Here is a 144,179-nt window from a genome sequence, read left to right as displayed (position 1 = left end):
GAGAAGAATGAATTTAAGCTGAGCCCTGACTGATAGTGTTTCAGGGTGGTAAGGGATGGAGGGTACTCTCCAATGGGGAACAAATGAGGGGCCAACTAATGGACCCATGCAGCCGAAGCATGAGATTTAGGGACAAGAGGAAGGGAAGAGAAATTTGGGAGGTAAAACTAGAAAAATGATCAGGCTTTTAAATCCCAAGCTAGGTAGGTGGGACTTCATCAAAGGCTTCTGAACTGGGGAATGTATCCTCAGTTTTAGGAAATTTAGTAAAATAATTCTTTATTATTTTTCATTGATTCTTAATAATTGCACATATTTATGGGGTACAGTATGAAAATTCAATCATGTATACAATGTGCAATGACTAAAGAAGGGTGATTAGCATTTCCATCTCCTTAGACATTGATCATTTCTTTGTGTTCAGAGACTTCAGACTCTTTTAGTTCTTTATACAATATATAACAAATTGTTGTATGCTATTGTCACCCTGTGAGGTAGAGCCCTATAACTCATTCCTCTTAACTGTAGCTTGGTACACCTTATCCAAATAATTCTTTGTGTGTGTGTGTGTGTGTGTGTATTTGTAGATGGACACAATACCTTTATTTTATTTAGTTTTTTTATGTGATGCTGGGGATCAAACCCAGTGCCTCACACATGCTAGGCAGATGCTCTACCACTAAGCCACAACCCCTTCCCCCCAAATTCTTTACATAATATTTAGAATGAATTATAATGGCACAAATGCCACATGATATATAGAAACTGAAGAGTTTACTGTTGACAAAATGTCCATATAAGTCCAATACTGATTGAGTATCCCTAATCCAAAATGCTTGAGATCAGAAGTGTTTCAGGTTTGGGATTTTTTCAGAATTTGGATATTTGCATATACATTATGAGATGGTAAGACCTAAGTGAAAACACCAAATTCATATATGTTTATGTGCAGTTATAAACATAGCTTGAAAGTAATTTTATACAGTATTTTGAGAGCTTCTGTGTCCTAAGACCTGACTGTCATGAGATCAGGTGTGTAATATTCCACTTATGGTGTCATGATGCCGACATTCCAAAAGTTTCAAATTTTAGAATATTTTGGATTTGGGGTTTTCGGATCAGTCTTGTTCAATTTATACTTAATTGTCCAACTTACTGGGTGGTATTTTGCAGTGGTTAAGAGTATGGACTCTGGAATTAGACTGTGTAGGCTCAAATCCTGGCTTTATCACAATACTAGCTGTGCAATCCTAGGAAATTACTGAACCTCCCTATACTCCAGTTTCCTCTTCTATAATATAAAGATGATTATGGTGACTATTTTGTAAGGGTTTTGTGATAATCAAAGAAAGTAACTCTTGACACTCAGAATAGTGCCCAAGATAGGAACTCATGTGAGCTACCAGGTTAGTTCAAGAACAGGAAAAACTGAACTGGGACTGTAGCTCAGCGGCAGAACACTTGCTTTGCACGTGTAAGGCACTGGGTTCAATTCTCAGCACCACATAAAAATAAACAAAATAAAGGTATTCTGTCCATATACAACTACAATTTTTTTTAAAAAAACCCAAAAGGTAAAATTGTTACTATACTGTATATGATAGATGTACACATCACCATGTAATAATTCATGTTAATGGGAAGGAGTCTGGTGAAGTAACAGGAAACTGTGAATCTATTTGGTTTTGATATTGGAATGCATTACATGCAGTAGATAAGGTAATAGGGGCAGATGCGCCTCAGCATGCCTTGAATTAAAGTGAAATTTCCAAATATTTACCACAAATAGCAATAAGAAGGGAAATCAGCCTAGAGCATGATGAGGGGAAAAAATGGTTCTTTTTCCTTTTTATTATTTTTGCTACATTTTAACTATGAAACATTTTATATTGCAAAATAAATTGAAATATTTATGCCAGATGTCTGTGTCTGTACATAGATATGACATGAAATATACATATTTATACACATATATGGCATAAGTAATGATTAAATGAACTACCCAGTTTGAAAACTGTGGTTGAGATAGCTTGATGGCTTGCTAATATCCATTCTAGCACTTTTCAATAGTAGTGGAAATTTTAGCAGGTGACCCTTCTGGCTTGTGGGATGGGAGCAAAAGTGAGGTATACAAACTTAGGTCATGGCTTTCGAAGGAAAAGGAGTGCAGCCCCCTTCTCTTTGCTCTCTCCCAGTTGGTCGGGAGTTGGGACCACCCATTTGGATCACAAGTTCAAGATTAACATCCTAAACATGGTACACTAATAGAATAAAAGAAACCCACTTCTCTGACATCATGGAGCTGCTGTACCAAGCCCTGGATTAACTACCCAGACATTATATTTGAGGGAAATAAACTTCTATCTCATTCAGGCTACTATTGTTTCCTAGCTGTATCCTAAAACAACTCCCAGTGAATTACCTGTCAGGACTGCTTGGTGCCTCTCTACATCCCATTTCACCTCTCTACCAGGAGCAACTACTATCCAGCATTATATTTATAATTTTTTTCCTTTTCTTCATAACTTTGCTATATGTGTTCATATCCCTAAATGCTAAATTTTGCATCTTTTCAAACTATGTATAAGTAAGGTCATACTATGTGCATTTTTCCAGTGACTTGCTGCTATGGTGTGTATAGTATCCACGCCCCCCACCCTGAATTCATATGTTGAGACCCCAACACCCCACCCCACCCCTGTGATGGTATTTGGAGATGAAACCTTTAGGAAATAATTAGGTTTAGATGGGGACAGGGTACTTCTGGTGGGACTAGTGTCCTATAAACAGAACCATTAGAGAACTTCCTCTCTCTCCTCTCTCCTTTTCTCTGCCCCTCTCCTTCCTACCACTTTTCCCATACCCATGTGAGGACATAGATGGGAGGGGCTATAGGCAAGTAAGAAAGACAGCTTTCACTGGGAACCAAACCAGGTGGCATCTTGCTTGACTTTGGACTCTCTAGCCTCCAGAACTGTGAGAAATAATCTTTATTTTGTTTAAGCTACCCAGTTTATGGTACTTTGTTTTGACAGCCCAAACTAATACACCTGCCCCACCCCATTCAACAGTAAACTTGTGCAATTCGTATGAATAAGTGAACATAACAGGTTCCAGATCAGACTCAGCAACTTAGCAAGACCCTAACCAACTTAGTGAGAACTTATATCTCAAAATACAAAATACAAAGGGGCTGGGGATGTGGCTTAGTGGTAAAGCATTCCTGAGTTCAATCCCCAGTATCAAAAAACAAACAAATCAACCAAACAACAACAACAAAGCACACACACAAAAATGAAGATAAAGTTCCTTAATTTTCACTGCTATATTAAACTTACATAAATTATATGAAAATTCCAAGTTGATTAACCCACTTAGCATTGGTGGACACTAAGGTTATTTTCTAGCTTTAGGTTGATGTACAAATGTACTGGCAATATTATTACACCTATCTCCTAGGATACTTGTGCAAAAATTTCTCTAGGATAGACTTTTAGATCAGAATTGTGCTGTCATGTTGCAGAGTATGTGAATATTCAACTTTACCAGATAATGCCAGATTATTGTGCAAATGGTTGTACTCATCTACTCATCTTTATTAACACTTGCATTTAGGTAGGTGTATGTTCTGGCCAACAAATTGTATGTAGAAGTATTGAGACTTTTGGAAAGGTACTCTAGTTTGCTGGCTCAGCTGAGTGGTAGCACTCTCCTCCTCCCCTTCACCCTCCTCTCTTACTCCAGCTCCTCTATTTCCTTTTCATCCTCTTCCTCTTTCTTACTGCTTGAAATCTAGATATGATGGCTGAAACTCCAGCAGCCACTTTGAACCATTAGATGATAACCTTGTAGATGCATAAAAGGATGTTAGAGCAGGAAAAAAAAAAAAAAAGAAGAGTCTGGAGTTCCTGATGAACACAGAACCACCATGCCAACCCCAGAATGCCAATTCTAGACTTCTTTTACGTAAGAGAAAAATAAGCTTATATTTTGTATATGTCAACATGTTTGGAGCTTTTGCTATAGATATATGAACATAAGCCCATTTGATTGTTTTTATTTATTGCTTATTTTAGAAGTTCTTTATGTAATCTGAATACTATTTATTGTGGATGTTACTTGAAGGAAATGTATTCAGTTTATGGCTTGTCTTTTCATTTTCTTTAGTATGTCTTTTGATGTACAATAGAAACTACCTTTAACATATTTAGATTTTTTAATTTGGAAAGGGATCTTTTTCCTTGTCACAGTCACGGCACTGGTAAATTAAAAAGTAATTATCTCTTGGGGCTGAGGATGTGGCTCAAGTGGTAGCATGTTTGCCTGGCATGCGCGTGGCGCTGGGTTCAATCCTCAGCACCACATACAAATAAAGATGTTGTGTCTGCTGAAAACTAAAAATAAATATTAAAAAATTCTCTCTATCTCTTTAAAAAAAGTTATTGTCTCCAAGTCCACTGCACATAGAATCAGCATAGTTAAAAGTGAATCTCTTCTGCATTTGTCAGCACCATTTTTCACATTAAAAATCACCAGAAATATATTTAATGAGAGGTTTGCTCTGATATTGCTCTGAGGCAGGAGATGTCAAACTTTGTTTTGGTAAAGGGTCAGGCAGTAAATATTCTAGACATTGTGGTCTCTGTCACAACCCCTGAACTCTACTAGAATAAACATGGCCTTATTCATGGCACTGAGTTTGAATTTCATAAACTGCACATCATGAAATATTGTTCTTTTGAGTATTCCCCAATCATTTAAAAATGCAAAAACCATACTTAGCTCTTAAACTTCAGGAAAGCTGGTGGTGGGCTAGGTTTGGCCCGCAAAGAGCAGCTTGCTGACTCTCTGCTCCAAAACGTAGTCATGAGTCCTGTGGGGCAAAATCCACCTGCTCAAAAGATGTTACCCAATATAAGTATCTGGAAGTAGTTTCTAGCCTATCTTATGCCTTAGAAAAGTGCATATAGATCAGAATCACCAAGTGAAGAGTTAGGCAAGTGACAGACCTATCTGTGCAATAAATTATGTTTATGACAGGATGTCCCCTGCCCAAGTGGGTGCATTGTGAGGTAAAAGACTGGTGAACTCCCACTGTGTGGCAAGCTTATTTGCTCCACGGTGCAATGAGAGGACACACTTGGATTTCTGCCTTCTATTCCAAGGAAAAGCGTGTCTAAAAATATCCATTGTTGTTGGTGTCAAATGACCTGAAAAATTGGCATTTGAGTTTCAAACATCCAGTCCCCTCGTTAGTATTTTCCAAGCCCTGACTTTTCCCCCCGTTTTTTCTTTTCTCTTTTTAAATTTTATTTATTTATTTATTTTTAATTTTCAAAACCTCGTCCTCTGACCCGGCAACTAAAGATCGCAGGCTTGTGTTTCCAAGCTGCCCAGATGGGGCATCATGGTGGTGGACCCAAAATCTGCAAATTCATGTTCTCACTTGAAAATTCCTGGGCTCTAGGCAGCATTGTGCTGCAGTGATCAGCCCGAAGCCACAGCGTAGGCCCTCTAGAACCCAGCTGTGCCCACCACCGCCAGGAGGAGGAAGCGGCTCAGTAACCGTCCAGCCGACGAGACTTCACTCACGTAGCGGTAGAAATCAGATCTCAGACTCAGGTGCAGGAGGCCCTAGGGCAAGGCAGGAGCCTCCTAGCGCGCCCTTCGGGAAGTGTCCGCGGCCAGCCACGCCTCGCGCCCCCGCCCCTCCCAAGGCCCCGCCCCCAGCCACTGCTCCGGCCGCCCCGCCGCTTTGGGGGCGGAGGCGGCGGCCGGGACCTGGGGCGGACCGGGCTGACCTCCACCGCGGCCGATCGGCCCCACCGGTGAGTCCCACCGGCCGGCGCAGGCCCCGGCCGCGAGTCCCTCCCTCCACCTCTCCCCGCCCGGCCCGGCTCGGCAGGCGCTTGGTGGCGGCTGCGAGTCCGCAGGCGGCCATGGCGGCTGGGGCCGGGGCCAGGCCGGCGCCGCGCTGGCTGAAGGCGCTGGGCGAGCCGCTGAGCGCTGCGCAGCTGCGGCGGCTGGAGGAGCACCGCTACAACGCGGCCGGCGTCTCGCTGCTCGAGCCGCCGCTGCAGCTCTACTGGACCTGGCTGCTCCAGTGGATCCCGCTCTGGATAGCACCCAACACCATCACCCTCATCGGCCTCGTCATCAACATGGTCACCACGCTCGTGCTCATCTCCTACTGCCCCACGGTCACCGAGGAGGTAGGGCTCGCCGCCCGCCCGCCCGCCCGCGCCTCGTCACCCAACTGCTGTCCCCGAGCCCAGCCCTGGGTAGCCAGAGGCGCGGGGAGCGAGAGGGGAGACCGGTGTGCCACTGAGCATCCCCGTGGCCGCGAAGGGGTGGGCACGGCCTTTGCTTCTGAGTGCACCGCGGACGGTTTCACTGTCCCCGCGTGTTGTCCACCCGGAGCCTCTCCCGGGTCGCCTAAAGGCTGTCACGCCACCACCCTAGTCCTGTGACCGCCCTGAGCCTCCCCCTAGCAGCAAGCAGCGGAGGGGCTGTCAAGGTTAGGGTCTGGTCCCATGACCTCCCACATAGATGCCAACTTGTGGTTTGGACCAGCAGTCCGGGTGCTTTGCACACTAAGGACTGGGCACCCTCATCACCGTTCTTCCTGGAGCAAGGATCTGAGGTGGGGTCAGCCAAGCCCAAATTGCCCTTTGGACACTTTTATAATAGTTTGTTTCTCAAAGGTGGTGGTAGTAATGATCAAAGATAAGTAACCTTTAAGAGACAACTTCCTCTTTGCCTCATTGACTTTTTCAAGAAAAACAAGCTACGGTAGTATGAAAGTGATAATCCTTATCACAACTGAGAGATTATAAAAGCCAACAGATCTTATTAGCAATAATTATATTGGACCTATGTCTAAAGTAAGAAGAGTAAATAACCCGGGCTTTGGACAACTGTTAACCAGGAGCACACCATAAGCTGAGTGTAGAGGAGATCTAGGGTGGCAGAGTAAAGGGTCACTTTTAGCTAAAGTGCTGGGATAATATTGCATGGCACATTCTTTGACATTGCTTTCCTTTCTCTGTCTTACAAATAGTGAAGTCCCTCCATCACCACTATAGATTTGACTATAGATCTGTGAAAGATTAGTGAGAATTGAGGTTGGATAAGAGAAATACTATGGAAATACCTGCAAGTGTTTTTAAATTTTGTTTGATGGAGCCCATTGGTGTGGTGTATGCCTGTAATGCCAGCTACTGAGGAAGCTGAGCCAGAGGATCTCAAATTCAAAGCCAGCCTGGGCAACTAAGTTGAGACCCTGTCTCAAAATAAAACAAATTTAAAAGGCTGGCACTAAAGTTCAGTGGTAGAGCACTGGGGAGAAAAGTCTGATGGAGCCTTCATTTTAACATGTCTTGCCAGTTGATGGATATGTTTATTATGTGTTTCTTAGTCATTCGCATTATTGTGCATTTCCGAATTGTTAGGGAAAAAGTAAGCTGCTTTAGTATTTGTTCTTTGCTGTTCAATTCTAGAATTTCCCAGAAGCAGGGTATTAGAATGAAAAGATTGCTGGGTTGGAAGTGAAAGACTTGAATTTTCATCTCGCCATGGCACAACAAACCTACAGAATCTGCTTTCCCATGTTGAAAATAAAAAATAATGCCATCAAACCAATTTTACAAGGAAGCAGTGAGAGACAAATGATGTATTATATGCAGATAAAGACAAGACCTCATAATTTGCTCAACAAATTAAAAATATTATTCAACACATTAAAAATATACTGTTTTTAAACAATGTCCTGAAAATGCACATGAAAAATTAGTTTTGATTGGGCGTAGATTTGGCAAAAAAAGAATCTGGACATTAGCCAATATAAAAAACATCTGATATTGGCCAATTAAATTGTGAACTTTTAGATGTTATTATTAATTAAAGAATACTTTGCTAAGCACTTTAAAAACAATACACATACAAACAAGTCCAAGAGCTTCTGTTTAGAGGTGGGGGGGATTCCCGCCTGATGGGAGAGGTAAATTTATGATATTAATTTTAGGCTCAGAGTAGTTTTTAAAAAGGGCATGAGGTGAAGATCTGAAGCACTTGAAGTGAAAAATCAGAGTGACCCCACAAGGGGGCATAAGGATTAACATAATAAGATGAAACTGGAGGACTTTCTGAAATGGGTGTCATTAGATCCTTAACTGGCTTCTAAGTGGCTGAAGCAGGGAGAGGAAACACCCTTTCAGGATCAACATTGCTTGTTTGATAAAAATCCCAGCAGTAGTGTGAAAGAGCATACCAGTTTCTGGCTATTTTGCCTTAAGGTCACAGAACGGGTAAATGAGACAGGACCAGGTAAGATTCTGGTCTAAGTTGGTCTGACTGCAAAGTTCATATTGTTTTTGCTACACCATTATCTCATTTGGAGTTGCTCCTTTTCTCTGTGCATGTGGGAAAACTCCTTATGCCTTATATAATTCAGGTATGTAAAGGGCATTCACATCATTTGTGTCCTATGTCAACCCAAAGAAGTTGGTAAGCTTTCCCTTCCTAGCATAGCCTTTCTGCCCTCTCAGTATTTCTTCTCCATTCATGCTGAAGTAACAGTAGTACATCATTTTGTAAGAGAAAATTGAAGCCCAGAGAGGTTAAGTGATTTTAACCTGTCTTGGGACTTGTTTATGGATTCTCAGACTGAAGAATTTTTTTTTTTAAAGAGACAGAGAGAGAGAGAGAGAGAATTTTTTTAATATTTATTTTTTAGTTTTCGGCGGACACAACATCTTTGTTTGTATGTGGTGCTGAGGATCAAACCTGGGCCGCACGCATCCCAGGCGAGCACGCTACCGCTTGAGCCACATCCCCAGCCCCCAGACTTAAGAATTTCACAGTACCTGACAGATTGTTTCCAGAAAGGGACACAGCAATCACATAAGCGTTTTTAATATGGTTTTAATATGGCTTATCTACTCAAAAAGCCTGCAATACTGTCTACAATAATATGATTTTATATATTTTGTAACTACTGTGTTAATTTCTAGGACATGACTGGGGATGAAGGGAAACTGATAGAAAAAAACCTTGTGATTTATATTAAGCATCTACAGTGGTGCTCTGAATTGCTTTTCAAGCTGTCTTTTCTGATAATGGTACTAGGGATTGAACCCATGGGTGCTCTACCGCTAAGCTACATCCCAGGCCTTTATTATTTTGAGACAAGGTTGCTCAGGCTGGCCTCCAAACTTGCTCTCCTCCTGCCTCAGCCTCCTGAGTAGCTGGGATTACAGATGTGCACTACTGCACTGGTACCCAGTTGCTACCTATCTTTCAGTGCCCAATTCTAACATTGCCTTCTTATGAAGTTTTTCTTCCTCTCCCAAGTCAAATCAACCACTTATTCCTCTGAACTTCTGCAATAATAACAACAATAATAACTAACATTTACTGGATATTTAATACATGCCAGGCATTATTTTAAACTGCTTTTGTTCTATTATCTCATTGAATCCTCCCAACAACCTTATGAATAAGGTACTATTAATACTTCTAGTTTATAGGTGAAGAAACTGAAGGGAAATTTACCTCTTCTAGGTGACTTAGCTTTAAGTGAGGACAGAATTCCAATCCAGAAAGCTGTTCTCCTACCTCACAGGCTTTTGTGGATTTTGTGGAAGTTAAAAAACAGAACAGATGTTACGTTAGGGTACCGGATACAATTGATGCTGATGATAGACCTGGCCCAAGAGTACTCTTCTGTGGAACTTCTGCATTTTATTTTGATGCTGTGTGTCCTTACTGAGCAGGAAAACCTATCAGCTTTCAAGTTTAGACAGAAATTGCTCATTTGTATGATCTCCATAGCACAGTGCCTTGCATAAAGCAAATTCTTATTGGGTATTTATTAAATTATTGGCTGCATGAATGAAATAACAATGTAATCTTGAGAGATGATGTCTTTCAACTTTTGTTTAGTTTTAGCTGATCTTGGATTAAAAATGCTTATCAATTGTTTGGCCTGAGTAATTTTAAGAAGTAAGCAAGTATTAGGATGAATGGAGAAAACAAGAACTGCATCATCTCCTCCCCTCATGAGGCAGATCTGTCTGAACTCCACTCTAAGTATGTAGCCCCTGACCCCATTCCTTGGCTTTCTTATCCAAAAGTAGAATTACAGGTTCTTAGATTTTGAAAGAACCTGAGAGTTTATTTGATGCAATTTCTACATTTATACATGTGATAACTCAGTGATTCAAATCTAGTTTTTCTAGCTGTAATGTAGTAGCATTCTCTACTACAAAACCCACCATACATTCATTTTTGACTAGTTTAAACCTTTGATTTCATTATCTTTTACTTATTGGATTAAATTTTTTGCCCTGCCTTGTTCATCTGTCACATAAATCCATGCCAGTATCTCTTTTAAGAGTATGTTGGGGCTGATCTTGAATTAAAAATGCTTATCAATATATGATGCTTGATAAATGAAAGTGCCTAGCTTGGGCCAGGTCAGAGGGCATTGACCAGTTCTTATGTTTGTGATGACAGAGTTGAACCAAAAGATGAAAATACCTGGGGAAGTAGCAGGATGTTAAGAAATAGTTCACACCTGTTTTAAATAACTGAGATTATAGCTGCCTTCGTACTGTATAGTAAAGAGTTATTTGTTGGGGTCGGGGGAATGATAGAAAAAAAAGGCAATAACCTGCATATTCTTACTCAGATGTTTTACTAACAGGTTTGGTTTCTTTGAATTCTAGCACATTTCCTTTTTAATCACCTTCTTCTCCACCTCCCCCCACTTTATAACAACAGTTCATTAATTTACCAAGCATCATTTATTAAGGCAGAAGACTTGTGAGGGAGTAACCTCTTTTATTAAAACAAAATATAAACTCCTGACTTTCAGAAGATGAAAGTTCTAGAAACAGGACAGAGTCTAGGATGAGGTAAGTCCAGACCTCTCTATATAAGGAAGCACTTGAGGACCTGGGAACAGATGCCCCTTGGATTCTACAGCTGAGGTGCCTCCTCACCTTTCCCCAGTCCAGCCCTGTCTAGAAGGAACCCCTTAGTTTTCCTTTGTGGTTTGTTCTTTTAACTCCTATGGCTTCACTGTACTTAATTCCCAAAGCATAAACTGTTTCTCCTTTAAAATTCTGGGTCAAGTGTTGAAAAAACATGGCATTGTGGTATAGAGAAAGAACATTAAAACCCTACTTACTCCTGGGGCATTTGACTAGGACCACAAGGATTGGACCACCTGGATTTTGTGACTTAGGGCACCTGATACAATTGATGTTGATATAGGTGAGGCCCAAGAGTTCTTTTTATCCCTTGCCCTTCCTATTACCCTTAACATAGTGAGAGGCAGGCATTTTCAAGGAGGGCTCTAGCAAGTACTAAAGGAAGAGGAAAATTTGGAACTAGTCACAGAAATGATAAAAAGAAAGAAGACCACCTTGCAAAGTTGGATTTCTCCAGTCATGAGAAAACTGTCCTCAAAGTGCTGGTTTAATTGTATTCATGAGTGATGCTTGATTTCCCTGGCCCTAACCTATAACCTGCCTTATTTCCTAAAAATGAGTGTGTTCTCAAATGTTGGCACTTAAATTGAACTGAATTGAGGCCAGAAGGCCAGGATGAAACCAGTAAGCCCCTGGAGCCATCCTGTTTGGCTTGACAGAGAATGGTTTTCCCTTTCCTGACCACTAACCTGCTCTGGAGCTCTGCCAAGCCAGTGATGAGAACCCTCTGTAAACAGGGAAGCACCTCACCCGTATCACAGGCTCCTAATATGAATGTTACACAAATAGAAGCAATCAGTCGGGACTGGGGATATAGCTCAGTTGGTAGATTGCTTACCTTGCATGTCAGCACCACACACACACACACACACACAAAATAATGGGGAGGCACTAAGCAACTCAGTGAGACCCTGTCTCTAAATAAAATACAAAATAAGGCTGGGGATGTGGCTTAGTGGTCAGGTGCCCCTGAGCCCAATCCCCAGTACCTCCCCCCACCTCAAAAGAAAAGTTAGAAGCAATCAGTCATTTCTAATTGTGTTTTTCCAGAGTGAAGGTAGTAGTTCCTTAGAAGCACCATGAGTTCTCCTAAAAATCATAGAATCACCTAATTGGGGACAAAGTCCACCTTTAACAGCATTACCTTTTCTCACATATGCACAGCCTGTCTCCTAACCTTCTTTCCTCTTCACCTCTTAGAAATTTAGTTTCTCTTTTCATGGAAAAGGGAAGTCAATCGATGCTTGGATAACTTTGAAATTTTACCAGTTGGCCTAATAATGGATTTTGTTATTCCCTTTTGCATATGTGTCCACTCACCCAAGGAGTTTAAATCAAAAGAGGTGTTTTTTTTTTTTTAGTATAAAAATTCAGATCATAGACAATGTATAGATGTAGTGTTTTCTAAATTTTGGGTGGGGAAGATTTTTGCTTTTATATATTACCCATACTAGATTTTATTTACTAATTTTCCCCACGTCAACTTTAAACCAACCGATTTTAAAAACTCACACTCTAATCATAAAATCACAGATACAATATGCTAGCTATTTTCAAAATACTTTAAAATTCTCCAGAATATGTAAATTAAACATATAAATACATTAAATATATAAATATATATATTAAGAAAAATAGTTGACCCTCAAATCACCTAAAATTATCTGATAGAGTATCAGTAATATCAATAACAATGATTAACATTAACCGAGCTCTTATGAGCACTTTACATTTTAATTTAATTTTCACAATGAGACAGGAATAGTGCCTATTCCTACTTTTCACATGGGGAGACTTGGAAAAATAACTCATTCAATTCAGCCATAAGGATCTGGATACAAATAGAATCCAGAATCCACACTCCTAACCACTCTGTAAGAAAACCCTGGGCCTATATTTTTCTCTTGAAAACTATTGCTGTGTTACCTGATGGAGAAAAGTTGGATGAAAGATTGATTTTCAGCATCTAGGTACTGAGCTCTTGAAGTATGTATATCAGATTTTAAAAACAGAATATCTGCTCAGCCCAGTGAAAGGATTCTATTCTAATATGAAATGAGCCAAACACAAATGAGATTGCATAAATCTAAAGTGGAAATGCATATGATTGGTGCCATATGCAATCTGTAAGGCTTCGTGGCCCTCATTCTTAGGAACTCATTTTCTTCTGTAATTCCTCTTCTTTGGCTTCTAAATTTTCTCTAGCAGCTACTCTGATGCAGCGGGGTGCCCCTTTTTGCCAGTCTCACTGCCCAGTGACTCTCACTTACCTGGACATCTGGATATGTGTACTTACCACTCACTGTGGCCATCTTCTCAATGTTTGCCTTGTGCCTTCTGCTGTAGAAGGCCGTGTGATTCACTGTCATCCTCCCACCTGTCTGACTGACCACTTGAGAGACTACGTTCATGGGTTACACTTCTCTCTCTTTAAAATAATCCTTACTGTGTATTGACTAAAAGACCATGTGCCATTATGAAGCCTAATCATTTGAGCATTTAGGGATTCATTTCTTTCTCAACTGAAGTTCCACTGAGAGGTCCATTCTCCCAGGAAGTCCTGTCTATTTAATATATCCCTGTTTTTCTCACTTTAATGGGTTTCTGCTTTCCTACTCTCTGGAACAGGACGAAAAGTGCCCCAGGAAGAGGCCAGAGTGCTTGTAACCCAGAGAATGGGTCTTCTATTTAATGCTCTTTCAGAACCTATCAGGTAATGCACCAGTCAGGTAACTTTAAATATTGAGACCAGCTTAGGACTTTTCTTGGATCCTAGAGGTACCTTTCTAAGTCTCATATTTCTGATCAAGGAACTTGAGTCCAGTTTTCTCCTGGACTCTGACAGACTAGCACCTGAATATTTGTGAGGTTTCTTTCTTAATGGGACTCTGGTAATACTTAAATTACTAATCTACCTTTGCTGGCTTTCTCTGTAACTAGAATTAGTTTTCACCTAGATATATTTGAATGTTGAAGTATCTTTTAGTTTATACTGATCACATAGAAATGTTTCCATTATTTCACTTCTATAGGAGTCCCTCCTACAAACAGAATAAAAAGAGGAAAATATGAAATAAAACCTATTTTCTTAGAGAAATTTTTGAATTTACAGTTGAGGAGTGGTAGAATACATTTCATATGCTCATATGTTAAAAACACCACGTCTTTCCTGTATTATTTATTATAATGAATTAAAGTAATTATTATCAAATCATCATTTACAGTCAAAAGAAGAAAAGGAATTATTGTTTTAAGAAGAACGAAATAGGGCTGGGGATGTGGCTCAAGCGGTAGCGCGCTGGCTCGGCATGCGTGCAGCCCGGGTTCGATCCTCAGCACCACATACAAAGATGTTGTGTCCACCAAAAACTAAAAAAAATAAATAAATAAATATTAAAAAAAAAAGAAGAAGAAGAACGAAATAGAATATTGTTATGATTTAATTTCCAGTTATTAGTAGCTAAGTTGATATCATAAGGTAGTTGTCTTTGATCATAAGATGGAGAGTATCTTATATTTTTAAAAATATTTATTTAGTTGTAGATGAACACACAGTATCTTTGTTTATTTTTATGTGATGCTGAGGATCAAACCCAGTGCCTCACACATGCAAGGCAAGTGCTTTACTACTGAGCTACAACCCCAGCCCCTTATATTTTATTACCACAGTTCAAGGCCAAAGATCTGACCCTGGGGCTGCCAACATATCAGTTATAGGCATGAGTCCCCCAAACCAAACCAAAAAGTTATGGTAGAAAGCAGGAAAGAAACTTTAATCAGTATGGCCATAACGGGAAGACAAGGGGACAGGTATTACCCGCTATGTCTTCAGGATACTGTCATGAACTCCCAGATATATAGGCAAGAGGGACCAGAAATATACATAGTCAAGCAGCCTTGGTCAAACTGTGGTCTGTAGATTATCTCAGGATTGGTTGGGCAGGGATTTATCCAGGAGATAAGAAAGTTGCTATTCCCGATGGGAATAATTTCAACTCATCACAAAATGTTTATCAATTACATTAGTTGTTTCTAGAATCTGGGATCACTTAGCAAAAGAGACAGATGGAAAATGGAGGCAGAAATGCCAAGTTTTTTTTTTTTTTTACATTTGCAGGCCCAAGTGAAATCAGTGCTTTTAGCAAAAGCAGCCTCTAAGTCTTTTAATACTTTTAAATGATTATGAAAATAGAAATTAAGAGTTTGAGATGGGAAGGCTTGATTCTGTAGGAGTTTTCATTTGTTTCCACTCATTTTAATTATAGATTCAAAGATCGTAATCAACTATTATAACTATTATTTAAGAAGTTATTATCAGAATCAAATATCCAGACTGCCCAATTCTCTAAGTGACCAACATTTGGGAGATAGGATTTGAAAAGGAATCAGGCTTATTCAAAGCAGGCCTGAAGAGGATGGAGGGTTATCTCCTCAAAGCTCTATCTTGTACCTGCATACCCATGTTTACAGTGGCACTATTCACAACAGCCAAGTTATGAAATCAGCCTAGATGTTCATCAGCAGATGAATGGATAAAGCAAAAGTGGTGTATACACACAGTAGAGTAGTATTCAGTCATAAAGAAGAATAAAATCATGTCATCTGCAGGCAAATGGATGGGACTGAAGATCATCTTGTTAAGTGAAATAGCCAGACTCAGAAAAACAAGAAATACGGGCTGGGGTTGTGGCTCAGTGGTACAGCACTTGCCTCACATGTGTGAGGCACCGGGTTCTATTATCAGCACCATTTATAAATAAATAAAACAAAGGTCCATTGACAACTAAAAAAAAAAAAAATTTAAAAGGGAATAATATCACTAAAGGAGAAAGATAAGTAATACATGTTTTCTCTCATGTGAACTCTAGGGGGGAAAAATGACATGAAAATAGAAGGACAACAATTTAGGGAAGGGGACCAGGGAAAAGGGAATAAGAGAGGGGAATAAAGAAGATGGATACAATCAAGGCATGTTATATGCATGTATGGAAGTGTCACAAGGAAATCCATTAGTATGTGCTAATAGGTATTTTTTTTAAGCTCTCTCTTTTTTTTTTTTGGTGGGGGTTGGAGTTTTTGTTGCTATTATTGTTTTGTTTTTGTGGTACTGGGGATTGAACCCAGTGAGTCTACCACTGAGTTATATACCTACCACTTTGTGTGTGTGTGTGTGTGTGTGTGTGTGTGGTGCTGGGGATTGAACCTTGTGCATACAAGGCAAGTACTCTACAAACTGAGCTAAATCCCCAGCCCCTACCACTTTTGTATTTTATTCTGAGACAAGGTCTTACTAAATTGCCCAGTCCTCCCACCTCAGCATCTCCAGTACTGGGATTACAGGTGTGTGCCACCATGCCAGGCACAAAGGGCTTTCTTGGGAGGGGAGAAGGTGATATAGTGAGCAGAAGGCTCTACCCTGGTCAGGGCCCTCATCAATCATGGATGTGTTTCCCTTTTTCTTCTCTAGGTGAACATTGCAATGGACTTTACCCTCCTGTCACGAGTTACTAAGACCTAGGAATGACTGCTCTTCTGCAAAAGGGCCAAAGGGAGGGGGGCCAAAGGGAGACAGAGCAAAGGACAGTTTCAAAGAAGCCCCTGTAACAGAGATGGCGGGCTACAGTTGTGAAACAATGTAATGACTTCCTTGGTCTTTGCTTCTTAACCAAAGAAGATAATTTCAAAGCTTTGTATTTGTATCTTATGCTGCCACCTGTGAAAACATTTACATCTACAGAAACAGCCAGGCATGCCCCCAGAGCTCCAGAGGCTGGGGCAAGAAGATCACAAGTTCAAAGCCAGCCTCAGCAACCTAATGAGACTCTGTCTCTAAGTAAAAATTAAAGAGGGCTGTGGATGTGGCTCAGTGGTTAAGCACCCCTGGTTTCAATCCCTGATACAAATAAATACATAAATAAATAATAAATTAATAAATAAATCTAAGGAAACTACACCATAGAAACAGTGGATTGCTATAAGTCACGAACACCATTGTTTTGTAGTTTTTTACGCTTGTATGCTTGAGATGCCAATGGTGTCATAAGCAAGCTTGGTGCAATAGAAAGACTGGTTTAATTGAAAAATTAAAGTGGGGCTGGGGTTGTGGCTCAGCGATAGAGCACTTGCCTATCATGTGTGAGGCCCTGGGTTCAATTCTCAGCACCACATATAAATAAATAAATAAAATAAAGGTATTGTGTCAACGACAACTAAGAAATATTAAAAAAAAAAAGAAAGGAAAAATTAAAGTGGCAGAGATAATAGGTGGGACAGGATTATAATTCCAGAGACTGGGAGAGGCTGAGGCAAGAGGATCATGAGTTCAAGGCCATCCTGGTGGGCAGCTTAGCAAAACCCTGTCCCAAAATCAAAAATAAAAGGGATATAGCTCAATGGTAGAGCACTCTCGGGTTCAATCCCCAGTACAAAAATAAATAAGTATCAATCCCCAGTACAAAAATAAATAAGTAAATAAAGTAGCATAGATAGGAATAGAGTGACTAGAAATGGGTATGTTGGTGGTTTTTGTTTCTTCCTAGGACAAGTGTAGATGGAGGCAGTCCTTGAAGGAGGACATACGTGAGGACTTTGCCAAATTGGGTGAGGAGAATGTTTAGGAAGGGAAGAGCCATGAGACAAAATCAAGTCCCAAATAATCTGGACACGAGGACTTTGTGGCTGGAAAGGAGCTGGTGTATGCAGTTGGGTAACTTGTCAGGCTGTGCCCAAGCTCCTGACACTGGGTCAAGAACTGTGGTCATCCCTTATGTTTTACTTCTTCATTTGGGAAGCCCTGACCTGCGTGCTCCAACTACACATGAAGACTTTCACTGCCATTTCAGTCTGTTAACTTGGGGGGATTTGTTGAAGGTTTATTCTATGCCAGTCACTGTGGTAGGGAGCTGGGGAGGTAGCAGTCGGGGAGAAAGATAGTCCCTGCCCTCACGGCTTCCTTCAGTTTAGACCTAGCAAATTTCATTTGAAATGAAGAGAAAGAAGAGGAAAGAGAGAAGGAGTTTTGTAGTTTTAGCTGGAGGGAGTTTTGTTTGTAGAGGGCAAGCTGAAGTTCTAGTGCAGTTTCTGTTTGTGGAGGTTCCACTTGAGTCTTTTCTTGTTATAATTTTCATGTTTTTTCTCTATCTTCTTGAATATATGGAATATATCAAAACTCTTTTGATGTCCTTATCTGATATTTCTATTATTTCTGACATTCCTGGATCTGATACTATTGATTTTACTTCTAGTTGTAAATTGTGTTCTCCTGCTTCTTTGAATGACTGGTAATTTTTGATTGGATGCCAAACCTTGAACATTTTACAATTTGAGATGCTAAATTTTTTTCCCCTAATATTTACTTAGTGCTGGCTGTAAGTAAGTTACTGGGAATTATTTGGATCCTTCTAGGGCTGTCTTTTAAGTTTTATTATGACTGTCTAAGAAAGCCTTTAGTCTAAGGCTAGTTCATGATCATGGCTAAGGCCCTACATTTCTGAAACTCTACTCAATTCCCCAAGTCTTATGAGGTCTTTCTGCACTGCCTGGTGGGCATATGAACTATTTGTAGCTTGCATGAGCTTCAAGAATTTTTGACTTTCCACTTCGTAGTACATGTGGCCTTGGTTATTGGTTTTGTCTCATTCAGGCACAGTTCTCAGCCAAAGACTCAGAGGTACCCTTCTGTAGCCCCCCTGAACTTTTGTCTTTCTCTTTGTGTAGCTTCCCCCTCTGTTACTGTGCTTCACAAATCCTAGCTGCCTTGACCTCATGAACTCTGATATGCTTTTCCTCCACAGCCAGCTTATGGGACTCTGTTTAGGTCCCCATTCCTGAGCTGGGACCTGGAAACTGCCTCTGGGCAGTAAACTGGAGCAATCATAGGGACGCATCTCATTGTTTCTCTTTTCTCAGGGATCTCGATTTCCTGCAATGGTCTGAGAATTGTTGTTTCATGTATTTTATTACCTTTCTAGTTATATAAAGTGAGAGGGTAAATTCAGTCCCAGATGCTCCATCACAAATGGATGCCAATGTCTACAGTTTACCTTTGAGGTCTTATTTCACAGCAAATGCTTCCTGAGTAAGTTAATATCTGTGCCATATATGAATAGTATTATATTAAAAGAGCCATGGACTAGGAATCAAGATCCAGTTTCTTTCACTTGCTTGCTATTTAAATTTGTGTTTCTTACAAACAATATGGTGCTTCCGTGGTTCTCAACTCAGATGACATAATTAATTTGATTTCTCAATTTATTTTCATCTATAGAGGGAGAGTTTGAACTGTCTTTATAGCATATGGACATGATATAAAATGTGCACACAACAAAGTATGTCATTTGGCTTAGTTTGAGCTATTTTCAAACAAAAGCTAGTATGTTATCTCTGAATAGTCTTTATTATTTGTCTTTATTACTTCCATGTATTTTTAGGCACCATACTGGACATACCTTTCATGTGCCCTGGGACTCTTTATCTACCAGTCACTGGATGCTATTGATGGGAAACAAGCCAGAAGAACAAATTCTTGTTCTCCTTTAGGAGAACTTTTTGACCATGGGTGTGACTCTCTTTCCACAGGTAAATTAGCATTTTCTTCCTCACCCTCTCTCTGTAGTTTTAACACTGATAGCTTAAAAACCAAAATGAACCAAGTTGTTGTTTGCTCATTTTTTTTTTTTTTTTTTTGCAGAGGTGTACATTTGGGAGCAATTTGCATAATTTGTTTAAAAAGGATGTTCAAAAATTCATTTTGTTAAATAGACCTTATTTTAATGCCAGAATTATGTCCTCTGAAACTCTGCATTTCAAAATAGCACAGGGCAATTATTTCATTGATGATTTTTAAATTCGTAATGGTCTTTAAACTTTGTTCTTTCAGTATTTATGGCAATTGGAGCTTCGATTGCTGCTCGCTTAGGAACTCATCCTGACTGGTTGTTTTTCTGCTCTTTTATTGGGATGTTCATGTTTTATTGTGCTCATTGGCAGACCTACGTTTCAGGCATGTTGAGATTTGGAAAGTAAGTATGTGTTTTCAAGTTGTATATTTAAAAATGTAAACAAATTAATTTTCACAATCTGATATGGCATTTGTTCATGATAAAGGGGATGAAGCTTCATTCAGTAGTTTAAATTCTTTTAAATTTATTAGAGTGTTCCATGCATGCTACATCTTCTAAGTCCTGTAGGTGTTCTGCATGTTACGGATATGTTATTTGACAATAGTTTTATTTTCTTCCCCCATTCTCCAGCTTCCTCACTAGCCCAACTTTACTATAGACAGGGCAAAAAGAAAAATAAGTGGTCCAAATAACATAGAAAAAGAATTTGTAGTATTTAAATAAACAGCATTTGACCCTTATAATAAGTGACAAGTGATGTGGAGCCTAAGGTACTCATTGGTCAAATCATCATGTGCCCCAAAACAGAATCCCTTTGACAACCATCAACAATAACAGGTAATTGTGAGACTCTCAGCTGTGGACACAGTTGGTGAAATGATTTACAAGTGCCCTGTAAATGCTGGAGCCTTGCACCAGATGCTATCTATGCCTCTGGTGCCTCTTTCTCAGACTCCAGGAAATAGTGCACAAAGCAGAAATGCTGTTCTGTATTCTTGCTTCCCCATGTAGCTCTCCCTCCACTTGGTCCTTGAAGACCTTCCTGCTGTTTGCTCACTCTCAGTTTACCTTCCTATGTCTACTGATTCTTTTTAGCCCCATTTTCTTGCTGCATAGGAAAATCAGTAGCTCTAAGAAAAAAGAAAAAAAAAAACTAAACTCTTGGTATAATGAGAGGAAAAACTCAAAAGTATAGACCATTTTGGAGCAGGAAGGCTTCAGGCAACTTTTCATATTAATCCCAAATTTTGGAATAATTGCAACTACCACCTACTAAGCACTTGCATGCTTTAGGCACTGTACTAAGTGTTTTCCATACATTGTGTCTTTTATTCCTCACATTAATACTGGAAAATGGATGTTACCTCCACTGCACAAATATACTACCAATAAATGATAGAACCAAGACTACAACTCAAGTCTTTGACTTCATGCTCTTAATAACTGCTGTCCAGAACTATGAGTCTAGCAATGTATTACATGTCATGGAAAGATAGAAAATACATGACAGATAGAGAGCCCTCTTTTAGGAACTATGTGGGACATTTCGTTAGAGATAATACTTCTGTGACAATGATAACAGTCCAGATCAAATGTGAAAAGACTTACTTTAGGTTTCCAGAATCACTGAAGAAATCCTAAATAAGAAGAAGGTAACTATAGGCTGAACTAGTTTAAGAGAGTTTTAATAGAAAATGTGAAAATTAGTTCTTTACATACCAGTCAAGACCCATGGATCAGAAAGTACCAGTAAACATTCAAGGTAACTGTGCAAAATTAAGAATCTGTACCTATTTATAGATTAAGATATGGTAAAATAGAAAAGCACCTTTTCAAAATCAAATGCATTTTAGTTAATTTGCTATGGTAAACTGGAGTAATATAATGCAATGTTCTGGATAATTATTATTATTATTAATGACTAAAAGTAAAACATTTATTTTTTTATTATTTCCTTCATTAAAATTATTTCTGGGATGAATTAGTTCACATTTCTGGCCTCACTGTAAATTTTACTCCCAATTATTATTGAATCTTGAACTGGAAATACAAAGATGAGTCACCTAAGAATATGCCAGACACACTGAGGAAGAGCATTCTACTCAGAAGCATCAGGAAAGTACTTAGAATATTAGAGAAATAGCTAGTGAATGATTACCAATCCTGGAGGAAGTAAAGGAGATCCTTCAGGGTCTCAGGGTCAGCCATTTAAATATTAACTATTTTCAGCTATGTACTTTTTTTGCCTTACCAAAGTGAAAATACTATGGAGAACTGAACTGGATAGGTTGAGGGGTCCTGCTTAATACTATAAGAAGGACTATAAACATACCTTATGGAAGTGTGTAGACTAACCCCATGTCAGTTGTCCATTGGCTAGGATGGATTTCCTGAATATCTGTCATTTTAAACATAATTTTTATAGTATATATGGTATTTGAAAATAGATACATAAAACCAAGATGAACACTATCAGAATATACTTCAGAAATTTATTTCATGAATACATTCTTGGTTTAAGCCTGTTTTCTGTGATTTTCTGTTTCTTAAAAGACCTAAGAAAAAACATACCAAATCAGCTTGTTTTGTTGGGCTGAAAAATGTAAGGTTTTACTAACATTGCTATATTTCTTGCTATATCATTTTTTCCAATTTTCATACCCCTTTATGTACTTTATTCGTAGTCTACTTTAGTATAATAGTTGAAAATAGAGGCTCTTGAGTCAGATTGAGTAGAATCAAATTCTGGCCCCTACCTACTGGTTAATTGATCAGAAATATATTAATTTCATTTTTTCCATTTCTTTACCTATCAAATTAGAACTATTGTCATAAAAAGTTATTGTGAATATTGAACAACAATGGATGTAAAGTACTTAGCACAGAATCTGGAACATAGAAATATTCCATAATAAAGTTAGCGTTATGATGCCTTGCTATTTATATTTTAATTCAATTTCTTTGGTATGTTTATTTCCTCAGGAGTGACATTAAAAACTAACCTTTCCTAAAAGAAAAACATATGTATTAATCAGTGAGATAGTAACTGATGTCATAAGAAAAGAAGCATAGGGAAGTTGAATCAAAACAGATTTGAGGATGGAAGGTTAATATAATTTATTGAGTGGTTTTATTGAATACTGGAGCAATGAATTTGAATAAATATTTTATCAAATCTTGATTGAGCATCCATTCTAGGCCCTTTCCTAGGTGTCATAATAAGAAGAACAAACAAAACAGACAAAATCACTGATCCCATGCAGCTTACTTTCTAATCTTTGAGACATAACAGTAAAATATGCTAAACAAATAAGTACTGCAAATAGTAAATTGGGTGGTGATAGTGGTATGTGTCAAGAACTATAAGGGGTCTGATATTTTACCGACTTATAAGCTCCAAGAAAGCCTGTTAATGTTTTATGAATGCCTGCAGAAGATACAAAGTCCTGGGTCAGAGGCAGAGGACAACAACTGGGTTATTGAGGATTCAGCTATTCCATATTAGAATTCACCAACTGGGCAAAAACAACAGACAGAGGTTCCTGTTGTGCCACATTTCCATGCCTTACCCTCTCCCACAGTCTTGTAGGGACCTAGATGAATGCCTGCACCTGTAGTGGGTTCCATAAAGAGAGAACTTTGAGGAATCTGTTTAGTTTTATAGAAAGCAAAAGCAAACCTGTTTAGGGAAGGTGTAACCTCATCTTTCAGGGTTGCTCACAACATTCACAACCCTGGAAAATGACCCCAGTTGAGTGTTGTCATAAAAAATTATTGTGCAGACATAAGCTTGCATTCTTGGCACATATGCAGGGCTACGCAAGGGTATTCTGGGTCCATGGCAGAAAGCCTCTCATAATTGTGGGAAGAAAAAAAAATAAGGAAGGAAGAGCAACTATTTAAACACTTCTTTTTTCCTTATGAATATAAAACACTGTCCTGTATTGTTCCACAGAATAGAAGTACTACCTATTTTACTTTGATGCTAATTGTTATGTTGACCTCTTAAAAATGTGTAATTTCACTACAAATATGAACTTGTTACCTTGAATCAGATCATTAAAGCCATAATACATTAGTAACTACTTTAACTATAATTTTAAACTTTTAACTTAGTTTATGTATTGGAGTTTAGTTTATGTAGTTAATATAAGTTTATCAATGGTATATTAGATTTTCTTTAGCACAGTTAGCAGAAAAATTTACAGTTAAAATCTGTCCCAGGTTTAATGTTTGCCATATAAGATAGAGCATATCTTATTTATAACATGCTTGTTCCCATGTAGAATCTTATGTAATTCAGTAAAGCAGGGTTTAAAATTTAATTTCTAAAACTAAATCAAGCATTTTAAGTTCAAGTCCAGTGTTAACTTGTATTATGTGGTACTTTAAAAAAATTAACATGTGAATATTTAGATTCAATGTTAATTTTTTCCTTTCTTTCAAAACCTTTCTATCAGATCTGTTTCTAAGACCACGTTTGGGAGGAAAGATTCCTTATCCCCATCCAACCTAGAATTACAATATACAATTTTAAAAAAAGCAGACTTATAAAATATAATCCCCAATATTTTATTTGATTCAACACACAAAATATTACTGTTAAGTTACCGTAACTTTTTCTACTGCTTACTCTCAATTCTGTACCCCTCTCATTGTGGACTCGTAAGAAACTCTGTACTACTTTGAATAGCACTATTGTAGATTGTCCTCAATGTTAACAACCTGGGGACTTATGGGTATTATGCCATCATATCCCCAATATCTATTTTTCTGGCATGTTAAGCCTTTTGAACAGATTCTTAACCCATTAATTAATTCTCTAAGCCTATGAGTTGTTATATAGAATAGTCTTTGTATAATGTGTCCTTCAAACTCCAATTGTCTGTTCGTAGTTCAAAACTTGAGGATTGGTGAGTGATTCCACCCTTATACTCCCATAAACTTTGTAATTTACTAGATCTCAATGTTATCTTTTCAGCTTTTTTTCTAGACTTAACAGGCACAGAAGTAGGATGAATATATGAGCTTAATTTAACATCTGTTATTGAATGTTGTATATGTGCAACCAGCCATATTCCTAGCCCAGTTCTCATGTGTCATTTACTTTCATTCTAAAGAAAGCTCATCCCATAATCCCTATCTGCTTTCTAGTTGCTTCTGGTCACTAGTCATAGCCCATGAAAATTATGGGCAATGATATTATTCTTTGTTATTACTGAAATGAGTGCAATACTGATAATAGTCCTAAGTGCAGTAGGATGAATGTTGGCTCTGAAGTCATGTTCTTAAGCAATATTCAGCTATTCTTTAAAAACCAGACATATAGTTTGCAAGATACATAATAGATGCTAAATAAATTTCAGTACTCTCCCTCCTTTTTCTTCAGAAAGAACCCTACATAATATTATTATATTTACCTTTACAACTAATTTGACTCTCCTCCAGGCAGCCTGGAGGTCTTGGTTTGCCTGCTACTGATCTTACAAATACTGAATGTTATTATTATATTTTCCTTTTATTTGTATGTTAAGATTCAGTTCATTTTTCCTTCTAACTGACCAAAATAACTCAGTCAAGAAATCTTTTCTTCCATATCTAGTTTTATCAAATCCCTACATTTTTTGTATTTGCAGAACATTAAATATTCCTCTAGCATTAAAGACTCTGGGATATGTAGTAGAGTCTTAAAGCAGAGACATAAAGCAGGTAGACAGATTTTTAAAAAGTCTAGAGCTCAGAAAAAAAAATTGAAGATTTGAGAGGTTATTAGCTTATAGGTGGTAGTTTTAAATTTAGGTTAAATTATTCAGAGAATATGAAATTGCAGATGGAATTTAGTAAACAGCATTTATAATGTAGAGGAATAGGAAGTCTAGGAAGGAGCCTGGGTAGAACTCTAGAGAAGAAAAAAAAAATCAGGAGAGTACATGGAATAAATAGAAACATAGCAAAACAGTTCAAGAAAGAGGAATGATCCACATTTTAAATATTGCAAAGAAATATATAAGATGATTACTGAAATATATCCACTAGATTTGGTAAATCAAATCACTGTTTAAGCAATTTTAGTGGAATAACGGGACCACAGTCCAGACTCTAGTGAAATAATCACAAATATGAAGAGGAAATTACAAATGTAGACTAATTTTCCATTAGCCTGTTGAGGGAGGAAAGGAGAGAGGATTTGATAGTTTCTGGGGAATGCAGATTAGAGAGACTGAGACTGTTTCATTAGTGTTTTGTTTTTTTTTTTAAGAGAGAGAATTTTTTATTTTTATGTCGTGCTGAGGATTGAACCCAGTGCCCCGCGCATGCCAGGCAAGCGCGCTACCGCTTGAGCCACATCCCCAGCCCACATTAGTGGTTTTTTGAGAGAAATATGAATATGTTTATAAGAGGGAAAATGTCTGTGAAAACCAAAAAGCATACTGACTAGTTGTAATTTGATAAAAGCTGTTAGAATTCCCCCTACTTTATAAGTGAAATTGACTTAGAAGTGTTTAATGATTTTCCCTAAATCATATGGTTGCTTGTTTATTATTATGATTTATTCCTGATTTATAAAAGTAATACATAATTTAAAAAATTCAAACTTTAGAGAAGTATATATAGTAGAAAGTAAGTCTTCTGAAATTTCAATGACAATTATTAGCAATTTGATACATGCTATACAAGTTTCTTCCCTTTGCACATGTTGTTTTGTAGCCTTTGAATCTTTGTAATCTTTGAATTATCAACTGAATACAACTTTGTGTATTCAGTTGATAATTCAAAGATTCAAGTAAAGGTAAAAATAAACAAAGTGTATAAAGATGTTTACTCCCTCGACATCTAATATATGATTAGCTAAACTACACAGTCAAGAATTTTACTTGCAAACACCTTATCTATTTTTGTCCTTCCTTTTTAGAGTGGATGTAACTGAGGTTCAGGTAGCTTTAGTGATCGTCTTTTTGTTGACTACATTTGGAGGATCAACAATGTGGGACTACACGGTAAATCTAAATATTTAAATTGATGTTTAAGCACTTTTTAAATATGTAGGACAAAATAGTGTATTGTTAATCTCTTCAAATCTTTTCCAGGAATTAAACTCAGGGGCACTCAACTACTGAGCCACATTCCCATCCCCATTTTGTATTTTATTTAGAGACAGGATTTCACCGAGTTGCTTAGTGCCATGCTTTTGCTGAGGCTGGTTTTGAACTTGTAATCTTCCTGCCTCAGCCTCCCAAGCCATTGGGATTATAGTCGTACACCTCCCTTTATTTTATAATGTTAATATCCTGTATACCTTATAATGGCATTTTCTTCTATGTGTAAATATTTTACTGCATAGAAGATAATGACTCTATTTGCCCTCTACCCCCCTCAAAAACAGAAATTACCTTTTGAGGCCAAAATTTATATCATGAAATAAATATGCTTTAAAAGTCCTGTTAATTATGTTTGAAATTTGTCCTTAAGTATTAAGGAAGAAAAATGGTTAATTTGCCTTTTTAAAATCCATTTTGAGATGAAGATTAAGGCATGCTTTTGTTTTATGCCAGGTTGGTGACCTCAGTTGGCTTTTAGGGGACCACTATTATAAACTCGAGCTTTGCATAAGAAGAAAATTTATAAAGAAACAAATTATTCTGTCACCCAACCCAAGTTCACAACACTAGCTGACTCACAACTTCATATGCGTAGTGTTAAGAAGAATAATGTCAACGGTCAACAACCGATATTCCACACTGATTTTGTCCCAAACACTGTACTGTCAGTTTCATCTGCCTTCAGAACAATCCTGGGAATAGATGTTATCATTATTCTGTTTTAGAAATGTCTTAAAATGATTAAGTTCTTTGTTCAAAGATACATGGGAAGTACTGAAGCTAGGACTTAAACAGACTCATTCCAGACGTAATGTTTGTAATCACTAAGCCACATACCTCCAGCAAAAACAGTGAGAGATACAAAACTAAATTACCATATGATCCAGCAGTCAAGCTCCTCCTGGGCATTTACTCAAAGGAGTTGAAAACTTATGTCCACACAAAAATGGCTAATTACAAAAATGGCTTTATTCTTAATTGTCAAAACTTGTTTGGTAAATTGGTAAGTAATGGGGTCCATTCAGATGATGGAATATTATTCAATGCCAAAAAGAAATGAACTATCACAACATAAAAAGACCTAGAGGATCCTTAAAAGCTTGTTATTAAGATCAACAAGCTAATCTGAAAAGGCTGCATACTTTGATTTCAGAACATGACATTCTGAAAAAGGCAAAACTATGAACTCAGTAAAAATATGAGTGGTTTCCAGAGGTTGGGAGGATGTAGGGATGAAAGGCAGAGAACACAGGATTTTTAGGTTAGTGAAACTATTTTGAATGACTGTTGGATTCATGTCATTATACATTTATCATAACACAAAAGAATGTACAACACCAAGATTGGAACCTAATGTAAACAATGAACTTTGTGTGATAATGTGTCAATGTAGGTTCATTGGTTGTAGCAAATGCCATGATGGGGGATGTTGATGGTAGGGAAGGTTATGGGGTGGGAACAGGAGGAATGTGGGAATGCCCTATACTATCCTCTCAATTTTGCTATGAACCTATAACTATTTTTTTTATTGGTTGTTCAAAACATTACATAGCTATTGACATATCATATTTCATACTTTAGATTCAAGTGGGTTATGAACTCCCATTTTTACCCCGTATACAGATTGCAGAATCACATCGGTTACACATCCACTTTTTTACATATTGCCATATTAGTAACTGTTGTATTCTGCTACCTTTCCTATCCTCTACTATCCCCCCTCCCCTCCCCTCCCATCTATAACTATTTTTTAAAAAATAAAATCTAGTAAAAACAGTAAAATATTTAATTCCCTGTAATACTCAGAATTGCTAATTACTGTTTCTCGTGGTAGGCTCAGAAAGAGATTTTCAGCATACTTTTAAGTGGTGATATGTTCCCTAAGACATTCATATTCCTTCTCATTAGGTAAACATAAACAGTAGTATTGAGGATATGCTATCATAGGCCCATACAATGTACTGGAGAGATGCTATATTTTATGGTAGCTATTCAGCTAGTACCCATAAGATGGTGAATGTGGACCAAGAAGCATTTGGGCAACTGCAGGCATTAAGTCAGATGTAATTCACTTGAATTTGGAACTGAAAAATTGTTACTTCCATTGTTTTGACAAGGTCATAGGAATAAAATACACTTGCTTATTCTCACTAAGTATACTTATTTTTTATTTAGGTTTTCAAAATTTAATGGCTAACCTGTAGTTTCTGCAAATTTGGTACAATCTTTCAAAGTCTATTTTCAAAATACAATAGCCTATGGCCTTTGGCAATTCATTGTTACTGTTTTTAAATCCTTTGCTGCCTTTGGAATTTTTCTTGAACAGCAATTGACCAACAGGTAAATATATTGCTAGAGATTTGATCCTGGATATTCACTACACAAATGTTTTTGCATGCACACACATCATATCTATCACATTTAAGATGCATATCATGGTGTCTGCCTTTCAGGGGCTACTACATTTAAGTGAACTATCCTTTTTCATGTTTAAGTCAGATGAAGGCTTGTTAAATATTTAATCACAATTATAGAAATAGATTGAACTGATTTGGTGAATTCATTTTTTGCTTAATGAATAAACCAATTTCAGAAAAAGTTACCATTTATATTCCAAAAGTTAAGTTTTGATTACAAGAAAAAGGATAGCTTATTATTCAGGACCTATCATAATGTTTCTTTACTATCTAATAGGAAGAAAATTCTGTTTTCTTAATGATTTCTTTCTTTTCTTTACCCCTAAAGATACCCATTCTAGAAATAAAATTGAAGATCTTTCCAGTTCTCGGAATAGTTGGTGGAGCAATATTTTCCTGTTCAAATTATTTCCATGTTATCTTCCATGGTGGTGTTGGCAAGAATGGATCCACTATAGCAGTAAGGCCCTAATTTCATCATCACTATTAATTTATGATAACTTTTTTTTTCTTATCACCAGCTACCAAGAGACATGAAAATATGTCAAAGCTCGAGAATGGAGAAGGAAACTAAATATCTTAAAGAATTTATTGTAGAAACACAGCACAAAAACATTTTAAAAACTATGTAGACGTGGGGCTGGGGTTGTGGCTCAGTGTGAGGCACTGGTTCCATCCTCAGCACCACATTAAAAAAAAATAAACAAAACAAAGGTATTGTGTCCACCTACAACTAAAAAAAATTAAAAAAAAAAACTATGTAGATTTATAATGAAGCATTTTTCCTCTTTCCACAAGCTTGCTTTGCATAGACTTTTCTGACTTCATTTAATTATTTTCATTATTGTACATAATCAAGAGTTTCCATTTGTTTTTTTGCAATTTGTGCCTTGAACTAGTAGAGGAGAAGAGGAGTAGGGAAGAAGTTCCTGACTGAATTGACAGGAAAGCTATCAAAGGTCAAAGGTTATACAGTGGGGCAATTTATTACTCATATATTTTATTGAAATGCCACTGAAAATATTTAAAAGACCTATCCTAATATTTTTTAAGGGAAAAATTTTAACCTCAATTTTCAAGGAGGTACACACACCTTGTGTTTTATGTTCTTTACACTTGCTCATGCGATAATTTTTTATTTATTCATATATTTTTTTAAAGTCTTTAATACTTTTTTTGTTTGTTTCAGTATTGAGGATTGAACCTGGGGCACTTTCCCATTGAGCTATATCCCAAGCCTTTTTATCTTTTATTTTGAGACAGAGTATCACTAAGTTGCCCAGGCTGGCCTTGAACTTGTGATCTTCTTGCCTAAGCCTCCCAAGTCACTGCAATTACAGGCATGTACCACCATGCCCAACTTCACTACTTTTAAATTGGAAAGAGCATTCTTTCCAAGTTTTTTTTTTAAACAAACATGATACCTAGGTGTATTAGTATTATCAACTTAAAAGTAGTTGAACGTAGGAAGATAAATGTTTATTCCAGTGATGCCGTCTTACAGTAAAACATTATAAGGACTTTTTAGGGATTGCACATACCCTTTAATTCCTTTGGTTCTATAATTCAAAAATTCTGTTCTTTTAGAGTGGATTTGATCTTTGGAAAACAGTAAAAGTTATTTTGGAAGGACTAATAAAAAAGAGTAATAAACATGAGATATAGTAGCATTTTTAGTTTTAAAAAAGTCTTATTCTTTTAAATGACTTATAAGTTGTCTCTTAAGACAATTTCAAAGGAGTCCCCATAATACAAAATCAACTTAATCAACTTTTTTGAATCATATATGTATGTGTATGTGTGTGTGTGTGTGTATATATATATATATATATCAAAAGCATATTATATAATTCATTTAGCTATGTAAACTCTGACCTATTTGGGAAAAAAACTCTCATTTCTTGAGGTATTTTGTTAGTTGATGTTGGTGCAGTACTGTACAGAAGGTGCTTAGGAATAAATGTTGCTTGATGGATAATAAAATAGAGCACTAGCTGGAACAAAAGTTCCACTGAAGAAAATAAGATTTGTGAGGATCAACATTCACTTTAGAGGATATTTTATTAAAAAATAATTATTAACTGTCTGGACAAGAACTTAAGAAGTCAACACAAGCTAGGAAGGTAGTTAATTTCAAATTCAGAAACTGGTGATTTTTCAGTTTCTGGCAGATTTTTTTTCTGGAATAAAACCTAAGAACATTATATAAACAGATACAATGCTATTAGTCAAAAGTTTTATAATTTATTACCATACAGTATTTTACATATGTAATTTTATAGTACTTATAGTGTTATTACTGTTATTTTATAGTAATTTCTAACTTAAAATATGTGAATTTAATAAATAAGCATAAGGCTATTTTAGTGAACATTTTTAAATTGGTAGTTATAGATTTAGTAAACTTTAACATTAAATTTATTTTAGTATTTTGTTTAGGATAAGTAGTGCTGAGAGAATCCTGATATACATGGATAAAAATTTACTGGCCTGGATTATATCATTTTATATAAAAAGACATTTGCAGTCTGAATGCAAAATAAAGGGGAGTGAGAAGGTGTTGATGTGGAGAGAAACCAGGGCAGAGTATTGTCAGTGATTGAAATATTTTGTAGAATTGGCAGAATAAGCTTTTTTTCAGCATTGTCACAAAAATGTAGACAGTTGAAAGCAAATTATATAATTCATTTAGCTATGTAAGCTCTTTTTTTAAGCACTGACACAAAAATGTTGACAGTTGAAGTATTGATGGTCTTTGACACAGTAAAAGTTGATACAGAATAAATCACAGTGTTAATTTTTAGGTAATTATTGGTTTAAAATGCGCATATATAAAACTGGAATCAAATGTCTTTTGCACTGTTTCACATCTGTATAGCGCTAGGATTTTGTGGAAGTTTGAAGTCAGCATACCTAAGGTGTGTATACTTCTTTAAGCCATACAACAACATAATCTCTTCTTTAAGTCTCTAGTTCTTTGCACATAATAGATGTTCAGAAAATGTTTGAATTGTAATAAATCCAGTGTTAAAATGTGACATTGATTTTCTGCTTTATCCCTTAGGGCACGAGTGTCTTGTCACCTGGACTCCACATAGGACTAATTATTATACTGGCAATAATGATCTATAAAAAGTCAGCAACTAATGTTTTTGAAAAGCATCCTTGTCTGTATACCCTAATGTTTGGGTGTGTCTTTGCTAAAGTTGCACAAAAATTAGTGGTAAGAAGTTCTTTTATAATTCTTAGTGTAACTATTATACTTAGTTCTCAAATGCAAAACTGGAAACTATTTCATACAATGCATTAAGTTTTTCGTGTAGACTCAGTATCACAGTAAGTAGCTGTTTGTGCTACAAGAAAAACTGCATTATGACTTAATATTATATTCAGTTCTTTTAATTATTTAGTTGTAATTATCTATTAAAACTTTCTGATATCAAGAAACTTAACTTTAATAAGCTACCTGGTTATGAATTTGAGAGGTGTAGATAAGGATTCCCATACTGAATATAAGACTAAATAATCTGTCTTAATAGTGAATTAAAACTAATTTCTCCTGAAAATTAGAGCTAAAACATTTAAAATTTAATAGTAAAATTATTTTGTTTACTTTCTTGTAGATAGCTCACATGACCAAAAGTGAACTGTATCTTCAAGACACTGTCTTTGTTGGGCCAGGTCTTTTGTTTTTAGACCAGTACTTTAATAATTTTGTAGATGAATATGTTGTTCTATGGATAGCAATGGTAAGTACTTTTCTGCTATTTATTTTTTAACAGATGTCAAAGCACAACATGTTTAGGAGACATTTAACTATCAGTTGCCTCAATATTTAGTCTATACAATGTTTCTGAATATGAAAATTACTTCTTTTAAGTTGTGAACCATTTTATATTGTATAGAAATAGCCAGTGTATCCAAAGATCAAGCTTCTAACAATCCAGGTCCTTGGAAACACAATCATTTATTATATCTTTCCCCCTCTACCCCCACAAACTAGAACAGAAATGTCAAAAACCACTTCACTCTAACCAAAGGACTTTCTGACTTTCCTTAAGCTTATTAAAATTATTCCCAGCTTACAGAAAGTAACAAGCTAATTAGATGGGGTTAGTACTAGCAAAGGTGGATACTTAGCTGCATCAGAAATCGTCTACTAATATTGAGGATACAACAATAGATGTCACTAGGAAGTTCAGGATTCTGAGACCCATTTTATATTAAAGGTAGGCAACTCTGTGTATCTATACGGCCCTTGATGATAGTATAATTTGTTTTAATCATGATGATTGAATCATCAAGCAAGGATTAAATTCTAATGATATGCTTGCTCAAGAAAGGCATGTGGATATACATATTTTTCTACTCAAAAATTATTATAAAATGCAGAATATGGTGTTTAAGAAAGACACTTTAGTCATCCAAGGAAAAGAAAGTCATTCCGAGTAACAATCACAAAGTTGGATAAAAGGAACATTACATTTTTCTGTTCTTGAGATATATGTTTACAGTTGGTCTTCAACTAATAGTGGTTTTGAATAGTCAATAGTCTTGATATATTTTTTCCTATTTCTGGATCTCACCAGCCTTTACCAAATTGTTCATGATATATAAACATATTGATATGTATTTTTTAAAAGCTCTAAATAAATCTTTTGATAATTCAAATGATCTCTCCTGTTGTTAAATTTAGGCATTTAAAAAATCTGTTATCTGTTGTGTATAGACCACTGGTATACATTTGATGATACTTCCCTAGGTTATATAGTATTATACTTTATCTGGATTAAATTAACAATATTCATGCATAGTTCATTTAAAAGTCTTTTATTGTCCCAGCGGTGAGATATAATACCTAATCCTCTTGGGCAATGAAAATTTGCAGTCAATATACTAAAAAGTGGGGCTGGGGTTGTGGCTCAGCAGTAGAGCACTGGCCTAGCACGTGTGAGGCCCTGGATTTGATCCTAGCACCACATAAAAATAAGTAAAAAAATAAAAGGTATAATATGTATATATATATATATATGTATATATATAATATGTACATATATATATATATAAGTGTCTGAAAATCAGAGTACTTTCCTTTAATTTTTTTGATGTACTTGGATATGTATTATAAAATGGAATTAACAAAATTAAAATATCAGGCGTTAAAAATTCAAGCACCTGTTTTGTAATGAATAGTTGGCCTGATTTATACCAATAATGTAGGCTGGTAAACTGAGGAAGTCAAATTCAACTTTTCTTTAAAACATTATACAGAAGAGGGCTGGGGATATAGCTCAGTTGATAAGAGTGCTTGCCTTGCATGCATAAGGCCCTGGGTTCTATCCCCAGCACCACAAAAAAAAAAAAAAAAAACATTACTCAGAAGATAATACACACATACACAATGGGTGCCAAACAAAGTATGTGTTTTGTGGCATCCCTGAGGAAAAGCTTCCTGCTTCAGATAGAAAAGGATCTGATGGAGCTTTTCAAGTAAATGACAGAGATATTTTCTCATGGGTGATAATCCCTCTCCAAAGGCACAGCTATGAGGCTTCTTTTTCTCCTAGGCTTCATTGTTTGAAGGAAAGCTTTTGACTAATCTCCAGGAAAATCTTTGGAAACCTTCCTCTTTTCATTTTGAATAGAAGACAATTTTGTATATGCCTCCCCTCAACAGGGTGTCTTTCCCTGTTGTGTCTTTTTATATTCCTTTTTTACAGACTATATTACTGATAATACCTTTGGAGGTGGATACCAGTGATTGCATTCAGGGGCACTCGCCATGGGAGCCACATCTCCAGCCCTATTTTGTATTTACTTAGAGTCAGGGTCTCATTGAATTGCTTGCCTTGCCTTTACTGAGGCTCGCTTTGAACTCGCAATCCTGTCAGCCTCTCCAGCTGTTGGGATTATAGGCATGTGCCACCATGCTTGCCCGGATCTTTTATGTTCTTATAACTAGCCTTAAAGGAATAAAATATGTATCTGAATAGTTCATTACAATGACTGACAGCCCCTTCTAGAAAATGTGTGGCCTTATTGCATAGCAAAAAGTTGAAAGAATGTGGAGTCAGAAGACTTGGCTTCTGTTACTTTTGAGCTTTTATACTTCAGTCCTCTTACCCCTCTTACCCTCAGCTTCTATAATTGAAATACCTTGTATATTCCAGAAGAGTATAATAATAAGGTCCAAATATGAAATATGCTAAACTACTCTAAAAAGTAATAAAAAGTAATATTTTCAGAGTTAAGAATTTTATGTTAAGAATATTTGAGGTTGGGTGGGAAGGGACAGAAAAATGTCTGTAAATTCAGAAAACATAGGCCATAATCCATTTTATATTTTCTTTTTTTGCTTCCAAAGGTCATTTCTTCATTTGATATGATGATATACTTTGGTGCTTTGTGCCTTCAAATTTCAAGACACCTTCATCTACATATCTTCAAGATTTCATATCATCAAGCACCTGAACAGGTTCACAAGCATATTGACTGACTAAATAGCCCAAGGAAAAGAGGAGAAGCAGTTAGGGGAAACCTATGTGTGAAGGAAATCCCCCTGTGCAGGAGGCTAGTATACTATCCAATAAGGTTATATTTGAATTTAATAGATAAATCCTATAGATTCCATTATAATGATTTCAGTAATGAAGTCCTCATTATGTCTCATCAACATTTTTGATCAAAGGTATTATCAGTAATATAGTCTGCAAATTAGAAACAAGACAAAATAATGAAAAACTGAACATAGGTAGTTCTAAACAGCAATCTCTTTGTGTCTACAAAATATTTATCAGACACTTGGGATTTTCATTGCCAAAGAATTACATAAAAATTCAGAACTTAAACTTTAGCCATCCTGAACATAATGGCCTTCTTTGCTAAAAACTGATAACTCATAATTATAAATGCATGGCTTATAATAGTGTAACTGAGTTTGATAGTATAAAAAAATTTATGCTAGCCATTTTTCAAAAACTATGTTAATTACTGCTATAAAACGAAAAGTACCAACTAGAATTTAAAAGGGCCATGGGAATTAATAATCTGTATTTAGTAAAAGATTTTGTGGTACTAGTTCAGAAAAACATGTGAATCCTTATATTGAGGGTAACTTCTTGATATTATGGGTTAAAATTTCATTGCCATGAAAAAGACATTAAACATTCCCTTTTATGAAAGACAAAAAACAGCAACTAAAACAGCTGATATGTAAGAAAATTAGTAACTTATAAAAACATGGCAAAAACATCCTTCTATAGAATATTAGCCAGTTACTTCAAGTACACATAACTCATTTAAGGTAATAAGGGGACAAAATAAGTATCAGTTATTCAACCACTAAGTACTTTGGGCTCTGATTCTTCTCTTTCTATTCTTAGTTGAAAAGATTTAGATTGCTTTTATAAATACTAGAACTATCATCAAGATCTTTGATGATCCAAATCTTCAGACTCTCATTTGACCCTATTTCTAATTTTATAGAGTTACATAGGCCATATTGCTGTATGACGAAATAATCAGAAAAAAATAACAAAGATTACTATATCTAGCCAAGAAACAAACATTTTAAAAATGAACAGTGGAAATTTATATTCCCTAAAATATACTTCTATGAATTAAGTACATAGAAAACATTCTGGAGATACTTATTTTGCCTCCATAACTATTGGTAGAACTTCTCAAATAAAGACCTTCTTAGAAGTTTGAATAGTACTTAATATTTATATTCTAGGTTAGGGTATCACTCAGTGGAAGAATGCATGCTTAGCATGGATGGGGTCCTGGGTTCAGTCCCCAGCACCACACACTCAAAAATTTGGAAGTAAACTGTCCTCTTATTGTCGAATATTTCCTAATGGTGGGAGCATTAATTTCTTTGTATAAATTATCACAGTAAAAAAACACGATAATTTGTATAGACTTGCTTTTAAAAACCTGAAAGACCTTAGAAGTAACATAAGGGTGGGTTATAGAGGCAAAAGTTAGAATTTAAAATGGAAAAGCATGAGAAAGTCATTCCTTTACTTCTAATGGACATATCATTTTTTGCCTGGATGGTTCATTGGAAGTAATTTCAGCAAGAAAAAAAAAGAGTTTTAACTGACTTATTTCAAACAAATGTTGAAACAATTTAATATTTGTTAAATCAAGCATTTCAGCCAGGCACTATGGCATAAGCCTGTAATCCCAGAGATTCAGGAGGCTGAGGCAGGAGAATCATGAGTTCCAGGATAGCCCCTGCAACTTAGGGAGACCCTGTCTCAAAATAAGCATTTAAAAATGGTCTGGGGAGTGCCTTTGGGTTCAATCCTCTGTACAAAAACAAACAAAAAACCCACAAATGTTCCTTAAGTTTTTCTATTTAAAGAATGTGTATTTTAAAAGACAAGGTATAAAAAATAACTTGTTCAGGTTTGAAATGAATGTAAAATCAATTCCACATTTTTAAAACTAAAAACTAAAAAGATATACCGGGTAAAATTATCTTTGAAGTCATAATATACTTAATTAGTTATGTTAATGACATACTCTTAATTATTACTAAGAAAATGTGTCAATTGTGGACCAAGCCGAATTACCTGATATTTTGATGTCTTCGTGGAAATGACACACTCACAAATGCAGGTTTTTAAAATCTTAAAACCTAATATTTATAGGCTGGGTTGGTTGTCACATGCCTGTAATCCCAGCGGCTCTGGAGGTTGAGGCAAGAGGGTGTGAGTTCAAAGCCAGCCTCAGCAACAGCAAGGTGCTCAGAAACTGAGACCCTGTTTCTAAATAAAATACAAAAAAGGGCTGTATATGTGGCTCAGTGGTCTACTTCCCAAGTTCAATTCCCAGTGCCCCCCCACTTGCAAAAAAACACCTAATATTTATAAATCTTGCCGTTATATTAATGATTTTAGCAGTTTAATTTATTCTAGGACACAAATTTAAATTCTTTTAATACACTTTATATGCCAATAGAATAGATTTCTCTTGAAATCTTATTTTCATTAGAATTGGCTATGTAATAGTATATAGAAAAGAATGTATATGTAAAACAGATTTTGTGGTTTTTTTCTTAAGAACAATGTAAGCCACATGTGGTGGCATAGGCCTGTACTCCCAGCTAATTCAGGTAAGGGGGAAGGAACACATGAACCCAGGAGTTTGAGACACGCTTGGGCAACAGAGCAAGACCTCAAAAAAAAAAAAAGGAATAAAGAACAATGTAATCTTTATACTTGTACTTTGTACATTTGTGACTAACAAATACACTGAAGCCTAAATCTAAATTCAGTATCTTTATTAATACTAATAAAAGTGATAGAAAAATTCACAATTACAACTTCAGAGCTGAAAGCTTGATACATATAATTTAGGAATAGCTGGTACTTCACATAACTGTTGCAATTTTTTTGGAAGTTTGCAGGAAGGGAGGACTTACACTTAAATAAGCTACTGATTAAACTTGTTTTAATTTAAACTTGAATTTCTGAACTACTCTAAAGACTTACATGACTTTTAGCTAATGTTATAATTGTATCATATTACTTAGGTTCAAGTTCTTTCTTCAAAGAGTCATCAGAATAACATGGACTGAAGAGACTTTCGAACACTTGCCATCTCTTGCTGCTGCTGTTTCATGAAAGGAGATATTAAACATTTGTTTAATTTTTAGTTAAGTGTTATACAATTTCAGCAAATAAAATATTTCAGTGCTTACACCAACCCTTATTTTTTCAATTTGAAATATATTGACTTACAGTTTCCATCATAATTTTTTTTTGCAACATAGCCATTTCTTTTTTAAGTTCACTTTGTGTACCAGTAAGTAGATTATCATGATTCTTCTCCAAGTCCTCCAAGCTCTAAAACACAAAAGGTTACTTCAGTTTTAGACCATAACTTTTTACCTCAATTTCTAAACTTGGGAAATTGTCAAAAAAATAATGTTAATTATATTTATTCCAACTAAAAATACATTCTAAGTAATACATGAAGGTCAAAATTCCTAGTATGAAAAAGTAAAATAAATCAGATATGAATCAAATACAAATTCAGAAGATACAATAGTAGTATACTTTACTGGAAATAATGGGTTAAAGAACTATTAATGTAAAAGTGGAGAAAAAAAGGAAAGGTACCATCAGTATAATACCATAATTTTGAAAATTTCTAATAAGTTTCTCAAACATCAGGTTATAACCTACTAATTATGACCAATAGTCAATGTGACATGAATTCACTAGAGAGAAAAAAATGATCTATAGTATGAACTCTTAAAACAACTTACATTTTAACTCTTTACTATTTACTCAATAGTTATCCTAGTGCCTACTATGTAAAAAGTACTATGTTAAGTGCTGTGGAGAAATTTAAAAATAAATAATGCATGGTTGCTTCTTTATTCCAAAGAGAAGAAACATATAAACAAAAATAACACAAAAGCTTTATAACAGGAATGGAAATGTAGCTTACTCAGGCTATATCAAAGAAAATGGGGATTGAATCCAATTTATTTGGCAAAAAAGTAAAATTTCAATAAATAAAGTATTCTAGGGGGAGAATATAAGCAAAAGCATGGACATACAGTGAGTGGGTTCAGAGAAAGCAATTATGTAGAGGGGTAGAAGTAATAAAGTACATGAAACTTAAAAAGAGTCATGACAGGGATCTCAAAGACCTAAGAATGTAGAATGGGAATGTAGATTTTTCAGTAGGAAAGAGATTTTTTTTTTTTTTTTTTTTAGAAAAATAACATGGAAGACTTATGAAGGATGGCCTGGAGAACAGAGAAATCAGTTAAAGAGTTTTAATGGTAAAACCAAAAAGTGATAAGGCCCCGAACTAAGGTAATAACAGTGGGAATTAAAAGAAAGAACCACTGATGAAGAAAAATTACAAGATCCTAGTTATAAATGAATGTGAAAGATAAAGGAGGTGGAGGAGTCAGAGTATACTGAAGTTCCTATCCTAGGTAGTAATGTTTAATTATAACATTTAGAAAAAATATTTTCTAGTTTTATCAAACCTTCATACCAATTAACAAATTTTATTCTCAGGGAGCATTAGAGAAAGCAAATTCTCTACGTGAAAATGCTTTTAATTTTAAAAGTAACTTTTGCATTTTTAAAACTATTTTACTATTTAGATCACAACTTGCACAATTGTCAGTAAATAATTTCAATCCACAAATTTTTATTCTTAAGCTATCTTGCCTATCTCTTAGAAGTTGGAATATAAATTCATTTTTGATTACTGCAATAAATTCTAAAAGCAAATATGCCATACTTATATGTACATCTGAAAATAAATATTAATTTCAATTGGATCTTTTCTATTTAATAAAGACTATGTAGAAACAGTTAAACAGAGAATAATGACTTAAATGTTAATTATGTGGATTTGATACATAAGTATATTTCCAGGTAAAATTCCCAATTTACCATTTCTGTCTTGAATAATCACCATAAAACAGAATCCTAAAGTAAAGATATATATTGTCACTTGTCAGAAATGAGTTCAAAATGAAAAGGTAAAAATTTTAAATGCATTAGCAAAATACTTTCCCAGTAAGTTTGGAAACAAAAGAATTATTTTCTATTTCCATAAGTATATTGTTTTTTAAGACTGTATTGTTACAAAATGTACAACATTTACCTTTATGAACTGCTCATATAGTTGTCTAATTGTTTTCAGTCTCTGATTCTGAACAATTCTAGATTGTTGAAAAACCTTTTGTTGTTGTCGAAACATATTCTATAATCATAAAAAGAAAAAAACTGTGGTAATAACAATTTGGTAAATTATTTTGTTTGTTTTCAGTGCTAGGGATCAAACCTAGGGCTTCACACATGTTAGTTAGACAGACATTTTACCTCTGAGATATGTCCCCAGCCCTGAAGTTTTAAACTTAGCAAAAAATAATTCCATATTGCACTTGAAAAGAATAGTTCATAAGTTGGTAGTTTTAAGTTTTTGTTTCAATAACTATTATGACAGAGTTTAGATCATTTGTGTTTATTGCTAATATGGAATAATTATAATAATCTTACCAGTCAATGAGTAGGAAATCTTAATGCTCAAGACATGTATTATTCTAGGTAATTTCAATATCCACATGGATGATCTTCCATAATGGTGGTCTTTCAGTTCCTTAACCTATCCTCCACCAATGATTTTTGTCTTCCCTATTTTAGCCATTCACTTACATACTTATACACTAGATTTTGCCTTTATCAATGATAGGACCTTTCTATAGTATTGATAATGGCAAACAAAATATATATTAACTTTGTGTTCAAACTTATATGAACTCATTTAATCCTGTGAGATAGATAGGTACTCATGAGTCACTTTAGAGTTGAGGAAACTAAGACTTAAAGTTAAATAATTTGTCCATAGTTTCACAGGTACCAATTGCTCAAACCAGGATTTGATCTCAAACTGTATTTTTCCAGAGTCCAGGTACACTGCATATGCATAACTGTTTCTCCACACATCCCAGTATTTGATCACCACCTCAACATTCAAGCTTACTCTCTTTAGTAATACAGTTCAATAATATATCAGGAAACTAAATCCATTAATTCTACCTATTTTCACTGTCATTCCTATTCCTGTTGTCCTAACTTTCCTCTTTCCCAGCTTAAATTATATGGACAATTATTATAATTACTCCTTTACATATATACCTTGCCCCTTTCTGACTCTTTGTCACACTTAATTGGTTAAACCTCAACCTTGAAAAATTCAACTCTCTAGCTACTCTATCTAGAAGCAAGACTTTCACCATCTGATTATCTTATTAAAGAAATAAAAGAAATCTAAAGAGAACTTTATCAGTTTCCCATTACAATATCAACTGTCCACCTACATTAATTTATGCTCAAGATACTCTGCATTCCCTTTTGTTTCGAAGGATGAACTATCCTTGTGCGTAAGGCCAACTTCTTCACATGTCCCAGCCATTCTCAAGAATTCAGCAAATGCTTCCCTCTTTCTGTTATTTTAAATTTGTCCCTCTAAATTATTCCTGTCAATACACAGACATGTTGCCACTTCTCTTATCTTAAAAACAAAAAGAACAACAACAACAACAACAAAAAAAACACCCTATTTTTCTCCTCAGGTCATCTTATTTCTTTGCCATTCTGTCTTGTACTCATTTTAATCAGATTTTTGCCCTCACTTTTCTACCAAAATCATTCTGATCCAGGACACCAATGGTCTTCCACATTGCCAAATCCACCCTATTTGGCCTGTAAGCAGCATGTAACAAAAGTAATCCTGTTTCCTTCTTTAAAAGCTTGCTTTATTTGGTGTAGAGTGGTTTACACATTAGATATTAGCTCAAACATAATGGAGTTTCCTTTGTGGGTTCTCCCTTACTTCCAGAACACTAAACATTCAAGTAAAATTTATAATTTACAATCATGACTTTATCTCATCTAGTTTTCATGGCTTAAAAACTGTCTTTAAACTAATACTCAACTTTGTATCTTTAGCCTCTCTCTCCTGAACTCCAGACTAATATACCAGTGACCTATTCAACCTCTCCTTAGACATTTCATGTGCATTTCAAATTTAACATTTCCCAAACTGAGTTAACCAGCTCCCAAGTCAATACCTTAGCTCTTAAGGAATGTTTGATAATTACAAACAATGAAAGGATAAGTTGAAAGAGCAATTAATGCAAAGTATTTGAGCAGGGCTGACTTCTATCTCCTATAACACATTAAGAGTCAACTATCTGGGTGGGGGCTGTAGCTCAGTGACAGAATGCTTTGCCTTGCATGTACTGACCAAGGGTTCAATCTCCAGCATCTCAGATTAAGAAGAGAAAAAAAATTAAGAGTAAACTATATTCTGACTATAGTGATTAGCTCAGGAATGAACTACTAAATCAGGATATTCCTCCAGAACTTTCTGCCAGAGCTAGCGAGAAAGATTATCTCAATCCACTGCAGTTACGAGATTATTTTAAAAATTTGTAGTAAGTCTAGAATTGAACAACAACAACAACAACAAATCTATCAAGATGAACCCACTAAGGTTTGGCAATAGTCCCAAGTTGCACTACATAAGCAACCCTTTCCTATCCCCATCAGGTATGCCTGAATCTAAACTACACTGATTTTCATTTATATTATCCAATAATCCTTCTTTTGTCCTTTAACAAATTTTTGTCACTGGAAAATCAAGAATTCCAACCAATGTAAGATGGCTAATGGCTTTTGTGAGTATAATATATTCCTATTCTGTGGTTTGCAGTTCAGCATCTTTAAAAAACACAGCCAATAATGAGAAATGGAATCTGGTTTAGTTCCAATGGGCCTAATACAAAGCTAGATTCTCTACTGATACTTGAGACTTGGTTATAATAAATTAATTGAAAAGCTAATAATGATACCAACAGCTAGTTTTTCTTCTTGTTCCTCAGCTTTCTGCAAATCTATATCCCACTGCTGAAACAGAGTCATAAATTGCTGAGAATATTCTTGGTTAAGCTTCTGTCTGTAAAACATAATAATAAATGTTGTCACACTTCATGCCAATAGGAAAAAAAAAAACATGCAAGACAATATTGAGTTGGTGTATTTTTATCCTACATAAAAAAGAAGGAAATCAAAGCAACTTAAATATTCTGATAGGAAACCAAAAAGTAAAATTAGATTCATACTGATTCCAGAATTTTTTTCCTAATAAGCTAAAACAAAGTCCTCTCACATGCTTTAGCTATTGAAAATTTTATCATTTATATAAATTTTCCAGAAAAATTTATTTGCTCTCCAAAGAGTTTATTTTTCATTTTCCCCTACTGAATGTACATATTGATATGTTAAACAGATTAAAACATTTCTAAATAGAAACATGTCATTTGACTTTTTTCTCCATTTTGGCACAGGAAAGATTTTGTACAAAGGATTAGTTAAATCAGTGAAAATATAAAAAATATTTACAATATAAAATTGACCTCTTCTTACATTGTCAAATATAGTTAACTATAAGATAACTAATAATTTCTATGATATTTACCTTTTACTTAACTAGTATATTTCTGGAGTGAATGTGCATTATTTTTATAATTTAAAAAACCTCATTTGTTATCTGGAAGGAGAAAAAAGTAATTTACACCCGACATAACTTTCCTGTGTTCATGTACGAATACATGACCAGTGTAATTCTACATCATATACACCCATAATAATGGGAAGTTATATTCCATGTATGTAAAACATATCAAAATACACTCTTATTATTGTATATCTAAAAATAGCAACAAAAAATGTAATGTTCACTCACTGCTAAGAAGCAGTTATCAATTCTATGAAGGCATGAGGTTATAGGACTACTTGCTTAGAGGAAAAATCAAGCCAAATATATTTTCACTAGACTCTCCAAAAAATAGAAGATCATAATACTACTTTTCATAAGTGACTGTACAATATATACTAAGTGATAAGAATGTGACCTTAAAAACCCAGCAACCTTACCTTTGCTCCTGCTGTGTTTTCCAAACATGTTCAATTTTCTGGTTACTGGTTTTGAAAGAAGCCTTGGTATACATTTCTAATCTTTTTCTCTTGGCAAGAAGAGCTTTGTTAATGTCAGCTTTATTGAAAGAAACATTCATTAAAATTGAATATTGGAGAAAATTATTTTGTTCCCACATATCTAAGTAAATATAATTATGGGTAAAGTTCATTAAAATATTAAAGAGATATTTAAAATTAAATTTAAAATACCAACATAATATACAAAAAGTTTTATATTTTTGAGCATTCAGGATTTTAGATTTCAGACTAGTAAGTCTGTGCAAATATTTCAAAATCCAAGAAACTCTGAAATCTGAAACATTTATGGTCCCAGGCATTTTGGATAAAGGATTCCCCAGCCTCATCCCAATTCTGATTTTCCTAAGTGAAAATAATTTTTAAATTTAGGGGTGATAGAAAAAAAAGAGCTAATAAAACAAAGGACAGGATAGACTTCAATTTCCTCACGAGAAAATATTTTAATAAAAGCTAAAAAAGGACACACTTGGCTGAATCACTATTAGAACTCATTATATAAAACACATGAAAATAATCTATTATAAACCTAATTTTAAAAAGCCTAATTAAAAAAGGATAACAAATAAGAAAATTATGTTAAAATATAGTTAATGACACTATTAAGTATATTTTTTATTAAAAGAAACAAAGACCAAAGATAGAAAAAAAAAATCTTAGTTTAATAGATGAATTCATTTAAGAATACTTTAAATAAATGCTTTCATGGAGCTTTCTTATAGACATTTTACCACTAAGCACTGCAATTCATAAAATTTAATACTTCAAATAATACTATGGATCTACCACAAACAGTTATCACTCAGTAATCATGATGGTGCTGTACTACATATAAATATTTTATAATTTTAGCATCCAAAATAATACATTTGTAAAACAGTGAACTGTCACCGAACAAAACACATATTAAAAAAAAAGATTTGATTGTATGAATAATCCTTCTGAGAAGCCAAATATTGACTCATTTTAAAGAGTATTTTCCCTTAAATTTCCCTGTAACTGATATTTAACATAAAAAAAAACTTAAAAATTTTGGATCTGATTATAAATGTCTTAATGGCTAGCAAAATTGTTTTTCATTTTCAACTGCAGTTTATTAATGTAAAAATAACAATAGTTATTTTAGAGCCTTCAATTTATAATCCTCCCAAAAGAAAGGAACACAGAGTTCTAAAATATAGAGTAAATGAAAAACTGATGTACATACAGATATATAGATATGTACTATGTACACGTGTTACTCAATCTTAAATTACAAAGAAGTATATACTTTTCCCATTCTTCCCCCGCCTAAAATTCCATTAAAGCTTACACATGTCTAAAAGCATCATTCTCACATGGTGAAAAAGGTTAAGTAAGGAAATTAATGAAACTAAATCACACTTGGTTATGCAAAATCCCAAATGTGAGCAAAGAAATAATAGTTGCGTAGGTCGCTGATTAACATTTTCTATTGTACAAATTACTATGTGGTTTTAAATAATTTTCTTTAAATGAAAATCTCCAAAAACATACCTCCAAATTTTTCCAGCATGTTCTGTACTTCACCCCTGTAAAGAAATTACACTTAAAAAACTTTTAGAGATGGGGAATGTAACTCAGTGTCAGAGCATTTTTGACTAGCAAGTGCCTAAGTTCAACCCCAGCAGGAAAAAAATAAAATAAAATAAACTTTTCATACTTATTTTGGAAGAAATATCACAGCCAAGTATTTTACATACAATACTTGTCAGACAACCAAAGCCAATTTTTCTTATTTTGAATGTTACCCCATATCTTCAACTATTCCTGCAGAAGGCCTTTTCTTCCCATGCTTATCAATTGCTGGGGTCTTTCCTGTATTGACGAAAAAGGAAAATATTTTTGATATTACGTATGCTACTTTGGTAAATTTTAATGACATAATTTTCATTTGTGAGTCTTTTAAGCATTTTGCCAATATAATTTTAAAAGTAGATATATAAACAGTACTTTCTCTGCAGGTTGGGTAAAATTAAATCAAGTTTCAGAACTATTTTATAGGACCAATCTTTCAAGTCTTCCTGGGGTAAGGTCATACATAATAAGCAGTGGACAAGTTGGACATACATAATAAGCATGGACAAGTTGGGAATAATGATGGCAAAGGCAAGAGATGCTATGTAAATTTTTTTAAGTCTGATACAGGAGTATTAGGATTCAAAGGAGAAACAAAGCACATGAAAATGCTTAACAAAATTTTATTAGTTTTAAATAAAGTAGATTCAAAACAAATGAACCACAGGACATCATAACTGTCCAGCTTTAGTTATACAGTACCTTCAGCAACATCCTCCTCTGAACCACTGAGATCTTTATCTTCTTTCTCAAAGTCAAAGGCTCTTACAAGCTGATCCTCCACTGATTGTTTCCCAGATTTCCCAGAATGCTTTCTTACAGAAGGTACCATATTTAGATTAGATGTCTTCAGACTTAAAAAAAAAAAAAAAAACAAGTCTTTCAAACCCATTCCAAAAGCATCATTTAAACCAACTGATAAAATTTAAAATGTTACCCGTTTCCTAGTACATTCCGTTGGTCCAAAGTTAACCTATTGACATTTGTTGGTTAAAAAGGAAAAACAGAGTGGGGCACAGTGGTACAAACCTGTAATCCCTGAGGCTTGGGAAGTTAAGACAGGAGGATCGCAAGATAAAGCCAGCCTCAGCAATGGCGTGGTGCTAAGCAACTCAGTGAGACTCTGTCACTAAATAAAATGCAAAATAGGGCTGGGGATGTGACTCAGTGGTCTAGTACCCCTAAGTTCCAATCCCTGGTACCAAAAAAGGATCAAGAACATAATGATGGCGTCAACCCCGACTCCAAAAGTGCTATGCCCATGAGGATTGTGAGATCTGAATTTGAGCCCCTGGGCAAAAATCTGAATCTGGGCAAATCTATTCCACATCTCAGTCTCAAAGTGGAATCACGGTTGCTGGCAAGACAGATCATGCCAGACTTAGTTCATGGCAACACTCATCTCCCAGAGGAGTTCCATGGGACTGGGGCCGAGGGTATTGCTCAGCGCTGGAGCGCTCGCCCCGGATTCCATCCTCAGTCCCGCAGAAAACCCAAACCAAGCAAACAGCAAGGCCCGGCGCCGGTGGCGCACACCTGTAATCCCAGCGGCTCGGGAGGCTGAGGCAGGAGGACGGCGAGTTCACCCCCAGCCTCAGCAATGGCGCGGCACTCAGCAACTCGGTGAGACCCTGTCTCTAATTAAATACAGAACAGGGCTGGGGATGTGGCTCAGAGGCCGTGTCCCTGAGTTCAATCCCCGGTCCCCCCACCCACCCACCCACCACCAAAAAAAGTCCAAGCGGGACTAGGAAAATTCTATGAAACCTCTACAACATACATAGGACATACATATGGAGGGAAAACGAAGGAAGGGAAAATGAAGGAGTCCCAGTTCCCTGCCCTAGTTTTTAAGGGGTTTGGGGCGCGCAGGAGCAAGAAGGCGGAGGCAGGCCCCAGCCGCGCTCCCCATAAACCCGGCCCCAGACGCGGCTCCGCCACCTGCCCTCCACCCACCCGCGCCTGCCCCAGGTTCTGCCCTCGGTGGGACCCCGGCCCCATCTTCCCGTCGGAGGCCCCAGGTAACGCCAATGGGGATTCACCTCAAAAGCAAGAGTAGCCTCGGCCCGCAGGAACCCCCAAGCCGACAAATCCCACCCCTCCTTACACCTAAATAAACCTCAGTGGCCCCATCACGTTACTAGACTCCTCTGACAAGTGACCTTAAACGCTCAGGCCTCCCCTATCCTGGCTCCTCACCTGAGAACTTTACTGCTTCGTCGTCGTCGCCGCCAGAAAACCTTTCTGAGGCAATTTGCTATTCGAGCGGGAGAAAAACCAGTCTCGCCTCAGCCAGGCGCCTCGCTGATTGGCTGAACGCCGGGCGCATGCGTTCTCGGAGACGAGTCCACCCCCCCCTCCACGGGGCGATCGCTCGCGGGCACGTTCGCCACGCCCACGTTTTAGCCCGCGCTTGAGGCTTGGCGCCTTCCAGTTTCTACATTTTAAATTTATATAATCTCAAAAATGTGAAGAGACAGTACGAACTATGAAACAGATGAACACATCACCTACTTTGTGAAGTACAACTTCACCGAAGTTGATTCACGGATTCTCCTCAGGAAAGCCTATCGGCCTCAGCCCGCCCCTTTCTCTCACTCCCCTTTCCCGCCACTTCTGAGAGGTGCGAAAGTTACACGCGGGGCGTGCTGAACGTTCAACTCCTCCCATTTGCTAACTTTTGTTACCAAATGTACCTGCCCTTGAACAACGGGGCTTAGTTTCGTTTGTGCAGAGCAGAAACAAAAACAAAACCCCACTCTTCCACGATTTTTCCATGGATTTTCTTGTCAGTATACATCTGAGTTATTTCCAAAGCCGATTGAACATTTTGATTTCTTGCGTGACCTATTTTTTTTAGAAATATTTCAACACAAGGACAACTTTATTAAATTTTTTATTTTATTATTTTATTAACATAAAAATGTGAACTGCTTCATGAATTCGTGTGGTCCAAGTTCATGACCTTCGCTGTGGAGGGGAGCAACGGGCTCTACTGTTTACAGAGTATCACTAAGTGAGGTCACTGTCCCGCCTGGTGATACAAAGTGACCCTCAATTGTTTCCAATTGTATTGCAACCAACAAAATGTATCCCTGTCAAACGTATTCCTCCTCTTTACTCTGCGTTGCCGGATTTCTTTATTTTTTTCTTTTCTTTTTTTTTTTCTTTTTTTTTTTTTTTTGCTATTTTTGCCATTCTAGTGGATATAAAAATGATGTTTTTTCAGGTCTTTTTATATTTTTCTAATCACTCATGAGATTAAGCTCCTCTAATGCCTAGTAGGCATCTCCTTGTCTCCTTAAAATGTTGACTTAGGTTTCTTGCCCATTTTTCAACTGGATGTTAATTTGTTTCTTACTGATTTGTAGGTCTTTATGCTGAATATTAATCTCCACAACTTTTTGTGTTTTTTTTTTTAATTTTTATTTTGTAGTTGTAGTTTGGATGGACACAGTACCTTTATTTTATTTATTTATTGTTATGTGGTGCTGAGGATTGAACCCAGAGCCTCACGTGTGCTAGGCAAGTGCACAGAGCAACAAATCCAGCGCTCCTTTTTTGGCATCTTTTAAAAGAAATTTATTGTTTCCCTGAAGTTATAAAAATATTCCTCTATATTTTCAGTAAAATTTTAAGACTTTTTTTTATGTCTTTGTTCATCTAAATTAATCTTTGTGCCCTATGTCAGATAGGGATCAAATTACTTCTTTTTTCCTTCACATAGAAACTATTGTCCCATCATCATTTATTGATAGTCTTTTTTTGGGCCAATATTTCTGTTGACTTATAATAATTGTAGATATTTATGGGGCATAGTGTGATAGTTCAATACATAAACATGTGATCATCAAATCAAGGTAAGTTTTGGAATGTTCAGGAGCCTGTTTTGTTAGCCTGTTTTCCTGGCCAGTCTACCCACGTCCATGTGCCAAAACCACAGTTTTCATTGTTCCAATTTTATTAATACTTTCATGTCTCACTGGGCAAGTCTCATACCTTACTTTATCCTCACAGGTATCCTGAGTATACTTGAATTTTTCAAGTAATTTTAAGATGGGTTTATTCAACATCCATGAAAAATAACTCGCTGGGATTTCTGAATCTCACTATTGTTGAATATAGTATATTTTCTATTTTTAGGACTTCAGAAATATCATTCAATAAAGTTAATTTTTTTTCTCTATGCAGGTTTTGCATATTTTATTGGATTGATTTATAAATTATATTTTTGATATTTTTTCTAATTGTTGCTATGTAAAATTGTAATTGATTTCTGATATTAATCTTGCTAAACTCTCTATTATTTCTGATAACTTGATTGTAGAGTCTGGGGTTTTATAATAATATCTGCGACTAATCACACTTTGGTTTCTTGCTTTATAATTCTTATTTTTTTCCTTTTCTGACTGTACTGACCAGGATCTCTTGTATCAGTAAATAGAAGCACAAATATTGGACATTCTTGTCTTTGTCTCCATTTTAAAGGACATGCATCTAAAGTTTCTGTTAACAATGACGATGCTGTATGTGGATTTATGTTTTCCCCTTTTGAAAGTTTGCCTTCTATTCTTACTTTGCTAAGAAATGAAATGAGTTGCAAATAACCTAACCATAAACTTCCCTTTCATAGTTTGCATTCCCCTGTATCTTTCACCACAATGGAGCTATTTTCTTTATGTCTCCCAGATCACTCGTTTTTCCATTCAAATGAATTGAGCCTTTTATTAGATATTTCCACTGATTCATTTCTAACAATGTTTTATTTATTTTTTTCCAGTTTTGCTTGGTTAGTTTTGAATCTCTTCTAACTCATTTTATAATGGCTTCTTGTTGCTTGCTCATTAGGAGAGTCCAACTTCCTCCTATTTAAACATTTCATTCTGTGTTAAGTGTAACATCTAAAGTCTTTAGTGAGATTTAGTTCTGTTGTTTCCGATTATTCTGGCTAGCATGCTTACACACACACACGTAGCTACTTCACCAGCCCTTTTTATTTTTTGATACAGGGTCTTACTAAGTTGCTGAGCGTGTCCTTGAACTTGCCTCAACATCCCAAGTCACTGGGCTTAACGGGAGTGTGCCACTGTGCCCATGTTATCTAATCTTAATTGTCTGGCAGTCCTGAGAGCTTAAACTTCAAGTACTTTCTTCCAGAGAGATGTTGTTTCCTTCAGATGTACATTTATTAATGGGACTTTTTTCAAGAATCCAAGTTTAATGTGTAAATATCAGGTATATAAGTCCTACTCTACAGTGCTTATTTTCTGATTCCAATTTTGGTATTTCATGGTTGCATATTGCTTACTATTATTCTTTCAGCTTTTATTTTCCCCCTGGAATGGTTCCATTAATTTCTGGAAGCCCAGAACTGCATTAAGAAGTAAATTTAGAGCCAAGCATGGTGGTGCATACCTGTAATCCCAGTAACTCAGGAGGCTGAGGCAGGAGAATAGTAAGTTGGAGGCCAAACTCAGCAATTTAGCAAGACTATCAGTAACTTAATGAGACCCTCTGTCAAAATAAACCATAAAAAGGGTGTGGGGATGTAGCTCAGTGGTGAAGTGCCCCAACATTCAATCCCCCATAACACACACACACACACACACACACACACACTCAGGGTCTGGGTGTACAGCTCAATGGTAGACGTTTGCCTAGCATGTGCAAGGCTCTGGATTCAATCCCCAGCATAACGAAAATCAAAAACACAAAACACAACCAAACGAACAAATGTTTATTTTAACCAAAGACAGACTCTTCAGAGTGTCTCTGTTATAAGCTGAAAGGTGAAGAATTCCCTTTCTGGACTTTAAACATTATTAAACTTTTCAGTTCTAGTCATTACAGGGTTCATTTATCCCAACTTTGCTGCCCTAATGTAGGCCATCATTTTTCACCTGCTCTTTTGCTATCCCATTCTCTATCTTGCTGCTGGTAATTGTTCCAAAATCAAAACCTGATCATAATCTCCAGTTGTCACCTAGTAGCTATCACTTATTTATCCCATTCCAAATGCAGGAATTTTTATATACATTCTAGTTCTGTAAAAACCTACTATCTGGGTTTTATTATCCCCAGTCATAGATTAGAAAAGTTCAGCAAGAGAGTGGGGAATCTGAGTCAGATCTACCTCCAGATCCTACTCGGTGGTGCCCCAAAGCCTTCAGGGGTTCCTCAGATACACTAACACAATTGATGTGTCATGCAGGGATCTTCAGCCTTTCACATTAACTCCCCTTCTCGCCTCTCCTTTCTGAGCATCATGCAGTTTTCCCAAGCACCAATCCTGTTTTGTACCACCTGGCCTTTGCACAGTTCAGCTGTCTTTTCTGTAGTCTCATCTGATGATCTTCTCTCAGTCTATCACCGTGTCTCGTGTAGCTTTTCTCCACTCGCTTCAATGAATAGTCTGTTTTTCAAAAAGACCTTAGTATTCTGTCTCATTTTAATCATACAGGAAAACAGAGTAATTCTAAGCGGATTTAGAATATAGAATTCAATGGATCACTACTTATCCATAAATAAAAGCAACATTTGTGTAAGTGCTATGGTCCTTTGAAAGATCTTGTACATAGGATTCAGGCAAGAGGCCCCAGTTTTCTCACTGATAAATGAGTGTGAGATGTGGATGAAATGAAATTATGAACATAAACCATTTAGCACACCAAGTGTACTCAGAGAGATGCAGCTGTTACCAGGGAATGGGAGGGAAGAGCAGTTAGAGGACCAAGACACCCCCTTCACCTCAACCACCAGATGCTCTGTACTCGTGTCTCTACCTCAAGTCTAGGATTTACTTTAAAATATATCAACAGAGAAAAAATTACCCTTGATAACTGTTGGACAAATGGGAATTCATGGTGCTTAATATCTTTAAAATTTTCATAATTTTGTTAAAAGAAAAACTCTGTTGACACTGTTATGTGGTTTTTATCGGTTCTGCTGACACAGTGAATTGCACTGATTTCTAAGTGTTGGACGAATCCTGTCTTCCTGGAACAGATCCAGCTTTGTCCTAAAAGTTGTTCTTTTGGGGAGTAACTGAAGCCAACTAGTTAGTGTTCTATATGGGTTTCTTGTGGGGTATATTGTATATGTGGTATCCTTGTGGGATTGGAGCCAGGCACTGGGGCTGGGGTTATGCTCACCTCAGAGGATGGTTCAATGTTTTCCTTCTTTTTCTCCTACTCTCTGGAGGAATCTGTGTGGGATTGGTACTGCTTCTTCCTTAAATGTTTTGACTTGAGAAGTAATTACAGTTTATTTTTAAATCTTTAATCTGTTAGATATGTGAAGAAATAATTTTAAAAGTAAATGCTCTTTTTTTTTTTTCCCATCTTTGGAGTGCTAGGGATAGAATCCAGGGGCTCATGCATACTAAGCAAGTGCTCTCCCTCTGAGATATATTCCTGACCCCTAAAAATAAACATATTTGAAGAAATAAAGTGTGGGTGGCAATCTTTCTTTTTAATTAAAGTGTGTTACTTTCTTAGTGAAGGGTAGTAGAATCCTCTCATCTCAATGACTGGACCAGGAGCCCCACCTCTGGCCTAGATTCAACCCCTTAACACATTCTTTGGTCATTACCACCATCATCACTGGCACTTGCCAGGCAGACACGATCGCCAGGCACCGTCCTGGGTACGCTGCATAGGTCATTTCCTTTAATCATAGCCAATGGCCTATGAAATAGCTACCAGTATTCATTCCCACATTTCAGAAGAGTAAGCTGAATCCTAGCAAACCATGTGTAGGGTTCAAACCTTGAACCCTTGCAATCTGACCACATAGAGTGTGATCACCCACATGTGCCACTGCCCTGTGGAGGCAGCATGGCCTGGAAGGGATGGGAAAAAAGACAATCTAGGTTCCAGTCCCACCTCTGCCTCTGACTGGCTCTGAGAACTGAGCCAAGTCAGGTAGTACTCCCAGCCTTACTGCCCTTGATTTTAAAAAAAGGCTTGGTTCAGTGGTTTTGAAATTCTGCCTGCGAGGACCTGGGGTTTGGAGGCACAGGGGTATTCAGATAGCACAGCAGCTTTCCTTCTTCTGTATCACAGAACACAATGATTTGAATGTTTTTATTTCCTCTAGAATTCATGTTCAAACTTGATCATTTAATCACTAAAATAACAGTATTAAGAGGCAAGTAATACTTAGGGGAAGTGATAAGACCTCATGCATGGGATGAGATTCCCTTATAAATGGGTTTGCCATAGAGAGCTCATCCTTTAGTCCTTCCACCTTCTGCCATGTGACAGCATGGTGTTCTTCCTCCTCAGGAGGACACAGCATTCCAAGGTGTCACCTTGGAAGCAGACTACCCCTCATCCAACTAAACCTGCTGGCACCTTGATCTTAGACTTCCCAGCCTCCAAAACTATAAGAAAATAAGTTTCTGTTCTTCATAAATTACCCAATCTCATGTATTTTGTTAGAGTAACACAAACAGCCTAAGACACGTTGGCTTTCTATAGAATTTCATTTGAATTAATGGTTCTGATGCCTTAAAAAAATTTAAGGACACAGACTACTCATCAGCTTCTGAAGTTCATATGTGCTAATATTCTGCTGAATCATTAGATGAATGATCCCATGAATATTCTATGATTCTATTATCCATCCCATTGTCAAACCCCTAGTTAGGTGGGGTCTATGTTCATCTAACTGCATAAATCTCCATTAAACCCAAATATTCATTTCTCTATAACTTCAAGAATAAATTCTTTGCTTTTACAATGAAACCCAGATAGTCTCCTAAAATTTGACCATATGATAAATTCCTTTTGAACCTCTTTTCTCCTTATAAAACAATATTCTCCAGTGTGTTAAAATATTCCTGTCTTCACCCTACTTTCCACTTAATTTCAGTAGTATTCAGTACAGAGTCTGACACACCATGTAGGCACTAAAATAATTTGTTGAATATGGATTAAAAATAAATCCCCAAAGGTTTAAAAATCAAAGCATCAGACAAATATAACTTTTTAGGAGACTTCAGTTGTTGAAATACATAACTCTTACAGCACAAACACAGTATTTACATTTCAAGTTCTTTTTACAAAATGTATGCCACTGTGGAAGAATACTGTTGAAATCATGATCTAAAATACCTTTCAAATTTCAAACAGGACTCATGGAATTAGGTTTCCCTAAATCCAGTGTATAATGATATAACAAAACATGGCTAAACTTCAGGGTTTACCCCAGACATAAAAAATACTAATCCTCAATGGTTAGCCAATGTTGGCCTATGGCCTGTTCTTGTACAGCTGCAAGCTAAACACAGGGTTTACAGTTTTAAAGGACTGCTTAAAAAAATAAAAACAATGACGAACAATATGTGATAGAGACATTTGTGTCCTGAAATTATTTACTATCTGGCCTTTTACAGAAAAAGTTTGTTGACCCTTGCTTTATACAAAACCAATTCAGAGAAAGAGAGCTACTGGAATATACTGATGAGTATTAAACTAGACACCAAGGTACTGTGCCTATGCCATCAGAACTACTCATGTCTAAAATGAGGCACTTTTGTTTGAATATGTACATTTCCAAAACATAATTACATCTGGTAAGTAGCACTGCTACTTAACTCTAGCCCTTTGTAATTAGGCCTGCACACAAAATCACAGTATTCATAGGGACTAAAGTAAACAAGCACAAAGTATTTCCAATGTCAGTCACTGAGCTCTTCAGTAGTTATTAGTGGTTTAAGACCACTTACACATTAATAAAATCAATAATTTGCATATTGCCAATAAGAGATGATATTAACTGCATTATTTAAATAGCATCTATAAAATCACGTTTAGACATCTTGATTCACTTTTTTCAGAAGCAAGAATAACTAGTTAACTTAGTAGCTACTTATCTGAAAAATGAGAAATGGAAAAAAGAAAAACAAAAGTGCAAAACTATAGAAAAAGGCTTTGGAATGAAAAGACGGGGGTCTCTCAGCAATTGCTCCCAAGCTGGCCTGGGCTTCTCCTTTAGCTTGCAATGGTTACAGATGGAAATTAGCAGCGTATCCGTGAGGGTTTTCATAAAAAGATGACAGGTCCATGAGCAAATGCTTTAGAAGTAAAATCAGTTCAGAGCTGTTCCACATCTAAGTTTTTGGAATTGATTAAATAATTCCTGGGCAGTGGGCTATATTCATGCCACAGCACAGTATGGTTCTGAATATTTTCCCTTCTTTGGGCCACGCTGGCTGCACATCACATCACAAAGACACTTCAGTGATGCTGAGTTTCAAAATGCTCAGTAAATTCTGAGGTAGGTGATATTCAAATGAAGATCTTCTAGACCCTGATTCGATCGGGACTGGCTTCTTTGTTTATCCTCCTCCTGGGAAACACCTTCCGCTTAAGAGCAATTAACTAAACAAGGGAAGACAGAAAATAAATTTCAATTTTCCATACTGATGAATGAGTGTGAGTGCATCCAACTTTCTGAGAGACATTTGTCCTTAATCATTTCCATAGTCTTATATGTAAAAAAGTCAAAAAACAAGTTTCCTCATTCCTCCCTGAAACAAAAGCAAATTTTAATTTTGTAGGATCAATATGCCTAGGTATATGTTCAGAAACAGACCCAAGAGGATTAAAATTATTTGGGCCCACACTTCATTTTTCTAAAACCCATAACTATAGATTTTTGTAAACCTATTACCAGACATTTATTTTCAAGATTTCTGTTTGTCAAGTCTTTCCACCAAAGGGAATGGACTCTATGTAACCAGTAAGACACTCTCTGGGTTTTAATATGACTGCAGTTATAAGGCAGAATTTAAAAAATACATCTATATTAAAAACCCTATTGACAGTTTTTTCTATACTTAGCAAAAATCATTTGAAAATAAAGAAAGTACCTAATTTATGAAAGGATTGTAATATAAAAATTCTTTTGTAAATTAGTAGTTTAGAATTGGGATAAATAATACATTTTTCCTTATGAACACAGTTACCCATGCTATCATTGAAATAAAAAAATGTCACCAACACTATAATAAAGTTTCAACGATCATCCACAAGAATGGGTTCCTAATTAGAATAAGAAATATTCCATGCTTGTATAATTATATCAAAGTGAATTCTACTGTCATGTATAACTAAAAAGAACCAATGAAAAATAAAACTAAATTAAAATAAAAATTAAAAATAAAACCTAGCCCTTATGGGGGGGGGGGCAAACCATGTTCTTTATGGTTTCCATTTGGGATCCCTCTAGTGTGCTTTGCCTCCCTCTCTCCTGCCAAGCAGATCCAGTTACTGCTTCCTTGGGAGGCTGGAGCAAGGGCATGTACCACTGTGGTTTAGTTGATGCATGGGATTTGAGCAGAGGAAGAGGTGGTATCGACTGGTTTGTTCCTCTTGGTGGTAGGAAGACAGGGAACAGGAGCTTGATTCAAGTAGCTAGAAAGCAGGATAACTAGAGGCTTTCCTTTCCTTTCTCTCTCCTACCTCTTTCATTCTGTTCATTGTTTTCTGCTCCTATTAAGGACCCAGGAAAGACTGACCTTCCTGTTTCCTTCCACTGCCCCCTAGTGGCTCCTTTCATCCCAGCTCCCTCTTTTTCCTTATCCTTAGACAGCTTAGAGCAGACTGATAAATCTCTCAATGGACTCCTATTCTAAAAGAAAGTAGTCTTTCTGAGGTTTTTTTTTTTTTGTAAGATTTTTACCTGCCAGGAACAATGGCAACAAAAATATCAGGAACAAAATATGTGAACCTGAAGATGAGTAAGTATTAAATTGCCATCCTACTTACCTGTCCCATCTCCATTTTCTGAGTTTCCTTCCATCAGTGGCAGGAAGCTCAGTGTTTATTCTAAAGCTCTCAATTTTTAGGCACCTCTTTTCTCTTAGTGCAAGTAAACTTGGTGTACATCTCCTTTGAATGACAACTAGAAAAGGTCACTCAATAGTCACCTTGACCAGAGACTGAGGTGGGGCTGTTTGCTCCACACAAGTTAGGTCACCCCAGTTGTCGTTCTCCTCCTTCAATCTTTTTTCTTCAGGGCATTTCATACCTGCAGCCTAATGAGGATTCTCTTATCCCTCTCTTTTCATCCCTACGTCTTCAGGACCTTCACATCAAGGAAGCTGAGAGTGGGCGCAGAGGCGAGCCTAACGGTAAGGGACTAAAACAGCAGAGGGGGCGGGGATAGGGGAATCCAGGAATTCACTGAAGTGGGAGGTATACTACCCGTGTATGCAGGGCACACACACCCAGGGGTATCTGAAGAGAAGATGCTGAGGCTGTTTCAGGAAAGTTAAAAGAGAAAGAAAGAAAATCAGAGACCCATAAAAACTAGCATCAGACAAGGATTCTAGGCAGGTTTTGGGTTAAAATTAAGTAGAGTTTTTCAGTTTTAGCTCGAAGTGTACAAGTTAATCCACTAAGAGCCAGGCAAGAAGAAGACAGGTAATGGATTTAGAAGATATATGAATAAAAATCTCTTATACTGACTGCCTAAATATTATAAAATATATTTCACATATTGGTTTATGTGCTATAAGCTAACAGAATTTAAAATGTTCTAGTTGTGAATTTATATTATTTTCTAGAAGACTCAGATAATAATGTACCAAGAAATACTAACACCTATGTAAAATATATAAAACTTACCTGTTCAGCAAAAAACGAGAACACAGTAAATATAATCAAAGTAGCTAGTACACAATGGGTCCAAAACTTCAACTTATCTCGATATGCCCTCCTGTTCAGACAGAAGAAAGAAAATATGTACTTCTGTATAAGGCTTCGCTGTCATTAGTTAAGAGTAATTTATATACTGTTTTTACAAAACAATGCTGTGAAAAGCAAAAACATGGTTTACAGGCATGGCTAAAAATGTTAACACAACATATAGTTCCAACATGAGTTCAGATTAGTTACTGTGGTATAAAATACTGTACCAGATTACTAGAAGTTATCCAGGCAGGAGAGAAGACTTCAAAAGAAAATTGTGGTGTTTAAACAAAATCACTCTTTAACTCACTTTTATCTGTTCATATTCACTTAATCACTTGTTAAAAAACTTCTGAGATACAGAGAGAGGAACAATATGAAGTACCAGTGCAAAAATATTTAGAAACCTTAAGAGCCATTATGACCACCACAACCAACAGACAAACAGATGCATCAGCAAAACCAAGATCTTGAGGAAAAACTCAGAGAAAGGAGGACCGCCCCACTGAGATGGCACATTTCCTTCAGCTTTGAAGCAGGGAGGGAAAGAGTCTGGCAGAGGGCAGAGTTGCAGCTGAGACCTGAAGGACAGCTGAGCTGCAGGAATGAGGGTGGAACTGGCCGCTCTGGGAAACCCTGTAGTAGAGTCTGCATATAAAACCAGTGGGAAAGTGGATGGGATGGCAGGGGACAGAGGCATGTGACACAACTGGAGTAAAACTGGTCACCCCTTGAAGGATAAGTGAATAACCAAGCCACACAGTCCAGTGTTAGTCCAGGCATGACTAAAGAAGGAGAGACTGGCCCTGGTCATTGAGAAGAGACATTCAAAGAAACAGCTGTGGAAGGGACATTCTTAAGATAGAATCAAGTGGACCCAGAGATAAAAGAATGTTGGGGACAAAGACAAACAGCACAACACAGATTTCTCACCTGTAATTTGGAAATAATGAATAATTTGTTATGAAAAATAATTTAAAATGTTTAACATAACGTTTGGAAGATAAGCTAATAATTATCCTCAGGCCTCTGTTCTGAGTTTCAGGTTCTCATTTACCACTGTTGTTGGAGTGGAAGACTCTACCTTAAGTCTCACACTCTCCCCTCCACAGTTCTTCTTCCTCCTTTCCTACATCTGCTACCAGGATCACAACCAGCTCAGTCAACTCCAGTGTCAACAGTGCCATTCAGAATCCATGTGTTCTTTAAAGAGCTAAGGAGCACCGGCTATAAGGCAGCTAATGTGTTGCCCCTGCAATCAGTCATCACTGAGAACCTACTGTGTGCTGGGAAGGAACCAGAAACCAGCAAGATACTACCTGTATCCCTAAAAAGGATCCACGGTCAAGCAGGAGAGGCAAACATCAGAGATTGCTGTACAGTGCAGAAGTGCTGATCCCAGAAAGGAGTCAGGCATTTTGTGGGAATAGGATGAAAAATGACAGGAGACTCATGAAAGGAAAGAGAAAAGGGACAACTGTTTCCAGAAAGAAGAGTTGGGTTGGTGGGTCAGAGTGAGGGATGACACAGAAGTGAACGGGATGAGCAACCAGTGCCCTAAATCAGAGGATGACAAGAACATCCACACTTGACTTGTGTTACTGACACAACACAGAATCAAAGAGTCGTCTCAGAGGACTCTTTGGCTCACAATTTCCTGATTCAATTGGGCCCCTGAAGGTAAATTTAGTCACAGCCTAGATTTAGAGAGTTAACACTTAGGACCATCTAAAGAGCTTCCTCCACTGAGCTAAAGATGAAAATAATGAGAAGCTATTCCTTGTCACCTCTGGGGAACAAGATCCATGATTCAGTAACAACTCCTTATGAAAAATTAAAATGTGCCTATATCAGCAGTGCACCTGCCAACTGTACCGTTTATCATACTCTAACAAAGAAAAAGATCTAATATCAGGTATGGGCTTCCAAAAATCTTCTTTTCCCTTAACACATGCCATTTCTTCTACTAGAAGTGCTCTTCCATACCTGGAAAAGTCATTTGGATAATTCAAAAAAAGGTAAAAAGATGTTACCTTCCCCAAGCACAATCTGCCGTTCCCTCCTTCATATGCCAACAGCAGTGAACCCCATAGTCACACTCAGTACACTAAGTCAGCCACGTTCCTGGTGTCTGGATCCCTGGATAGACTGTGGGGACCTCCAAGCTCTATGCCTTTTGTCTTTATATTCTAAGTGCTTGGCACAGGGAGGCAGGCAAAGGGTCAAAAATCTTCCTAAATTAAAAGATAAAATTATCCTTCTATTTAAATGTTGGCAGTGCAAGAGAATAAATGATAAAAGAGAAGTAAATGTACAAAGTGACTTTGGAATACAATGGGATGTGCAGACGGTGAAGAGTCAGGCGGAACCTGCTAGTTGCCAGCTATTTCAGTTGAGCATCACTCAACAGTACCTTTCATTGCTGTGTCTGGTACACAGCTAGTACCTCAGTGCACGTGCACTACTCTGACGTGGTCAGACTGTGGTATTGATATGGGGGAACATGGCCTGGCAGGTGCTGGACCAGGCTCTGGGAAGTGGGCTGCCCAGGTTCCCACATGGGCACCCTAGTCATAAGCCAAGATGCCTTGTGTAGGCCATATCCTAGCTCCATGCTCCAGATCCCTTGAGGACAAGAGTTACAAAGACACAGTCGATGGAAAAGTTACGTGAAAACATGGACAGAAAGCTTTCAGAACAGTGTTGTTACTTAGCACTCAATATAGGTAATGATGATTCCCACAGCAGATAACTAATGAAAAAATGTAAGACTGAAAAATCAAGCATAGCAGAAAGCAAAAACAACGCCCACATCAGTCTGACTTGCACTTTTCCCTAGACAGTTAGGAGTTGCTTCAAGTATCTTTTTTGATGGCTGCCTTTTCTCCTCAGGCCCTCTAAGTAACACTCCCGCATTTTCTTTCTTGACTCTCGCCTACTCTCTGGACTCTCTGCTGTTAACAGTCTATCCTGGATCATAATTTCCACTGGAAGCTCTGAAAACAATGATTTCCTGAATCGGGCCTTCCCTAGCTCCAGCCTCATTCTACAAAAAAACCATCCAGAGCTGGCAAACCCATACTTAGAGAGAGAAAAGGCAGACTAAGAGTTACCGGGGGCTGAGAGTAAAGGCAATGAGGAGGAACTGCTTGATGGGCATGGGGAATTCTTTGGGAGTAATGAAAAAGTTTTAAAACTAGGGAGATGTTATACAATATTATACATGACCTAAATGCTACTGAATCATGCTCTTAGAAATGGTGAGGTGTGGGTTACATGACTTTCATTTCAATTGGAAAAAAAAAAAAAAAACTGTCATTGATGCTTGTCTTCCCTGGTTTTCATCCCTTCACAACTCTATCAGATAATTTCTAAACACTTAACCAAATGGGCTCCTAATTCTTCTCCAGGTTTCTGTCCCACCTTTTCCAGCACATGAATCCAGCTGAGTCAGCCTGGCAGCCACACCACCCTCATCATTTTCTTCTTTAACCTTTGGCTTGTAGACACCTTCCCACCATTATCTGAGAGTGCCTTCAGGACTTAGTCCAATTCCATTTTCATAAAGACAGACCCTCCAGTTTGGCCCACAATGACTTCATGTGCCTCTCATTTTGTGCTAAACAAAATTTCTTTCCACTCCTATGTTGATCAGCAAACCGTTGAATAAATAAGCGAAGTTCTAATTACACTGGAAAAACTCAGCCACCTAGTTTTTTCAATCCCTTGAAGTGACATTAAATGTTTTTCAAATATTAAACACAATAAAAACTATAACTGTATTTTCTTTTTTGCAGTGCTGGGGAACCCAGGACCTTGTGCTTGCTAGGTAAGCACCCTACCACTGAGCTGTATCTCCAGCCCCCTATAACTGTATTTTCACACAAAAAAAATTACATAGCAAATAACATATAAAAGAAATTTCACTTATTTAAGATAAAGATATGCACACACACACTTTTATATGAAAAATGAGATTTTACCATTCCTGCAGCTCATGCATATGAAGGAAACGGTTTCGGTATTCTCTTGGCAGCTCAAATTGGGAAGGTATGGGAAACATGGATTCATAGAAGTCCCTGAGAACGGCCTTCACTGTCTGGGCATCTTTATGATTGTGATCAATGTTGTCATTTAGGCAAACAAACTTCCTGAAATAATACAGAGCCAGAGTTAATGGTCATCATGAACTTGATCCTGACCTGACAAACTGAACAATGTGGATTCCAAATGTCATTCATTCATTCATTTATTATTGGACAATGAACCCAGGGGCCATGCACAGGTAGAAAAGTGCTCTACCACAGAGCTATGTCCCCAGCCCTTTCTATTTTATTTTGAGACAGGTCTCACTACAGGCTGACCTCCAACTTGTGATCCTTCTCTTCAGCCTCCAATTGCTGGAATTATAGTTGCCACCATGCCTGGCTCTTAATGTATTTTAAATGGACTTATGTTCCAAGTTGGTACATCTTCTGATGACTCTGGGGAAGTAATGTTCTGTAAAAATTTCCTCCAGAAATTCCTCATCTGTGAAATAAGAGAACTGAGGTAGATAATCTTAAAGATTATCTGTTTTCTGGCTATAGTAGTAAATTAATGATTTCCATTAGTGCATACTGACTGGAATATTCTGTTAGCAGCTAAGAAAAAAATTATTAAGTACCTAAAGCCAAGTTTCCTGAAGTGATGGTTATATTATAAATGGTCATATAGATAACTAAGATAGACACCATGCCTCATAGCTACAGAGTCTATGAGTTGGACGGTTTTTAATTAATGTCTCTAACCAAGCTGTAATATGCTAGCTGTAGTCTGCAAAATGCAGATTAAAGTGGTGCTTCCCCTTTCAAGTTCTCTTCAAGATAAAAGTCACTACGTCAAGGGACCATTAAAATAGTGGGTCTGGGCACAGTGGCAAACACTTAAAATCCCAGCTACTTGGGAGGGAGGGTGATCACAACTTTGAGGCTAGTCTCAGCAACTTAGCCCTATCTCAGAGGGCTGGGTGTTGCTCAGTGGTAAGGTACCCCTGGCTTAAATATCCAGTATCAAAAAAGAAGAAAAAAAAAAGGTGGGTCCAATGACACTTTTGAAGTAGATTTAATGAAATTTTTAATAAAGGCTTTAGATGTAACTACCAATTCATGGAAAATACAGGGTATATAAAAACATGCTAAACAACTAAGAACTGATTAGAAAAGCACAGTGTAGGAAATTTACAGAACTCAGAATCAGATCTCTTCATATACCCACTCCCCACACATAGTAGTTTAGAAAAAAGAAATGAAGGGAAAATCAACAGATTTAGCTGCAATGAGTTTATCTGATGCCACTTTAACAAGCATAAAACCACTATAAATACTTACGAAAGACAGTGGAGAAAGGTGTACACTGATAGCTGGCTGACATTAAGAAATCACTACTGATTTTTTATAGTGAAAATAGTTATTGCAGTTATATTTTAAAGAATCTTTATAGTTTAGACATATATATACTAGAGAATATATTAATAAAATGATACAATGAGATTTACTTAAAATCACTCAGGAGTGGTGATAGGGTGGGTTGGTTTAGATGAAATGAGCAAATATAAAATAATTCTTATTGAAAGTTCACTCTACATGCATTCCCTAATTTGGGGGATTTCTTTAAATCAAAGGATATTCAAGAGCTATATCAAAAGCCTTGATTGTATCCTAGATTTAAAACACACAGAGACAGATGGCAGCTATCAGGGGCATCTGGAGGCAACTGGTAAATTGGATAAAGGCTATCTATTAGAGGGCCTGTACTTCACTGTTGAAGGTTTTGGATGTGTGGTCATGGTTTTGTGGTCTACAGATGAAGCCACCAGCACAGCAGGAGGTAGCAGAGCTAAGAAGCCAAAGCAGAGCTGAGGGCTAGACCCTGCCAACCCCAGACTCTGTTAAAGGCATAGGCATATCCTTAAGTTCAAGTCAGTTTGAACACTGATTTTCCATGCCTGTCTTAAAGTGAGCCCTCATAAAAGTAAAACTAAACAAAGAATTAAAAATTACGTGTTCAGAAACACTGGAGGAGCTAGGTCTGGCAACCACTGTCAAGGACGGCTGGCTTGCCGTCTTTTAACTAAAGCCCTATACCTTTAAGTGCCAGAGATGGCTATAGTTTCTTTCACCCAACCATTTCCAAACTAGCACAGAGACACAAAAGTACAGGCTATAGTTCAAAACGGTAAATTTTCATATCAGTTCTACGAATCACTAGTGTCTAAGAGACGAATAGGGGGAATTCTATATCCCAATCAAAATGGATTCTAAAGATTAAAATTAATTTTTAAGAAGTAGAGCAGTGCATCCCAGGTGGAGGAACATACAGCATACACAAAGAGACTTGCAGCTGGGTATTTATTTATTAATCGTATGGCTTATGGTGCGCTTGGGAGAAATATTTTGTAGAAATATCAATAGTTTCTTGGGTTACCAAAGACACAAAATAAACACTGAAGATATTTTTAATTTTCTCAAAATTCCAATATCTTTCTCCTTTCCCTCCTTTAGAAGAATGGGATTTCTAAAATAAATATTATCATTTTACAATGTCTAGAAATTATACATCTCTGGTCATTCATAATTAAAATTCCATTTAAAGGAGGCAAAACTGAATACTTTCAAAGGCATTTAAAAGACTCAGAAGTAGGGCTGGGATATAGCTCAGTAGTAGAGGGCCTGCCTATCATGCAAGAGGCCCTGGGTTCCATTCCCAGCACTGCAAAAAAACAAAACTCTGAAATGAAAGGTGTTTATTTTATATGCCAAGGTCTCCCCACTCGCCCCAAAGTGAAAACAAACAATTCAAAAAATGCAAATTTTAACAGATGTTTTCCTCATGGTTAAGAACTGCTTTACTTGTTATGGTCAGTACTAGTCAATAAATATTGATCCCCAAAGAAAAGCTCAGTTATTTATCAGATGACTGGTCCACAGAGAGCTGAATGATGCTGGATTAAATAACTATTGAGAAGACTGAAGTCAATCCCCCCTGTTTCTTGGGAGATGAAGCCACAGCCAACTGATATACAATCCTGTAAGGATCATGGTGGCCCCATGTGGGAGGGCATCAGCTACCTCCACTCTTCAGATGCACTGGAATTCCACTATCCTCCTGAAATAGCTTTTGTTTCTCTGGAACTTTATTTCAAAATGTATGCATGAAGCAGTGAGGATGGTCCTCTGGGCAATGTGATAAAAACCCAGCAGGTTTGTAGCACTCTGGCTCAGTTGCTGCCCACTGATCATGACAAATGAATGGCAGGCAAATTTTAACTAATTTTTATAAACTCATCAAAACAACAGCTAGGGTCAGGCTGAATTTCAAAGCTTATGCAAACCTCAAAATGTATTCATCTCAAAGAATGGTTGAAGTTTATCAGATTAATTTTCACATAAAATTTATGGTAGCATTTCTTTGTCCTTGGAAGTTCATCTGAACTTCACTTTGAATTGTGAACATAAACCTAACCACCCAAACAACTGCTCTGGAGGCGCCCCTTTAATAATTCTGGGGATACCAGAGGCCTGCCCTTCAATCTCACTGACAACTCATGTTTCCCACTCCTAGGAGTCCAGGCTGACCCCTCCACATGGTGTCCCATCTCAATTTGCCACTCCCACCTCTCAGTTAAGCCCCAGATTGAAACACTAACTCCGCCATTAGGCCTTTCTGCCCAGAACTGAAATAAATTAATCTCTTCTCTCTGGTCCTGTTGCCCTTCGGTCAGGTTTATTTGCATAATTAAAAAATAATTTAAAGAAAATCAGTACCTGGGGTTTTTTCTTATGTCATCCAACTGGCCAACCACATGAGAAACATTGGTACGAATCATTTTGAAAGCAATCTCTTCTTCTCCCATTATTTCAAACCTGATTATCAAAACATATTTAAAGAGGCTAAATATTTATGTGAGTATGAAAAACAAAATTTCAATAAAAAGAGCATTTTTTAAAACTTTAGCAGACTCAGAATCCACAGGATGACTGGACCTTCAATATTACTAAAGAAAACAATCTTACATAAATTTTAAAAGAATGCTGGAAAGAAAAAAATATAGAAAAAATTATGAAAATGTCAGACCTTGGAAATTAGTATTAAACTAAGCAAAGAGAAAATATATGCACTACTCACCTATATTTGTTTTTGTCCTTATATGCTTTGTGGATTTTGTCAGTTACTGGTTTACAGTTGGTTACTAGATTTTTAGTGACCGGTGGCTGTGAGGAAATACAAGTAGGTCAGATGTTGCATCAGGGATGAGACAGGATGAGGTGAGCAGACACTCACCTAAGGTGCAAAATGTAAGGGGTACCTTATATTCACTGAGATGAATATTTTCATGGAATATTAAAAAAAAATCATGTTGGTATGTTACAAGCCTGCTGGTTAATCAGCTGTTTTTGCAAATAAAGTTTTATTTTAATATGCATTACACTATATTGTGTTTAAAAATCTTAATGTTTTCAAAAAGACAATTTCTAATCCAAAATAAATTGATGTTTAGAAGTTATAACCTGTAGCTATAACCTACAGAAGTATAATGTGATTATAGTTCTATAATCAGAGAGAACTAGTCTATATGATACTCGCAAACAAACTTAGTGATTTTATACTCTACTTAGAAAATACTTTCCTTATCCTGCATGTAATCTGTTAATTATAGTAATGAAGCCTATGCCTTGGATGAGTTCACTCAAGTAATGTTAATTAATGCTGCCAGTGTAACTAATTACTTATGTCTTAAACAGTTTACATGCATGAGCCTCAAGACTAAATTATAATCATTAGTAAAGCAGCCTTACTTAATTTTTGGCTCTCAAAGGATATTTTCTGATTCTAAATTTCATGCCAGAAATTTGGCAAACAAAATAATATTCTGCAAATGAAAAAAGATGTATACATTTCAAAGGAAAATTGAAATCTCTCAATCTCTCACTTTGGCCACCAAGAGGCAAGACGAATGTCTATTTTCTAGGTGCTTATAATCTTTCCTTAGAGAAGAGCACATTTCTACAAGTTCAATACAAGTTCCAGTATCTGGTAATGGTAAAGTCTGACTAGAAGTTTTACAAAAGAAAGAACTGGAAATGCTGGGAATATGGCTCAGTGGTACTTGTGTTTGCCCCGCCTGCATAAGGCTCTGGGTTTAATTCCCAGCACCACAAACAAAAACAAAATAAAACCAAACTAAACAAAAAACAGTGACGGAAAGAAACACAAATGAAAGGAAGATATAAAAAATGAAGATGGATGGGAAAAATAAAACGGGTTAAGTGTATTCTGAGGGAAGTGAGTGGCCAAAAATTAAGTAAGGCTGCTTTGCTAATGATTATAATTTAGTCTTGAGGCTCATGCATGTAAACTATTTAAGAAATGACTCAATCATCCCCCAAAAAACTGAAGACCAAAGAGGATCGGGTTAAGAAGAAAGGCCAAGGGGAAGCAGTTTCGGAGTCCCACAGTCTTTCCTCTTTCCATCTCTTCTATCTTAACCACACTGAGGGGTGCCCACAAGGAAGATAAAGGAAAAGACAGGGTAGCCTGGAGCACCCAGATGTCTACCTTCTCTCTCAAAGAGAAATAGTGCACCCAGATCGCTGATAATAGATAAAAATTTAGTTATCTTGACAAATACCCAAATGTTTGATTTGTTTCTTTAAACTAGGTCACTGACTTCTCTATGATTCAGAGTTAACTGTACTAGGTTACAGTTTAGAGTTTTGTTTTCAGAAAACAGAAAAGTGTTATTGTTTTAAAAGTTTTATAACTGAGAATGTGAAATCTAATTTCTAAGACATTGTTTTTATTCTCTCTGGAGGTAGCAAAATAACCTACCATGATGACATATATACCATTTTCATGACTGAGAACACACTATTGTTAGCAAACAATTACTAACATTTATAAAACAGTCTATAGAGTTTACATTTTTTTTCACAAGCTTTAACTATTTTATCCTTCTAGATATGTCGAACATCCAGAAGAAACCCTGAAGCACACCAAGGAGCTGCTATCCTCTCACCAGCCTGAGTGCTGATCAGCTGTGCCTGAGGCCTACTGCAAACCCACACCCAGAACTACTCTCCTTCTCTACCTTCTGGTTCCCATCTGCTGACCTTACTAGAGTGAATTCCTTTGTGGCTGACAATGAGTCTTGCTCTATTGATCTTGACCTCACTGACTTTGTAGTTTAAAGTTTTAGAATACTTAGAGAATTGGCTTTTAATTAGCACAAATCTGTACACCTGCCCAAGTCGCATGCTAACCTGACTTACGTGTGCATGATTGCTAGTACTTATGCTTGGTCTACGTGCCTCCACAGCTGCTGTTCCACCTCTCTCATCAGTGGCTGCCACTCATCACACTACTCCTCCTTGTGAGTGAGTTTCCACTGGGCTCTCTGAACATGCGCATGAGAAACAACTCCTGACAGGCACACCAAATGCTAAATGAATAGTTTTCTTTAAGGAATAAAATTTTTAACTGATTTTATAACTCTTCTCTATAGTTTTTACAAGTGTCTAATCTGTAGTCACTAACAATAACTTATATGTGGCTTGAAGACTTGCCAAGACTGTAAATTTTTTAAAAATAACAATTAATTTTATTTATGAAAGCAAAAGCTACTCATTATAGAAAATACTCATAGAATAAAAGGACATTAAAATCTACCTGTGATTTAACCTATTGTCACTTCTGCTACTTTTAGGGGTATGTATGTTTATGTTTGTTGAGGTGGGGCAGGGTATTTGGAAGATTTTCATAATTCAAATCATACCGTGCATATGATACTAAGCACTTTCTCCACCGAATTTTATATTGTAAGCATTTTTCCATATATTAGTAAAAATTAATTATAAACAATTTGTCAATGTCTGTATTATTCCCTTTCATCAATTCTAAGATGCACATTTTTTTTCCCCTTTTTTAACTTCTCTGAAGTGTGTCTTACAATCAATAGTCCTCCAATTACTTCAACCAGGTGGCCTTCCAGTGTGTATGGGCAAACCATTCACTGGTCAAGACTGAGAAAGTGCCAGCACTGGTCCATCCAATTGCTATTTTTTTGGCTGATGTTTAACCCCTGGATTGTTCTCCCTGGCCAATGAGAATGCTCTCAGGCTACATGCTGCCATCCTTGGTGTCGAGGACTTCTGTTTATGGAATATATGCAACTGATCTGAATATATCAGCTTAAATCCTCATGGGGAAGGAAAGATTCCAAAGCAAGATATAAATAATTCTGGATTATATGCACTACTACTTTGTTCCAGATACTTAAGAAAACAGAGCCTGCCTCTATTTCTTGATGTGCTTTACAAAAATGTTGTAAATAACACCTGATATAAGTGTACATAAGAGAAACCCAGGCCACTTACCAGATTGGGGTCATAGTATGCTTCCTGAGTTGGGGGAATATGGTTTAGCTGAGTGACATTAGCAGGTAGTGTTTTTGAGCAATTTATTAACATGTGTTCAAGACCTGTCAAATCCTAAAAAAGCAAAATAAAAATATAAACTTGTTATATACATTATAAGATTAGGATTTAAAAAACAAAAGTCATGTAAAAGTCTCTATAAAAAATGACCTAAATACTATCCTTACAAGGCAGTTTAAATCTAATTCTTAGGCATAAAGACAAGCTAAGAAAGAGCAGAATGAGAATGCAAGAAAAAATATTTCATCCTCATCTCCAGGTGGAACATATTGGCCTAAGACACACATTTATACAAGATGGTACAGGGGTCATGACAGGAGATGCCTTATAACTCTCCATTAGTAAGTCTCCTACTCCTGGGCTACAGGATGCCCTAATGGAGGAGTCTGGTTGAGATCATGGGTCATCTATGCATAAAGGCCCTAAATGAATTTGTCACAAGAATCTTATAGAAGGTACCCACTCCCTAGCTCTTCCCCAGATAAGGAGAAGATAATCCCTAATACAAACCTACAGAAAATAATCTCATGAAATATGAACTTCAAATGTGTTTTTAATTCTGGCACCTAAAACCAATAAATTACACAATCCTCATTAAATGTTAAGAATTACTTTTACTTGAATTAAATCAAAATACAGAGCAGAAAAAAAGACTATCAGAATTATAATTTCCATTTAAAATGTCACAAAGTTTAGACTAAAACAATACAAGACCTGTAAACTTAAAGGAAGATCATGAATTCTGGTAGCCAGTGTTCGGATTTCTCTGTCAGATAGGACACCAGATTGGTCTGTATCAACTTCATCAAAGACTTGTGATATATTCAGTGGCTGAACTGCACTCATGAGATAATAAAAATAAGAGAAGGCAAATTGCATGTCCTCCGAATGACGCACTTTGTGAAACGACGTCTTGTCAAATTCTTCAGGGAACCTGTCCAAATATAACATATAGTGAGCTTTGGATTATAAAAATATATATGGTAGCTAACATCTGTGAACATAGAATCTTTTTCTTTCTTCTTAGATAATATCCTTAAAAATATCAGTCACACAATATTAGAGCTATAAATTTTGCACAGTGAACAGGAAAATTTCAAGTATCTTTAGCTCTAAACATAGGCAAATAACTCAAACACAAGTAAGACTTACATATCCTGCAGTTCTTGCATAACAATTCGGTCAATCATGTGAGGCATGTGTGCAGGGACTTTCCGAGATGTGAATCCAAACTTGCTGTTTAAAATTTTATTTACATATCGGAGTGAATCTGCAAATGTATCTTTTAGTTGCCTCCCAGTATGTTTGCTATCAGTAAAGTATGCCAACTGTGTCTTCAATGACTCTTCTTCCTGAAGGAGAATTCCATATAACTCAGGGTTATACTCAGTGCTAAGTGTACCTTCTTACCAAGTGATAAAGGCACTGAAATTCCCAACATTGGCTTGAGAATAACAGTTGTGTGAGAGGTCTGTTTACAGGGTGTTCCTGAAGGACTAGTCATTGATCATACGATTTTGAAGCCAATTCATGCAACATTTAGAAAATTTATTTACATATAAATTTGGCAATACTTTCAATATCAAGCTATTTTGTGCTGGTGATCTCAAAGTATCAAATAACTGAGTTTTAAACATAAGGATTAGAAACAAATTTGCTTTCACATACAACAATGTTTAAGATTATAAAATCAAACCCAGTAAGAGGCAGAATTAAATGGGCAAAGAAAATTGGCAAGGAATTCAAAGACACATTACAGAAGAGGAAATATTTTTGCCTCCCAGACTGAAAAAAATCCAGTAAAGAAATTGACAATACCTGGTGTTGGTTAGCCTGTGGAGCAACAAATACTCCAGTATGCTGCTTGTTCCAGTGTGAAGTGGTGCAATATTTTGGGATATATTTAAAGTTTATAAGAAAACAGATACATTAACCTAGCAATTCTACCTACATTAGTAAATTTTTATTTCTGTAGGTTGAATTGCTAAGTGTAAGATATACATGTACAAGTATATTCATTGCAAAACGTTGGAAATAATTTACAGCCATTAAAACAAACAATGGCAGTGACAGGCATAGTTTGCCGGCATACTATTCAATCAAAAGGCAACTCTAGGGAACTGTATTTACAGTGTAATTTCACTACTGCAAAACAGAAACAATATAGCTTGTATGTTTGCATACCTACAGAAAAACCTTAGAAGAGTACCCATCAAACTATGAAGAATAGCTGTCTCAAGGGCACAGATTGAGGAAAGAGCACTCTCTATCCTTTTTAATGTTATATTTTTGCACTGCTTGCAATTTTTATCACTAGCCTATAGTAGTGCTTTTATAAATCTTTTATTTTTTATTTTTAAAAAAGGAAAGAGAGAAAAGTGTGAAAACTAAACATAGGCAAGAACTAGGCAGCCCTTAAGTCAATGATCAGTAAATGCCTAACGGAAAATAAGATACTTCCTGAAAACACTGAGAGAATGAGACACAAGTTCCCCCTTCATCAGGCACTTGTGGCTTTGCCTCTTTCCTTCCCATACTGGATCATGTGACTTCTCCTGGTCTGTCAACTCCTGGTGGGGGAGGGGGTACTCCTCCTGGATGCTGCCCCCCATACCTTAGGCAGAGCTAAGCTCTCCTTTAGACTCCTTACCTGGATCTCAACTGAGATACTTTATCTCATTGCTGCAACTGTCTGCTCACAAATCTGTCATTCCTACTGCTCTCCAAGTTTCCATAGGTAGCAACTATGTACTACTCGCCTTGTATTCCCCAGCACTGAGCATTGGGATGGCACCTGGGAGATGAATAAATGATGCTACAGCCAGAAGCTATGGCACAAGGGAAGAACACTCCAACTTTTTGTTTTGGCTCACACTGACTTCCTGCTGTGATATTGGCAAAGCTAAGGAACTTATCTGAAACTCAAGTTTTTTCTTTCAGTAAAACTAGAAAAACATCAGCTCTGCCATGCTAAGTAAAGATAAGATGCCACTCTGTTCTACTTCCTCAGGGTATGTTTCTTGCTAAATTCCTTACTCATACTATTGCTGTTTCCAAAACTGTAAAATGGGAGTAACAATAATAAATCCCCTTATATGGCAGTTTTATAAAATAACAGTTTCTGGGAAAATTAAATGAAATCATGTAAGAAAAGCACTTAGCTTAGTGGATGCACAGGGAAGTGTTAAATAAGTGTAGCTATTATTATATTATCACTTACAAAGTTATTTATTCTTCCTGAGAAAGATGAAGAATAATGCTGGATCTAACTTACATCAAGAAGATCTTGGAAATACTTTTTTTTCTCCCAAGGCAAAAAGCCCAGATGAGTTCCTATGAAATGCTGCAGCTTTCTTCTAGGTAAAACCTCATTAGCATCTAGGTGATCTTTAGCATCTTCTTCCATTCTGTTTTGCTCTTCTTCTTTCCCTGTGATTTCCTTTTCTTTTGTCACATTAATTTCCGGTGGAATAATCAGAGATGAAAGCTTTCCTTTAGACACATTCCCATTTTGGGTCTGAGTTTCCAATTTAAATCTTGCTTTGGTCTCTAAGAGCAGTGGTGGATTCTGACCCTGGTAGTTCACTTTTACTGTCCCTGATGGAAAAGTCGACCTGTGTAATCTTCCTAGGCTTTCATGAGCCAGTTTTTTTGTTGGGAACTCCAAACTGTCATTTATTTCATCTGTCATAGTAGCTTGATTTTTTACTTTATCATCCTGTAAGTTCACCAGAAATGATCTCATCAAGGCTATTTTGGACAAATTGTATCCTTTCAAAGTGATGTCTCCTTGTTCCAGCTGCAAGTCCAAGTTGCTGAGACTCAATTGGGCCTCTTTGGGGAGGAGTGAAATATTTACCAAGGGAACTTTCACCTCCTCTTGGAATCTTCCTGTTGTGTTAACATCATGTCTCTTGACCTTTGGGAAGCGTTTTTCTTCAGGAATATCCTCAAAAAGGATTTCTGCCTCTGGAAGAAGTGTTATGGGGCTATCCAAATTTTCATAAGACTTCTGGGTTGTAGCATTCACCTTGGGTCCCTCCCTTGTATCCACATCTACTGTTAGCTGGATTTTGAACTCTTCATCATTTGTGTTTTGAAATGTGATGTTAAAATGTATTGTAGTTGCATTCATTCCACCGTGCATTATGAGGTGGATGGTTTTCCACTTATTGGCAATAGAAGCATGTCGAATTATGGGGTTGTCACTATAGGCACCTTCAACTCCTCTTTTGGCTATTTCTGCAAAGCTGAAATAAGGCAGGCGTTCACCTTTCGGAATAATATAGTGAGTCTGGTTTGGAAGAAGAGTTACTTTATATAATTCATGAAAATGATCTAGAGGAAAAAGCACAAACAAGATTTTGTTAAAGAAAAACTAAGCACCATTTTACTCCTCTTCCTTTCATTTTTTGGGTTTGAGTTTCTAAGAGTGATCAGAAATTCTAATTTAATAGCTACTGGTATGCAGCTCATTTTACTGAGACAATCACAGTTATTTACATGGAATGCTGACCCTGACTCATCTTAGAGATTTGGCACAGTTCTTATTCTTTTTTTTTTTTATTTTTTATTTTTCGGCAGACACAACATCTTTGTTTGTATGAGGTGCTGAGGATCGAACCCGGACTGCATGCCTGCCAGGCGAGCGCACTACCACTTGAGCCACATCCCCAGCCCCAACAGTTCTTATTCTTAACAATAAATTCCAAATGCCAATTTCCATCTCTCCTTCTATACTTGAAGGAAGAAAAAAAAGCTTTCTGACAAAATGATGACTTTCATTAATAAGCTATTACGAATATTCAAACTATCTTTATTTAATGAATTATTGACCTGCTCTTATTGTTTCCAAATTAAGCATGCAGCATGTTAAAAGAATGTATTGTAAAAGAAAAGATAATCTTAAATGTCAACTGTTTTCTAAAGATCTCTGTCCTTCTCTTTAAGTTAGCTTAAAATTTAGATGCAAAACCGGAAAAGGAAACACAGAAATTAATTACTTAAAATAATAATAACCACCCAAAAGCCCGTATACTTTTCATGATTTACCCTTTTACTTTTAGTATGTCATTATGGCAATAAACATACCTTGCCCACAGTCACCAGCATCAAAGCCACAAGACAAGACGTTGCAGGCTTGGTCACAGAACTTATCAGCGAGCCAGGAATTTGCACATCCTTGATTACAGTAAGAGACGCTGTTTATTCCTCCACCAAACTGCCAGGGCTGTCCAACACCAATGCTCCCAGTACCTCCGCCTCCTGCAACATAGCGACTCCCTCCATTGTTACCTATAGAGGGAGGGAGGAAGACAGAATCTTGGTAGGCTTTCAATTTTGAAAGGAGATAATTATTTCTTACTAGTGTTTGCAACACTGATGCATGAATTGTAGTCAGAAAATTTCACCAGATTCTTGAGTAGATTTCACATTGTTGCGCAAAACAGATTGGTCGAGAAGGAGCAAGCAGCATTCAGAGAGGAGAACTCCAAACTTTGTTTTATGCCATTGGGCCCAGAGGAAAACAAAACTCCAAATTCTGAGCCCTGATCCATGGTTTCTCACAACAATGATAAGTTATTTGCTGTCATCTTAGACCCATCCTATTATTGGGGCTTTTTCCTTTTTTTCCCTCTTTTTAAAACTGAAGGCCTTGTGCTAGGTCTCTGACATCACAGGCATCTGTTACATTTGAAGAAGGAGCAGTCAGACTCCTAGGGCAGTTATTTACAATCCAAAAGGTAGGGACCCAGGGTTAATTAGGCTTCCTGGAGAAAGGCTGGGAGAAGAAAGGGGAACTGACCCCTCCTTCCCTAGGCATTGGTTTCTTACCATAACATTTTTATAATTTCATTTCACAACCAGTCTAGTTTTGCCATCACAATGTATCTTTAAAAAAAAAAAAAATACAACTGAACAGGGAGCATCACTTGACAGTGCTATAGGACTCATGTGTGCGTGCATGCATGTGTGTGTGCACGTGTGTAGACAAGGAGAAAAGGAAGAGATTATTTCAAAAGCCATGACTATCAAAACTGCACAAGAACATGTCTGAGCATGAATAATGACCTCTTCTACTGAATGTTAATGTTCTACTAGGGACAGAGGCCTATGGCCAGCACACATCTACTTTGAACATTTGTGTTCTCTCCCTATAGAGTTGCTTTGGGTTTTCAAAAGTATGCCTGACTCTAACATTAAAACAAATTAAAAAAAATTTTTTTTAAAGTATGCTTGACAGATCCGACTGAAACACAACTTGAAGCTTTGTTTCCTCAAATAGTCAACAAATTTCCAAATGTGTTCCCCCATAAGGAACACGGAGATGATCGTATCTGTACACAAACACACTTTTTCTTAGTTGACCAAGAAATTCAAGTAGATAATGAATAATGTTCTATAAATTTAACACTTTATTGTAAGGTGGTAAATAAATTTTAAAAACTGCTATTATCAACAAGTCCAAATATGAGTATATGAGAAGGGAAGAAAAGTGGCATCTCTTCAATTATTCTAGACCTGTTGCAATCTGTTGGTAAAAGCTCCTAATCATGAATTCCCATGAGATGACTCAGAATTATTTTGTTCTTGGGTTTATAGTACTCTAGGTTTTCATATTTTAAGTAATAAGAAAAGGCATTTTCAAGTGCAGGATAAATATTGGAAAGTGCCCTCAATAATGGATAATAGGAATAAACTAGGCCACATGAGATTGTGAGTCTATGGATCACCACCGGACATGGTGGCACACACCTATAATCCCAGTGACTCAGGAGGCTAAGGCAGGAGGATCCCAAGTTCAAAGCTAGCCTCAGCAACTTAGTGAGTCATTAAGCAACTTACCAAGACCCTACTTCAAAACAAAACAAAAAAATAAATAAAAAGGGCAGGGGATGGGGCTTAGTGGTTAAGCGCCTCTGGGTTCAATCCCTGGTCTAGGGATCACTGACTATTTCAAATATATGGTTTAAGTCTATAGCATATCTTCAATTTGATTAGAATGAAAATACTTCTGTAAACATGAAAAATAATCACATTTTAACACATCCTTACCAGTACAATCACCACCATCCCAGTCACAGGCTGAATTATTACAAGCCTTGTCACAATAGCCATCTTTAATCCAGGAACCTGGGCAGCCCTCGGCACAGTTTGGCACAGGCCATGTCAAATAAACCTATGACAAAACCAAACAGAAAATAAGTGATTTATGACACTTTTTACTTTGAATTAAAATTCCTTTTTTTTTAATCTATCCTCTCAAAAGGCTGAATTTTCCAATGCCTAACTGTCCACTTCATGCTAGTATTCAGCTGGCCTGTCCCAGAGCACCCTGCTGTGGTGTTGGTGCTGAGCACATTCACTCCTTTCCATTACTCAAAAAAAGCAGACCAGGGCTCAACACACAGACTAGTTTCTCACACCATGCTTCTGTAATCTACTTTGAAATAAAATAGCATCATGTCAGACTTAATTTTGAGTACAAAAATATGCCACAATAGGTGGGAAGTGTGACAAGAATCAACTGTTTCTCTGTGACAGCCATCAGTAACTCCTAAGTGTATTTAAGGATAATTTAGTCTCAATGAGCAGAGAAGGAATAGATAGATTCTCAGTATCTTTTACCTCCATGTATAAGGCCATGTGACAAATGAACCAGCACAGCACTCTGAGCTCCCAAAATGAGTGATAAGGTATATGGTTATTTTTAAAATTAAAACCATTTTAAAAATATACTCCCACTTTAAAGTTTCTGCAACTTTGTACATTCCATCCATTTGGGATGTCTTTCTTCACCTAAACTAACACTTACTTATTCTTCAAAATACATGTCCATTCAGATGGGAGCTGTCCCCCATTCCAACTGATTTAAACCTCCTGTGCTCATGTTCCTCAGCACAGACATGCCTGTCAGCATCAAAAGCTCTGCACACAGTCACTGATTTTGTACTTGTCCCCATTAATATACAAACTCAAATTTGGATCCCTACAATTTAATGCAGATGAGGCACGTGGACAGGGACATAGGAGAAGGAGCAGGTGGGAGGCACAGGAGAAGGAGCAGGTGAGAGGCATAAACATCAACAAAGTAACTTTTTGCTATTAGCATTTAGAGTTGCAGAGTGTTGTGGTTTGGAAATGAGGTGTCCCCCAAAAGCTCATGTGTGAGACAATGTGAGAAAGTTTAGGGGTGAAATGACTGGTTTAGGAGAGTTGTAACCTAATTGGTGGATTAAGCCACTAATATAGATTAACGGAGTGGTGACTGTAGGCAGGTAGGCTGTGACTAGAGAAGGTGGATCACTGGGGTGTGCCTTTGGTGTTTATATTTTGTCCCTGGTGAGCAGAGGTCTCTCACTCTGCTCCCTTGTTGCCATGTCCTGAGCTGCTCTGCTCTACCACTCTTTCGCTATGATGTTTTACTTCAACCTGGGTCCAGAGGTGGCTGTCTGTGGATTGAGACCTCTGAAACAATGAGATGAATAAGCCTTCTCTCCTCTAATTGTTCTTGTCAGATCTTTTGGTGGCAGTGATGAAAAAAAACTGACTAAAACATAAGTTTTATAACTCAAGCCTAGAGTGATAAGTCTCTAAATTATCACTACATCCTTCTAACAATGCTATGGGGGTGTTTGTATTTTCCCTACCAGGCAGATGGAAAACTTCCCTTAGCCAAGTTACTGTCCAGTGTGGTCCTAAACAGTTGGCCCCTCTGTCTGTGCTCTCACTTCACCTCTCCATCCCACCTCTCAGCAAAGCCAGATGGAAACAGGCTGCCTCAAAAAAAAAAATTCATCCACATCTGGAGTGCTAATTTGAGCTAACTTTCCTTTTTTTACTTTTCTGTTTTTTCTTATTGTTGTTTTTTGGGTACTGGGAATTGATCCCAGGAATGCTTAACTACTAAGCCACATCCCCAGCCCTTTATATTTTTTTTTATTTTAAGACAGGGTCTTACTAAGTTCTTAGTGCCTCACTAAGTTGCTGAGGCTGGCTTTAAACATGCAATCGTCCTGTCTCAGTCTCTGAGACTGTTGGAGCCAGGCACCTAACTTTCCTTTTGCTGACACTAATTACAATTTTATTTCCTATGGCCAGGGGAAGAATGGGTCCTGGGTATCCCAGCATGCAGGGAAGCAAATTTCCTATAGTAGCTATTTTACTCAATTGTTGACTCGTTTGCATACTTATTTGTTTATATTTGAGTATAGAAATACACACGGTGACTTCCAGCCTTGGCATTCCCTCCTCTTAGGCACTCACCTTTTGACCCTTGGAGTGACTATAGAAATCATCTGGCCAGACATCCTTCCCAAACATGACGTCATCATTTAGGTAAATAAATTTCTGAGACAGTCCTTCGATGCGATGAATGTGACTTTCAATAGCAGGTGAACTAAAGGTAGGCAAGTGGCTCAAATTTCGAAAAACATCCTTTTAACAAAAAAACCAAACAACAAAAAAGGAAAAAAATAAAAATAAAACAGGAGAGAAAGGGTGAATTTGAATTGTTCTGGTTTGGACTGGCTGATGGAAAGGAAGGGAAGAAAACAGAGTTTAAAAGGTGGACATGAAGGCAAGAGGAGTAGAAGGAATGAGACTCTGAGATTCCTACACCACATTACAAGAAGAGAACGGGAAAGTCCTGTACCTGGTGTGTCACTATTTTCACTCGAGGATTGTCAAGGTTCAGCCAGGATGGAATCTGCCCATTGGTGACAATGAAAATATTCCGAACCCACGGTGCATGCCTCTCGATGGACCGCAACGAGTACCTCAGCTCTTCATTATCTTCAAATCGGCTGGCAGAAACATCCTCATCCTGCTTGGACTGAGAGAAACAAAGAACACATAAAGGTGTGAAGTACCCCTTAAATCACACCTCCTCCTCCTCCTTGTCTCTGCCCTCTGAATTCAGGGTGCTCTAGATGACTTTCAAAGACAGAATCTGTGGCTGGGCGTAATGGCATTTGCCTGAAATACCAAGTGACTTGGGAGGCTGAAGCAAGGGGATTGCAAGTTCAAAGCCAACCTCAGCAACTTATCGAGGCCCTAAGCAATTTAGTGAGACCTTATCTATAAATAAAATATAAAAAAGGGTTGGGGATGTGGCTGGGGATATGACTCAGTGGTTAAGCCCCTGGGTTTAATCCCAAGTATGGAAAAAAAAAAAAAAAAAGAATCAGTGTCTGTCATCTTTTTGTCATGGAAACAAAAATCCCTGATAAGAACAACTTAGAGAAAGAAAAGTTTATTTTGACTAAGGTTTCAGAGGCTTAGTACACAGTTGCCAACTCCATAGCTCCAGGCCTGAAGTGAGGCAGAGCATCAAGGCAGAGGGTATAGGGGAAGAAAGCTGTTCAACTCACGACAGCCAGAAAACAGAGAAAGAAGAGGGGCCAGGGGACAAGATATAGTTCCCAAGGCATGTCCTCAGAGACCTATTTCTCCAGCTACCCCCACCTGCTTATAGTTACTTCCTAGTATAGCAGTCCTTCCAAATCATTAATCCAACAAATGGATTAATTCACTGATTAGCTTATAGCCCATAATCTTATCATTTATCCTCTGAACAACCCTGCACTGACCAACATGAACTTTCTGGGGACACCTCATATCCAAACTGTTACAGAATCCTAATTTAGGATATTACAAAAAATGTAAAATACTCAGTAATATTAACAAAAAAAAAATGAAAATAAAAACAAAACTTGAAGATATAACATTTCTTTATCACACTTTATAAAAAGGTTTGTGGATATAATTCTAGGTCACTTCAATTAATCTTAAATCAATGGCAGGGACTGGAAAATTAGAAAAGTTCCAATCAACTCACTTCTCTGTAAGTTCTCTTCCTTCTAATAGAAACCCTTTATTTGAGTTGTAAAAGTATCTTTGCCTTCCTTACCTGGCTGATGGCACTCAGATCCCATAATAAATATGCAGGACTTATGGTCAGTTCTTTCCCATCGATGGTCATATTCTTCTTAGTTTGCTTATTTAGTTCTTGGAAACCCTTGGGATTATTCAGTTTTAGAAGGGCCACACTAGCCTCTGAATACAACTGCAACTATTTAAAAAAAAAAAAAAAAAGAAGAAGAGATACACACAAGAAAATTGAACCTCAAGGAGGAAACCCCCTTAATCTTCCCCTGTAATCTTTGGCAGGGCTGCCTGTAGTGCTTCTGTAGAAAAACTATCTTTTGGGGCCAAGCTTGTGGAACAATCACAAATCTAAGAGGGAATACTGTAAACATCAGCTAGTTTTATAAACAGGCTTCTCCACCCACTTCAGAGTCCATCCCACCCTTTATCTGCTTTATGTTCTGATTCTGTGTCATAGAATTTCCTACAAAAAGAGGATTTCAGATAAGAAAACAGGGAGAAGGGTGAAAACCATTAATCTAGGTCAACAAAATCCTTTGGCTAAACTAGCTCTTCTGACATCAGTTCTTTCTTAATTTATAAAATAGAAGCAAACACAAATCATTATGGGCTCATTCTGAATTCTATATATGCTATGTGAGTATACTTAGCATGTTCTGAACAGTTTCCTGAATTTATGGAGACCAAAAAACCAGAGGCTGCAGTTAGAATTCCATGTCTTTCTCCCTTTTTATATTGCAGGCTGCTAACTTGAACTACCAATCGTGCAGGAGTAGATGTGCACTCGAGCACACGTAAGTACTGCCTTCCTGTCTGATTACCTTTTTCACCCTGACGGTTCCTGGCATAGATTAAACACTCATAGAATTCAGCTTTCACTGCTGTCATTGCTGTCCTCACCCTGCCTCAGTGTAGGGTGTGGGAATTGGGAGGCAAGCCACAAAGGGAGAATATTAGCCTGCTTGGGAACTGCCCTGCAAGCCTCCCTGCTCCTTCTTCCATGGCACTTCAGAGGGCTCCCGGCAGTGAAAATAATCACTATTCTAGTCTCAATACAGTAACAATACTCCAAATTAATTTTAAATTAATTGGGAAAATACCTTTATCCTAATATTTTCTATCTAAATTGCTTTTATTTTGGAAAGTTATTCTGAAATTTCACATTCTAAAATTTGTAGATTTTTAACATTAAGATGAATTTAAAATCTAGAAAAGGATCTGACACTAATATATTTCCAAGGGGTAACAGTGCATCCACCTTGATCCCTGACTTCGGACCAGATCCAATGCCATTGACTGTTGAACGCTGGTTCACGGTGGCATTGGTTTTTCCACCTAGGCACTGGCTTATCAGGGAGAACCACTTTTTCAGAAGCTGTATATAAAAGAGATGCCAAAGTTGCAACGACATTAAAGTTTAAAAAAAAAATCAGTGAAACTACTGCCTAACACACTTACATTTTAACTCAATGACAACATTTTCACTTCAGTTTCTACCACCGGCTGGGCACTCACTGTATGCTTAGCAAGTGCCAGACCTGAGGGGTCAAACTCGGCTCCTAGAGTGGAGTGCATCACTTACTTAGGCTTCTGCTCATGTCACAGGCTGGTCTGTGAGACACACTGGCATGGAGGACGACTACTCAACACTAGCAACACATGCTATCAGACACTTAGCATCGCACGGGTGGGCTCTACAGGGACCATGACAAGAAGCAGGCATCTAGCAGGCTGGTTGGGGCAGGGAAGAGCTGCTGGAGAGGCTGTGCTCTAGGAATAGAACCTGGTCATTCTCATACCAAAGGACATGATCATGGCTCCTCTCACTATACTAGGTAGTTTAGGTGATCTCTAAGCAGGTCAGAGGGAAGAAATTGCAAAACCTGGCTGGAAAGGGAAGCAGGAGCCACACCTCTATTAAATCTTATGTAACACTCACTGTCCTCTGCTGCAGACAGACTCCCAGGTCATCATGTAACTACGTAACTACAACTGAAAGGTTGGGGATTCCATTAAGACAAAGAAAACAAAACAAAATACACTCCTATTCCAGTACTAGCCAGTAAGGTATGAAGAAAGTTTTTTGAAAAAGAAAGGAAAAAAATAACTTTTTTACTCCTCACACTAGAGGAAAAGAAAATTTCAGAAATTGTGAAAGGGATGTCAGAATAGAATTCTAACATCTATGGGTTCTAACAGAAGATTCAGGAATTCCTAGTGTTATGGGCCAGGCTACATGTCCCATAAAATATTCTCCATTTTGCCCTGGGACGCCATGTCATATAAGAAATGCTTCTCCCATGGAACAACCCACCTCTGGACCCATCAACAGTTGCTTAGCATAGCATGTTTGCCAACACAAAATGGCAATTCTTATACAATGTAAAATTGTTCTTTCTTGGGATCCCATTTTTCTTGGACAATGTACACTGTCACTAGACTTTAGTAACCATTCTTTAACTTATATTCAACTAGGGTCATTTTGACCCACATCCCCTTCTTCTTATTTTAGATCTCATGTTTGTTTATGGTTTTGAATCACAGCAACAGCCACTTATGATTAATGTGGTTTTGCACTATAAAGGTAGACTCAAACCCCAGGAGGGAGTCAAAGGGTGTAGACTAGTAGCCTGCCCCATGGCTTGCCAGCTAGTGGATCTGGACCCCCTGCTGGTAAAAAAAAGTTTCCATTTCCTGCTTTAAGATCGACTTGGTGATTTACAGCAATCTTGCCATAACACTAGTATTAAATTACATCTTGTTTGATTTCACAGCTTATATTCATTTTTTTCTTTGATAAAAGATACATTGCTATAACTATTCTTACATTAGCCACCTTGCCGAGGGCTGATGTCTTTTCTTTTCTTTTTTTTTTTTAGAAGAATAAAAGTTTTATTCTAAGCTCACATTTTCAGAGGTTAGTTTGCGCTTGGCCAACTCCATTGTAGGGGCTTGTGGTGAGTCAGAACATCATGACAGAAGGGTGTGTCAGAGGAAAAGAGGAAAGTAGCTCAGCTCGTGGCAACCAGAAAGCATATATATACCAAGGACTGATTTCTAATAACATATACATTAAAAGATCAAAACTTCCCATGGTAACTGTACAAAAGAGGATGGGAGATGAAGAGTAAGGCGTATAAGGGAATATTGATATGTGAGAGAAAGATTTTCTGCCACTGCAATTAAGCAAGTTGTGAATGGTGAAAGGGTTCCTCTGCCACCACAAGGTGGCAGTCCAATCCCACAGAGAAGGGACAGGAGGTGGGTGAGGCAGAAGAGTTGTACTTGGTGCCAGAGGCTGGAGTCCTATGCCTGGTCAATTGTGGGCAACTGCCTCCATAGATAGCTTCTTACTTTGAATTTTACACTTATCTAAATTCTTTAAATTAAATTATAAGTTTCTCACAGAAAACAACCTCCACACCCCCCACTGCAGACTCTTAAGGAGAGGTAGCAGGACTGCAAAATGAGCTGTTATGTTTGAGCCAATGAGATTTGGGAATGTTTACTACTGTTACATCATCTAGAGCAGCAGGATGGGCACACCTTAAGTCCAAATGTAAGGATCATAGTGTAGGATTCCAGGTATAGGCATCTTCCTAGATTCACTTTAGATAAATCCAGGAAGAGGTAAGCCAGGAAGAAGTGAGGAAAGATTGAGAGAGGTAGAACAAAATGATGGTCCAGGACAGGACCTGGGCAACCCATAATAGCAGCAAGAAGAATTACTGCATTTCTTTTTATAAATTTTGCAAAAATCATTTCTTTGCAACAAGAGGAATAATAGTTCCAAGAAAAATGCTGAATCCTGGTATACGTCTAAAGATAAATAATGGAGACCAAAATTAAGGGGTGAGAAACCAAAATTAAGGGGCTAGGTAATACATGGAAACCAGATGCCAAGGACTTGACCGCTCACGGACAACTTCCAGATACTATCTATATATGTGTGTGGGTATACGGGAACCAAATCTAACACTTTACATTGGGTTTACTGTATGAAATAGGACAGGGAAGAGAAAAGAATCAGAGAGGTATTCTTTCACAAACTTAAATTCAGGATTATACTGACCAAGTCATGAAATATAAGGATTTAAAAAATGTAAGAAATCTTCACTTTTCGGTTATTTAAGTGATGACTAACTATCAAAGCAAGACTGGTGTTTATTAATGTCATATATGTACAAACATGGAAAAATAAAAATACTGGTTTTTGTGAAGTTATTCTAATTAAATAGTTCCACTGTTCTCAACATAGTATCTCACATTTATATTTTGGCTTAAAAAATAATAACAGCCAACAAAAATAGAGTATGAATGCATGTTTTTAAAGTCAACCAAAAGTAATGAGTGCAGAAGAGACCTCACCCCTTAAGGCACACAAAATAGTCATGTGTTAAGGTAGACCTTACTTAAAAATGATTTCTTTTCCCAAATTTTGCAAAAATCATTTCTTTTCAAAGTTATATCAAACTGGTCATATGTAAATGCCTAAAAGGAAGGCTGTACTAACCAGTCTAAACAACTGTGTATCTGCAAATACTATTTCCGGGATAGTTTCAATCAGGGGCAATTCTGCCTCCAAGGAAACCTTTGGCAATATCTAAAGACATTTCTGGTTGTCAAAACTAGGAGTGGAAGTGCTACTGGCAACTAGAGAACAGAGATAGGATGCTGCTGAACATCTATAATGCACGAGACAGTCTGTTACATGACAGCTGTATCAGGCCCAAACTGTCACCAGTACAGAGGTCAAAGAGAATGTACAAATCCCCAAGGATGGTAAAGGCTTTCCCATATTAGGTCCACAACAATTTTAAAGGGCTCAAAAATTCAGAAGATCTAACCTATTTTTAATTTTGAAATAATTTAATCTTAAAGCAAGTAAGAACCCTTTAGGGGAAAAACATTTCTGCCAACACCAACTGAAAAACAAATTAGCACCTTTCAGTGATTTGACAATTCAAGGCCACTAGGTCTTAATATGTCCTGTGGTTTTCTAAAACTAAAGTCAATTCCAGAGTTGGTTGATCCCCTCTACTGATGAAATAAAACCAAAAGAAAGGGCACCATGTTGTAAAAGAGCAGGTACATAAAATGGTTCCAGAGTATCACAAACAAAAGGTCATAAGAACAATAGTACAGGTTGAACAGTCCTTATCTAAAATTCTTGGGACCATAAATGTTACAGATTTTAGATTTTTTAAAATTTTGGAATATTTGCATTTACATAAGGAGATAGATTGGGAATGGGACTCAGGTTTAAACATGAGATTCATTTATGTTTCATGTATACCTTCTCTCCACAGCCTGAAGGTAATTTCATACAATATTTTAAATAATTTTGTGCATGAAACACAAGTTTTACACAGTTAAGAAATTTTCCATGTGTGATGTCATATTGGGGCTTATGAAGTTATTATGAATACTAGAACATTTCAGATTTTGGATTTTTAGATTAGGGATGTTCAACTTGTATAACTTAAATAGGGTGAACTTAAATAGGCTCTGAATAGAACGCCAAGGGTGCAGAGTCCAAGTAAGACCTTATGCTATTTATTCCCTCCCTGACTGAGGTCCCTCTTGCCTACGCCACTTACCCAGTCTTCAAGGACCTGGCATAGCCACATTCTGCTTCAGAATGTAATTCTAAACACTTGAGGACAGGGTCAATATCCTCCCACTCCTTTTGCATACTCGCTCAGCAACCTCTATCATTGAATTGGCATAATGTAAGCTCCTGAGGAGCTGTTTTGTTTGGTGTGTGGTTCTAAAAATAAAGTTAGTTTCTTTTGACAAGTGGCTCCTGATTGTGCCCAGCCAGACTGCGGCATTTGGTGGCTTGCACGGGGAGCGACTGAGGGTAAGTGAAACTGCTCGCCCCTGAGGGCAGGGCGAGAGGATGGGTAGCCATGTTAAGATTCTTCTTTTGTTATTTTGTTTCACTTTTGTTTTAAGTTGCCTGTCCCTGGAGATGAGTGAGACGGAAGAAAAACCGCTCACATCTGAGGAAAAACTATTTACGTCTGAGGAACAGATAGGGAGAAAGGACGGATGCACATGTCAGGAGGATAGAAAGGCTATAATGACTTTTTGTTGTTCCCTTTTTATCTCATTCTGTCTCGGTTTTGTTTGGCGTCATCTTGTTGGGTTGTATTATAGTAGAAATACGGGATCAGAAATTAGTAAAAAACAAACTGAAAGAGTGTTAAGTAAATTGTTAGAGGAAGGAGGCATCTCAGTAAAATCAAGAACAGTCAGGGCATACGTTGATACAATACAAAAATGTAGCCCATGGCTTTTTAAGGAGGAGTTGTTAAATATATCACAATGGAACCATCATGGTGAAGATTTAAAAAGAATAGAAAAGAAAAGCCCAGGGACTCTGCCAGTTGGCACATTGCCATTGTGGACGTTCGTATCTTGTTTGCTTAGTCCAAAGCCTTCAGTTCAGACAATGGTAGAGGAAGGAGAAGACATAAAGATTCAAGTAAAAGAGAAGGCCTCTCAAGTTAGTCAGACAGAGAAAGAAAGTGTAAAACAGAAAAAGCCATCAGGGGGAAAGTTACAACAGGAGATTGCTACTAACACCTTTCTATCACCAGAGGGTGTAAGTGTCCAACCAACAGCACCACCTCTACAGGAGACTGCTACTAACACCTTTCTATCACCAGAGGACGTAAGTGTCCAACTAACAAGGCCACCTCCATATGCTGGGAGGTCCCCAACACCCGCAGTTGATAGTTGGGATCCTGAGACAAGATCTCAAATATTAACATGCCCTGTATTTGAGGCAGGAGGGCAGCGATTTTACCAAGTTTTAAATTTCAAAACAGTGAAGCAGCTAAAAGAGGCTGTAACAACCTATGGTCCTCAAGCACCCTTCACTGTAAGCTTGGTCGAATCCATTAACAACTTGAACATGACGCCAGCAGATTGGGCTAATATGTGTAAAGCTGTGCTAAATGGAGGACAATACCTGTTATGGAAGGTTGCCAATGAGGAATTTTGCAAGGAGACGGCTAGGCGAAATGCAGCAGCTGGTTATCCTCAGAGAAATCTAGATATGTTGTTAGGAAAGGGACCTTATGAGGATCAGCAGCAACAAATTGCATATGATCCTGGCGTATACGCACAAATTGCTGCAGATGCAATTAAGGCATGGAAGACTTTACAAGGACATGGAGGTTTACAAGGTCAATTATCTAAGGTAATACAAGGAGCTAATGAACCTTATGCTGAATTTGTAGATAGGCTTATTCAAACAGCTACCAGAGTTTTTGGGAATACAGAACAAGCAATGCCATTACTAAAACACCTGGCTTATGAGCAAGCGAATCGTTGGTGCAGAGATATCATTAGACCATGGAAACATGAAGATTTAAACACATATATTAAATTATGTAGAGACATTAATGAACAAGAGCAAGTCGTGGCAGCTGCAGTAAAACAGGCTTTAGATGCCAGAGACATTAATGAACAAGGGCAAATTGTGGCAGCTGCAGTAAAACAGGCTTTAGATGCCAGGCCAAGAACATGCTACAATTGTGAACAAACAGGACATTTTAAAAGGAATTGCCCCATTGGAGGAGGGTTTAACAAAACTAGGTATCCAAGGAGTAGAATACCAGGTATTTGCCCACGATGCCGTAGAGGGAGACATTGGGCTAATGAATGCCGTTCTCAAACCACCATAGAGGGTACTCCATTATCAAAAAACGAACAAGGACCAGGTGTTTATCCACGATATCGTGGAGAAAGGCATCAGGCTCCATTGCCAAAAAATGGACAAGGGGGCCCAATGCTCCGGGGCCCAAAACCACAAATATACGGAGCACTGGAGGAACCCAGCAACCCCATCAGGGTAGTGCCCAGGACACATTGTCCATCAGATCCCTCATCAGACAAACCAGAGGGAGCGCAGGGTTGGACATCTGCGCCTCCGCCAGAGCAGTACTAACTCCAGAGATGGGAGTTCAAATCATTCCCACAGGGGTGAAAGGACCTCTTCCCAAAGGAACAGTAGGCTTATTATTGGGACGCAGCTCTTCTACTCTAAAAGGACTTATGATAAGTCCTGGGGTAATTGATCCCGATTATGAAGGTGAAATAAAAATTATAGCCAGTTCTCCAAAGGGTATATCAGTAATTTCACCAGGAGATAGAATAGCACAGTTACTAATAATACCCAGCCTACATGATAAATTTTCCAGTCGTACTGTAGAAAGAGGTTCCAAGGGATTAGGTTCCACAGGTGTAGATTGGGCTATGTTTTCTTTAAATTTAGATTCTCGCCCCATGCTAAAACTAAATATTCAAGGACATGAATTTAATGGGCTACTGGATACAGGTGCAGACCTTAGCATCATCTCTCGTCAAGAATGGCCAAAACATTGGCCATTACAACAAGCCACTCAAACGCTTCGAGGCCTAGGAGTGGCGACTAATCCCCATAGAAGTGCAATGGTATTAGATTGGAAGGATCCTGAAGGATGTGAAGGAACTATACAGCCATATGTATTGGATCATCTTCCCGTAAATTTATGGGGACGAGATGTCCTAGATCAATTAGGTTTGACATTAACAAATAACATCAACCAAAATGCACCCACTATTATGACTAGACAAGGTTTTAGGAAAGGAAAAAGATTAGAAAAACAAGAACAAGGTATAGCAGCACCAATACAAATAGATCAAGGAATAGACAGACATGGGTTGGATTTTCAGAAAGGGCCACTGAGACAATAAAAATTACTTGGAAATCAGAAAGACCAGTATGGGTTCCTCAGTGGCCCCTGACTAAAGAAAAGATACAAGCAGCCCATGACCTGGTCAAACAACAATTAGCGGAAGGACATATACAACCTTCTGTATCTCCCCATAATACTCCCATTTTTGTCATCAAAAAGAAATCTGGTAAATGGAGATTATTGCAAGATTTAAGAGCCATTAATAATGAGATGGTTATTATGGGACCTGCTCAATCAGGGATTCCTCAATTGTCTGCTTTGCCAAAAACCTGGTATGTTTTAGTTATAGATATTAAAGATTGTTTTTTTTTCAATTCCAATTCATCCTGAGGATAGTCCACGTTTTGCATTTACTATCCCTGCACTGAATCATGAAGGTCCTGATCAGAGATATGAATGGAAAGTACTCCCTCAAGGGATGGCTAACAGCCCAACTATGTGTCAAATTTATGTTAACAAAGCAATCCAGCCACTTAGAAATCAAAATCCTGAACTACAAATATTTCACTATATGGATGATGTATTATTAGCACACAAAGATAAAAACACATTGCTAGAATGTTATGCCACACTTACAAACTTATTAAAAAATTATAATCTAGAGATAGCAATAGATAAAGTACAATTAAATTTTCCAATTAATTATTTAGGAGTTCTATTATCCTCAACCATGGTCCGTCCACCAAAAATTCAAATACGAGTAGATCAACTCAAATCACTTAATGACTTTCAAAAGTTATTAGGAGACATAAATTGGATAAGGCCTTATTTAGGTATACCAACAGGAGAGTTGGGACCTTTATTTGATATCCTAAAAGGTCCATCAGATCCAAATTCACCCCGAATGTTAACGCCTGAAGCAAGAAAGGCATTAAAAATCATTGAAACATATATGGAAAATATGCATTTGGATAGAATTGATATAAGTTTGCCTTTATTATTTATTGTACTACCAACAAAAAATATTCCTACAGGAGTATTTTGGCAAGAAGGTCCATTATTATGGATACATTTATCTTATTCTCCTAACACTATTCTTACTAGGTATCCTGAGGCTGTAGGACAATTAATACTCAAAGGAATAAAAGCAGCAAAGGGAGTGTTTGGAATTTCTCCCAATAAAATTATTACTCCATATACTATGAATCAAATTGATGAGTTAGCTAATGAGTTAAATACTTGGGCAATAATCATGTGCAAATCTAATGTTTCATTTGATAACCACTTACCATCTAATCCTTTATTGTCTTTTTGGTCATTGCATCCTGTAATTTTTCCAAAAATGACAAGAAAAACACCTATCATGAATGCTCCAAATATATTCACTGATGGGTCAAATAATGGTACAGCAGCAGTAGTTACCCCTGATCAAACTTTTACATTTTTAGTACCCAAACAATCAGCTCAAAAGGTAGAGCTTAATGCAGTTTTACAAGCTTTTGTGATGTTTAAAGATTCTGTATTTAATTTATTTTCTGATAGTCAGTATGTAGTTAATGCTATAGTATCTCTTGAAGATGCTGGTAGGATTTCCCCTTCTTCTACTGTTTTCTCTTTGCTTTCCACTATACAAAGTCTAATCTGGGACAGAAAAGATCCATTCTTTATAGGACATATCAGGGCACATACAGGATTGCCTGGAGCCCTTAGTTTGGGCAATGATTTAGCAGATAAAACTACACATGACATACATATTTTCTCTACACTAGAAGAAGCTATAAATTTTCATAAAATGTTCCATGTCAATGCTAATACTTTACAAAAGCGTTTTAAAATAACTAAGGAACAAGCTAGACAAATAATAAAACAATGTCAAAATTGTGTGACCTTTTTACCACAAGTTAATCTTGGAGTCAATCCTAGAGGATTGATACCTAACCATATTTGGCAGATGGACGTCACATACTTGCCAGAATTTGGAAAATTAAAATATTTGCATGTTACAGTTGATACTTCTTCTGGATTTTTGATGGGCTCCCTTCATGCTGGAGAAAAAACTAAAGATGTTATAGCTCACTGCTTACAAAATTTTGCCACTGTGGGTGTTCCAAAACAGTTAAAAACAGATAATGCCCCTGGTTATACTTCTACCTCTTTTAAACAATTTTGCTCAACATTTGGCATTACTCATATAACAGGAATCCCATACAATCCACAGGGACAAGGCATAGTTGAAAGAGCTCATCAAACTATTAAAATGTACTTATTAAAGCAAAAAGAAGGAATTGGGAAGGGGTATATATTCCCCAAAGATAAACTTAAAATAACCCTTTTTACTCTAAACTTTTTAAATTTGGATTCATCAGGACTTAGTGCTGCGGAAAGGCATATGTGTCCAAAAAATGTACATAAGCCCAAGGTACTTTGGAAGGATATTCTAACAGGACAATGGAAAGGTCCTGACCCAGTAATTGTCTGGAGTCGGGGGTCTGTTTGTGTGTTTCCACAGGGAGAACAGCAGCCGATTTGGATTCCAGAGAGATTAACCAAAGTCCTGACCCAGTGATTGTCTGGAGTCGGGGGTCTGTTTATGTGTTTCCACAGGGAGAACAGCAGCCGATTTGGATTCCAGAAAGATTAACTAAAGCGATTTCTACAGACCAAAAAGAAGATGATTTGGCTCAAATCCATAACAACTGATATCCAAAACTCCAGTTTGGCTATTCTTACATCTGCAACAGAACCAGGATGCTTTTTTCAATATCTATTTTATTATTGCCCTTTGCCATATCATGAAGTTCTATTTTGTTTTTTGAGCTCATACAGACCTAGGTTAATGTTTTGCTGATCAGTTCTATTTTTTGACTATAGAGTTTTTAAACATTGCAATGGAGATTTCACCTGTAAAAAGTTATAAGGCCTTTACTATAATGTTATGTGTTGTATGTATTATATTATGTGTGCACACTTGTGTTTTGTGTTATATGTTTGAATGTATGTATGTCCATATATCATATATGATGAGCGCTCATGATAAAATGGATCCAAATATTTTTTTTTTCACGTGATTTATATGGTTTAATTTAAATTGGGTAAACAACTGTTGAGGATTGTTTTAATATGTAAACAAAAAAGAAGGTTAACAGATCTGTTTGTTTACTTTCACCTTTCCTTTTCATTATATTTAATAATTCTCTTAAAGACAATGTAAATTGTTAAGAAAATTGTTTTCTTTTAGTGCCTTCTGTAATGTTACATAATTTTTTCTTTAGCCATTATTGCCAGAATTCCTATCTTCATCCCAGTGCCGGTGAAGACAATGTAAATTGTTAAGAAAATTGTTTTCTTTTAGTGCCTTCTGTAATGTTACATAATTTTTTCTTTAGCCATTATTGCCAGAATTCCTATCTTCATCCCAGTGCTGGTGAAGTCAAAGATAAAACCAATCTACAGCTTCTACAATAGCCATCACTGAACTGCTTGCAGAACTTGCCTGGACACATTGTGAGCTCACCTGTATGCATTGTGAACTATCTGTTGGTGCAGCGACTTGTGGTAGTGTTGGGGTATTTTTGCTGATGATGTCACCGGTGGTACAATTTTTCAAAGGAGCCCTCAATTGGCTTAATGTCATGGCATTTTGCATCCTCCTCTACTAGTGATGGTCTAAAATTTGGGGGCCAACAGAGGTGAGGCAAAGAACTTCACCCCCCCACTGGTGCAAAGGCCTATCCACAAGTATAGCTGTATGCTGGACCGGTAGTCAGTGACGGGTATGATCCAATTGCAGTGGTACCAACCTAAGACAGGAGGCTGACGCCTAGAGGTCAGTTCATCCGATGACGGGTAAGGACCATATGTTGAATTGGACTGCCTAACAGACACGGTCCCTAAGCCACATGCTTGTTGTTTAAACAGAGAGGGGGAGATGTTGAGAGCCACAGCCGAAGGGGCCCCAGCAAACTTCCAGCTGCCAGCAATCCAGCTGCCGGCTGATGATTGGCTCACAGCGGCCCCAGCAACATCTAGCTGATTGGCTCCTCGGCCCCAGCAACATCTAGCTGATTGGCTCCTCTGCGGTGATGCTCATTGGACTGTTTCCCTGCCCTTTCAGACCACGGAGCTGCTCATTGGGGGACTTTTTTGGCTCTGCCCACGTGACCCAGCCAATCGGCCTCAAGAGCAGGAGGATTGTGGGAGAGGGGGAGAAGCTTGTGGGGGGAGAGAGAGGCTTGTAAAAAGCCGGTGGTGGCAGTTGAGGCTCTGAGGATTTTTCCTGAGGAGCTGTTTTGTTTGGTGTGTGGTTCTAAAAATAAAGTTAGTTTCTTTTGACAAGTGGCTCCTGATTGTGCCCAGCCAGACTGCGGCAGTAAGCATTTCCTTGAGAAATTTAGGAAGAATTCCAACTTGTTTTCATATGGTAAAAAAGAAGAGAAAAGCCACGTGCAGTAGTGCATGTCTGTAATCCTAGGGACTCACAGGCTGAAGCAGGAGGATCGCGAGTTCAAAGCCAGCCTCAGCAAAAACAAGGCACTAAGCAACTCAGAGAGACTCTGTCTCTAAATAAAATATAAAAAAGGGCTGGGGATGGGGCTCAGTGGTTAAGAGCCCCTGGGTTCAATCTCTAGTACCACCCCCCCCCCCCGCAAAAAAAGGGGGGCGGGAAGAAAAAAAATTCACTAACCAAAAAATGAATGAAAAAATAACCCATCACAAATCAACATGTCTGAAAACACAATTTTGAGTGACCTGAAAATAAAGACAAATGGATAATTATTAAAAGGCTAATTTTGTGCCACCACACACAAAAATTCTACAGATAAATTAACTGAATCATGCAAGGGCTCACCCCAAACTAGAAAGCCTCTGACTAAAAAAAAAAAAAAAAAAAAAAAAACACCTTGATTTATAAGACTAGAGTTGACAGAGAAGTTTTTATGAATTCAAACCCATTTTATTAGAAATTAAAGCATTTTCAAATCCTACGTCCTCTCCTAAAGGGGAAAAATATGTAGGTTTTCCTCTAAACAGGATATATAAAGGATATATGCAACAAGTTAGTATACAGGCTCATTTCTGGTACCAAATTCCTAGAGTGGCACATATGAAAAATCATAGTTCTGAAAAGAATTCCCTTTATGTTCCAAGGCACTGTACATGTGAGTGTGTTTATGGTTATGGATTTTTTAGTGGTGCTCCAGCAGTGAGCTGCATGCCCTGACATTCTTTTTATTTTTTTGGTACCAGGGTGTTTAACTACTGAGCCACATCCCTGACCCTTTTTATTTTTTATTTCAAGACAGGGTCTCACTAGGTTGCTTACAGCCTTGCTAAGTTGCTGAGGCTAGTTTGAATTTGCAACTCTCTTGCCTCAGCCTCCCAGGCTACTGGGACTCCAGGCAAGCACCACCACACCTGGCCCTGTCCTTATTTTGTTTTGAGACAGGGTCTTGCTAAATTGCTGAGGCTGGCCTTCAGTTTGCTATCCTTCTGCCTCAGCCTCCCGAGACACTGGGATTATAGGCATGAGCCACCATGCCTAATTTCAACAAGCATTTCTAGAGTGGTCCCTAAGTGTCCGGTAATCTGTTCAAGCATACAAAGGTGAACAGGGCAGTGCCTGTCCTGAGATGCTCATGACCTGATTAAGAGTTTTTGGGCAGACCTGAGCCATGGTCCTCAGCACAAGCCTCTTAGAGGAGCCTAGGAAGGCAAAGTGATCCAGCTGTTTAGATCCTGAAGTCTAACACCTAAGGGGCTTTCCTCACACATGCCACATGTACCTCTAACCCAACACACCCCATACTGAGTTCCAGGCTTCCATCTAAAATCTTGCATCTCCACCATAGCTCAGAGAATGGTTAGTGTCATTACTTCTATCTTCACTAAAAATATCCACTTCCACTTTCCCTCTCCTTCCCTTTCCCCAATAGCTTCTAAGTTACCATGTGATGTCAGATGTCTCTCTGATGTTTCTGGAGTCATTTCCATCCCTGACATCCCAGTACCAAGGTACTTGAACAGAAATGTCTTGCTGGGCTATGGCAGCAGTGGCTGAACTGGTTTCCTGCTTCCAGCCTCTCCCTGTCTAACATCTGCCACACCTGCCCCTACTACGTTCCCTAGAAAGAGACCAGACTCTGCCCTCCTCCTGCCTCCAGGAAAAGGTCCAGGCTCCTTAAAGGAGACCTTTCTCAATCTGGCCTCACCTATCTTCCCACCCTCATCCCCTGTCTATGCTCTGGTCTCTAGGAACTGCTGCCTGGATTCCCTGAAAACACCATTTATATCTAAGCCTCAGCCCTATTGCTCAAGAGTTCCCTCTACTTACAACAGTCATTTCTTTCTCTGCTGGAGAGCAGATGTTCTGTCTGCTCAGGGCCCAGCTAAACTGCTTCCCATTCTGCAAAGCCTCCCGTACCCCAGGATGCCTAAAACCCAGCATTCTGACAGCATTTTGTACAAACTCTTATTCAGAACTGATCAAATTCTAATATAACTTCTTTTATCCATTCAGTTATTCTTAACATAGCCCCTGACACACAGGATGGATTTAATAAATGCTCACTATCTAAATGGACTGAGAACCTCTGATAGGAAACTTCACTCTCAGATGACGCAATAAAGTCATAGGTAGAACCTAAGAAAAGAGAAAGGCTTGAAAAACTGGCTCAAATGCTGACATCCACCTATTCTTCCTCATTCTCGTTTTCTCTATAGCTTCCCAAGACCAAAAGTCCTAGTCCCTGAAGGTGGTCAGATGCTGGAATTACCAAAGCAACCTGCAGCAATCCTTATGGATGATTACTGTGATGCTCTGGGCAGTGCTGGCCTCCACAAGGACAAGCCCAGAAATCCAACAGCTCTCCAGCTGGGTGAATAGCTGTGGAGAGCAGTTCTTACCATATGGGAAGCTTGCTGATACACAATTACTACTCTTCACTACCTCTACCTGTAGACACCACATCATGCCATCCCAGAGTAGTATACATAGGGTCCACCACACCTTGGGACTGGCATTCTTTGGCAGCACACACCTGCCTATCAACAGACACATCAAAAGCAGTCAGTACTGGTGAGAGGCTGCAGCAGGTCTGGAGATGTGGGATTCCAACCAGAGTGGAGGATGGAGAAGTAAAATGAACATTCTTTCTTTTAAAAATTTATTATAGTTGAAATTATTAAATAGAATCAAGGATGTCATTCTTTCTGCATAAGAAAACTGAGTAGATAGTCAAAAGTATAGATGTACATGCGTCTATAATTCTAGAACTAATAGCTAAGAAAGCCAAGAAGTGATGTGGCTAAAATGAAAGCAAATCTATGTTTTGTTTTGTTTTTGGCCCAAATCAAAAATAACTCAGGAGTAGAGATGTAATAACTATTTCAAAATAACTGCATATTAAGAGCAAAATCCTAATACAGCTAAGCACTACCATATTTTAAAGTACGATAAAGTCATGGAGTAAAATATTAAAAAATTACAAATGTCATTCATATTGCCACTATATTACAAAAATATTATAAATTCTTAAAGACAGTGAAACACAGGTGAGGGAAAAAGAAGCAAGTTAAAGGGAATTTTGTGGAAGGTATAAAAACATGGTTAAGACAGGGATCAAAAAACTCCCTTAGTCATAGCTCCCCCACCCCACTAGCCCATCTTCATCCTCCCACCTATAAACAGTCAAATGATGTGTAAAAAGAGGAAGAAGTCAGAATCAAGGAAGCTAAATCCAGTGGTGGAACTCAAAGAGTGTTTCTTCTTAAAAACCAAGAAAACCATAAAGAAATTCTTTATGCCATGGATTTTATGCCCTCTGAGAGAAAAGACATTTTCAAGTTTTACAACCTAGAAAATTTCATAAACAACAGCAGGCATCTTGATCAACTAGACAGCCACCCATATAGACTGTGTCCTAAATCTATCAGGGAAGCAACTGTGAGGACAATAAGTCTTGTTAAGAAAAACGCAGGTCACAGGCCAGCCTCAGAAGTCAACCTTAACAAATGGCATCAATGGTCAGTCCTGAGGAGTTATTAAATATAAATTCTAAATACATGAAGTCCTCTATTATCTATTAATGAGTCAGAGTTCTACACTCTCAAATGCTCCAAATATCTCAAGCATAATCGCTACATGAATGAAAGCATTAATAAATTTGCAGGCTGGCTCTGTGGCCTTCCTGCTTCTAGGATCCCTTTTCCTCCTCCAGACCTTTGATTCCTTTATGTCATCAGTGCTATCAGGCTCCGTGTCTGTTTTGCCCACTGCTGTATCCACACAGGATATAACACCACCTGACACATAGTAGGAGTTCATTTGTTAAACAAATGAATCCCACTGCTATGTGGGAAGCCAGCAAACCAAACCAGAAAACAAGACTCTTTTTAAGAGTTTGGCCAAATTAATACTCAGGGTGAGGATCTTTTCTAAAAAGCCACCTTTACAGTAGCACACTGTGGCTATACTCTGAATAAAATGGTTATCAGAGAAGGGTCATGCATTAGATGAGACAGTGGCTCTTTTTCTATGTTCTTACCAGTTTTATTTTAGAAGAAAGATTTTCTGGCAGTTTTGTTTTCAGTTGACTTGTTTCCTTGAATGTTGGTGGAAATCCACTAAGGAAAGCCAAATCTTGCATCAGCACTAACCCAGGGACTTCTTTATCTGTTGTCTAAAATAAGGAGGGAAAAAACACAATTCACTCTCCATATCAAGAAGCTGCTTGAAGATTATGCTAAGTGAAGTCAGCCAATCCCTAAAAAACAAATGCCGAATGTCTTCTTTGATATAAGGGGGGGGGGCGACTCAAAACAGAGCAGGGAGGAAGAGCGTGAGAAGAAGATTACCATTAAACAGGGACGAGAGGTGAGAGGGAATGGGAGAGAGAAGGGGAATTGCATGGAAGATGGAAGGAGACCCGCATTGTTATACAAAAATACATATAAGAGGATGTGAGGCGAAGGGGGAAAAAAAAAACAAGAGAGAGAAAGAGAAATGAGTTATGGTAGATGGGGTAGAGGGAGGGGAGGGGAGGGAAGGGGAGAGGAGGGAGGATAGGAAGGGCAGCAGAATACAACAGACACTAGTATGGCAGTATGTATAAACGTGGCTGTATAACCAATGTGATCCTGCAATCTGTACACGTGGGAATAATAAGAATTCATACCCCATTTGAAACAAATGTATGATACATGATATGTCAAGATCAATGTAATGTTTTGAGCTACTAATAAATTTCTGATGTTTAAAAAAAAAGAAGCTGCGTGAAAACTTAGAGTTCTTACTAATCAAGAGCTTACTGCGTTGTACAAACTTCAAAATAGAATGGTGAGATTACTTAAATCAACACTCATTAACAATGGTAAGCTGAGCTCAGAGAAAAAGGTTCTCAAAGGAAAAGAGCTTCATTATTCACACTTTTATTCTAGTCTAATGCAAAAATACAATTAAATTTAAAATGGCATACCAAGTAGCCTCTCCAAACTGTCTGTCTGCTATTTCCTTTAAACACTCCGGCATGGGCATCTTCAACTACAATGAAGAATACAGTAAACAAGCATATTTTTAACAAATACTTAACTGTTATCTGGCAGAACATTGTGTAAACCATTTTGAGAGCTATTAAAGGAGCATAATACATCATCTCAAAAACAAAGCAGTTAGGAAAGACGAAATTAACACATTCAGCAAAGGAGGAACAATGAAAGTTGGTGTACAATTAAACATTAAATTTTCATTACCTAGCCATTCATGCAGGCAGCAGAAATGTGGACTGAGTTTTGGAAGTAATCAAATTTAAACTGGATCTTCAGTTGGGGGTGTAGCTGAGTGGTAGAATGCTTGCCTAGCATGAGCAAGGCCCTGGATTCAATCCCCAGCACCACAAAGAAGGAACATCTCCCCCAAAACAAGGATGAAAATTGTATCTCAGCTGGGCACAGTGGTGCATGCCTGTAATCCCAGCAGCTTGGGAGGCTGAGGCAAGAGGATCAGAAGTTCAAAGTCAGCCTCAGCAACTTAACAAGGCCCTAAGCAACTTAGTGAGACCCTGTCTTAAAATGAAAACAATTTTTTTAAAAGCAGGGGAAGGGGGCAGGCTGGAGACGTGGCTCAGTGGTTAAGTGCCCCTTGGTTCAATCCTGGTATCAAAAGAAAGAAAATTGGATCTCAAAGAAGGAAATGACAGGATGACAGAAATCACAGATATAAAAGCAAACATGGATACATTTGAGAAAAAAGAGAACTGCTCAACTAGGGTAAAATATTTGGCAACTTATGTACCAGCAAGCAAGGGTAACCAAAGGGGCCCTTGAATACCAGGTGGTGCATCATTTACCTGAACAGCAGGGAACCACTAGATCCTTTAGCTCCTTAAGAGGAGAATTTTCTCATGATGAGTTTCTAAAATTCAATTTGAATAGAGCAGATTCCACTGGGGTGAGGATAACATAGTCCGACTAGGAGAGGTTTCTAAAGTAATGGGCACAAGTGAATCAGCAAATTTGCTGTTGATACTCAGGAATCATGGGAAATGGGAGAGTGGTCAGAAGGCTCTGAATCTGATCCCCAAGATGGGGAAAGAAAGTAAGTTCTGCAAATTATAGCCTAGCAAGATAGATGTCAATCCTAGAAAAGTCTCCAGTGAGTCCCTGGAAAAAGAAGCTTTGAAATACACTGACTGGGCATTAAAAGTACTGGGCATTAAAAAAAGTACTGGGCATTAAAAGCATGCCTTCACTGAGAATGAATTTATCAGATACATCTCTCTCCCTCTCTCTCGGTTATAGTGGGTGCTACACTGGTTGATCAGACTCCTAACAGATCTGATATGTATCTGTATGTAAGCTCAGCAGACCTGCAATAGTATTCTCAAGCAAACCTCATGGATACAACAGATATTCAGGCTGGACCCTGAACTGGGTAGATAATAACATAAATAATTCCACCTGAAGGACGTGAATTCTGAGGTCATAACCATCAAGATTCTGCCTTGAAGAAGGATAGATCAAGGTTCTGGAAGATATGGGAGGTGTGTCTGTCAAATGTGTGGATTTACACAAAGCTGACAGAGACCATTATCCTGGATAACAGAATCAGGATTCCTCCAATTCTTGACTACTTAGAGCAATAAATCAAATCTAGCAAAATAAAATCTCCTACAAACAAAGTAAGATCTAGACATGGCATCAAAAACCAACTATGCAAACATAAATCTAAATATGTATTTGAGCATTAGCATATAACTTTTTTAAAGAGACTTGGGAGTTTTAGTTGATAGTTCATGATGTGGCCCTACTGAATTTCCATTACATTTTTGTGCTTGTAAACAGAAGTAAAGCACTTAGACTCCTGTCACCAACTCATCAGGAAACCCTGTGAGACTGACCTTAAAAATGTCCAGAATCAGAACTGAGGATGTAGCTCTGTGGTACAGTGCTTGCCTAGCAAGTGTGAGGCCTTGGGCTCACCCCCGGGCACTGTAAGAACAGAATAGAGTAGAGTAGAATAGAAATAAATAAATAATTCAGGAATCTAAAGCCAAACACTTCTCAGCTGTATCACACCACCCTGATCTAACCACTTTCTCTCTTTCCTGAATCATTACAATTTTTTCCTCTCCTCAGTCTATTTTCACCACAGCAGTCAAACTCATCTTTCTGGAATGTAAGTTAGATTATGTTATTCCTCTACCCCAAATCCTCCAATGATCCTCTATTACACTCTGAGCTAAATAAAACCAACTCCTCAATGTAGCTATGAGGGTCTGCGTTCTTTACCTCCCCCCATGCTCCCATTACTTCTCTATGCTTATCTCTGTCCACCTCTCTCCAAACACACTGGCCTCCTTACTTTACTCTTCAAACAGGCCAGACACATTCCTGCCTCAGGACCTTTGTACTAGTTTTTCCACTTATCCAGATCACTCTTGCTGCAAATGTTCATTTTGCTGGCTCTCTTATCTTCATGTTTTCATTGAAAAATCATCTTTTCAGTGATACCTGCCCCTACCACCCAATTTGAAATTACCATCCCATATCCTCTGTCTGATGCTTCCTCTATCTTACTCCATTTCTCTCTGCAATATTTATCTTACGTGGACTACATAATCTACTCATTTGTGGGAGTAAACTTAATAAGGGCAGAGACTTTCATTCATCAGTTCACTGTAGCACCTTCAGCACAGAGGACAGTACCCAGCACATAGCAGGGACTTAGTAACAAGCTCTTGCTGAATTCATGGTCCTGCTTTCCTTGTACAAATTGAGCCATATGAAATGGAAGTAGTTTGGAAATGCCAGTTTAGTCCAGAGGTAATATGAATTGCCCTGGAAGAAATCATTTCCTATGCATCAAAGGGTATAAGCTTGCCTGGGAAAACCACTCCACTGAGATGACCTGGATCCAGACTTCTGGGCTGGAATATGTGATTGCTGAAGCACAAAGGAGTTCAGCGACATATCTACAGTGTGAAAGGGGACAGTCATGTGCTTGAAAAGTTAAAATTTTCCTTCCAAACTAAAAATAACTTGTGCACCAGGAAGCCAGCACTTCATTAAACATCATTCAGAATACAAACTGATGAGTGGTAATATTTTGGCTCAATGAAGAAATTATACAAGAATACCATAAACCCCCGGGCAATCAAAAAACAAATTAGGAGTTAGATTATAAGTACTACAGGACACAGACAAGTAAAAATGAAGTCATTGTGAATGTTCTAGTCCAGGAGCTCCATGGAGGCAGCAGAACTTGAGATGGGCCAAGAGAGGAAGTAGGTAGGGAGGTGTGGGTGCACAGAGGTCCAGCATCTCTAGTGAGAGGACTCTGACAGCTAGTGATGCACAGAGAGGTGGATCAAAGGCATAGTCAAGGAAATGAAAGCTGAATCCTGAACACCTGGAGGAGATTATACCGTGTGAAAACCAAATTTAATTACTAAAGCATTTTCTTCACAAAAAGAGGAAAGTGATAAGTGGAGGATTTTCACATTTATCTGATAGTCGTGTGCTAGACAGAGAGGAACTTCCCAAGCAGACAGGGTGCTAGAAGTCTATCACTGGAATCTGAGAAGGAATGCAGACCAGGGTAGAGGAAATGAGATAAGTAAGATATGAATCTAAGAATTACTTGCAATTAAAGCAAATGATAGGATGAGGTTAATTATTAGTTATAGAGGTAAAAAGGAGAAAAGGGGCAAAGATGGTTCCAAAGATTTAGACTGGGAGTACGACACGGACAGAAGAAGAGATAGAGAACTAGACTAAATGTTGCAGGCCTGGGCTTGGCAGCCCAGCAGTCAGGTGGGAGGACAGGCTCTGGACATCTAAAGATGTGGTGCAGTTTTTTTCAGTTACAATTTTATGAAGGCACTCATCGGTCTTCATGAGGGCTCAGCCTTCATGCCTAATCACCTACCAAAGCTTCTACCTCCTAGTAACATCACACTGAGGCTCAGGACTTCAATATGTGAATTCTGGAAGAAACACAAAACATTCTGTCCATAATACCTATGTAACCAGATGTTTCAGAATATAAACTATGAATGCTCCAGGTATGTTCTGCCAAACTTCAGGAGTTAAATAGTGTGTGTGTGGGGCCCTTCTGGATAACTTAGGGTGAAGAAGATAAGGTAAGGATGAGTACCAGACTGAAGGTCCTCACCAGGCATTCAGCACAAAAAATGGGGAAATGTGGATTTCATGGAATAAAAGATACACAATCCTTTTCTGAGATTAGACATAAAGCCCATAAAATGGCAGCTCCTTGGCTCTTCTTTGGGTGTTTTTAGTTTATCAGACACTTCTCTAAAATTGAATCATTTCCATCTTTAGATATCCAATCATTTCCTTTGGTAGGTGATTAGGCCTGAAGGCCGAGCTCTCATGAAAGGGAAGTGCCTTTATACAATTGTAACTCCTGGCATGACACTGCACCACATCTTTAGATGTCCAGAACCCATCCTCCAGACAAGTCTAGGCCTGGCCTTTGTGAATTTTGTTATTCAAACATCAATGACAATAAGATTTTTAAATATCCACAAAAAAGAGCTTACCATCCTTAGTGCTTTCAAAAACAACCACTGAGACATTAGTAGAAGGGTTTTTTGGTTTTGCAATGTTGAATATATCGCTGGCAGAATGAAAAGAAGGATAAAGAGATGGTAGGTCCTTCAAGGTGCTGTTGGCCAGCAGGGGCGGGTCCAGGATGAGCATTGGCACCTTGATGCAGTGCGTCAGCAGACACTCCAACTGCTTCTCACTGTGAGGAAACATCAGCATACTTACAACAACATTCTTGAAACAAGCTACAAAAAGCTTGTTGGCACTACCAACTTGGGGCATTTTTTCTACACCATATATTTAAAAAATCATTATATTTTAACAAATGAGGAATTTTATCTTAAGAATATAAAAACTTAGTAATTTAGCAAGTGTAGTATGAAATTAACAAGTTGAACTCTAAAGCTAGAGTTTTCAAACTCCTATTATTGAAATAAGCTTGCCAACCAAATTTACTAACTCAAATGCAAACAGATTTACAGCATTTCATTATTATAATTTTACAGACTATTCAAAATTACAGTGAAGCCCATGGCCAGGAACTAGGTAGATCCCGATTAACAGAATGTCATGCTACTGGATATAATTAATCAGTTCCAGTTAGAAAACAATTGAAGACATTGAATGTAACACTATACTGATGCAAATAAAAGGAAAAGTATGGGGCTAGGGTGTGACTCAGTAGTAGAGCGCTTGCCAAGCATATGTGAGGCACTGGGTTCGATTCTCAGCACCACAAATAAGTAAATGAATAAAATAAAGGTCCATCAATTTCTAAAAAAAAAAGTTTAAAAAAAAGCAAATGTATCATGGTTCTAACATGAATTTACATGAGCTATTTCTATCTGAATATAAGAAATACCTAAAACAAATATATTACTTGAATAAACAAATGGCAAGTAAGAAATCTAGAATATTCACAAAGTTAAACAATATATAAAATTGTTCAACATCCCTTAAAAAAATCAAAGAAATGCAAAAGAAAACAATGAGGAATCACCTTTTGTTTACTCAATTAGCACCCCTCTAAAAATGAGAGCTCAGCATCAGTGTTATACAGTAAGGCCCAATACACATGCTCCACTGAGGCATGCTGGTGTCACCCCACCTGGGAATAGTTCTTGGGAAAGCAATGTGGCAACATATACATATGTTATATATGAAACAGGTGTTCATCTATACTGAAGGGTGAAACATAAAGATAATGTATCAATGTAAAAATAGCAAATGACTATAACATTTAGAGACAAAGCTACATAATTAACAGGAAGAGATGATTAAACATGGAGGGCACTTAGAATTGTCTTTATAACTTTTTTTCTAAAGTTTAATGGTTAAATGGAGAAGTGGCAGTTAACAGAAATTTCTGCTAGTCAGTAAGTCAGTTAGGTCTGATTCAAATCAAATGTATCTAGCAAGATATACATATCTGATGCTTGTCACTGGGTAAAATCCCCTTCCCAGGCCCTTAAATACATACAGTTTGACAGTTGTGTAAGATAAGAAAATATATAGTGAACATGTCAATAAATGATAGATACAAACTTTATCATTGAATTACTGGGTATAAGAATTTAAGAAGGCCAAGACAGGTGAGTAGTACTCTAACCCTTCCAAAAACAAGAAGGCTTTGATTGGCTAGAATCCAAATGACCAGAGCTCTCAAGCAGCCTATCCTTCATGGCACTGTTTCCCACCTAATGGATGCATTTAACTTGGGGGTCAAAAACTAGCAGAGAAGGGACTAAATATAATTAGAAATATAAAATATTGTGCATCCTACGAAAACAAGTGAAAATCTGGAAATTTCATTTTCAGTCTTACAATTTTTATCAATGCAAAGAAATCAAACTGCTTACCTCTTCTTTGTTGGTTCTGTTGTGTTCTTCCCAAGGATTTCTCTAAAAAAGCAAATATGATTTGTCACATATGCATGGGCTAGTGCTAGTCCCAAATTTGAAAAAACATGGACTTCATAATGTTGATTTTCTTGATTATACCACTGAGACTAGCATACGGGTAGGAAGCATAATAATGGCTACACCATTTATAATGCCAATAAATTATATGTGCCAATGAAATTTTATCAACAGCACTGTCCCGTCCATTGTAACCAAGACAGTTCACATAAAATATATGCTTTTATATTTTACTAGTAAAACATGAGACCAGGCTATCAGTCATTTTCATGCACCGGGAATGTCTAACATGGACAGAATCTGTTGCATTTTAAGGTGCTAATGACCTGTAACTGGACTGTACATTTATAAAGAAGTGGGTGGAGAGGATCTCAACAAACATTCCTGAGGAGTCAGAGTGGAAGTTACGTCAGCCAGCAACAGAACCCGAGGGTCTCCAGAAGTCCCTATGCCTTTCCCAGACAAAGCAAGTGAAATGACCAAAGTGACGTATTAAAAAAAAAAAGTACCAAACTTTCTAATTTCACAGTCCATGTCTTCATAAAAGGAAATATACTTTTGACGGTCTTTTAGATGAAAACAAATCTACAGGGCTATTGTACTTTTCAAAGAAAAAAATCTATCAGAACATGAAGTTATTTTTTTCGCATAATAAATCTTAATTTCATGGAGATATAAATTCTGCGACCCACCTGAGCACAAAGACTAAGGCTCTTTTAGGAGGCTCCCTCACCTTTAGACCCCTGGGAGACCAAGCCATCTCTTCATAAAATGGCCATGGAAGTGACACCAGAATCTGGCAGTAATGGCTAGGCCCTCCTTAGGCACCAAGAACCAAGCAAGGGTCAGGGGATGACTGTCTCGGTCTCATGATGGTGTGAGTTTCAGAGGCAGATCTTTAATGGTGTATGAAAGTCACCTTATCCTCTCAAATGTAGGCTTCCTTGTACTCAAAGGAATGTGTTTTGTTTTGTTAAAATCAATGTTACCTCATTGCTTTCTGTTCCTCCTCCATCTGTTCTCTGACCTGTTGCAGTTCCTTCAGTAGTTCAAGATCTGTGCCGTTCACCCAGGTGTAAACCACATCGATTGGCATGGGCAGACACAGCCTATGGTAAACCCACAAGTCCTCCAGATTAAAAGCATGTTCATTTGATAGTAAGGTATAACAGAGTTTAAACTTAGAGGCTATGAAAAAAAAATGCGAAAGTAATCTGATTAAGGCATATGATCACAGAACTGCATGTTTTCCTAGAGCTGGGGGGCTAATATTTATCAAAACACCTTCTTTGTGGCTGGACTAGGCAAGAAACTTCATGTAATTACGCCTTCACAACCACCTCATGAGGATGTTGAAATCACTGCCCTTTAAGGGTTATTTGGGAGAGGGGTGGTCTCAGTTTAGATTAGATAAACTGCTATATTCTCATATAGCAAAGGAAGGAGCTGGGATTCAAATGCAGCCAAACATAGGGAAGAAATAAGAAGCTCAAAGAACAAGACACAAAGTTATCCAACAGTCCCAAGGAAGACCTGGACCAATCACTGCAGCCTTCTTGGGCCCTGATGCCCCAAGCCAGCCCCTCCCCAGCTTCTTCTCCCTGCTCTCTATTTATTTTGTTTTACTACACTTGGCCTTTCTAATGCCTTCTGCCAAAAGCACTCTTACTCTTTCTCTCAATGACTACCAAAAACCTACCCATCTTCTAGGGCCAGGTCTAGACATGCTGACTGTGACACAGGAGTTCATATATACATCTGGGTGCTGACATCACTTTGGATGATTCTGGTATTTTCCAAGCAACTAGTACAGTTTGGGTTTTAGTTGTTTGTTTGGTTTTTTTGTTGTTGTTGTTTTATTCCTTGCCAAGCAGTACCGAAGCTCACTCTCCTTTTGTCCTCACATCATAGGCACAGGGTTAGGCTTTTGGCTACAACCATATTACTCAGTGTACAGCTAATTCTTTCATGGGAAAACAAATGCAGTTTAGAGGGTAAATCTTTCAAATTATGGCAGAAAAAAAGGTGACAATGACTACCACCTTTGGCTTTAAAAAAAAGTAGGTGAGATGATTAAACAAAAGGAGTGTCTATTACTGAGTATTTAGTATATGCTGGCACTGTTCTAAGTCCTGCAGATTCAACAATAAATAAAACAAAATCCAAATCTGTTTCTTTATGGGACTTACATTCTAGAAGAGGGAAAACAGATAATAAACTGAATGAACAGATACAAAGTCAGATGTTAAATGTTATGGAAAAAATAAAGCAGGAAATGGGGGTAGAAAATGTGTCTGTGTGGAGGTTCAGTTTTAGATAGGAAGATCAAAGATGACCTTGATGAAAGGTGGCATTGCAACCAAGATCTGAAGAAAATGTAGAAGCAAGGTAGTTGGGTTGCCGAGAGAAGAATGGGTCAAAGAAAAGCAATAGTCTGTGCAAATGCCCTGAGGCATATGCATATCTGGCTTGTTTCAGGAATTGGGAGGGCAGTGCTCCAGGTGCAGATAAAGGAAACAAATGGAAGAGATTAGTTGGAGATAAAAGTCAGAGAGGTAACAGGGAACCCAGGGCTTCCTTAGAAAAAGAGGAACCACTTTATACATTCAACTATGAATATATAACTCTGAATGTTGAGTGTTACCCATTTTTTTTGTCAACATTCACCACTACGGAATAGTCTAATCTCCTCCTCGGTATGTATGCACCTAGTGCTCTGGGTACTCCAACTGTTTATCTTTACCCAAACATAAGAACTCATAAGATCTTGTGCCTATGGACATACTTTTCCCTCTGCCTAGAACAGCCTCTCTAGCATGCTTCTTTTAACCATAATGATTGGCAGCAGATAGATGTGTTAGGAACATGAAGTTATGCGAACAATTCCATAAAACGGGCCTACTTGCTGGCCCTCTACATCTTTTCTTTCTTTCTTTTTTAAAGATATTTTTTAGTTGTCAATGACCTTTATTTTATTTATTTACACGCAGTGCTGAGGATCAAACCCAGTACCTCACATAGGCTAGGCAAGCGCTCTACCACTGAGCTACAACCCCAGCCCCATATCTTTTCTTTTAAAAAGCAAATTGCCCAAGGCCACCCCTCTGGCTGAAGTCACTAGTCACAACAGTTAGCTGCAGGTCTGTTCTCCGGGAGAAGGAAGATATATCCAAAGCCTTCTCCACAATAAGAAGAACCCAGGTTTACCTGAAAGGGGACCTTTGTGACCTTTATACTGAAAAACCAGCCTCTACCTCAGAGCAAAGCTTGTCCAAGAAAGGGACATGACCTTTGTCCTTGGGAAGACCCACAGAGCACTCCTAGGCACATTCCCACCCTGCTAAGTTGTTTATCTACAAATAAGAGAAGAGATCTGCTGCGCCAGGTGTCCCTGACTCAGTCAGGCTAGGTGGGGACCCATAGCAACCCCCTAGCAACCACCAATCAGCATGAGACAGGGAAATACCTGGGATGCTAGATGACCCTCCCAGTAGTTTATGGTGTTGGGAAACCATGTAGTTCAGCAGGAACACCCCTCTTGGCTTAAACCAATCAGTTCAAATGAATCCCCCTCTTGTAGTAACCAATCACTCCTACCCAACTTGTTCCCGCCAGTGAATGTGCTAATCATGTTTTAGAGTTGTTATTTGATTTTCCCGCGGTGTGTGATGATTTGCTAAGAGATGCTATGATGTATGTGAAGTCCCTGCCCTCTCCAAAGAATGTATAAAACTGCTGCAAACCCTGGGCTCGGGGCCTCTCAGCGTCACCAGTTGCTGTGTGCGCGCGGAGGACCAAGCTAGCTCGCAATAAACACCTCTTTGCTGCTTACATTGATCTTGGTCTCTGGTGGTCTTTTGGGGGTCCCGAATTTGAGCATAACAATACAGACCAAATATTCTAACACTCAGCAAAACCAGTTAATCAAAAGGAAAGCCCACCAACTATAGAATCTGTAAAAACAAGCTCCAGTTACAACTGGTCAGTGCAGGCCAAGGTGTTATCTTTAGATCTTTAGCATGTCATTTTAATCTCAATATATTAGTGCCTCCCACCCCTGTGGGTTTCATTTGGGTTCCTGAGAGTAAAAGGCACTTAAAAATCTGATGCAATCCTACTGTCTGTCAAAAGTGCCCTCTTAGGGAATAATGCTAGAAACTTCCCAAAGACTTGGGAACAAAGGGGCACAACATTGCTGATATGACCTATTCTTTCCCTTGAGGGTGCTACTTTCTCCTCCCTTCTAATAAACTTTGCTATACTTCTACAACGCTTTATGTCTAGCTTGAAATCTCTTGCAAGAACACAAGAGCCTTTAGAAAGACACAATGTGACCTCCGTGTCCCCTCCTCAGTCAAAAACAACCTCCTTTCCCAGTCTCTCCTCTCTCCTTACTGCCCCAAGAGAATTTATTGCATAACATGCAGCTTTCACAATACTTTGCATTAGAAGGAGTCCTTGGCATATTGTGTGTACTATTTTTTATGGATGCATATATATCTTCCAGTAGATAAAGCACCCCTGGGGCAGAAATGGTATCATGCATTGTGTGCTGCTTCATTATTTCCTCTTTCCTACATCTTCAGGCTCTCTCTCCTTACTGTAACAATATGCAAAAGCTTCCCCATCTAAGTTTTTCTTGCATTTATCTATATAAATGGTTCCTAAACATTAGTAGGCATAAAAATATGTTATAAAACATATTGTTAGGCTCCATCCCTACAGTGTCTAATTGAATAGGTCTAGAGTGGGGCCTCAGAATTCTCTTTTCTAACAAGTTCCCATGTAACACTGATGCTGCTGGCCTGGGAAATTACACTTTGATAAAACTCAGTTGATTTATATTCAGGCTATATTTCACTTTTCTGCCCACTAAAATGCCAGTTCTATATAAGGTTAATGAATTCATCTTGCTCAGCATCATATGGCCTAGAATAGTGCTTGGTGCATAAGTGGTGTTTAAACAATTTGTTAGATAAATAACTATAGTTTATTCCTTGGTATATACATAAATGTTTCCCATTAAAATAAAATCTATTTGACTCACAATGCCCACGTGCAAATTATCCAAGGTCATCTCGCTTATAATCTCGCTTATAATGGTCTCTGTTCAGACTAAAAATAAATTTTTAAAAAGTGCTTGAATGATATAGCTTAAAAAGTTAAAGGGGGAAGGGAAATTGCATGGAAATGGAAGGAGACCCTCATTGTTATACAAAATTACATATAAGAGGAGGTGAGGGGAAAGGGAAAAAAAAACAAGAGAGAGAAATGAATTACAGTAGATGGGGTAGAGAGAGAAGATGGGAGGGGAGGGGAGGGGAGGGGGGATAGTAGAGGATAGGAAAGGCAGCAAAATACAACAGACACTAGTATGGCAGTATGTGAAAACGTGGATGTGTAACCAATGTGATTCTGCAATCTGTATACGGGGTAAAAATGGGAGTTCATAACCCACTTGAATCAAATGTATGAAATATGATATGTCAAGAGCTTTGTAATGTTTTGAACAACTAATAAAAAAAGAGAAAAAAAAAGTTAAAGGGGGAGGGGCTGGGCTGGGGACATGGCTCAAGTGGTAGCGCGCTTGCCTACCATGCTGTGAGGCACTGGGTTCGATTCTCAGCACCACATTAAAAAATAAAATAAAGATTAAAAAAAAAGTTAAAGGAGGATTGCATATTCTGAAGCTTTCCTTATAAAGTAATTATTTTTGCTTTTAATGATTTTTAATAGAATCAAGAGCTACTCATATATGTTCAATTGAGGAAAATAAGTATATAATCCATTTATACATTGGCTCTTCTTTCTATTATGACTGTTCTTACATGGTTGGTTTAATTCTTTGGTGAAACTGAAAACCTACGAGAGATCGTGTGATCTGCTCAAGCTTATGCGTCAGTTGTTTTTCCATCAGACATGAAGGTGGTGAGTCTGAATCTTTCATTCTAACCACAAGACCACTATCTTGATTCCTAGATGAGAAGGAAGGCTTTAACTCAGCTGAGGTCTAACTCACCAATGACTCAAAACCAAAGCAGTGGTGACAAAAATCTAATACAGTTTTTATTTTAACTATCATTTAGTTTAGGTTAATATTAAAGTCACTTGCTAGACCCTTTGTTCTACATTGTAAAAAGGAGACAAGAAAACACAGAATTTAAATGGTTGGGAGAGATTTTACATGACAAAACTGAGTCCCAACTGACTCACTATCTCACAATTAGTAGCAGTTGATAATTTATACATTCACTTGTTACTGACTATATAGAGAGAGGGTTTCTTCTTCAATGAAGGCAAATAACATTAAAAAGATATGTACATCTACTAGCAAAAGAATGAAAGATTTTCATAAACATTATGGTATCTTAAAATATATTAGAACATGTGATGTATCTGATCCACTTTCTGTCACCATTAATATTTGACAATTTTTTTAGCATGCTTACATAAAAATCAAACTGCACTTAAGTGCAATCTAAAATTAGAAGAAATATGTCACACAAAGATTTTCAAAAGTTGTTTAGAAAGAAAACAAGAATATTTGATTAAAACTGCTAAATGCAAAATGTAGATTTTCTTTTTTCTTTCTTTCTTTTTTTTTTTTTTTTTTTGATACCAGGGATTGAACTTGGGCACTCAATCACTGAGCCACATCCCCAGCCCTATTGTTTAATATTTTATTTAGAGACAGGGTCTCACTGAGTTGCTCAGTGCCTCACTTTTTGCTGAGTCTGGCTTTGAACTCATGATCCTTCTGTCTCAGCCTCCTGAGCTGCTGGGATTACAGGTGTATGCACTGGCGCCCAGCTACTTCATTTATTTTAAAACAAGATGTTTAGATGTTGCTTTGGGTAAGTATATGAAGGACATGTAGTACAAAAAGGGTGAGAATATTTCATATATATTTTGGTATTAGTATATATTCTTTTCTGATACCAACACAAGTAGTAGCTTTTTAAGTATTAAAGCAACATTCAAATAATAAATTTAAATATTAAAACAATGTGGAACCTGAAACATTAATGAGCTTCTGGTCCTTTTACAATAAAATCCATTGGTCTTTGCTGTATTTTGAACAGTGTTTTCATGCAAGATTCTGTAACATCATTCCTTGGTTATTTGAGGGGAAAAAAAAAGAGCTTATTCACTTATGCAGGTCTGCCAAATGTTGAAACACTTCATTAATCTTCTTATTTAATATTAACAAATGTATTTCAGGAATCATACCACAAATCTGACCAGAAAAATTTTTATAATATATAGTAGCTGTTAAGCTAACTAACTACAGTAGAAGCAAGTTTTCCAAAACTCTAATTTTCATCTGAAATTTCAAATGTTACCATTAGCAACAAATACTATTATTTGTTTTCCTTGGAATTACAAAATAGTTTTTCATTGTCAAGAAAATAACCAATAGCTGAATGTAGTGGAGCACACCTGTAATATCAGCAACTCAGGAGGCTAAGACAAGAGGATCGAAAAGTTCAAAGCCTCGAATACAAAAACATATCAAAAAGACCGTGCACCATGATCAAGTAGGATTCATCCCTGGGATGCAAGGCTGGTTCAATATACGGAAATCAATAAACGTTATTCACCACATCAACAGACTTAAAGATAAGAACCATATGATCATCTCGATAGACGCAGAAAAAGCATTCGACAAAGTACAGCATCCCTTTATGTTCAAAACACTAGAAAAACTAGGGATAACAGGAACTTACCTCAACATTATAAAAGCTATATATGCTAAGCCTCAGGCTAGCATCATTCTAAATGGAGAAAAACTGAAGGCATTCCCTCTAAAATCTGGAACAATACAGGGATGCCCTCTCTCACCACTTCTATTCAATATAGTTCTCGAAATACTGGCCAGAGCAATTAGACAGATAAAAGAAATTAAAGGCATTAAGATAGGAAAAGAAGAACTTAAGTTATCACTATTTGCGGATGATATGATCCTATACCCAGAAGACACAAAAGGGTCTACAAAGAAACTACTAGAGTTAATAAATGAATTCAACAAAGTAGCAGGATATAAAATCAACATGCATAAATCAAAGGCATTCCTGTATATCAGCGACAAATCTTCTGAACTGGAAATGAGGAAAACCACCCCATTCACAATATCCTCAAAAAAAATAAAATACTTGGGAATCAACCTAACAAAAGAGGTGAAAGATTTATACAATGAAAACTACAGAACCCTAAAGAGAGAAATAGAAGAAGATCTTAGAAGATGGAAAAATATACCCTGTTCATGGATAGGAAGAACCAACATCATCAAAATGGCGATATTACCAAAAGTTCTCTATAGGTTCAATGCAATGCCAATCAAAATCCCAACGACATTTCTTGTAGAAATAGATAAAGCAATCATGAAATTCATATGGAAAAATAAAAGACCCAGAATAGCAAAAGCAATTCTAAGCGGGAAGTGTGAATCAGGAGGTATAGCGATACCAGATTTCAAATTGTACTACGGAGCAATAGTAACCAAAACAGCATGGTACTGGTACCAAAACAGGCGGGTGGACCAATGGTACAGAATAGAGGACACAGAAACCAATCCACAAAATTACAACTATCTTATATTCGATAAAGGGGCTAAAAGCATGCAATGGAAGAAGGATAGCATCTTCAACAAATGGTGCTGGGAAAACTGAAAATCCATATGCAACAAAATGAAACTGAATCCCTTTCTCTCACCATGCACAAAAGTTAACTCAAAATGGATCAAGGAGCTTGATATCAAATCAGAGACTCTGCGTCTGATAGAAGAAAAAGTTGGCTCCGATCTACATATTGTTGGGTCGGGCTCCAAATTCCTTAATAGGACACCCATAGCACAAGAGTTAAAAACAAGAATCAACAAATGGGACTTACTCAAACTAAAAAGTTTTTTCTCAGCAAGAGAAACAATAAGAGAGGTAAATAGGGAACCTACATCCTGGGAACAAATCTTGACTCCTCACACTTCAGATAGAGCCCTAATATCCAGAGTATACAAAGAACTCAAAAAATTAAGCAATAAGAAAGCAAATAACCCAATCAACAAATGGGCCAAGGACCTGAATAGACACTTCTCAGAGGACAACATACAATCAATCAACAAGTACATGAAAAAATGCTCACCATCTCTAGCAGTCAGAGAAATGCAAATCAAAACCACCCTAAGATACCATCTCACTCCAATAAGATTGGCAGCCAGTATGAAGTCAAACAACAACAAGTGCTGGCGAGGATGTGGGGGAAAGGGTACACTTGTACATTGCTGGTGGGACTGCAAATTGGTGCAACCAATTTGGAAAGCAGTATGGAGATTCCTGGGAAAGCTGGGAATGGAGCCACCATTTGCCACCAGCCACCAATAGCCACCAGCTATTGCCCTTCTCGGACTATTCCCTGAAGACCTTAAAAGAGCGTACTATAGGGATACTGCTACATCGATTGTTCATAGCAGCACAATTCACAATAGCTAGACTGTGGAACCAACTTAGAGGCCCTTCAATAGATGAATGGATTAAAAAAATGTGGCATTTATACACAATGGAGTATTACTCAGCACTAAAAAATGACAAAATCATGGAATTTGCAGGGAAATAGATGGCATTAGAGCAGATTATGCTAAGTGAAGCTAGCCAATCCCTAAAAGACAAATGCCAAATGTCTTCTTTGATATAAGGAGAGCAACTAAAAACAGAGCAGGGAGGAAGAGCATAAGAAAAAGATTAACATTAAACAGGACAAGAGGTGGGAGGGAAAGGGAGAGAGAAGGGAAATTGCATGGAAATGGAAGGAGACCCTCACTGTTATACAAAAATACATATAAGAGGATGTGAGGGGAAAGGGAAAAAAATCAAGAGGGAGAAATGAATTACAGTAGATGGGGTAGAGAGAAAAGATGGGAGGGAAGGGGAGGGGGGATAGCAGAGGATAGGAAAGATAGCAGAATACAATAGTCACTAGTATGGCAATATGTAAAAACGTGGATGTGTAACCGATGTGGTTCTGCAATCTGTATACAGGATAAAAATGGGAGTTCATAACCCACTTGAATCAAATGTATGAAATATGATATATCAAGAGCTTTGTAATGTTTTGAACAATCAATAAAATAAAAAAGAAAAGTTCAAAGCCAGCCTCAGCAACTTAGCAAGGCCCTAAGCAACTTAGTGAGACCCTGTCTCTAAATAAAATATAAAAAGAGCGGGGGATGTGTTTAGGGATATAAAGCCCCTCTGGGTTCAGTCACTGGTACAAAATAAATAAATAAATAAAAATAACCATATTTGAGGAATCACACTGTTTTTTTGTCCTTTCAAGTAACAATAATGTTCAGGGAGAGGACAGCAAGTTGAGCAACTCAAATATCACACAAGGGACTTCCTTCAAGTCAATCACCACACAGCTTATGTGTGTAGTAATAAAAATATATGCACTCAGGGGTTGGGGTTGTGGCTCAGTGGTAGAGCACTTGCCTAGAGTGTGTGAGGCACTGGGTTCGATTCCCCGGCACCACATAAAGATAAACAAATAAAATAAAAGTATTGTGTCCATCTACAATTTTAAAAAACCTTTAAAAAAATATGCACTCAAAGGTCAAGATATAATTGGGTTCATAATTTTTACTGCTTTGTCATAAGTATTTTCAAATGAAACTAGCTTTTTTTCTACTCTCTACATATATGTGGTGATAAAAAATACAATGACATATTAAGTGTGAGCAATTTTACCCACCATTGCCTTTATACCATTAGTGTATAGCTCAACACTGTAAAAATTAATTTTAAAATAAAGGCCAAGTAACAGCTCTTATAGAAAATTTTAATTTCAAAGAATCCCTGCGGGTCTTGGAGACCCCCAGCTCTTTGAAAACTGCTATTTTAAAGAACCTAATGGAAAAGATGTAGTTTCCCTACTTCACTAGATACTTGCTTACAACCTACCTCCCCTATTGGACCATTAATGGCAAATGAACAACTCAAGTGTCTATAACTGGGTAAGTCTCAGAGATGCAATCTTTATCGAGGGGATGCCATTCAACCTAGGGTGCATTAAAGACTAAAGCCAAGAGTAAAGCGTTAGGTCAACTTGAGGAGACCCCTTGCCTTTCCTTCTTGAGACACTCAGAACTTTAGTAATGCTTGATTAATATACAGTATTTAGTAGTTATTTTTTAAATTATTTATTTGATAGAAACCACATAAGCATTTATAACAAGTGAATGGAGGGACAAGGAAGTGCCTCTAAACAGGGGGAAGGGGGCTCAAATTGGTGATGCAGTCTAGAGGTACTCAGAAATTCACAAACTACTGTGAATGCGCATGAATTGATATGAAGTATTACCTATAATTTAATTAGGTTTTCTGACTCAGTGAGAAGAGAGAAAACGATTTATGAAACCTATCCTTTGGGAAAAACAGGGAGCCTGATCCCAGAGAACTTTCCAGTTATGGTCTCTGACATTTAGACCAAGGTCTTGTGGGATTAACAACTTTTGTTAGCTACTCAGTTTGTTTTGGCCACCTCCTGTCCTTACCCAATAGTGATTAACTGTACACCATTACAATAAAGAGGAGAGTCAATAGATACTGCATAGAAATAAATAAAAACAGAGAGAATTCTCTTAAAATTAGAATAGTAATCAAAGAAGAATCCAAAACAAAAATTCATTAACAGTAGTTCCAGCCAAGCACGGTGGTGCGTGCATATGAGCCCAGCTACTTGAGGCAGAAGGATTAAAAGTTTGAAGCCAGCCAGGGCAACTTAGTGAGACACTGTCTCAAAATAAAAATAAAAGTATGAAAGGGCTTGGATTGTCGCTCAGTGGTTGTTCACGTAGAAGCCGTGGGTTTGTTCTCACACTGAATCCTGCAAAAAACACCCAAACAAAACAAAACAAAAACCAGTAGTTCTTTTGGGTAAGAAAAAACTGGGAATGGGACAATGAGAGACCTTCAATTTTTATTTTTTCTGTATTGTTTGAACTGTTTTCAGACAGACATATTGCTTTTATGATATAAAACAATATAAATGACATGTGTCTAAAAAGGAAAAGGAAATAAGAGATCCATTTTATCTGCATGGAAGGAAAAAGGGTGCTGAGAAACTGCTTCCATTCTGAGCTCTGTCTTGTGAGGGAGAAAACTATTCCCCAAGGACAAGAAAGGGTGAAGGCAGTGTTCCAGAGCAGCTGCACCAAGAAGCCTGGCCAGAGGAGGGAAGACTCAAGACAGACCCAGCCTTGGAGGTCACCACAGCGCTGATTGACAGAGCCTGTCAGCAGCTGGCCAGAACTCATGCTGGCTGCAAGTAGGCAACTGACTTCCTCATCCTACAGGAAGTGGAAATTCCCTTAACCTCACAGAACTGGGGCAAGAGAAAATGAGATCCTGCAATTGGCGTACTCACACTGCAAGGCAGGATTATTCTTTGGGAATCAGATTTCTCCCATAAAATGTGGTGAACTCCAGAGCATACTGTATTCTTGAAACCATATCTACAACTTGGAAAGACCCCTTCAACCACCATATTTAAAACATGAATGATTTTATGACTCATCATCTAAGTCCAAAGACAGATACTCTCCAAAATGGGTCTCTTCTCACCGTTTCTGAAAGGACTTCCCAGCAATATTGTCTCTATAGGAATCAAACAGGACGTGGTACTGATCCCGGCTCCATTCCAGAACCACCTGGAATAAAAAAGAAAAAGGACAATGCTTCCTTTGCATCAAAAACTAAAATCACATAACCTTCATTTAATCACACTAAGAATTGTTAAAGGAAAATAAACAGCAATTGAAATTCATTTATGTACTTAGTGCCTAACCCAGTACCAGACACGGTAACAGATCCAGGTGAGTAAGTCACCACAGTTCCTGCACCTGGACTGCCTAAAAGATTTAGGGTTTCACTGTGCTTGGGATGGGGTAGGGGAACCAAATAGGTTTAAATGGATGGGACATTTGAACTGGGACTTGAACAAATTCCCCAGGTGGTAAGAAAGGGACAGACAATACCAGCCAGCTGAAGAGCAAGTTCTAGGAGGAGAAAGAGCAAGCAAAGGTTGAGGGCAACTGTGGGGTGGCTCTGTCTAGAGCATGGGTAGTCACCTGGAGAGAAATGGGGCTGGGAGAGGAAGCTGGGCCCTGACTGTGATGTGCCTGCTGTGCCTTGGGAAGCTGGGGCACCAAAGACATTTAACTCAGTCACAGGATCCATCTGAAGTGTGGGAAAAAGTCTTCTCACCGCATGTTAAAAGACAGGCTGAAAGAGCAGGGACTGAGAAGACCTAGAGATTGACGACCTTTTTTTAACCTATGAGAAACCAGCTGACGGCCTTATTGGGTACCTCAGGAGATGTAAAGCTACAGATGAAAGCTCCCTCATGCCTGCACCCCAGACCTATAATCTACCTGCACATGTCCCCGTTTACCACAGAGAAAGTGCCCCTCCTCCCAAACACCCTCTCTTTGTCCATTTGCTCTGGGCCTCATCAATTCCCACGTTCTCAGGACCCTGTTCCTTTCTTTTCCTCTCAATAGGATTCTGTCTGCTGCCACTTAACCATTTTCAGCACCTCTGGAAAACCTTTCCTTCACTCCACACCCCTTCCAGCTACCCCAAGTTCTCTGTTCCTTTCAAAGACATCTCTACTCTTCTATCCCCTCAGCCCACTCCAAAACCACTTCTGCTTTCACCATTCAAGTGGCCTTACCAAAGTCCCCATGTTGTCAAATCTAGTGACATCTACTGAGTTTCTAGTGTACTCAATTCTTAGTGACTGCCCAATTCCTCCTTTTTTTTTTTTGAAACACTTTCTTGGTTTTCCTTTTATCACTCTGGGAGCTCCTTTCCCAGGCCAGTTTCTCTCTCTAGTCTTTAAAAATACTGTGTCCTTTCATTCTGTGCCTCTTCCTGGAATGCTCTCCTTTCTGCTAAGGCTTCTTCCAGCTTCTAGACCTCCCTCCCTAGGATATGACCCTGTTACATGGAGTGGGACTAGGGAAGAAGTCTCTGGATTTCACTCAAGCCAGCAGAGAGGAAAGAAGGGAAAGACATGCCCACCTTTGAGGAGCACCTACCACGTGTTTTCCTTGGCCAGAACCTAGTCACCTGCCCACAGTTGGCTACAGGGGGACCATGTGCCCTGCTACACTTCGCTCACCTCTTTTTATGGTCTTTAGATTCTTCAAGACCTGACCTCTGCCTGCCTTTCCAGCCTGGCATCACTGGGATGCTTCATAAGTACCATGAATTAATAATTCTCATTTGATAAATGTAAAAACATTTACTGAGTCTAAAGTGCCTCAGTGTAGGGTTTGCAAGGAGAAATAAGCTAAATTTCCTGATTTTAAGGAACTATAGTCAACTGCTTCTCCCAGCTTCATTAATGTATGATTGGCAAAAAAAAAACAACTATATATTTATGGTGTATAACATGGTGTTTTGTTCTATGTGGTGAAATAATTAAATCAAACTAATTAATAAATCTACCATCTCACATACTTACTTTTTTTTTTCTTTTAGGAAAAAATGATCTACTTTCCCAGCAATTTTTAAGTACATATTACTATTAACTACAGTCACTATGCTGTAAAATAGATCTTCAGAACTTATTCTAACTGAAGCTTTGTGTCCTCTGGCCAACATCTCACTATTTTCCTACAGTCACTTTTTAATGGAGAAGTTTATTGCTGGCTATAGCCACATTGGAGAAGTGTGGGCCTCCTAGGAAAACCAAGAAAGACTACCTAGAAGAAGCAACATTTGCAGAGTCTTAAAGTATAAAGGAGAGTCTGCCACTGGGGACGGAGGTATGCCGGAGGGATTTGCTACCAGACTGGATGAAAGAGTGAAGAAGAGAATTAATGGTGAATGCCAGGTTTCCAGAATTTCTAGTCCAAGTCAATAAATATACAGTGGAGTCATTTAAGCACAGGGGAGGAACAGGCATAGTGAGGATGAGAGCTAATAGGACTTGAAGGCCTCATTTTTGTTACAGCAAACTTGAGGTTACACATGCAAATCACTGGTCTCTCCAGCAGGACTGCAAATTCCTAGAAGAGAGGGAATGAGTGCTACCTTTGGTATCACGTGTAACAGCAAACCCACAGCTATAAATGCTATCTACTTTGCTTATATGTGTACCTATTTTCAATAATACAATTACATCAATTTCTATCAATGTAATAAGTACAAACAGAAGTGATTTCCCATCAGTATCTCTATGTACTTTGCAAAAGGACCACCAGCCTATTATTTTTCTAAAACAAACCACAAAAAGCTAAACTTAATGAAAGTGTTCTTGGCTGGTGCATTGCCTGGAAGATAAGTAGAAGGTATCAGAGAGGGCCGCTTCATAAAGGGCCAAGAATGCTGATCTGCTTTATGTTACCATATTGTTCTTCCTCCTCAGATAAATTAATCTCACCATCTATAAAGTGCTTTGGAGTATTAGAAAAACAATTCCGTATTCCTCAGGCCAATCTAAATGCTGCCTTCACAGAACTCTGAGTGACCTCTATTGTGGACTTGGTGGTCAGTCACCCACTACCTTATAACATTTCTTGCCCTATTTAGATTTCTCATTGTTGCTTATCTTTTCTCCCATATTAGCATTTTCTTAGATTAGTTAAGTTATAAGCTGTTTGAGGGTACAGAAGTACTTACAATTCTAGCTGTCACCCAAATGTAATCAAAAAATTCACTATCTATCAGCTTCTTAGTAAAATGTTCCCTGGTTTAAGCTGGAGGCATGTAAGAGCAGACTGGATTTGGGAGTTGTTATGGTTTGTATGTAGTGTCCCCAAAAGCTCATATGTGAGACAATGCAAGGTTTGGAGGAAAAATGATTGGGTTATAGCCTTAACCCAACCAGTGAATTAATCCCTGATAGGATTACTTGCCTGATAGGCAAGTGGGGTGTGGCTAGAGGAAATGGTTCAATGGGGGCATGGCTACTAGGTATATATTTTGTATCTGGAGAATGAAGTCTCTCTCTCTCTGCTTCCTAATCACCATGTGAGCTGTTTCCCTCTGCCACACTCTTCCACCATGATATTCTGCCTCACCTCAAGCCCCAAGGAATGGAGCCAGTCTTCTATGGACTAAGACCTCTGAAACTGAGAACTCTCAAATAAAGTATTCATCCTCTAAAAATGTAAAATAGATCTTCAGAACTTATTCTAACTAAAAGACCCAACCATAACATAAAATTGTTATGGTTGGGTCTTTTAGTTGCAGCAGAGAAAAATCTGATTAAAACAGGAGTATAGACATCTCCAGTTCTCCTCCTTGGTAGCTGGGTAGCCTCAGGCAGGCCACAAGTGTTCGGGTCTCAATTTTCTTAACTACAAACTGGGTACAGTGTCTGTTTCATTAGATTTCTATGGTGCTACAGGACAGAGATTCTCAGAAAAATGGAAGAATAAAGGGCATGAGAAATATGTGGGGAACACTAGAAGTCTTGGATAAACAAAACATATCTTCCAGAACCATCATTATAAAGGCAAGTCATTTAAAACATTATACTGATAGGAATGCAAACATAAAACTTGTATGGAGAACCAGGTGTGATGGCACACACCTATAATCCCAGGCTGAAGCAGGATGATTACAAGTTTGAAGCCAACAGAGACAACCTGGCCAGACCCTGTCTTGAAATAAAAAACTAAAGAAGGCTGAGGATGTAGCTCTGTGGTTAAGCACATGCCTAGCATGCACTGGGTTCAATCCCCAGCACCCAAGACCACACAAACTATATGCAATAAAAAAAAGAAAAAAGAAATTGTGTAATCCCAGTGGCTCCAGAGGCTGAGGCAGGAGGATCGCAAGTTCAAAGCCAGCCTCAGCACCTTAGCAAGGCCTAAGCAATTTAAAATACTGTGTTTCAAAAAGAAAAAAAAAACATAAGTGCTGGAGATGTGGGTTCAATTAATTTCTGGTACAAAAAAAAAAAAAAAAAAGGAAATTGATGAGACTTTTTTTTCTTTTTTATAAATACAATGTTGGCCCTCAAAAATCTCTCCTACTTGCCACCTAGAGCTCTTCCCCCAGATACCTCCTCTCTAAATTATTTTCCTCCGAGTACTTACTTTTTTCTGCTACTAAGGTGATTCTTGATAAAACTGGAGACTCAATGAACTACTTATGAAAATATGTTCAGAAGTATCACATAAATAAGGTATTATTGATAAAGAATTACAAATATCATCTAAAGCTAGTTTCTTCTACCCGTTAATAATATTTCTCACTTTCAAGCTTCCATTGGAATCATCATGGCATTCAGCATCAGTGGTTGGTCAGTTTTACTAAATGGCAGCCAAAGTCAGTCTTAATTTCCTGACAACAGAAAAAGGGCACATGCACACCTGTACCCAATCTATCAAGCCAGGTGCTCCGTGCCACTGAATTCCTACACCAATTGCCTGCTGTGAGGAAGGTAGTAAGCTCGCTTTCCGGTGGTGACACTCCCAAGTGTGTAGCTACCAAATGGCAAGGCTGAACTCTGTGTCGCCCTCTCACACCCACGCTGCTCCTCTGACACTTATTCACAGAGCTAGCTTTGTCAAATGCACATGTATGAATGCAGCCATTCAACCAAATCCGCAGCTGAAGTGTTTATCTGACACACCAGTTACTCAATGACCCAGAACTGCCGCTCTAGTGTGTTTATAAATGTCACATGAATTTATGTTTTCCCTCAGCACACACACTTGCTGAAACTCCCAGATAAAAACTTTTTAAAATTGTAAAACTAGGACATGCTTTTTTTTTTTTTTTTTTTTAAAGATTTTTCTGATCAGAATGAAATGCATGCCATGGTAGATTAATGGTGAATGATACATAAGCCTTGTAATTCTTGGTATTAAAGAATTTCTGGTTTAAAAAAAAAAAAGAGGGGTAAAATTATTAGGAGAATTGGGCTGATGGTGTAGCTCAGTGGTAGAGAGCATGCTTCACATGTGTGAGGCCATGGGTTTGATCCCCAATACCACAAAAAAGGGGGGGTGGGGCTGGTATACAATGCAAAGATCACAAGATTTACATCAGAAGATATGAATTTAAACCCCATACTTATCAGTAATATAAACCTGGAGAACTTCTCTAGTCTTACTTTCTCCTTTTGTAAAATATTAATATCATTTGCTTTACCAGACTATTGTCATAAGTAAAATACTTAACTGTTCACCTCTTAAAAGCAGCATTTACAATGCTACAGTGTAATTTAAAATATCATTATTTAAATGTTTGTCTAAGCTTTTATATGATGTAAACATGTATATGGTCATCATTATGTGGTACCTAATGGGTCCAATTTTTACTCATGAATTAAAAAAACAAAATATCTCTGTGCTCCTGAGAGCAACTCAAAGACAAGAACTTGATTTTTTACTTTTATTCCAAGAACCTTAGTGCCTGGCACAAAATCAACAACCACTCTCAGAATAAATGGACAAAAGCCTACTGGTTTGATAAGGCAAACATTTTGGAACAGCTCACCACTCTATAAAAGTTTCTCTCTAGAACTTCTTTCTTTCAGATCCATTTCAAAATAGTTATGATAAAGGATAGAATTACAGAGTTAACAGCAGGCCTAGACCTATACAAGCATATAAAATTGTCTCCCAGTAAAAGCACATTTTCTCAACTTTTTAGTACAGCAGAAATGTAGCATGCTGCCCTATGAAATTCAAGAAGTCAGGTCTCTTCAATTATAAGCAGTAAGAATGCTAAGTAACTCTGATGGTATTTCCTATGTTGCTGATCAAAAGTTTAGTGTTCCTAGATCACAACACAGTCTTCCCAATTTCTGAAAACAAAACTTGTTTTATATTAAGAGTCACTAAAAGAAAGTCTTGGATTTGGATCAGTTCCTTTAGTTTATGTGAAGAGGAGAAATCGCCCCAATGGTAGTGTTTTTTGCAGTAGTTTATTGGTTGTGTTTTTGTTTTTTCTTGGTACTGGGGATTGAACCAGGGAACTTTACTACTGAACCACATTCCTAGCCCCTTTTATTTTTTATTTGTCGACAGGGTCTTGCTAAGTTGCCCGGGATGACCTTGAACTTGGAATGCTTCTGCTTTAGACTCCCAAGAGTTACTGAGATTCCAGGTGTGCACCACCACACTCAGGTTAATAACCATTCAACTCCTAACATGAAATGGGTCAGTTTTTTTATTTTTAACTTGTATTCTACTGCACTTAGCTACTTTGTTTTGGGAAAACCTACTTCTTTAATCAAATATGATTAGAAAGAAACAGCTGTGTGAGGAACTGAGTCCCGATTTCCACTTCATGCTCTTTACAAAAACTTTTTAACAAATATGTGTTGTCTAATGCCACAAAGAATTCAAAAAAGGTAGACGTGGTCTAGGGTCTAGAAGAGTGCTTTTGAGATGAATTAGTGTTTGAGTAAGTAGCATGAAGTGGAAATCAGGACTCAGGTCCTCACACAGCTAATGCCCCTATTGCAAATTAATCATTTATTTGTGTAAAATGATGAAGGGACATTTATTGTTTAGTTTTCAAAAGCAAAGAAAAAACAAGGTATCTTAAAGATTCTAAGATTGGGATAGGGGTGTGGCTCAGGGATTGAACACTTGCTCAGCTTCTAGGCCTTGGGTTCAATCCCCAGCACTGCAAAAATAAATTATATATCTCCTAAGCATTAAGCATTATCTACTAATCCTCTTCCATCTTTGACATTAATCAGCAAGTCAAATATGCTATCACAATAATTTTCTAAAAAAGTTTTTTTTTCTAAAAAAGAAAAAGTTAATGAAATAAAATTTTATACAATTTGTTTGTGATATTTATTGTATTTAGCTTCATTAACAAAAGAATTTCATTGCATACTATTACCTAGATAAAACATTTAAAAAATATACCATGAAAGGCATATTAAAAAATATACCTTTTATGAATATGAAATGCTGGAAAGTCATAAATTAGGTGGAAAGAATGTTGTATTTTTTAACATAATAGCTACAAGGTCATTATTAACAATATGGACACCAAAGGACCTAAGAAATGTTCATATTCATGTTCTTTTGCTCTGATTAATTCTATTAACAGAAACACATGATAAGAAAATCATCATAGTTTCACTCAGAAACTCTGTTAGTAGGATAAAATCACCATCACTATTTATAAAAATGAAAATGATATAAAATTAAATTAGGAAACTGAGTAAATAAATTATGGCACCTTTCCATAAGCATTATAAAACTACTAAAAGTTATGTTTTCAAATAATAGTTAAATATTTAAGGCTTAAATCAGTCAACTCATAAACATGATGTGTCACTATTTTTGAGTCTGACAACAGAGTAACCATCATAACAGTTTCTTCCTTTGTGAAGAATTATGGACTAATTAAGGGATAAAGTGATAAAATATTACGTAAAAAAAAATAACAACCAAAATATCAGTCTGGAGGCATAGATGTCAGTGTAATGGTGCGACAGTCAGCTCTACTCTTTCTTTCTCCACAGAAACATAGAAAAGCAAGCAGAATCTGCCAGAACAACAAAAAATATTAAACAATTCTATTACATAAAGTGTCCAGAGCAGACAAACCCAGAGACAGAATGGTAGAAGGAGATACAGGAGCTCCAGGGAGGGATGGAAAGAAGTTATTTCTTAATGGTTACAGTTTCTGTTTCAGGTAATGAAAAAGTTTTGGAAACAGGCAGTGATGGTTATACACATTGTAAGTGTAATTAATGCCACTGAGTTACACACTTAAAACCGGTTAAAATGTCAAATTTTATGATATATGTGTTTTACCACAATAATTTAAAGAAACATAAAGAAATCATTATAATACTTTCTTCTCAAAAGAATAAAGGAAGACTATCAACACCTCTGTACCCACAGGGTTGAAATGGGTCAATGAAATGGACCAGTTCCTTGAAAGTTACAATCCACCAAAACTCACATAAGGAGAAATAGATAATTTGAATAGGCCTATGTTTATTAAAGAATTTGAGTCAATAATTAATAACCATCTAAAGAGTGCGGGGGACACCACCACGTCCACATGGTTTCAATGGTGAATTCTACCAAACACTTAAGGGGAAAAAATGATACCAATTCTCTACAATCTGTTCCAGAAAACTAAAGCAAAGGGAAGACTTCCTAGCCCATGCTATGAGGCCAGCATCACCCTACTACCAAAACAATGCCAGGATTTTACTAAAGAGCAAAATCATACACCAATAACTCTCATGACCACAGATGTGGAAATCCTCAATAAAATATTATCAAATAAAATCCAGCAGTATATATAAAGAATTATATACCATGAACAAGTGGGATTTATGCAAGTCTGGTACAACATTCAAAAATCAATTAACATAATCTTCTACATCTATAGGTTAAAGATGAAAAATTGTATGATCAGACCAATAAATGTACAAAAAAGCTTTTGACAATCTAACATACATTTATGATTAAAACAAACCCTCAGCAACTGGAATAGAAGAAAATTTCTTCAAATAAAAAAGGATATCCACAAAAAAAATTATAACTAATGTCATAATGATGAGAAATGACATACTCTCTCCCTAAGACTGGAAACAAGACAAGCATGGAATTTAATCATGCCTATTTAACATCATACAGGGAAGTCCCAGGTAATTCAGTAAGACAAGACAAGGCAATAAAAGGTAAACAGAATTGAGAAGAAAAAATAAAACTGCCTTTGTTTATAGATGAAGTGATTGTCTATTAAGAAAATCCCAATGAATTACTAAGTTTCCTGAGGCTAATAAGCAATTATAGTAAGGTTTCAAAATAAAAAATTAACATACAAAAGTCAACTGCTTTCCTATATACCAGCATGAATAGCTGAAATTTGAAATTTAAAAAATACTATAACATCTAGGTTAGCACCTCTCCTGAGGTAAATGAAAAGATAAGCCACAGATCAGGAGATAATATTTGTAAAAAACACACATCTGAGAAACAACTGGTGTCCAAAATATATAAGAAACTCTGAAAATTCAACAATAAGAAAACAATCCAATTAAAAAAATGAGAAAAAATATCTGAAGACACTTCACTAAAGATGATAAACAGATGGCAAATAAGCATATGAAATGATATTCGACATCATATGTCATTAGAGAATTACAAATTAAACCGAGATCCTACTCACACCTAACAGAAAAGCCAAAATCCAAAACACTGTCATCTGGTGAAAATGTGGAACAACAGGAACTCCCATTCGTTGTTGATGCAAATACAAATGGTGTATAGCTACTTCAGAAGAGTTTGACAGTATTTACAATGCTAAACCTAGGCCTACCACAGGATTCAGGGTTATTCAGCAGGTATTTACCCAATCCTGAAAAATTATGTCTACACAAAAACCTGCCCACAAATGTTTATAGCAGCTTTATTCATAATTGCCAAAAATTGGAAGCAATTGAGATGTCCACCAATAAGTGAATAGCTAAGCAAACTGGTACACCCACACGATGGATCATTATCCAGGGACAAAAAGAAATGAATTATCAAGTCATAAAAAAACAAGGAGGAAACCAAAAGAAATAGGTAAAAGAAGTCCATTTGGATAGACTACATACTATATGATTCCGACTAAATGACATTCTGGAAAAGGAACAACTGTACACACAGTAACAAGATTGCTGGGGGAAGGGAAGAGGAAGGAATCATGCACAGGTAGAGGATAGGGCAGGGCCACAGCAGGACAGAGAAACTATTCTGCATGACACTGTAATGGCAGATATATGACTTATCTATGTTTTTGTCAAACCCGTAGAACCATACAACCCAAAGAATGAATCTTAAAATAATTAAGCTAATAAAAAGTCTACCAATATTGGTTTATCAATTTTAACAAGTATACCACTCTGCTGGAAGAGGTTAAAAATAAAGAAGACTGCTGGGGGAGAGAGGGTATATGGGCATTCTCTGTATTTTAAAATTGCTCTAAAATATAAAGTCTACTAAAATTTCATACACATACACACACAAAGTAAACACACATCTCTTCTTTTACATTCAAATTTAGAAACTTCTCACCACATGTGACCTTTCCATATTTAGACAGTATGAAAAAATATTTCCACACTCAGCTTACTTCTAGGAGATTCTAGGCTTCCAGAAGCTGAAGATACAAAGGTGAATAAATAAGAAAGAAAAGCCTCCACTCCCACAGAGCTTACCTCTAAAATGTAACGCAGAGAAATTAAGACATGAAGTAAGAAAACATACATATCCACATACAATTTCAAATCCGTTCCAGATGATAGGTGTTACTGAGCTGAGAACTACCTAACAGCAAGAGCTTGTTAAGGGATGACCTGGGACAGAGCTCTCTATGGGCTGATGCAACAACAAGTGCAAAGCTCCCAAGTCAGGACAAGCGAAATGTGTTCAAGGATCAAAAACAAGGTGACTGCACCAGCTGTGTGCCTGAGCCTTGGCAAGTATTTCCCTGATCTTCTGTGAGAAGGTCAGCCCAGGCTGGCCCACTGGTCCCAGGAGGAAGAGGGACATGGCATGGAGCCAACCAACCCACCCTGATCACGCTGATGGGTTGACTGCCTCTGAGCTGCACATCCTAGGGAACAAATAATTGCCATTTTAAGTCAGGAGCTGGCAATTTTTTTCTGAGGGCAAAACAGTAAACATCTTAGACTTTATAGGTCAACATGGTTTCTGCCCCAACTATTCAATTCTACCATTGTGCAAAATGTGAATTAGCTACAGACAACAGATACACAAACTGCCATGGCTGAGTTCCAACGAAATTTATGTTCACTGATATTTGAATTTCATAAAATTCTTATATTTCTGTGAAATACTATTTTTTAAAAAAATTTTGAAACCATATCAAATGTAAAAATCATTCTTAGATTAATTACAGGCCACACAAAAATAGCCTTAATTTGTTGCTCCTGCTTTAAGACAGCAAATTTTAGTTACTTGTTATGGAACATTTTTGTGGAAAGTTACATGATGCACAGAGGTTACATAATACAGGTTGCTCAGAAGGGGCAGGTGGCACACTTAGGTCCTTATGCAGGCCATTGGAAAAGGTCTAGATTTTCTACTATATGCAACAGGCATGAAGTAATCTGACTCAGTTTTTAAAATGTGCTCTGGTTGTAGTGTGGAGAACAGAATAGAGCAAGAGTGTGAGTGGTGACAGTGGCTACCAGTTCTCTTCCATTGCAATTCATCTTCCATATTACTTCTAGGATAATTGTTCTAAGCAGAGATTTGATTTTATCACTCCCTTGCTTTAAATCCTTTGATGGTCCCATTTCCTTCAGGATGCAACCGAATTCCTTAGCAGCATCCAATAAGCAAGTCCTAAGTTGGCCCCCACCTGCCTCTCCAGCTTCAGTTCTTTACCACCCCCAAAACCCTGAAGTTCTTCAGGTGATAATGTCTCATATACACCTTTACACCCATGGTATTTTTCACTTTAAAAGGAAAAAACCAAAAAGATCCTATTTCCTTCCTAGCCATCTCCTTTCAGAACAAGCACAGATGTCACTCCATCAGAGAAAGATTGCCTGGCACCCAAGTCTCTCTCTCTTCAACTTCATTTATCACATTTTTTTCAAGATTAGCATCATTAAGTGATCTCAGCTATTACTATAGTTGCTATGTGTGTCAGTCCATTCTGAAAGCATAAAATGCTCTTCCAATTCCTCTCGTTCAAAACAGAAGGATCTTCCAGGGAGCATGCCAAAAAAATAAGAGACTTCAATGATGGTGTCATCTAGAGAGAAAGAGGGTCATGTCATGCTTGACACAGCTTCTGGAGGTTTTGAAAAAGAAGACTTTGGGACCCAAGCCTGCCTGGGATTTTGATGCTTCTGGTGTGCTTTGTAGTACATAATGGTGTTGGGTGGTGGGCTACGCACATACTGAAGCACATCATGGATTCAGGCTGTGGCTGCTTGGTCACTGGCAGTGTTATTCCATATTGAAACAATACCACCTAGAAGTGGACAGAGATCACAGCCCCATAGACCTTCTCCCAGACTAAGAACTGTTCTCCCAACAGGGCAGGAAGGAGATTCTCCCAGCTACAGGAGGCCAAGCTCTTCTGCAAAAAATAATCTGCTTATCAACATTTTTATTTTCATTAACCTCCCACATGTGTTTCATTCCTTCTCTGAAGAGATGGAAGTCACTGTGCCTGTCAGGTCCCCAGGACATACCATGTGACTGTAAAGCCTCCACAACTGCTCCACAGAAGCATAGATACAGATCTGTTTCATGTTCTGTTCACAGCTTCTTGAGCTGGTGGGATAGCTTGGAGTCTTCCTGAAGCAACCAGAAAATGTTTGTACTGCAGAGGATGCTCTGCTGGTCCAGGGTCAGTCACCCATCTCTGCTGCTGCTCTCTTGTCTCATTCCATTTTTATTTCTACCATTTTTCTGTGTGCTGTTTTCTACATTCTGATCACGGTCCCCACTGACATCATCGTTCAAGCTACTGAATTTATTCATCCTCTCATCCCTGCTGTTGTCCCACAATGCATTTTGTCAGGTGTCTTGTACGCATTAGACCTTCATTTAATCATTTGCTTGCCCATCTCCCTGCCTGGATTGAGATTTTTTCATCACCAGAAAGAAACTGTGTCTCTAGTTTGAAACAGAGAACCTGGCTCAGAGTAAACGCCTCCATAAATCTTTGTTGTAGATTCTTTTATGAGCAGATTCTGAAGCCTTGGTAAAGATTTATGACTTTGGAATTAATGGAAGGAAAAAATGAAATTGAAGGAAAGAGGTAATGGGGGGGGATTTATCAAGGGGAAAGGATAAACTAGAATCCTAAAATAATAAACAATTTTAGAAAGTAATTTTAAAGTGAGCCATGTGACTTTTAGTCTGACCACAGAATACATTTCACCCTGCATAAGTGTGACTTGATTATGCATCACAGCTGTGACAATCAAGTCTGTAACACTTCTGAAGATCACTTTTTTCCTGTTTAATTTAGTGCACATATGAATCATACACAGGCTGACTAATCACCTGCTAAAGATACTGCATCTGGATCACAAGATGGGAACAAATTATTCCAAGCTTGGATAAATATAAAAAGATATATTGTGAATATATATCATCCATTAGTTATATAGGTTACATTTTAGAAGAAATGAGAGAGAAAGTCTACAGTGTAATTATAAAGTGCAAGCTATATTAAATTCATCAAGCACTTGCCTCCTCTGTTGTCACATCAAATATATTGTGGGGTTTTTTTTGGGTTTTTTTGCTATCTCTAGGGAAAGATCACCAGGTGGGCATCAGCCCAGAGGGTAGGTCCCTGACTTCTGTCTTCATGAGCATCATGACCAGGAAAACATTCCTGAGAGGGGACATATGGCACCTAATTAGCATTTACTCAACATCTTCCATGAGACACTTTGCAAGGTGTCTTGTACACATTAGACACCTCATTTAATACATCTTTCCTCATTAGGCTACATCACAATTAGTGAACAAAACAAATTTTGATGCCCCTAAGTATTCATTCAACAAACACCCACTGAGCACCTATAGTTAGGGTCTAGGAGAACAAATGAACTTGTCTATTTTGTTTACTTTTGAATCTCAGGATGTTAGTGATGTGTCTGGCAAACATACACAAGATGTCTGGGCCTACTAAACCTTGCAAATCTCTCCTCTTTCTATGTCTTTCCACCAGCCTAGTACAGGGCTCCTGTAGACTACCTGGCAGCCATTCTTGGCTCTTTGATTCATGATTTCCTAACTTGAGCACCATCAATATTTGGGGCCTGATCATTGTTGTGGGGGTTGTCCTATGCATCACAGAAGATTTGGTGGTATTCTGGGTTCTATCTATTAAATGCTAGTGAAAATAACCTTTATTGATATCCATTGTTCTTGGACCAACACTGAAGTCCTAAAAATCTTAATCTACCAGGTGCTAGGAAAAGGGCACCACCAAATGCACTCCACCTTAGAACCACCTTGCCTTGCTTTCAACCTTTAGACACAACGGCCTTCATTTACCTTCTCAAATGTACCCCAACTTCAAGGCCTTCACATTATTTCCTTGTGGAAAAGAGCACGGTTTCTCAGCACAATTGACATTTTAGGCTGGATAATTCTTTGCTTGGGGGGCTGTACATTAGCAGAATCCCTGGCTTCTGCTCACTAAATGCCAGTAGCACTAATACCATCCCATGCCCAACTGTGACAATCAAAAATGTCTCTAGACATTGTGAAATATCCTGAGGGTGGGGAGAGGGGCAGAATCACTGCCAGCTGAGAACCACTGCTTAGAGCAGACCTGCCTCCTGTCCTCTGCCTCAATAATTCCTACCCTCTAGAGTAAAGCTCACAAAACCAAAACAGCCTCTCCTGACCCCAGCCACCAGAAAAAACTTCTCACTTCAAGTCTCTCACCCAATACCCTCTACTTCTCTGCATCATTTCCCAAAACTGTAATGAAGGAGCATTTACTGTCTGGCTGTACAACCAGAATATAATTTCTTCATGAGCAGGAACCATGTCTGCTTCCTTCACTGCTATACCCCCAGGGGCCTGGTTCAGAGCTTGACAAACATGTACTCACTGAATGAATGAATAAGCCAGACACTCTGCTGGGCACAGGGACCTGAAGATAAGAGAGATTCCATCTTGGTTCAGGATGCTCAGTACAGAAATGGCAAGTTTCATCTCGTAGGCAAGCTCAATTAACTGGCAGTAGCCTTGAGAAGCTGGGCATGGAAAACTAAAAGCTTCCTCTGAGGCACAGAAACACAAGATATCACATTCCAAAGGGAAGTGCTGGACCAAGATGCCACATTCTCTCAGGAGGGTGAAAAACATCCCAATCACCGGTCCAAGGGCTGAAGATTAGAGGCTTTTCAGAATCAGAGGCATTCCCTGACTCCTATCCCATGACTCCTATTCCCTGATGACTCCTCCCCACCCAAGCCCAGTTAAGAGTTCAACAGGATCACCAAGAGAGCTCATTATAGGTCCATGGAGATGGGACCATGCTTGTGTCACACTTAAGAACTAGGAAGGGCTACCTGGCTACCTGCTCTGAGGTGAAAAGTGGTCACTACAACAGATTTAGCCCCAGTGAGGGTGGTGAGTATGGTCGCTTAGGATGCCCTTTGAACTCCCTCAGGAGGAGCAAGCTTGGTCAGTACAAATCCCAGAAAGCTCTATATCTGTTTAGGAAGGACTTTCCTACCTCGCCTCTTTGCCTTCTGAACTCACAGAAAGGATCATAAACAGGTAACTGAGAAAGAGAAGCACCAGCAGAGATCTCTTTCTGTACCCATATGCCTGTGCTCCCCTCAACTGCAGGCTTCCTGCCTGTACCACGTAGCTAGGGAGGCAAGAAGCGCCAACCTAAGCTCTAAGTTCCACCATGCCATGAGAGTAACCACTCTAACTGCTGAAGGGATATTATGCTTTGTGATTTAAAGTGACCACGGGAGTCTGTATAATCTAGACATATAACAGATGCTGTAGGCCCAACTGAGGGCCTATTAGCAATGTACCTACTCAGTGTGTCACTTACCAATTCTTCTTCCATAAGAAAATCTTGCCCCACACAACACAACTGTTCAGGGGTTCATTCAGGAAGGCTCTACGGCCTAATGGGGCCAATATCAGGAAAGGATCACTGAGCCTTTGGACAAGTTCTTTAACCATCTTCTGAAGAGCTCTCAGAAGTTGAAGGAACCCCAGACTGTTAAAGAAATTATTCTGAAATTATGTCTGGACTCAAGGAGAAAAAAGGACCATGATAAATGTGTACCATCTGTCACAAGAAGGTAGAGAGGTAGAGTGGTAGGTATGTATGGAGCTTTACAGATCCCAGCATTTAAGACTGAGAGGGCACAATGAATGAAGGCAGAGTAAGGAGGATAGCCTTGCAGAAGAAAGTTGGAGGGGAAATTTCCAGACCCACAGAGTGCCAGATGCTGCAGAAAGTCAAGTTTTTCTCTCACGACATGCTAAAATTCATTAATAAAATGAACAATATTTAGACCTCTAAGAAGAAGTCGGGTCAAATGGTACTATCAAATCACCATATTAAATTATGAATTGATTTAATACTGAAAGATTTACAAGGACACAATGAACTGTGTTTAGCAAAACTCCATATTAATAAACCCATATGAGAATACAAGTTTCATGAATCAATTAACAAGATATTAAAAATAGAAACAACCTATTTTTGCATCTTTTGCAACAAGGTAAAGGGCTAACAACTATCACAGACTTAATGTCAATGTTAAGGCCAGGAAAAGGAAATGGCTTTCAACTCAAGCCAGTGTTTAGGACTTCTGTTGCCCTGTTCTTTAGTAACTGCCTTGTAATTATCCTGTGGGAAGCCATCCTCAGCTCATGTGGTTCAGTTCTGAGAGTCTACCTCGCCCAGTCCCCTAGCTCTGGCGATGATCCAGGTGGTAACAAGGGTATAAGAAGGGCACTTGCTCTCTGGGCTAGGCAGGCAGCTCTGGGTCTAGCTGGAACTAATGAGAAAGAAAACTGTCCTGCTGCTGCAGTTACTGAACTGGCAGAATAGAAGCTGGTGTTGCCAGCAACAATCTTTGCTCCCATATGGGAAAAGCCTGCCTGAGAAGTAAACCAAAGTGGAACCAGTTCCACTTTGGCTTACTTCTCAGGACAAAGGACAAAAAGAGATTCCTGACAACACCATTTGAGCATCCCCAATCCCAATTCTGCCAGAGACTTGCACTATATCCTTGATCATACCAGCTAATAACACACCTTTTTTAATAAGCCAGGTCTGAACTGGGTCTGCCACCTGCAACCTAGTACTGTTAATTTACACCAAGAACAATTTTTAACCACTGGGAATTCAAAATGTAAGAGAGGTCATAAACTTTTACGATATTACCAAACTATACTCAAATTATTCCTAAATATTCTTACTGCCTAAAATAGTCTTGCCTCCCTAAAGTTTGTGCCACCTTGTAAAGGTCTCTAAGCCTCCTCTAAGATGTTTCAACCCATAAATTTTCTTTTTCTGCTGCCTTTCTAAGCACTTTCTGTGAACCTATTCAAGCACTCAATTACTTCCTCCTTTATACCATTACTCAGTCCTCATGCATCTGTCACCTCATCTCAGCTAGAGGCTCAAGATATAGAAGCTCAAAGCCTCTACATCTCTGACAGTGCCTTGCACTCTACCATGGACATTCTAACAGCAGGCCTCCAGTTTTCAAAAAGTTACCAAAACATGAATGATTCCAGAGCATGAAAATGAGCAAGTTATAATCAGATCAATCATATTTGAAAAATAAAAGGTGACTACAGACACTCTGAATCACAGTAGAAAACTTATCTTTACTGGGAATGAGCTTGAAAGGATGTTGGTTAAGAATGTTCAAAATGCATTCATTCATATGTCCATCCATCCACCCGGTATTTATTTGATCAATCACTTTCTAGGTGCTAAGAATGCAACAGAGAATAAGACAAGGTCCCTGCTTGGTAGTTAGCTGGGCTGTGTATCCCTCCCACATCCCCCCAAAGACAGAGTTCTTTAAAAAAAAAAAAAAAAAAGCTTAGTGGGCCCTGGCATTTTTCTCAGTAACACTAATGCCATAATATTACATAGAGTTTATGCTTTTAATGTGAAGCACCCAATAAATATATACTTGCAGAACATTAAACCAAAAATGGGGGAGGGACTTAGGTATCTACTCTAATACTTTAAACACAATTTTTTTAAACAGTAAATTTTTTCCACCAAAAAGAAATTATAAAACAGATAATAATGGAAGATCCCAACCAACAAAGCAGCTGGGAGTTACTCAATTTGGGAACCATTGAGAATCAGTTTGTGCTGGAGCTAGGATCAGGCCAGACTGTTCCCTCTTGGACTAAATCTCTTTCCACTTCATCTATTTGCTGTGTTGGACCAAGAACATGCTCAAAATGTGTGTTTAATGAATTAACTAATCAAATACAAACACGATAACTATTTTCTTTCTTGAAATTGGACCAGTGTGAGAAATGAGTCACCGAGGCAAAATGTAACCTGAGCTATACCCAGTTTTTAAATCCTCTTTTCCCTTGAATGATAGTATCTTATTATTCCAAAGTGATGATAGAAAAGAGGCAAGCAAAAGGGTGCAGAGAAGCCAGGGGAAAAGCACTATCTGGTAGGAGAAAACTCTATTTGAACCTATCTGACCTCCTTATGAAAGTCAGTTTGGGGATATTTGTTTCCACACTTAGTTCACATAAGGGAGTGACATATTTTATATATACACACAAAAGGCACACAGATGTACATGTACATGGGTATCTATAATCCTTTATTCACAATCCTGAAATCCAAAAGCCCTGCACACCAAAGATGGCTTTGGACCTTATAGGGAAACTTGACCTAACATGAACCTGTCTGTGGCAAAACTTGACCGAAACTGACATAAGGCTATTTATAGATTGTATTTTCCTCACTGAGAATATTCATATATTTCACTATTAAAAAAACAACAACCACAACCCTGAGGTTTAATTATAATGTTATATTTCTAGAAGTTTCTGATAAGAAATTGTGTACTTGCATATAAATAATTCAACTAAAAAATCATGACCCCAAAGTAAATTATTTACCTCAAAAATACATCTTAAAATATATACAATAGCAATTAAGATAGAATGAATATTTAAAATCAGACATTTTTGAGCTAAAAAAGATCTTGAGAGCATAGTCAATCTAGTGCTCTCATTTGTAAATGAGAAAACTAAGGCTCCCAAAGGCCACATGACTTGCCTAAGTCAAGGAGTTTACCACAGACAAGCTCCTCCCTGATACCCTCACCCCTAGGCAATGTACTTCTGTGACCATTAGTCCCAATTCTCAGGGCCTATCCTATGGAGTGTCACCTCTGGGTCCAGTTCTACTTTTGTTTTATCAGAGTTCCCAAGGGTTCTCTAGAAAACACTTGGCTCAACTTCAGGAAATTTTTTTTTTAATGCTTTTTATATACTTCCCTCCCTCAATTATAAAATTTGGAGTAAGTATACAAATGGCTTCTCAAAACATAGCAACCAATACTTCTTACACTAAGAGGGAATTAAGATAATGAATTCATAGTTAACAATAAACTTATTCCTTTAATCCATTATAATTAATTATTAATAAGTCAGTATTATTAACTATATGATCAAAGCATTCTGTTTTCAGGGTATATTTCAAAATAAGGACTGAAGACATAAAATAATTCATGATGATAATAATAACCAATAGTAGCAGTAGCTATTACCATTTAATAAGGGTCTATTACATGCCATGAATTGTTCAAGGTTCTTTACACACAGATCTTGTCTTCAGTATCTACCCTGCAAGGAAGATATTCTTGCCTTCATTTTAAAGATGAGGAAGCTCAGAGAGTTTAAATATTCTTTTCAGATTAGACAAGAAGGATCCTGGTCTGTTTGAGAAACAGTAATGTAAACAGCCTCAGAGCCAAGTTGCCTTAGTTTGAAGCTCATCACTGGCATGAATTAGCTGCATTAACTTGTGCAAATGCCTCTGTTTCGTCACTTGTAAAATGGGTATATAATAGTACCCATGTCACAGGGTTGGTATGAGGATTAAATGACCTGGTAAGGCCTATGTTAAAGTGTGAGTTATTATCATGATCCTCATTACCTGGAGCCAGCATTCAAACCCAGATCTGCCTAATCCTGCATCTCCTCTTTTCTACTGTGCTGTACAAGTTAACCACAGCCAGCTGCCTGTTTTCCATGCCACCTGTTGAAGTTCTTTGCCTCTCATTCTCTTGTCTGTTTAAATTTTAAGGTCTTTGGCCATTTCAAAACAGTGACAAATGTCTTTTTTTTTGGGGGGGGGGGGGGGGCGGGGGGCAGAATAAATGAATGAAAGGAAAAAAGAAAAAAGGTATAAAAGATGAAAAATCCTAACAACTGGTATGCTTAAGTTACCTTTTTTTAATGCAAGGGATTTGATAGCTAACTTAAAATTAATCAGATCATCCAAAAGCTATGAGACACTTACCTGTGCATAGATACATTAAGTTACAACACATGAAACAAAGGTCAACAGATAGACAACATTAAGCAGATATTCTACACTTACAAGTCTAGGGCTCTCTCATTCTTATCTATGAGGCTTTTCCTTCTCCCCCCCCCCTCTCTCTCTGTCTCTCGGTAATTTCTAGAAATACATACTGAAAGTACACACTTGGAAGCATGCATATAATTCAGCCAGACATTAAACAAATGGTCTGCATATATTGGCAGTATCTGACAATACATTTGAGCTACTGTTAACAGTTATTTACACGGCATCTTTTCTTATGGAGCTAATAATCCAGAATGGGTATATTTTAAGCAAATGTGTATGTGGCATTTCTAAAAAACACTCTGTTAATTTTAAAACCTTTTGCAATCTTCTAACCAAAAAAAAAAAAAAAAGTTAAGACAAGTAAATCAATTTTAAACCACCTGACAATATAATTTTTCTGTTGCCAAAAGTGGTGTTCTCTATAGTCACATATACATGCTGTCTCAATGCTTACCTATTCATAGTTTCCGTACACTTGTTTTAGATGGGAAAAAAAAATACTCTATTGGGGCTGGTGGTGTGGCTTAGCATTCAGGAAGCAAAAAGGAAAAAATAAAAAGGCCCCCACAAAGAACACTGTATTAAGCAATACAATCGTTATTAAATGAAATAACTATTAAGTCTAAATCAAAGGATTATTTCAATCCAGAAAACGGTTAAAGTATACATCCAAATGGGCACAAAACCCACTGAACACGGGTGTTGCTGGCTCCCACACCTGTTGCCTGGATCCTCTGAACTTGACAGTCTAACTGAACTACTTATTGCACAGTAACTGAGAGCAGATCAGGAAAGGCTGGGTTTATGTGATTTAAATTATTACCATATCCCATGACCCAAGGGCCTGTGTGGCTACCAAGAGATCTGGGGCAGGAGTCCAAGTTACCCAGTCCCGGCCACATGACAGGGGCCCTATTCTCAGCTGGAGAGGCCTTTGAAGTAGCCAATAGATCTTTAACATCAGTGTGCGCACAGCTACCATGAGGGCCTCCAGGCATCAGCTGACATACTGCTGTCCAAAATAAGAAAGCAAACGTGAAAAAGTAAAATAAAATAAAAATAAATATTCTCACAGCTAAGTCCTTTGAATTTGGGGCCAGTACCTTTTCCCCGTTGCAAATTCACATGAAATAAAACAGGTTTCTGGAACAAAAGTTTTGAGATATAGGAAGAAATGGGATTAACAGAGAGATGAAGAAAATAAAGTGCTTTGTCAAAGGTGTCAAGATTAGTAGGGTGGCAACAAGGGAGGGAAATTGAAGAAGAGGCCGGGAAGGAGGATTTAGGAGCGCCAAGGAAACGGGAAAAGAAACTCTAGGGGAAAGAGCTTCAATAGGGAGGGCAAGGCCTGAGGGAGAGCGCCAAATGACAGGAGGACCCTGGCGACGGTACCTGAAGGAAGGGGACTCAGCGTCTTTCCCCGACACTGTGGGATGGACAGATATCGACCCTAGATGCTGAGCACGTGCCGGGGAGGAGATGCCAGCTCTGGCTGCCTCGGGGAACCGCAGGCGTGGGGCCGGTCCCGGGGCTGCAGGGCGGATGGGAGACGCGCGGGGCGCGGGCGCCTGGGGCTCGGCAGGGCAGGGAGCCGGGTGCCGAGCGCGTCCGCAGGCTCCGGCAGCGCCGCTACTCACCTCTCCGAACTGGAAGGCGGAGACGATGGTGACAACGACGCCCACGAAACAGACGTAGAGCCCATACCTGTGGGACAGGCAGGTATAGGTCTGTCTCTGCAAGAGCTTGAGCAGCATCACCCCGGCCGCCGCCACGCCACGCCCGGAGGAGCCAGAGCCGCCTCCGCCGTCTCAACGAGCCGCCATTCAGGGGCCCCGGCTGGGCCGCCGCGCTCAGGTCACAGTCTCCCGGCGCCGCGCATTGCAGCTCGGAGGACTGACGCCCGCTGGGCTAGGCGCCGCGGCAGCCGCTTCCGGGAGCCGGGAGCCCACGCCCTCCGCGCAGCGGAGGCGGACCCCAGGTCCGCGAGGCGGCGGGCGCCGCCCGGGTCTGGCCAGGCGAGAGGCAGCGGCGGCGGCGGGGATCGCTAGCGCCACCTGGAGGGCTGAGGGGCAAGAGCAGGTGCGCGCCCTTCTGTCTGCGCGTGCGCGGCAGGCTCTGCGGGCTGCCCTGAGATCCACCAACCGGGTTGGACAGGCAAGCGAGAGAGGACCAGCCCCCGAAGCCAGGCCCAGCCTCAGACCGTGCTGATAGCTGGAATATTTTTGTGCGTAAAGATTCCTTCGGGCTGGGATGTAGCTCAGTGGCAAAGCGTCTGCCTTGCATTCGCAAAGCCCTGGGTTCGACCCCCAGTTCCAAAAAAGACAAAAAAAAGAACCCCACCAAAAAAAAATAAGATTAAAAAAAAAAAAAAAAAAACCCTTTTCCATCCTGAACTAAAAAATCATGGTTTTTTCATAGCGCTTAGAGGAGACACTGTGTGGAACTTAACCCCAATCCCTGACACCTATCCCCCAACCCCGGTCCATGTTCTTTTAAAGAGGAGACCTTTGGGTTAATATGTGGAACCTGAAGTTCATTTATTCATTAAATATGTTTTTATTATCTTGGTGCCTGGTGCTTGGTGTCGATTATTCAGAAATTGTTTCTCAGGGAGTCTAGTGGGGGAGATAGACATGTAAACCACTAAATATAAAAGAGTTATGATAGAAATCGTGCAACATGCTGGAAGGGAACCAAGGATGGCACATCTAGTTCTAATTTAGCACCTGGTTATTTCCAGGCTCAAAGCAAGGGAGCCAACTGATCATCAACTGAAACCTCCAAAATTGTGAGCCAAAATAAACCTTTTTTTTTTTTTTATAAGTGCATTATCTCAAGTATTACAGTCAAAGAAAGCTAATAGAGATGATGGGGAAGATAAGGCTTAAGGACTAGATGTGAGGGGTGGGAAGGGAGGCTGACCATGTTGAAGGCGCTGAATTAAGGCAAAAAGAGCTGGAGGCATAGTGAGATGGAACTAGAGAGTTTGACAGGGCTTTGAAGGCCCAGTTAAATTTGAATTTCAGATAAACAATGCATATTTTAGCATAAATATATACCATGCAGTATTTGAAACATAGTTACACTAAAAAAAAAAAAATATATTTTCACATTGAACAGAAAGCCCCGTGTTTTTACTTGATAGAAATATTCTAAGTCACTCTGACAGCCCTATGAGTATCTGCTTGTGAGTCTAGACCAGTCTCTAGAAAGTCCAACTCAGGGTTGAAGTATTGGCTGTCCAAAGATATAAAACAACATCCTCCAATTAACTTTATCAGACAAAAAGCTAATCGCTAACTGTATATAACCTAGGGCAGCTTTCTCAATTACTTCAAAACTCAGGAGACAATGAAAATTTTTTTTTTAGATCTCGAACCTAAAATATCAACCATCTTTGAATGTTTTTTTTTTTTTCTCGGCCATGATATAAAATGAACAACCAAAGTTAACAATCCAGCACAAAGAGGAACCTCTTGCCCCTGGACCTGCATGTATTTTATGTGTATAAATGATATGTTTGGAATGCATAAGCTAAGAAATTTGATAGAGTTGGCATATATTAAAATTTGATAAGTTGAATTGCAATGTGTTATTTAAAAAAAAAAACAACTAGAGTGTCAGGGAGAATAAAACTAAAAATTGAGGTAGGATTCCTTGGCGGGCTGTGGGGGTGTAACTTAGCTCTAGCATGCTTGCCTAGCATGTGCAAGACCCTAGTTTTTATCCCTAGCACTGGAAATAATAATTCATTTGGAGAATTGACTGGCCCTAGATCATTTTTGTCATTCATCTAGTTTTTAAAATCTCTAGTCTATGTTATTACTCTCTGCTTGTTCATTTCATTATGATTACTTATTTGAATCTTATGTTTTTGTTGTTGTTGTTTTTCCTTTTTGAGACAGGGTTTCCCTAAGTTGCCCAGGCTGGCCTCAGACTGGTACTCCTCCTGTCTTAGCCTCCCAGCAACTGGGATTACCATCTTGCCCCATCATGCCCATCTTTTCATGTGGCTTCCTATTTCATAGGTTTGTGACTTTATCTTTGTAATTTCCTTTCCTCTTGTTCTCTTTGTTTTTCTGCACTTGAACTAGTTTCTGAAATTTAATGCTTAGATAATTTTTTTTCAGTCTTTATTGTTTTCTGATTTTTGTTTGTTTGTTTGATTGTTTTTGCAATTCTGGGGATTGAATCTAGAGTCTCATGTGCATTTTTTTTTTTAATAAATCTTCCTCAAACTATAAATTTCCCTCTAAAACTTCTAATTTAATCTTCTCAAGACTACTAATTTTATCACATCCCATAGATATTGGCATCGAATTCAGGTGCACAATGCAAGATGGGGTGCTGCTCTGGGTGTCAGGTCCAGGGCTCACTATATCCCCATTAAGGTAACCAAAGCAAGGTGATCATCAAACTACCCTAGGGCAGCAAGATCACTAAAAGAGTGTATTCTCTGGGCATGCATGACTTCAGCAAAGCACCAGTGCTGGTCTCACATACTCATCTACTAATTCACCATGCAATAGAAGTAAAGGAAAATCAAAACCACAGGCTGGAATCAGGAAGAGGAGTCTCCTTCTTTCTGCAATATCCCTTTATCGCCCTCTACTGACAAAATTTAGCATCACCGCAAAGGAGATCCCCCTGAGTCCAGTCCTTTAACACAGAGCCTGTTAGATGAATTTGGAGCTGGAAGGCAACAATTGACTGACTACTGACACAACCCAGAAGCTAGGGGTCCAGGTATGACTTATATTCTTTTAATCAGATGAATTCACAGATTTTAACCTGTAAAAGAGTTACATGGAGAAGACGGCAGGGCAAAGGACACCTCTGTTTGCTAATGTGAATCAAGGTAGATGGGGTGTGATTCTGCAGGCAATACTGCTTCTGTGGAAGGCACCTGATTCTGCTCATTCTGATCCTGACAGTCAGCAGCTCCCTTGGCAGCTCTGTTCATCTGAGGTTTTAGAAGCTGATCCCACAAATTCCCTGTGTTCAACCCTCTCAGCAGTTCATGAGCGA

General features: G+C 37.9%; 3 protein-coding genes and 1 pseudogene across 10 annotated transcripts; 1 reads left to right on the top strand and 3 right to left on the bottom strand.

The window, feature by feature from the left end:
• The first annotated feature begins 5,764 nt into the window (after positions 1-5,764).
• Positions 5,765-41,066, top strand: Chpt1 (choline phosphotransferase 1). Of its 4 annotated transcripts, none has more exons than XM_071609594.1 (9): positions 5,765-6,212; positions 19,424-19,571; positions 19,873-20,014; positions 26,529-26,613; positions 29,461-29,592; positions 32,197-32,355; positions 32,756-32,881; positions 35,497-35,607; positions 39,872-41,066. In XM_071609594.1, exons 1-9 carry the CDS (start codon positions 5,940-5,942, stop codon positions 39,893-39,895), a joined length of 1,200 nt encoding a protein of 399 aa, XP_071465695.1. In that variant the 5' UTR covers positions 5,765-5,939; the 3' UTR covers positions 39,896-41,066. The 4 variants fall into 4 exon arrangements, 2 of the variants coding, with proteins under 2 accessions (XP_071465695.1, XP_027802242.1); XM_027946441.2 differs by lacking the exon at positions 39,872-41,066 and adding an exon at positions 38,677-38,849; XR_003584335.2 differs by lacking the exon at positions 39,872-41,066 and adding an exon at positions 38,677-38,849 and having other exon boundaries at positions 5,766-6,212; positions 35,497-35,702.
• On the bottom strand, positions 38,703-47,207 carry Sycp3 (synaptonemal complex protein 3). Its single transcript, XM_027946619.3, has 8 exons — positions 46,994-47,207; positions 46,465-46,531; positions 46,211-46,245; positions 44,618-44,735; positions 43,538-43,637; positions 40,782-40,880; positions 38,885-38,989; positions 38,703-38,756 (listed from the first exon to the last, which is right to left on the bottom strand). The coding sequence occupies exons 1-8, from the start codon at positions 47,181-47,183 to the stop codon at positions 38,703-38,705; spliced, it is 768 nt and encodes a 255-aa protein (XP_027802420.2). The 5' UTR covers positions 47,184-47,207.
• An 8,067-nt stretch (positions 47,208-55,274) lies between these two features.
• On the bottom strand, positions 55,275-141,061 carry Gnptab (N-acetylglucosamine-1-phosphate transferase subunits alpha and beta). 5 transcript variants are annotated; one of them, XM_027946334.2, is made up of 21 exons: positions 140,789-141,060; positions 118,644-118,729; positions 107,019-107,138; positions 105,970-106,011; positions 104,104-104,309; positions 99,517-99,581; positions 98,587-98,721; positions 81,376-81,537; positions 80,119-80,298; positions 79,731-79,901; positions 77,520-77,643; positions 75,555-75,758; positions 73,738-74,801; positions 71,616-71,815; positions 71,178-71,397; positions 70,404-70,517; positions 67,156-67,241; positions 66,795-66,893; positions 62,973-63,140; positions 58,927-59,017; positions 55,275-56,676 (listed from the first exon to the last, which is right to left on the bottom strand). In XM_027946334.2, exons 1-21 carry the CDS (start codon positions 140,903-140,905, stop codon positions 56,599-56,601), a joined length of 3,732 nt encoding a protein of 1,243 aa, XP_027802135.1. In that variant the 5' UTR covers positions 140,906-141,060; the 3' UTR covers positions 55,275-56,598. The 5 variants fall into 5 exon arrangements, with proteins under 5 accessions (XP_027802135.1, XP_071465693.1, XP_071465691.1 ...); XM_071609592.1 differs by lacking the exon at positions 140,789-141,060 and adding an exon at positions 139,606-139,688; XM_071609590.1 differs by lacking the exon at positions 140,789-141,060 and adding an exon at positions 129,235-129,342.
• LOC114088231 (eukaryotic translation initiation factor 4E type 2 pseudogene) lies at positions 130,824-131,539 on the bottom strand (annotated as a pseudogene).
• Positions 141,062-144,179: the final 3,118 nt, after the last annotated feature.

Source organism: Marmota flaviventris, chromosome 3 (genome assembly GCF_047511675.1).
Source record: "Marmota flaviventris isolate mMarFla1 chromosome 3, mMarFla1.hap1, whole genome shotgun sequence".
Classification (NCBI taxonomy): domain Eukaryota; kingdom Metazoa; phylum Chordata; class Mammalia; order Rodentia; family Sciuridae; genus Marmota; species Marmota flaviventris.
Note: the sequence above shows the minus strand (reverse complement) of the source record. Positions and strands in the feature narration are given on the sequence as shown.

Excerpts from the sequence above, each read along its gene's own strand:
- Gnptab (XM_027946334.2), bottom strand. The coding sequence starts at position 140,905 with ATGCTGCTCAAGCTCTTGCAGAGACAGACCTATACCTGCCTGTCCCAC. Across the intron at positions 107,139-118,643 it reads GGGAAGTCCTTTCAGAAACG|GCTGTGTCTGCCCATGCCAA; the intron begins GTGAGAAGAGAC and ends GGTTTACCATAG. Across the intron at positions 59,018-62,972 it reads ATGCATGAGCTGCAGGAATG|GAGGGCATATCGAGATAAGT; the intron begins GTAAAATCTCAT and ends CTGTCTGAACAG.
- Chpt1 (XM_027946441.2), top strand. The coding sequence starts at position 5,940 with ATGGCGGCTGGGGCCGGGGCCAGGCCGGCGCCGCGCTGGCTGAAGGCG. Across the intron at positions 26,614-29,460 it reads CAACAATGTGGGACTACACG|ATACCCATTCTAGAAATAAA; the intron begins GTAAATCTAAAT and ends TTACCCCTAAAG. Across the intron at positions 32,356-32,755 it reads AAGTTGCACAAAAATTAGTG|ATAGCTCACATGACCAAAAG; the intron begins GTAAGAAGTTCT and ends ACTTTCTTGTAG.
- Sycp3 (XM_027946619.3), bottom strand. The coding sequence starts at position 47,183 with ATGGGTTTGAAAGACTTGTTTTTTTTTTTTTTTTTAAGTCTGAAGACA. Across the intron at positions 43,638-44,617 it reads AAAACACAGCAGGAGCAAAG|ACAGAAGCTTAACCAAGAAT; the intron begins GTAAGGTTGCTG and ends TATGTTTTACAG. Across the intron at positions 40,881-43,537 it reads AACAAGAAGAAAAACTAGCT|AATATGTTTCGACAACAACA; the intron begins GTTGGTATCATT and ends TTATGATTATAG.